Source organism: Neovison vison, chromosome 11 (assembly GCF_020171115.1).
Source record: "Neovison vison isolate M4711 chromosome 11, ASM_NN_V1, whole genome shotgun sequence".
Classification (NCBI taxonomy): Eukaryota; Metazoa; Chordata; class Mammalia; order Carnivora; family Mustelidae; genus Neogale; species Neogale vison.
Genome location: NC_058101.1, coordinates 43,980,216 through 44,124,394, shown reverse-complemented (window position 1 = coordinate 44,124,394; position 144,179 = coordinate 43,980,216).

The following is a 144,179-nucleotide window of genomic DNA, read 5'->3' as shown; positions in this document are numbered from 1 at the left end:
TTTTCATTTGGGAGCATCTGGGTGGCTCAATAGGTTAAAGCCTCTGCCTTCAGCTGGGGTGATGATCCCAGGGTCCTGGGATTGAGCCCCTGCATAGTGCTCTCTGCTCAGCAGGGAGCCTGCTTCCTCCTCTCTCTGTCTGCCTCTCTGCCTACTTGTGATTTCTGTCAAATAAATAAATAAATAAAATCTTAAAAAAAAAAAAAGCAGCTTTAAATTGTGATATAGTTCCACTAGTTTATTTTTGTGTTTATTTCCTGTGCCTGAGGAAACATACCTAGAAATACTTTGGTAAGGCCAAACTCTAAGAGATTACTGTCTGTTGTCTTCTAGGAGCTTTATATTTTCCTATCTCATATTTAGGTCTTTACTCCATTTTGAATTTTGTGTGCATGTGTGTATGCATGTGGTATGTGTGTGTATGGTATTAGTGGTCCCATTTCATTCTTCGACATGCAGATGTTCAGTGTTCCCAGCACCATTTATTGAAGGGACTGTCTTGTTTTGCCTCTTTTGTTTTAGGTTAAGCGATCATATAAGCATGGGTTTACTTTTGGGCTCTCTAAAATGTTGCTATTATTTTAAAGGGTTAATGGCACATTTCTTGAATAGATATAAATAACCCAGATGAAATAACTCTTATACTTCTCCCAAATAATCCACATTTAATAACCTATGAGTTATAGAAAATTGGATAAGCCTAAAAACTTACTTTTTATTTATTTATTTTTTATTTTTTAAAATCATATTTAATTAAGTTGAAAGGTAAGATTCTCTAATTCTGAGATAAAGTTGAAAGATTCATGGGCACATATTTGCATAGTTGAGGACAAATAAATTAACCATTTTACAAATTAGAAACTTAAATTTTAGGATATTTCCCAATGCCTTACAGCTTATAAACAGGTGTAAAAATACAAACACTGACATTTAGGCTACAAATTGCAAAGCAAAACAAGTATGAGTAAATACCAATGACTTGTCTCACAATAATTTGGTAATTTTCTTTTTCCAGAGTGTGGCCAAGGATATAACATTTATCAGGACTTAATTGCAAGGAGTATCAGAATTATGTGTTTTTTTGAAATCCATTAATGCAATATAAATGAGATAATCTATAACCACTGATTGATTCAGTATTTTCTCTGTCATTTGTTTGTGAATATGGGGGATGGAGAATAAAAGTTCATAAAATTCTATTCATGTAGAAATGCAATACCATTCAGTCTCAATATCCCAAACAAGTGGTTCAAAACAGATTGTCATATAGCAAATTACTGGTATGTTCATCTAGAACAATGAGTTCTGCTTTTTGTCATCTTAGCAATTATAGTCACCTTCAGGACCTTGCAGGGGAGATATGCTTATTTTCCTCCTCCCACAGTCATGTATCAGATTGATTTAAAATCACAGGTATCTAGAATCAATATGAAGCTTTTCAATAACACTGACATTATATAGTAGTTTTTAAAAAGAATTTTTCTCTCACAGGGAACATAACATTTATGAGATAGAAAACATAGTAGTAAAAATACCTTGCATTTATTTGGCATTCTTTTTAGTTATTTAGAAAATATTAATAAAATACTGTTTTACAAACAATGGTAGCACAAACTAATAATCATGAGAAAGAGGATTGTTTGTTATCCATTATAATTGTCATTTTAGTTAAATGTACATAGATTAAGAAGCTTAACCAAGGGCATACGAGAAAATTGAAATTGAGCCATTATTTAACTTCTGAAACACCAAAATTATATTTAAAGGTATCTTTAGAATTAAATAATTTCACATATTTTGTACTGATTTTCTTTAAAAAAAATCAGGGCAGTGATAATTATTTTTGTTTGTCTGTTTTAGTTTCAATGGGCTGTTGATTTGAAGAAATCTTGATGGTTTAGGCTATACATTTTAAATATGTTCCTGACTGACAACTATAAGTAAAGGAAGAAATGATCACTTAACTGGAAATTGTACAATAAATAAGATACCATTCCCATATGAAGGTGATTTTAAGAGCTGAATATGAGTTGTTCTGTTTTAAAATCACTGTACTGATGGAATTTTTAGAATGATTATTTAATATGTAATGACAGGAAGTCTGCACCGCTCATTAGTAAGACGGGAATGATATTGTAGTTGAATCCATAAAATATCAATACATAAAGCAAAAATCATAAAACATATGTATTAAAGCTGTGTCTGCCATTCTGTAAGATATTCCAGTATCTCTGATATTCTGGGTTACCATGACAGCAAGCAATTTGTGTACTACTTCATAGCTAAGAATTAATTTTTTTACCCTCATCTGTCTTTTCTAAATATCTTTCTCTATTAATTTTTAATATATTTATATATTACATATATATAATAAATTTATTAACTTCTAAATAATCTTTCTATATTTCAAACAATAAAACTTGTAAAAATTATTTAAAATTTAAATCTAAAAAAATTGTTAATAAATTACATAGTATGGTTATATAGTTATAAGAAATTATGTAGTTAATAGAATATCTAGTTATATAATTTATCTGATAAATTATTATGCTTTAATAAAAACAAAAAATATAATGAATGTTTTACTTTTAGAATATTTCTGTATTATTAGTAGTATAAATAATTCTAATAGTTAAAAATAGTCCCAGATATTTAATAATTTAGTCCCTACACACACACACACACACACATACACATGAAACAAAACAAATTTGGCACCATTAAGTACTCCTCAAAAAAAAATGGCATATCTAGAAATACATCATTATTTGTACATTTATATTATGATTGACATTAGCATTAATTCCAATTAATGTAAAATATTAGAGAAGAACAACATTATCAACAAATTAACATTGTGTTATCTTAAATTTAGACTCAGTCTTTCAAAAGTTTGATTTCAGCATAAGATTTCAAAATTTCAAAAAGATTTTCACTATCGATTCTTTAGTTTAAAAATCAAATCTTGGGCGCCTGGGTGGCTCAGTGGGTTAAGCCGCTGCCTTCGGCTCAGGTCATGATCTCAGAGTCCTGGGATCGAGTCCCGCATCAGGCTCTCTGCTCAGCAGGGAGCCTGCTTCCCCCCTCTCTCTCTGCCTGCCTCTCTGCCTACTTGTGATTTCTCTCTGTCAAATAAATAAATAAAATCTTTAAAAAAAAAAAAAAATCAAATCTTCTATGAGTTTATTTAAAAAATAGTGTAAATATGACTAAATTCATACACTTAATAATTAACTAAGAAAAAATTAAGAAGGGATCCTTGGCCTTAAAAAATCTGGTAAATCTGAATTTTAACACTCATGTTAATACACATCTTTATTGAAGCTCTTGGTACAAATGTCACCTCTTCAGAAAGACCTTCCCAAACTACATTTTTATATTACTTTCATCAGTTTTTATCCACATGCTCTTATATTTTGTCATTACATGTATGACTTCTAGTAATTATATTATATATTTATTTTTTTCATTTTTTATGTTCTTTATTACAGTGTAAGTTCCATAAGAGTATGAATTTTCTATTATCTGTCTTGTTCTCTATGCTAACTTCAGGGCTTATAACTGTTCTTGGTATTCAATAATTTAATAGTTATTTTCTATAAACTGTTTTAAATAAAAAGGCATTTAAAAAAACTAAGAAATCTCACCACACATTTTTATATTTGTTGAAAGAATTCTTTTTAATATTTTCATTTTTTATTATGTCACTTAGCCAACATATAGTACATCATTAGTATTTGAGGTAGTGTTCAACAATTCATTAGTTACTTATAACACTCAATGCTCATCACAACCCGTGCAAAGGAATTCTTTAGATGTATTTAGTGATGTCATATATTATTCATATGTGCACACAAAGAAAAAATACAAGAAGAGCACATTGGTTAAAGTATTCCTAAATGTTCTTCATATTCAAAGCTCAACTAGTCTAAATAACTCTTTTTGATGAAGAATGGGCTAGGTTCAGGTTTTTTTTCCTCATGATATGGTCCTCAGTTCCATCAGGAAGGTGTCTCCACATTTTCTTACACTGTGATGACATTCATTCTTCTAGTATTGATGCTGAAAATTTCTGTATTTTACCAAAGAGCATCAGTGTAGGATTTTCAGATAAAAACAACCAGGAGTCATATTTCTTTCTCAAATGATCTTTAAGGAGTTTGTTTGTTCATGAAACTTGAAACAGTTGTAGATGTCCCCTCGTAACACTAGAAATAACAACTTGATTTACCCATGCACTGGTAATAAGGAATGACATCAATAATTTTTAATAAGCAAGAACTGTTGTAAGAGATCATCAAGTAAAGGAAACATCCCAATTTGAGAGTTGCTAAAATGTAGAAAACATTTAGCTTACATTAATAAAACATCACAATAATAATATGGCATGTAAAATATTGTAGGACTCACCATAGACCACTACAGAGCTATATTTTTTGCTGTATGTATATGCTATATATAACTCTGTGTGTGTGTGTGTGTGTGTGTGTAAAATCATCTTATTAAATGCTAATGATATTCTTTGGAGGAAGTGACGAGTATCACTGTTGGACCAAAGGTAATGAAGACCCCATATTTACCCCAAACACTTTCATAAGGAAAATGATTGATAAACCTATGGCTAAAAAGCAGGACTTTTTTTCCCCCTAAAATTCTCTATAAGTTATTTTTTTAAAAAGATTTTATTTATTTATTTGACAGACAGAGATCACAAGTAGGCAGAGAAGCAGGCAAAGAGAGGAGGAAGCAGGCTCCCTGCTGAGCAGAAAGCCCAATGCGGGGCTGGATCCCAGGACCCTGGGATCATGACCTGAGCTGAAGGCAGAGGCTTTAACCCACTGAGCCACCCAGGTGCCCCTCTATAAGTGATTTTTAACCACTTGTTCTTATTCTTTATTTTGTTCTGACCAACAAAACCCTGCAGTTATAGTAATTAAAAGTCATAAAAATCATTAAGTACACTACTACACAGTGAGTCCAAAAATGAGTTTCTATGTGTGGTCATCAGATTTATTCATACAAAAACCTGAAGCAAAACCATTCCAGAGAAAGGGCTCTATCTTCCCAACCCCAATCCCTGCAAGGAGAGAGGACTGGGAAACAGTAGTATAAAAATGAGTGGTGAAGATGATTAGAAATAGACCATAATCTCATGTGAAGACCACAAGTAATACAGACCTTATTTAGAGCTTTTAAGGATGTATGGAAAACAAAAGCAAATAAAAACACTTGGACTATCTCCCAACATCCTGTCCCTCACCCCACTTCTCTGCTAAGAAAGCCCCAAATGTTGTAATAAGGAGTGCTAATGTGCTTAGGGAGGATGACATCCTAAACACAGTGAGTGAAGCCTACTCGTCAAAATTGCTTACTTTCCCAGTGATTGGCTTAGAAAAAAACATAGGGAGAAAATACTATAGGCCTTGAGAAGTAATATCCCTCCTGATGAAAATAGAGGGTAGGAAAAAAAAAAAAGAATCTCCTAGTATTTCTTCCTTGCTGCTTTCAGATGTTGAGGACAAAATGTTGAAACTCTGACGATGTTTTATGAACAGGAGAATAGCCAGCATACCGGGCAGAACTATTGAGAAGTCTTCACTAGTTCACATCACTGAAGGACCTTTGTGATATTTTCCACTTCTAGAATTTCTGTTAAGGAAAACATACAACTGCCTACTACTTAAGCCAAAATTATTCAGAGTTACATTGTATTGTAAAATTATACAGAGTCACATTCAAGTTACATTGTAACTTGAGAACAACACATCTTAACTGAATCAGCTGTCCCCTTTAAAAATCAGTTCAAGATTAAGTTTGTTATCCTACATTCCCTCATTCCATTTGAAGCAGCTTTTATTTATCCATTAAATCAGAAAGATTTTGAAGTTGTAGGTTATATATAAATGATGGGTATAGTCTTTCCTTCTCTTGTTTGCCCATTTTTAATCTTATCTTTTACTCTTCTTTTCTTTACTCCATTTACTTTTATTGCTTCATTTTCATGCCATTTGTCTTTCCTATCAAATACAGGCATTTATATCACCGTATTTGGTTGTACAAGATAACAAATAATTACCAATGCTAATCCAAATAGCAGAAAATTCAACTATCCTTTGAATACACATGTATGGCATACACTTTTGTGAATTATATTTATCTTTGCAATTATGGTATATTTACCACAATATTAACATCATTTAGATCTCTTCTGCCTGTGCCACTTGAGGACAGAGAGAAGACAGAGGTACATAAAAAACATTCAAAGGAAAGCCAGAGCACATCACAAAAATACAATTTATCAAACTAGAAAGTTAATAGGAACCACTTACCACAATTTCCTTATTCCATTCATGAGAAGACTAAGGATAAGAAAGGTAGTGATGTCATTAACTGTTAGTAGTAAGGCCAAGAAATCAATCCTGGTTCCTAAGTATTGATATGGTCCTGTCTACATTGCATTATATGGCATGCTTTCAAACAGAGTATCTTGGTTTTCCATTATTTCGTCTCATTGATAAGCCAAAGCAAATTAGCCTTAACCAAGTGAAATACTAAATGAAGAGCTGGAAGCATAAATGTGATACAAAAGAAGTGACACTCAAAGATCAATTTCATTTAACTCAAAACAGTGCAGGTGAATGTTCTCTAATCTACGTTTCTCGCAATTTTCTTATTTCCATATTTCCTCTCAGTGTTACCTTACTTAATTTGAATTGTTGTTAATTTCCTCTTGTGTCTATTTCTATTTCTTTAACTTTGTTCTGTCTATTTCTGTACTAATGTAACAAATATTTAGGCCAGACATTGTTCTAGAACTCTGGAAGATAAGAGTAAATTGACAAATCATTCTTTCTCGTGTATCTTTTACCCTAATAAGAAAAATAAATAATAACCAATAAATATATAACAACGTTAGCATTCTTAATGAGCCAGGTGCTATTTCAAATACTGTAAATAAAGTAACATTATTACTCTCAGGTACTACTATTATTTTTATGATGGAGGGAATGAAGGTAAGATAAAATTGTTCAAGGTCACACAACTAGTAAATAATGATACTTAGGAAATATGGCTCCGAAATTTGTATTCTTGATCACAATGCCATGGTAGTTCTTGGTGTGATAAGAGTCCTGAAAAGCATAAGAGCAGAACTTGTTAATAGAAAATAGTGGTGAATATGTACAGGGGGAAATATTCATTAAGGGGATCAGAGAGAGCCTCAGTAAGAAAATGAAGGGGCTAGCCATGCAACCAGATAAGAAAGAACTTTGAGGGATCAGGAAAAATAAAGCCTTGAATCGGGGCTGTGCTTCCTGGTTTTAGAGAACAATAAAGAAAGCAATTGGAATGATCTGCAGTGAGAGGCAAATGGTTGATGAGTTAACAGAATGGGTGAAAACAAGGTGGGTTGGATTATGGATTTTAATGTATTTTCTAAGTGCGATGAAAAACCTTGAAGAAAATTTGAGCAAAGAAATGACACATTTAGATTAAAAGGATTAGCTGGACTAATAGTCTATAAAATAATATAATGGCACCAAAAATGAAATAAGAACCAACAAAGATGTGAGAGGATACCTAGGGTTTTGACAACAGAAGTGGTCAATGGTGGTCAGATACTTATGTATATAAACTAAGAGTTCCCTTAGATAGGAGTGGAGATAGCATGGAATCAAGGCTGACTTCCAATTTTGAGGTTTTTGTTTGTTTGTTTTTATCTTGGCTCACAAACAGGTTACTGTGATAGGTGTTATGGGGGAAAAGTCTAGGTAGGGGAGGAGCAGATTAGGAGATAGGGTAAATGTTTAATTTGGGATTTTTTCAATTTAAGACACCTGTTATTCCTGAACTGTCTATTGTGGTAGCCTGCACTAAATTTAAATTTAAAAATTGTTAATCAATTTATTAATAATAATAAAAAAACTTTTAGGTATGTTTGGATGAACTTGGTTTGTGTGTCTATATTTTTAACTATAAATTTTAAGGAAATCAAATGCAAATGAAGTAATTAACATTTAGCATCTGATTGAGATGTCTTTTATGTGTAAAATACACATGAGTTTAAAGACTTTAGTTGAGTAGACCATAGGATATATTGTCTGAGTTCAGTAAAGAAATTGACATGGGAGATATACATTTTGAAGATATCAGTAAAAAGTATGGTGCTAAAGATTTGGGACTGAATCAATCAGAGAATAATTTTCATTAGCAAAGAGCAATATCTTCATGTGTGTTGGCAATCAGATCATGAAAAACACCTGGCTTCTTTGGATGAGGTTTCACAGTTTATTTGTATCTGGGGATTGGGCAGTGGAGAGCAAAGGGGGGAAAAATGAATTTTTATCTTTTTTGTTTTCATATAATTTTTTAAAAAGTAGCAAGATACCTGTATTTCAGTCCTTCTTATCTCCCCCCATGAATATATCTAAACCAATTTTGACGAATTGAAACAAAGCCCCAAATCACTTAGCTAATTTTCCAAAAGTTTCCCAGATGAGTGGCATTGCATTTAGATTACGATTTACATACATCTCAACACATAATTTAGCACTCATTCCATTGCACTTGGGGGGATTAGATGCCCTGGTTTGCTTGAACATGCCATGGTCAGCAGCTTCTTATTCTGATTTAATTATCAGTAGTATCTCCTACTAAACAGCAAAATTCAGCTAGAATATTTTGAGAATTTTATTGGCTTTATTCAACAATTCATGTATTGGGCAGTATCCTGTCTAGCAAATAGAAAGCAGATCTGAAGAGCTGTAGAAAATGGAAAATGTTTATAAGCAGAAAGGGAGTAAGAAAAGGAAAAGAGTGAAATGGTTTAGCCATAGTCACTTTCCTTTGGGGTTGGAAAGAAACTATTGAGTGGATTACCTCACTAGTGCTGACCAGGTAATTCCAGACTGACTGGTAAAGGTTATATGTTCCCAGGAGAGGCTAAAAGTATAGTTTGCTAATGTGAGGCTTAGCACAACTAAGTCCATTTGAGGCCTATTGTCTGTCTCTCTCTCTTTTCTTTTTATTACCCCTTTAAAATGTTTCCTAATTTGGATGATGATATTATATATTCATCCAAATTTTTCTATTTTTCTTTAGTCTGATGAAAAAAGTTTTCCTGTTTGATCTGGCTTGCTGTTTTTTGTTTGTTTGGTTGTTTGTTTTCTTTTCTTTATTTAACTTTTTAGTTTTACTTGTTTTATTTTATATTTCCTAATACCTATCATTTTTCTCTCTGTCTATCTCAACTGTTTTACTTTATGTCAGGATTTTATCAGTTCTTGCTTGGATTATACAATCAGATTTTTAACCTAGTGTCCCTGCCTCTCCAACCTCACTACTTTGATCCAATCAATAACGCATACTTGCCAAGACTAGACTTTCAAAAACACATCTTCTTAAGAACTGTAAAAAATAAATAAATTAAATAAATAAATAAATAAAACAAAAACCTAAACATGAAAGATTTGGGAGGCAGGAGAGGAAGAGTTTCAATGTAAGGCAGAATTGAAAATAAGAGCAGCCTCACAATATGCAATCATTTGAATTTGACCTTGATGAATAGAAAGACACTCACTCAAGGTTGGGGAGGAAGGAGTATGTAGGAACAGTAATTAAAAAAAGAAAACAAAAGTGATATCAAGAGAATGATTGGAGTTCCTTGACATATGTCTGTTCAGTTCATGCTTTTTTGCTAAACTGCTCCTATGTCTTTTGCTTTTAATCTCTTTGCAGGCAATGATTATCTTCTTTTTTTCCCCCAGAATGATTTGTTTACCCAAAAACCATACTAAACTAATGCATTATAAAAAGTGATATTTCAAAAATGTAATCTTAAACAGACATACTCAACAATTAACAGAGGTTTCTAGTGACAAGATGTCTAGCTTCTAGAATATCACTTGGAATACCTTTGAGTTGCATACCATGGTTGGATGAGCCCCAAGCAACTCGCTTTCCTCCATGTATGCCAACCAAGACAGGTAAAAATGCAGCATTTTCTGCAACCCTTCCATCTATTTTGCATATACATTATTTCCAAGTATTCTGAAGTGCTCTCTCAGTTGGCCTTTATCTTATCCTAGCAATTTTTATATGTTGTAACTATTTTAAGGGCATTTTGTGTGTGTGTTTCAGAATAATGAGGACACCTGAAAGATTGAAAGAATAAACAAGGAAGACTATAACTTCCTAAGAACGATGCCTTTGCTGTTGTGATCCAACAACCACAAGTCATCTGTCCTTTTTTTGATGAGTAAATCACGCCTTCAATATACATTATGAACCAAAATGTATACATATCTAGTTAATACTCTGATGCTTTTAACAACTACTTTTAGGGCCAGCCATTCTTAGCATGAAGAGATGCTAAATACAGCCACTTCTTCCAAGAATATACATAGGCTTATGGCATCAGTGAAGTTATTTTCATGAGGGCAGGAGTACAATGAGTTAAATGGAATATTTGGGAATAGGAAGGTCTGCACTGGAATGTTACTTCTGTAAAGATGATTCCTGAAAACAGGGATTTTTTTTTTTTTTTAATTAGCTGCTTTGTCATAGCATTTAGACCAAAAGCTGACTGGTATTAAGCACTAAAGAAATGGAATGGACTAGTGAACGGACTCATGGATACCAACCACAATGGTTAACATTTCAAGTCTTCCATCTCCTTGTCTGAAGTGAGGTGGTCAAGTCATAGAGTTCTAATGTCTCTGCTACATCTTATCTTCTATGTTTTAGCTAACAAAACAATGTTAAATGTTCTTTTTTTGTTGCCCATTATTTTTTCTCCCCACTGCTTTATTCTTTCCTCATCCTCTTTTTCTCTCGCTTTGGTTTATCTTTCCGCCCCCCCAAACCTAACATTTTTCTCTTTTTTCTTTCTTATTAACAATAAAAGAAAGTAGCACCAATCCTTTACACTTTTAGGGGCATGAGTTATCTTTGCTTGGAAGCATGAGATAAAGAGTGGCCTAGAAAAGGGGAAACACAGGGTCCTTCCTTGACTTTGGAGAACGCACAAAATATAGAAAGTGCTGCTCTTCACATGAGAAAGAAAAAGCTATCAGGTTCTAAGACACAGGGAGATTTTGAGATATTATTTTCTTATCTTTTCATTTGCTATTTATTTTTTGTTCCAAAAAGTTCTGGCAAATTTTTTGTCTCTTTCATAAATGTGAGCTCTTCCCCTGCCACATGCTGCTATATTTGTCTCATTCCGTTACAGTTTTTTAATGCTATAGAACCCTGCAGTTGGGCTTCAGATTATCTTCCTATGTTAGTTTGTCTAGAATGCAATTTACAGTACAATTTCTATTCCTGTGTTCCCCTGCCCACTGCAAAATCCAGCAGTTGATGACATGTACACTTAAGGTATTCAGTTTTTAAACAATAAAGTAAAAAAATAGTAACCAAAGAGATGAATTATTAATAACTGGGTCTTAAAATTTTCACTGCTATCTCTAATTTTGAAAGATACTTTGAATAATAAATCCTTTGTATCACTGAAATTATGCCATATGGTAAATATCTGCTTATTTGTTTCCCATATATGAGTATTATTTCAGGCAAAATCAGATATATGGACCAGGCTTCAACTATCACAGCATTTATTTTTCTCTTTCTCATTTATCTTAATGTAATTATTACAAACTTATCTGTGCCTTTTAATGCACTTAATACCATAACATAAATTACTTAGGAATGACAGAATGCTTGAACAGAACTGCATGAAAGCAGTTAATGAGTAGAGGAAGACTTTAAAACCTCAAATGATGTAGCAGAGTAAAGGCAAAATAATTTATTTTATGTGATCACATATGACTGACAAGTTTTACACCCATTAATTTCCTGCTCTTTTATGTAATTTTGAAAATTTGTATGCTGGTATTTTTTTTTCTTTCTCCATTTTTTAGTTCAGTAAAAAATGCCTTCACTGTTTTCTTAAAAATAAATAATTCAGACACATGAATCATCATAAAAGATGACTCTTCTCTCTTCTGTCGTTTTTTAAACATATTAATATACTCAATCTTTGAATGGTAACTATTGCCTGACCCCTTACCCTACCAACTTACCACTAGTTTTTTATTCTTTCCTATTAGCTATTTTATTTTTCCTTTCTTTACTCGTTATTTAAAGTTTTATTCAAATCCTTATCCTAATAATTTTACCCACTTATACTGAATTCCTAAGTGGCCTTCCTTTCTCTAGCATTTCATATATTCATTCCACCTACCAGCCTACCTCCTAGTTCACCTTTTCCAATGCTACTCATATTATATCACCCCAAAGAATATAAAATTCTTTTATACTTCAACATTAAATAAAGTCCAACCTCTCATTTATGTAACTTTTATTAAAGCTATATTTCCAATTTTTCTTATTTGGTTTATCCAGATAAGATTTGGTTTATCCAGAAGAAAACTTTGTAATAAAGATTGTAATGCAATATTGGGGAAGTGATCAATGAAACAACAGCAGAGAATGAAAAGTGGGACAAAATGGAATGTATTAAATAAACTGTGCATTAGCAAGCAAATTATCATTGTTTGCAACTGGTATTTATTAATCAGAGAGAAGGACTTTGAGGATTAGCATAGGTTGTGTTCTTCTGTAGTTTTCCAGACAGAGGGCAAGAACAGGGATTCTTATCCATCAAGCAGATATAATGATAGTAATGTTAAGTTTAGTTAGTAGTTAATCTTTATTTGGCTCTGAGTTAAGTACACTTACATGCATTAGTTTATTTAATATCATAGAAAACTGTGAGGTTGTGATCATAATTCCCATTTCACAACATTTGTAGATATTGAGTTACTTGTTCAAACTTAAGGTTAACTTTCAAAATTTAAACTCATATCTGTTTGTCTACTATATGCTAATATTTCAACACTTTTCACTATGCACTGCTTTTCCTAATGAGTTTCAGATCTTTACTGGAATCATAAGAAAGTACCACCAGTTTTATTAACTCATGACTGTGCATGTGATCCATCAGGTGATTTACTCTTTCCTCTATTTCCAGAATAAGTTTATCAGTCTTAGTTTTGTCCACTTAAATTGCAACTTCTTGGACAAATGACAATTTTCTCCAAATTATTGATAATATAAAATTTAGTGTATATTTATTTTCTATGACATTGCTCTATGATATTGATAATATGATTTCACCTTTTATATATTACTGAAAAATTCCATCTAAATATTTTATGGATCATTTCATTTTCATTATTTTTTTCTTTTTTGTTTTAAGATTTTATTTACTTGAGAGAGAGAGAGAGAATGAATAAGGTACGGGGCAGAGGAAGAACCAGGCTCTTCACTGAGCAAGGACCCGGACGTGGGACTTGATCTTGGGACTCCAAGAACAATACCAGAGCTCAAGGCAGCTGCTTACCCAACTGAGCCACCGAGGTAGCCCTCAGTACAAATTTTTCTAATATTTTTATATCTACCACAATTTTTTTCAATTTTGTATATATTGGGTTACATGATTTTTAATGGTAGTTTTCATTCAACTCAGTGATTCTAAAGTATATGAGTATATAAAATATATGCAAATATATAATGTTACACATCTATTTTATTAAATATATCAAGATTAGAGTGCATTCTTAATGCTTTAAAAATTTAAAGTGTTATTAAATATGATAATAAAAACATTGTGTTAAGAAAATTCATATTTCATTTTTGGTAGTAATAAGTTAATATGTATCCATGTAGTAGTCATTTTCTACAAGTACAAAGAAGCAATGCAGCAAGAGCATGAAAAGACACATAATCAAATAATTAATAGATATGTGCAAAATTTTTAAAGAACTTGGCTTCCTTCCTGTTTAACAATGCTTATGTTATTTATAAGATAATGCAAATATTCCCACATTAATTCACCACACTATCCTTTAAAAATATGAGAAATTGTTAAATGGGGTGAAAAATGCAAGACATTTTTAAATTAAGCTATTATGCTAAGTTTATGCAAATATGAATATTGCTAGCTAAAATAATAATTTTTAAAATATTTCCTTTGAAATGTTCATTTCATCAGCAGGCATATTCCTCTAAGAATACTCCATTAATATTGTTATTTTGAGATAATGCAGTAAAATATTACATATATGTAGTAAATGCTTCATTTAATGTTATATTTTATCACAAGGCATAAGGGAAAGTTTCTCAGATTTGGAGGCATTTTCAAATAGTAATAAAATATCCACAATATAATTGTTTTCTTTTGCATTTGTGTAGTTTAGATGGTCAATAAATATTATCATTTAAGTCCTGAAAGTAACTGGTAATGTGGGTTTCCTGTACCAAACTTATTGCCAAGAAGAAATATTTTTAAAGAAAAAATAGCTGCAATAAAGATTTTTTTTTGTAGTGATGTTTGTATATTATCTGCTTCATTCCCGTCCCCAAAACCTGTTTAGACAGCAGAGTGATAAAAGGCTATGCTGGAAAGTGAGCTTAAATGCCGTCACTGTGAGAGCAGGGACTTTACCTAGTTTAGGCATTGTCGTACCCCTAATATCTAAAATACTGCCTTAAATATAATAAGTGCCAAATAAATGCTACTGGTTTCTTATTTCTTTGAAATGATGCATTCAAGTATATTCTTGATTAATATTACTTGATACATCTTCTTCTAAAAGTGATTCTAACCAAATGATTTTAGATCAATTACTTTTTTTCCCCTCCATTTATGCATTTTTAAGCAAATATATTGAGTCTTCACTTTGTGTAACACACAATTGTAATTTCTGGAGATTTAATGCTGATTTAAATTGACAAACACCTCATAACATTTAAAATCTATTTCAGGAGCATAGACAAAAACAAAACAAACAAACAAAAAAATCACAGTGATGCTATATCTAGGAAAAAAAATAAATTAGAGAAAGTGAGTGCTGGGAACAGATTTCAAGGAAGAATCTTTTTGTAATGTTAGTTGAAATCACTAAGAAGTTGACAGATATGAAATAGATTGATCCATATGATAACTTGGCAAAGAGTATTCAAGATAAAGAGAAACAGAAAAATATCAAAATTTCAAGCATAAACATGTGTGGTGTGTCCAAGGCTCTGCCAGAAAATTCCTGTGGCTAGACTAGAATGAAAAAGGACGAAATAGAACACAGAGGGCTGACTAGTGATTATGCTCTTAAGCCAGCTACTGATTTGGGACTTTCAAAAGAATGGACAATTTAATATACTTAAGCTTTTACAAAAGGGAACACCTATTTGCTTTCCAAAGCCACTTTTGGGGCCCAAATGGATACCAGGAAACAAGAAGAAATTTGAAGTGGCAGAGTTGCACTGGTGGTCAAGATTACAAACTTTAATATCCCAGGCATGTAATTGGTAGATGCATGACCATGAGTAACTAATTTAATTTTTCTTTGTTTTGTTTTTTCTCAGTTCCAAAATAGAAACAATGACTGTGCCTCATGAATTGTTGGAGAATTAAATGAAATATTTACATAAAGCTCTCAACACAATGTCTGGTAAATAAATGCTCTAAAAAATATTTGACATCTGAATTTTAAAAGTAGTAATAATAGAGTAGCAGTTCGAGTAACTTATGCTTGCAAAATTCGTCTGGGTGATTTCTGGGAGTTACAAAAAATGGTAATGTTGTAAGCCACTAATGCAAATATTTTATTGATATTCAGAAAAAAATTAAAACAAAAACATTTGGATCTCATTAACTACACCCTGGGAAGCATATTGGTGATGCACAGCGGTTATAGGCTTTTGAAAGGGAAAATTATGATTCCTAGGCAATAGCAAGGGTTGAGTAAGAACAAGCCATGCTAAATGAACCATGTAATGGAGTTATTAAACAAAAAGTTTTGAGAGATGCTATAAGCGGTGCATATCTTAATTTTATGGATGTATTTAACAAAAGTAATTAAAGACTGTTATATTATCTTTATAAATGAAAAATGTAAGCCTATGAGTAGACTGATAATCAGGGTTGCCTTTGGTTGGATCATCTGAGAAGCAATCTGAGACAGATTTCGGTGAAAGTAATTTTTTGGAGATTATTTAGGAGGAATGAGAGCTATAAGGAGTGAGGGTAGCTGGGTTGAGTAGAGGAGGAAATAGAACTCCTGTGATACATTCTCATTCAAGGCCTCCGGCTGATTCCACTAGGCATTCTGCATCTAGGATGGCTATTCAGGGTTGGTCTGAATTGAGACAAGGGGGTCAGGGCTTTTTAATCCCACTTCAACCAGTCATAGTTGTGGGCTGCTTCATAGAAGAGGTCATAACCTTGGGACCAGCAGCTCCATTAGATAAAGGTAATTCCCAGATACAGACTCAGCTCCCTCTGAACCTCTGGAAGGTAAGAACCTCTGGAACCTCTGGAAGGTGAGACTGTGGGGTTTGATGGAAGAGATTTTAAGGAGCAGCTAGTAGAGACAGTCTCACAACATCCTCCATATGGTCTCCATGCCTCTGTCCTGGCCTTTTTCCAGCACCTCGTTTGTAAAAAGTTCAGATTGCGAAGAGTTCAGATAATCAATCAATCAATCAATCAATCAAAGGCAGTCTAGATACTAATACAAAAAATGATTATCTTTATAGTTACCTGCCAAAAACAGTAGGAGCAAAATTAATAAATGTGAATACAAAGTGTAATACATCATTTGAAAAGCTAAATTGCAAAAATAAGTTAGCTTAATTGCAGAATATAAAACAAAACAAAATCCTGTTTAAGTACTGGATGCCAACATCTGGATTACAAATTTACCCTGATTTATAACAATGTAACATTCATATTAAAGAACACTTCTCTCTTTATATACTTCTACTCAGAGCACTTATGGAATACTCCTTCAGTTTGGAAGGAATAAAATCTAAAATTACAATAGTGACTTTAGAGCCTGCATTCTTAACAATAGATCATACTGCCTCTAAATTTGAACAATCCAAATCTATACCTTTAGTGGATATAACCTTAACTAAATCACCTCTGGACTGACCTAAGAGCTTTCCTAAAATTTTTGCTTGTATTCTTCAATGATCATATTTCTTATTTTGATAAGACAATCTAGGCATTTTAAGTATAATGTGATTATAATAGCTTTATTTTATTTTATAATCATTATTATGCTACTCTAGTATGGCATGTAGAATGTATCATATTATATTATTATTATTTTTTTATATTGGTTTGGAGATAAGTGTGTGTGTTTTCATTTTATCATTTTCTTGTAGACTGTGTACATACATTATAAATGCTCTCTTATGTGAATATTGTGTTTCATAATAAAGGAAAGAAAATAAAATGCAAATCAGTAAAACAAAGAAAATAAAATTTCCCACAACCCCTGTTTTCAGAGATAATCCTCACAGACACTTGGAATAAATTTTTGGGTGTGCATAAAAAAATATTATGTAGTAGATAGACTTTGTAAATTGATTTTTTTCTCACTTTGCATGTCATGAAAATGTGCTTTTTTGTTTTTTTTCCAAGATTTTCTTTAAACTCAAAATAGTAAACATATAGTGTAATGTTAGTTTCAGAATTTAGTGATTGATCACTTGCTTATAACACCCAGTGCTTATTACGTCACATGCCCTTCTTAATGCCCATCACCCATTTATTCCATCCCCCCATCCACTGCCCCTCCAGCAACCCTCAGGTTTTTCCCTATACTATGTCAATATGCATTTGATAAAGTATTATCTTAATGACCTTGAATTTGCCATAATATATCAAAAAATGGATGTATAATTTATGCATTCACTACTGTTGTATTTTTTAAATTTCTACTATAACGTTTTTACAAGCAATTTTAAAGTTAAAGATTTTTGTGCCTCCATATTATTTCCTTAGGATACATTCATAGGAATGTAATTGTTGAGTCCAAGTGAATCAATGCTTTCAGGACTTCTTTTAACTTTTTAGTTGCTGATATTATTGGTAAAATTTGAGCGTGACCTGCATTTTTATCATCATTTTTACTTACTCTCATCTAGTTGAAGTCCACTTAAACTGGTAGTATAGTAGCAATACCTAATACTCAATAATTAACATCCACTGAATTCTGTGGTGGCTCCCATGAGGAGCCTCTTGGATTTTCTCTCCAGGACTTCCCTCCAGGACTAACTCCCCAGCTCCTGGGAATATTGCCAGCAAGACCTTGTAGCTATTAACCCATTCAGGGAATTGTTGGTGAAGGAGACCCATTTACTCAATGAGCTGGTGTGTCTATGTCACAGGAGTAGCCTGCATCTGGTGACAAGCTGATATTGGCATATCAAATGCCAACTCCCTGCTCATGTGGTAGGCTGAGGATCTTCTCTATTACCCATCTTTTGTTTCTCCTACAGGTTTTCATCCTAAAAACACTTCCTAATATGCTGCCTAAATACTAATCTCTCTCAGAGCTGGCTTTCTGGGACCCCAACCTGCAACAAGGACCATGTAACAGGTATAGTGTTGTGCTTCACATCCATTTTCTCAATTAAATGACTCCACGAAATAGGTGATATAATTATTATATTCACTTTACAGGCAAAATAATCTCCAGCTGTTTAAATAGCTTGCCTGAGGACATGTCTTCCAGCTGTTGGAGCCAGGATTCAAAACTAAAAGAAATCCCTCACAATATTTAAGTAATCTCAAACAGTACTTAAATCATCCAAATTTATAGATTGCACTCCAAGCCCATGTTCTGCACTATGTACTATACTTCCTCCAGACCTAGGCTCAGCTACACAAATTAATAACCTTAAGGCATTATGACCAGTGAGAAATGTTTGTGCTCCGTGTCCTCCAGGCTGATTTAGAGGCTCACTAGCCTTTACATCTCCCACTTTGATTAATAGCTAACTCTTTATTTACCCATCTGCCACTCTCACCACCTCTCCAGGTCCACAGGGTAGTTAGTAACATCACACCTGGTACATAAGGGAGCTCTGTAAGTTAACTTCATGTGAATCAATGAGTGAATGCATTGGCTCATAGTCAGTTAGACTTACTCATGCTGGAGGAGCCCAATAGTCTAATATAAACAGACCTCTATCTGATTTGGCCACCAGGGAACAGGCTGTTAAATAATCATTCTTTCATGACCCCATCTCAGATAAAAAGCGTAGCTGTTTTATGGCTGAAGAAATTTTATGATAGTAACTTTTATTGTGTTGCTAAGTTTGTATAGATTAATATCCCCTCTTTCTTAAACTTTCCACTCTCCAGTTTCAATATAGACTCCTTTATGAAATATGTGTACATATATCTTCCCATTTTTCACTTCATATACTTTGGTCATGTCCACTTTCAGCTTTTTTTTTTTTTTTTTTAGCTCAACGATAAACACATAGACTGCAGGAGTCTGGAAATCACCAGGCACTATATTAACTAATAAGGCTTCAAAATTTTAAAGATTTTATTTATTTGACAGACAGAGATCACAAGTAGGCAGAGAGGCAAGCAGAGAGAGAGAGGGAAGTAGGCTCCCCGCTGAACAGAGTCTGATGTGGAGCTTGGTCCCAGGACCCTGAGATCACGACCTGAGACGAAGGCAGAAGCTTTAACCCACTGAGCCACCCAGGGGCCCCAAGTCTTCAAAATTTTAAAAATCATGTCCTTACTATAAAATATCTTACACTTTCTCTTCTGTTATTTTTTCCCTTTTTAGGCAAATTATTATTATAGCAGATTTTAGAAAATTATGCCTTACATATTGTTAATTTATTTGCCTCCAAATTTTGTTTTGAAGATACTTAGAATATAATTACCATATTTTCCAACAGTATATTTCAAAAATATTATTTTATGGAAAAATATAATAATAAGTTAGTCTACATAACTTGGCAATATACTAATTTCATGATAAGCCTTTTTTATGAGGAAGTTCTTTATTTATTTTAGAGAAAGGGGGAAGAGGTAGAGGAAAAGAGAATATCAGGCAGACTCTGCACTGAGCACAGAGCCAATATAGGATTTGATCCCACGACCCTGAGGTCATGAGCTGAAATCAAGAGTCCTACATATTAATAGACTGTGCCACCAAGGCGCCCCCTGAAATAAGATTTTTTTTTTAATAATTACATAAAAGTGTCATTAATTTTTTTTTTTTTTTCCTGAATGATTGACTACTACTCACAATATATAGTGACTGGTCAATTGAAGATATTATGGAAGAAAAAAACAACTATTATTTGACTCTAAAGTAACTTTAACTATAAATAAAACTATTTTTTAAAGAGAATTTGAGTGCAAGTTTGAGTTCTCAGAATTTGAGACAGAAACATACTAAAAAGAGACAAAGGAGCCAATGTAAATGACTAATTAGCACCAGTGTTGTTCACTAGAACTGGCCTTGCTGGTGAACTGTTTTCTAGTTGCAACGCTAGAAGCAGGTTGTAATCTCCACAAGGATCTAGTGGTTCAATTTTTCACTTTATGCCTGGCCCCATGTGTTAGATTCCATTTTTCAGTATATCTGTGTGTATCTTTTTAATAAATACCCTGTTAATTTTGGTTATTTTAGTAGTTTGTCTCCCTTGTTACCAAAACAACTCTACAGAAGAATGCATCCCATAGTGAGTGCATCATTAAACGTTATCAGCCTAAAATATGATATTTTAGTGCAAAGGTAGATTTTACATATAAATAAACTATGATAGTGACAATGGTTGCATGCATACCATTTATCAAAGAATAAATCTGGGTATGTTAAAGTAAGGTTGGATTCTGTCTGGAATCACACGACTTTCACATCTATAATGTTAACAGCGATCACTATTGTTGAAGAACGGTCCATCAGTTTCCTAAGGCTGCTGCGGCAAATAGCCATAAACCAGATGCCTTAAAACAGAAGAACCATTCTTTCATAGTTCTGGATCCTGGATGTCTGGGATCAAGGTGCCAGGAGAGCGATACTCCCTCCATAGGCTCCAAGAGGCAATTTCCGATCTTCTAGCATCTGTTGTGTATAGGTATTTCTTGCCCTGTGGCCACATCACTGAAACCTCTGTTCCCATGGCCACATTGCCTCTCCTCTACTCTCTCCAAAGCTCACTCAGCATCTTTTTTTTTTTCTTCTTTTTTTTTTTTTTTTTTTATAAAATGCATGTCATTGTATTTAGGGCCTACCTAGAAAATCTAGAATAAACTGTCTTCTCAAGTTCTTTAACTTAATCACTTCTTTTACTATATCAAATAAAATTCATTCTGTTGCCAGGTACAGTAATAATCATGGGCTCCAGGGATTAGGATATAGACATATCTCGGGTACCACTTTTCAGCAGATACAAAAATTATCCTTAAGTTTTGATATTATTTTTATCAGTGCAGTTTGAGAGCTCTGTCCTCTTAGCAATGCTAAGTGACAAAGCTAATTCAGAAGATACTGTAAGGTTTGGTCACTCACTATTCAAATACTCTGTTCTCTCATTTTCATGCTGAACTTGGACAAAATCCTGTAAACTGAATCACCATAAACCATTTTGGTTTAGAATATTAATTTGTGGTTTATATTCTTTTTGATATGAAGGAGACTATGATTTTTGTCTTTCTAAAATTAAAATGAACAATAGAAATATATGTCTTATTAATACTGACATGTTAAAACGCAAAATAAAAAAATTAAATGCAAAGTGATCCAGGCCATAGTTTGTTAATTACTTTTATATTAGCAAAAATTTGAATGTAATGGTCATATCAAAATTTTACATTTTTAAAAATGAGAATTTAAATGTCCATTTTTATTTTTTAAACTTTGATAAAACAAAATAACAGTGTTGAATGTGATGCTGATAAAAGCTAACATTCAGTGATAGGAAAAACTTTAAGTATCTAATTAATGAATTAAATTCTCACAGCAATTAAGATAGATTCTATATTTTTTACCATTTTATATATAAAGAAATTATGGAATAGGGAAATTAAATTATTTGTTAAAAGTTACACAGGTAATAAAGTCTTAACTGGGATTTGAATCCAAGCAGTCTGTCTCTAATGTATATACTTTTAGCTATTGTGTTATTCTTTAAACTGATCTAATTCCAGATATTTGTACTTACAGTTCATTTTAATACTGGAGAATTGGTGTAGTGAAGTTTATGTGAAGGGAAATTTTTTGTCATAATGTTCACAAAGGAATTCATCCAAGCATAAATAGGTTATATTAGATATTTTATATATAAATATATATCTGGAACTGATAGCTTGTGTGTGTGTGTGTGTGTGTGTGTGTGTGTGTGTGTATGCACATGTAAAAGAGACATGGGAAATGTGCTGAACACTTATGTTTTTTCACCAGAAATCAATCCAGGACTCTTTTGGCATAGCCAGAATAAATCCTAAGTCCTTTAAGTGAACTGCTACACATGTATGAGTCTTTTTTAAGTGTTGAATTGGTCAAACCATATACTGACAAGAGTTTTAATTTTTTTCTATTTTATGATATATAAGAAATACTATTGCACAATTTTATCAATAGATTATAACTCTACATCTAATAAATATAGACCTTCCATGTCACATTATACATGTAAAGAAAATATATTGATTCATTATTAGTTCTTTTTTAAAATTTTATTTCATTTAAATTCAATCAATTAACATGTAGAGTATTATTAGTTTCAGGGGTGGAATTTAGTGATTCATCACTTGCATATAACACCCAGTGCTCATTACAAGTGCCCTCCTTAATGTCCATCTCTCAGTTGCCTTATCCCCTCACCCTCCTCCCTTCCAGCACCCCTCAGTTTGTTTTCTATAGTTAAGAATCTCTTATGGTTTGTCTCCTTATCTGATGTCATCTTATTTTATTTTTCCTTCCCTTCCCTTATGATCATCTGCTTTGTTTCTTAAATTCTACCTATCAGTGAAATCATATGATAAGTGTCTTTCTCTGATTGACTTATCTTGTTTAGTATAATACCCTCTAGTTAGATCCATGTCATTGCAAATAGTAAGATTTCATTTTTTTCTGATAGCTGAGTAATATTATATACACACACACACAGGCACACACACACACTTATATTTGGTGGAGATATTTCTTAGTCCATGACAACGGTAATTCTATTCACCTCTACATGCGTCTAAATGCCTCTAGGCATTTAAAGTGAGTGTTAGATGCCAGTTAGAAAGAAGTGAGGAGTGAGGGTTGCTATGCTCAAGATCTTTGCCAAACCAGGCAAGGGGGGAACTCAATCTAGTATAGTCACTAAATACTATATGTTACATTATCTTGTAGCACTTGATTTATATTCCGTATGTAATATGTCCTAGTAATTTTGTTTCTAATTAAAATTTAAAGTTATCTAATTTAGCACACATATTTTCCACATGGAGAAGCGGAGACATGGGGAAATTGAAAATAAATTTTGAAATTGAAACTATATATATATATATATATATATATATACACACACCACAACTTCTTCATCCATTAACTTGTCAATGGACAATGGGTTCTTTCCATAGTTTGGCTATTGTGGACTTTTCTACTATAAACTGGGGTGCAGTTTCCCTTTGGATCACTATGTTTGTATCCTTTGGGTAAATACCTAGTAGTACAATTGCTGGGCCATAGGGTAGCTCTATTTTTATTTTGTTTAAATTTGAATTCAATTAGCCAGTATATAGTACATCATTAATTTCAGATGTAGAGTTCCATAATTCATCAGTTGTATATAACACCCAGTGCCTATCACATCCTGTGCCCTCCTTAATGCCCATCACCCATTTATGCCATCCCCCCACCAATCTCCCCTCTAGTAACCCTCAGTTTGTTTCCTATAGTTAAGAGATTCTCATGGTTGGTCTCTCTCTCTGATTTTTTCCCATTCCATTTTCCCTCCCTTCTCCTATGATCCTCTGTGCTGTTTCTTATATCCCACTTATGAATGAAGCCAATGTTATAATTGTATCTTTCTGATTGAGTTATTTTACTCAGCAGAATACCCTCCAGTTCCATCCACATCAGTGTAAATGGTGAGTATTCATCCTTTCTAATGGATGAGTAATATTCCATTGGGTGTGCATACATACATATAATGTTAAACTTGTTTAAATATAAATTTATATTATTATTTATATTATATTTTATTTATATATTCATAACATCATAATTCATATTATATAATATATAATCATGATATATTTATATTATTTATAGTATATTTATATTAAATTTCTATAATATATTTATATTATATACTTATTCATTCATATATATATATATGCATACCTGACCCACTTAGCTAGAATGAAATATATATATATATAAAATTTTCAAAAAAGATAACTGATAAAATAAAATTATTAGTTACAATATTCCAAGAATTGTGTTGCCCTTTATTCCTTTATTCCTACAACAAACTGTTTGGACGAGTAGTAGTATTCTTGTTCTGATTTTGCAGGTAGAAGTCAAGGTATAGCATGATGAGTTCACTTGTCCATATTCATTCATCCACTCAGTAGAAAGCTTTTGGACTGCTGTGCAGAATGGGAACAAATCCTAACTGCACCTAACCCAATTGCACTGGCAGTGTTAACCACTGCATCATGCTGCAAACAAAAAATAACCTTCCACACAGATGCCACAAGGTATAAGGAGACCAGCTCTGTTGCTGTTGGTCTCTAAAAGTTAGAGAATCAAGTTCAAGAGTTTATTGTCCCCTAGTTTAACTCTCTACTTTTCAAAAAAAGATTATTTTGGTGACTCATAGAATTCTTAAGTTTCAAACCTGAACGTGTGTTTGTTTGTTTGTTTGTTTGTTTTTACAAAAGACACATATTTATCCCCAGTAAGTGTCCTTGTTTTAGGAGGTTGGAGATGCCTACTAAACCCCATTTCCAGATTTGTTTTGGAAGAGATGCAGATATCTTAGGTATTCAAGGCTAGAAACAAAGTTTAGATTAGTCCTCATTCTATTACCTGTGAAATTGGAAATACCTAATCTTTCAGAATATGATCCTCAAAAATATTGAACAATGAGAATAAAATGGACCCTGGGAAATGAACTGATGGTTTCAGAAGGGTGGGGGGTAGTAGGAGGGGGTAACAGGGTGATAGGTATTAGGGAGGGCATTATCTTGTAGCACTTGATTTATATTCCTAGTATATGTCCTAGTAATTTTGTGCACTGTGTATTACAGTGCACTGTGTATTACAGTGCACTGTGATGTGCACTGTGTATTACATGTAACTAATGAATTATTGAACACTATATCAAAAACTAATGATGTACTACACAGTGGCTAACTGAACATAATACAAAAATTTAAAATTTAAAATTTAAAATTTAAAACAAAAACAAAAAAACGAAGGAGGTGTCAGGCAATGCCATCCTATTTGTTCTGAATTCAGGCTTTGACAATTCCTTTTTAGCCAGCATGGAGCCTGGCTATGGAACCTGAATATGATAGCTAACCCCACAAAGGGCAAATGTATGCCTCTGTGAATTGTCAACCACCACCATTCCTGGAAGCTAGAGAAATGAGAACCTTGGTATTAAGATCTTAAAAGGGAAATCTGAGAAGCACTCGAGACATCCACTTCTACATTGTGTCTTTGTTTTAATGCCCAGATAAGATTTCTTCAAACACTTTAGTGGAGATATTCCTTAGTCCATGACAACGGTAATTCTATTCACCTCTACATTTAGGCATTTAAAGTGAGTGTTAGATGCCAGTTAGAAAGAGGTGGGGAGTGAGGGTTGATATGCTCAAGATCTTTGCCAAACCAGGCCAAGAGCGAACTGAATCTAGTATAGTCATTAAATACTATATGTTAAATTATCTTGTAGCACTTAATTTATATTCCATATGTAATATGTCCTAGTAATTTTGTTTCTAATTAAATTTAAAGTTATCTAATTTCGCACTCACATTTTTCACATGGAGAAGCGGAGACATGGGGAAATTGAATCATTTGCTCAAAATCACACTATTGGTTGTGATTAATGACATATTTGATATAAGACTCTGTAGGTACAATTTCCCAAGTGTGATCATTGCAAATATCGACACTCCCTTTTGTCAGGGTTTATTTTGTTTTGTTTTGTTCTTTTTCCTGCTTATGTCATAGAATGAAGCCAGAGACTCATTAATTTACAAACTCGTGGACTTATGTCAATACCTATAAGAAACAAGTAAAGAAACCTGTCTCTCAGAAGATAAAGGTGGCTGTTGAATTATAGTATTTCTTCTAAAGTCAGTGTGAAGACACCTATTTAAATTTCATTCACTCTCTCTCTCTCAGATAAATAAATAAAATTTAAAAAAAATACATGCTCTTAGGATACTATGATACTTTGTAGACCGTGGTATGTGTCTGCATTACATTACCAATTTTATTACATCTCATTATAATTACTAGTTTAATTATTTTTCTTACCACTAGATCATAGTTTTATTAGGTAAGTTCCATTAGTGTCACCCTCAACCCGCAAGGACGACAAGAAGCCCCGGTTCTGATGTATCTTCTCTCTCTTTATTTCCGCAAGTCTAAACACTTATATACGTTTACATGACCAATCAGTGAGCAAGGTGACCAATAAGGGGCCAAGCAATGGGGATAGCCCATGAGAGTCCTGTTACTATGCTGATTAAATCTGAAACAGACAATGACTATGTCCTCCTTTAGGCGAGCTTCACCAGAACGTTTGTTGTTTACTTGCAGCGTATTTTGCTGGCAGTGAGCCAAGCGCCATCTTGTAATGGCGGGGACTTTCCCGGCCGGAGGCGGTCCCCGACACATTAGATTCACTTAGGCCCATGTTTAGCTTATGTCTGTTGCCAACCTTTTGTACCCACGACATATAACTCAGCTATGTTAGGAAATATTAAGTGTTTAATAAGTATTTTTTTAAATGATTGACTAACAACAGGTAGGCTGGGTCCAAATAAATCTCTTGGACCTTTAACTAAATGACATAAATTGTGAAATCATTGTAATCTGAGTGTTTGTGTCTCTCCAAAATTCATATGTTGAAATTCTAATGTCCAGTGTGATGGTACTAGGAGATTGGGTCTTGGGAAATGCTTTGGTCATGGGGTGGAGCTCTTATGAGTGGAAATAGTATCTTTATAGAAGAGACTCTAGCTCCTTCTACCACGTGCGGATACAAGAAGCCTACCACTGGGAAGAGGGCTTTCACCTAATTATACTGTCATTTTTGTCTCAGACTTCTCAGCCCCCAGAACTATGAGAAAAAGGCTGACATTCAAAATGGATGGAGAGATAAAGAGCTTCCAAGACTGGTAAGGTTTAAAAGAGTATGTGACCACCAAATCAGCCCTACAGGAAATATTAAGGGAGGTTCTATAAGAGAAGAAAGAAACCAAGAGTGTCATAGAACAGAAATTCATAGAGAGAATCTACAGATGCAAGGACTTCACAGGCAACATGATGTCAATAAAAACATATCTTTCAATAATCACTCTCCACGTGAATGGCCTAAATGCTCCCATAAAACGGCACAGGGTTGCAGATTAAATAAAATGACAGACAAGCTCTCTTGTCTACAAGAGAACCATTTTGAATCTAAGGATACATCCAGACTGAAAGCGAAAGAATGGAGAAGCATCTTTCATGCCAATGGGCCTCAAAAGAAAGCTAGGGTAGAGATTCTCTTATCAGATAAACTAGATTTTAAATTAAAAATTGTAGTCAGAGATAAAGAAGGACAATACTACATCATTCTTAAGGGTCTATCCACAAAGAAGACCTAACAATTGTAAATATCTATGCCCTCAATACGGGAGCAGCCAAGTACATAAGACAACTGCTAGTCAAATTTCTGTTGTTTATAAGCAAACTCGTCTGTGGTACTTTGTTATGGTGGCCCAAGATTGAGACAATCCTCAGCTCGGTTTTAGTTCACCAAGAAACTGTTTCTTTAGTCTGTTACCTGCCTTCTTCTTTTACCTCACTACAACTTCACCACATATCTATAAATACTAAACTAATAATTAATAAACTAAATAATAATAATAAATAATAAACTAATTATTTCAGGGCTTTAGTGAAGCCATATTCACTCTTGATGACAGCTTTCCCATGTGCTATATTTTTGCTTACTCTCTAGCCTCCTTACTCATCCTATATTCTCTTTCCCAACTCTAAAAAATCTTCATTAACTTCTTTCTTAATACTGGACACTTTTAATCTCTAGGACAATATTTATCTCCTTATTTATATTGAGTTGCGTGCAAGAGCAGAGACTAAGTCTATCTCGTTTACTGATAAATTCTCAGTGCTTCTGGCAGAATAGATGGGACAGATTAAAACCTCAATGATAATGTACTGAAGGAAGGATAACTAAAAGAATGCATGAGTGGCACCTGAGCAGCTCAGTTGGTTAAGCATCTGCCTTGGACTCAGGTCACGATCCCAGGGCTCTGGGAACAAGCCCTGTGTTGGGCTTCCTGCCCAGTGGGGAGTCTGTTTTTCCCTCTCCCTCTGCTGTTTCCCTTGCTTGTGCTCTCTCTTTCACTCACTTTCAAATCATTAAATAAAATCTTAAAAAAAGGAATCCTTAAGATGAACCTATATCCAAAATATAGTTTTATACAGCTTAGAATGTATACTTTATATGATGAAAATAAAGACTATGCCACTATCTGGTATCAGTCTCTGGTGTTTCCTCATTAAATTAATGATAATAATGCTTAATAAGTGTAGCTAGGAGCTGATCTCTGTAATTAAAGTCTCCAGAGGTTCTTTTTAACATTTCTATTTTCCTTTGTGCTACATAGATTGGTAGGAGAGGGATTAATTTCTTAATTTGTGGCCCTTGTTATCAATTATATATAATTCCACAACTTTCCATTGGGTCCTTGCATAATTCTTTCTTTCTTTCTAAATAAAGCAGGATATATTTGTATTCTTACAGGAAAAAGTCAGTTTCCTTTTCTGGGTGCTCTCGAAGTGTTTATGATGCTTTTGGTGGCATAGTGTGTGTATGTGTTTAAAAGAAGGCTCTCTCCATTTATACTGGAAGCCCCATAAAAGAATGGATTTACCATTTATCCAGAATCATGAAAATTATTGTTTAGTTTCATTAGACTCTAAATTTTCTAATAATTTTGAGCCAACACAATAATATTGTTTTTGAGCCTTTTATGTAGAAACAAAGTATTAGGTGTTTTACCGCATTATCTTACCAAATTTGTCAATAAATTCATGTGCCAGATAATATTAATAGTGTTATATTACTGATGAGAAATTCCAAGTTTAGAGAAGTAGTAGAAACAAGTCTAAAATACAGATATGGTTATTCTTTTCATCATTATACCTTGTCGTCTCAAAGTTAAAAGAAAGAGTAATGAAATATTATTAGTTGTATAGAATAAAATTCATTTACAAAAAGAATCAAAACATGTACTCTAGACAAGAAAACCAGGGTCATCCAGATAGAATAAGAGGATCCCCAGGACATAGAAATTCACAGTTAAGTGTTGGAAGAAGTTCAGTCTCTTAAACTCTTCCTTCCTCTTCTTTATATACTGTGAACTTTATGGTCTTAAAATGCATTTCTTTAATTACAAATGGAATATAATCCACTAGGCTTTAAGGAATCAAATCATATATTTTGGTTTATATTTTCCTGCCCAGTGGGGAGGAAAAAGTGTTACTTTTTTTTTAACAGAATGATTTAAAAAGAGAATACTGACTATATTAAGTTCTAATTAAAATATGATTATACATGGACATTCATTAACTTTTCCATATAAGTGAATTTGAAGGATCATCTATCCTTTTTTTTTTTAAGTTTATTTTTCTTTCTTTCTTTTCTTTTTTTTCTCATTTGAGAGAGAGAGAGAGAACATGAGTTGGTAGGAGAGTAAGAAGCAGGCTTACCAGTGAGCAGGGAGCCTGACTTGGGGCTCAATCTCAGGACCTTGGGACCATGACCCAAGCTGAAGACAGATGACCAACTGACTGAGCCACCCAGTTGCCCCCCCCATCTATTCTGCTTGAATCAACTATGCAACAGTACTTTTAACACTAAAATATTCTATTTGTGCTGAAGTATTTGATTTTTCAAATTCCTATCTATCTCTAAGATTCTTAACAATGAAGCTGTTGGTTGGGTGGGTTGGTAAGGTGGGTAAATGTGCTTAAGACAGGAGACTCAAATTCATAAACCAAAGCACATGTCCATGTGCCATGGATTCCTTCCTTCCTTCCTTCTTTCCTTCCTTTCTTTCTTTCTTTCTTTTTTTAATGTTCTAGTAAGTCTGAGAGCAAGTGATTCAGGATTGCAAATGGACATTGGCTCAAAACATATTCTGATTTGAGATAAATGAAATGAGTGCTGGTTTTAAAATAAAACTTATTAGCTAATGCACACTAGTCCACCTGGAATATTGCCCCATATCTGAGAATGGCTCTGGATATGTCTTTAATGTTTATGAAAAATATTTTCTTGTTGTTTTCTTTTTTTTAAGATCATTTATTTATTTATTTATTTCACAGACAGAGATCACAAGCAGGCAGAGAGGCAGGCAGAGAGAGAGAGAAGGAAGCAGGCTCCTTGCTGAGCAGAGAGCGCAATGCAGGGCTCGATCCCAGAACCCGGAGATCATGACCTGAGCCAAAGGCAGAGGCTTAATCCACTGAGCCGCCCAGGTGCTCCATTTATTTATATATCTACATCTATATCCATATCTATATCTATCTATATATCAGTATATTTATTGACAGTGTTTCTAGTGAAGTCAATCATTCAATACAAAGTGAATGAAAATGGAAATAATTAGTTCAAGTCTTTAAATTTTCCTTTAAAATAAGTTTTGGTGTTAGGTATCAATTTGTCCACTTAACTATCTTAAAATATATACTTTAACAGAGAAAATTATTCTTTATTTAGTATATAACATAAATGGTATAGGAAAACTCAACTGAGATATTCTATCAAGATGATGAAAAGCCCAGAATTCTTTACTTCATTGTTTTCTTTAATTTGTTATTTTCTTTCCATATTCTCCAGCTTTTGATGTACTTGGTATTTTTTACTCTTCTGACTAGCTTAAGTGCCCTTGTCAACAGTTCAGTTGTTGAATGAGGCAAACTGTTAGTTATAGTGTGAAAATCTGGTGTGCTGTCAGAAAAGGGCAAGCCATTAACTTGCGAATTTTGACTTCCAGTGTTCCATAGCTCAGTGATGCCTGAGAGCCTCTCTTGAATTACTATTAAGGGTAACATGGCATATGCATTTATGAAGTTTTGTAATTACATATGATACAAACCTTCATCATATAAAACTACACTTATAGAGTGTGGTGGTATTCTTTACTTTAAAAAAAATGTCAAAGGCCCTGATAACTATAATATGGATGCTATTTTCAAAGATATAATTTGGAGCAAGAATGCATAGTGCAAGAAATAACCTAAATATCCTGTGCCAAAGAAGGCCATTTTCAAATAATCTAGATAATTTTTGAATTTGAGAACAATTAAAGTAAATTATGTTACTGATACAATGCATCTGTCAAAATCTTTGTATAAACAAAATGTCAGAGTATATGGAGGTTTCTGACCTTGCTTCAGAATACAATGCATGGAAACTCTATGATCAATTGTCATCAAGATGACAAATATTCTATAAGGACAGGGTAATTATGTGTTACTGTTCTGTCTCTTCAACCAAGGCATTATCATTAGACTCCATGGTTATATGGAAATTATTCCAAACATTTTTAGAAACTTTAAAACATTTGTGATATATGTAATGTTATTTAAAGATACTTAGGTATCAAATATTATATAACTTTTAGGATTACTTTGAGATCCTATTTAAATAATATAGGAATGTATGGGATAATATCTTTCCATAGAGTTTCCAGTAAAAATCATAATGATAAATGTTTTAAATTTAACATTAGTGGTTTAATGATGTGTTTCTCAACCTTGGAATTATTGACATTTTGTGCTACATTATTCTTTCTTGTAGGGGATGTCCTGGGCATTCCAGGATGTTTAGTGGGAATCTAGTCACTGGGACCAGTAGCACCATCCCCTTAATAGTTTTTTTTTTTTTTTTCCCCTTAATAGTTTTGATGCCAAAAATGTTTCCAGACATTCTAAATGCACCACTGGGAGCAAAATTATGTCAGTTGAGAACATTTGGTCTAAACAATGTGGGATAAAACTTTAAAAAAAAGAAGGGCCATCTGTACCCTAATGTTTATAGCAGCAATGGCTCAGTCGCCAAACTGTGGAAAGAACCAAGATGCCCTTCAACGGATGAATGGATAAGGAAGATGTGGTCCATATACACTATGGAGTATTATGCCTCCATCAGAAAGGATGAATACCCAACTTTTGTAGCAACATGGACGGGACTGGAAGAGATTATGCTGAGTGAAATAAGTCAAGCAGAGAGAGTCAATTATCATATGGTTTCACTTATTTGTGGAGCATAACAAATAGCATGGAGGCCATGGGGAGTTAGAGAGGAGAAGGAAGTTGGGGGAAACTGGAAGGGGAGGTGAACCATGAGAGACTATGGACTCTGAAAAACAATCTGAGGATTTTGAAGGGGCGGGGTGGGGGGGAGGTCGAGGAATCAGGTGGTGGGTATTATAGAGGGCACAGATTGCATGGAGCACTGGGTGTGGTACAAAAATAATGAATACTGTTATGCTGAAAGTAAAAAATAAATTAAAAAAATTCAAAATAAAAAACCTTAAAAAAAAAAAAAAAAAAAGAAGATGAGGGATACCTGGGTGGCTCAGTGGGTTAAAGCCTCTGCCTTCAGCTCAGGGCTCAGGTCATGATCCCAGGGTCTTGGGATTGAGCCCTGAGTCAGGCTCTCTGTTGAGCAGGGAGCCTGCTTCCCCCTCTCTCTCTGCCTGCCTCTCTGCCTACTTGTGATCTCTATCTGATAAATAAATAAAATCTTTTAAAAAATAATAATAATAATAAAAAAGCTGAAATAGGGTGCCTGGGAGGCTCAGTGAGTTAAGCCTCTGCCTTCAGCTCGGGTCATGATCCCAGAGTCCTGGGATCGAGCTCTGCATCGGGCTCTCTACTCAGCAGGGAGACTGCTTCCCTCCTCTCTCTCTGCCTACTTGTGATTTCTCTCTGTTGGATAAATAATTAAAATCTGAAAAAAAAGAAGCTGAAGTAAATGTTCAGAGAGTGTCAATTCTTGATCAGTTTCTGACTTAAAACACATTTGAGTATTATTTCTCCCTCTCTTTCTTTCTGTTGCTTCACTTGGAAGATAATATTGAACTAGAGCAATGTTTTTCAAACTATGCTCTTCAGGTGTTCAGTGTTCCCACAAATCTTATTTGAGCTTAATTTTAAATATGTTTTTAAGTAATATTAAGTATAAAATTGAAAAGTTTAGAAAGGATTGATTCTGATATATACCTATAAAGCAAATTTAATATTTTGTAAACATTCACTTATTCCACTATTTTTGTGCTGATTTTAGAAATTAGACTTCTTCCCTTCTTCCCTTTCTATCTCTGTGCATATAATACTATTTCTTGTAAATATATCCTGGAGAAGAAAAGAGAACTTTTTGTAATTCAAGTGTTTTAAAGACAAATGACTGTTTGCTCAATCATCTAAACTTGTATTGAGAAGCTCACTGTGAAACACATGACATGACATGACACACATAACTGTATGTCAGTTAATTCTCAGGGATATGTGCTTTTTGCCACATGTTAGTTGAAATTCATGAGATTTTTTTCACTCTTTATCAATTGATAATATTGAGATATAATTATTGGGCTTATTTGTCAGTTTTGAGTATTTTTGTTATGTTATTAAACAGGAATGAGAGGAGTTACTAAATCTTGAAATTTAATACAGAAATCCCCTGCTTCCTTTAAAACTTTGCTTAAATCGACAGTACCTTGAGGTTGCCAAAAGTACTATGAGAACTATTTCCATTTGCTCTCTGTTGTCTGTGTAGGTTCCTGTTTTTCAGTATTATGTAACTGGAAAAAAAAAACTGGATCTAAAACTAATATAAAGAGGCAATTGGCACCTATAACAAAAAGACTAACATGTATTTATCATAATAACCTCATTATTTTCATGAATTGGCTTTTCATATGTACATAATTTAAACTTGAACTTACCAAATAAACTTATTCTAAAGGAGCATCCATTTAATCCATTTTTTATATTATAGGACTACTCAAGTTTGATGTGAAAAATAGTTCTATTTTCAAAGATATTTGAAATTGACATCTTAGCTGCATTAGTGCTAAGTTTATTATTTTTGTGTCAAGTGTTTACAAACTGTGAAAGGTATTTGAAGGGGGAAAATTTTACTAAGATCTCAGTTTTATATAATTCATTTATTAAAATAATTATCAAGTAATTTTTTCCTGAAATTTTCTGCCATTGCTAAAAAACACAGTATGAAATACAGTTGTCTCATTTCTATACAGTCCAAGGTCATTGAGTATGACTGACCTTTTAGATGATAGATAAGTGAGTTAGGACCATCGGCTCCATTTCAATCCTCTTTTGCCACAACCTGTAAATACTTACTGTGTCTTCAGAATCTAACTCCCAGTAGTCAACAAATGCCAAAATAAACCATCATCAGCTGTTATATTTGTAAAAGCTATAGCCTTTAGCCAAGTATGGTGAGAATTATTTTTCTGCAGGTGTCTTAACAAGTATGGATGATGAAATCTACTCCCCGCTTCTCACCACTTCTTTTTAAGAGAAACACACCCTAGTGAAGTTTTCACCTTAAAAATGTCCCTTAAGAATTTGAATAAGTTTAGACTGCCTAAGGGATTGGATTATTGAATTTTTTTTCACAAGATATTAAGAACAAAAGGAGAACACTTTCAAGACACGGCAGTAAACACTCTTGGTCTCTTAATGGAACACCGATGTGCAGCTGTTGTCCCTCATTTTCTATAAAAGACACAACAAAATAAAGAAGAGAAGTACTGCAAAAAATAGCAATATGTATGTGACACCAGGAAATCACTGTGAACTGCTTGAAAAGTTACATAGGTGACATTGTGTGCAGTGGCTCAGTGTCTAGGCTCTAGAATGAGGCAGATCTGATTTTACATTCTAGATTCTAGCTCTAAGATTTGTTTCTTGGACACTATTTTGGTGTGCTATCTACATTTTTCTGAGTTCTTCATATATTTTTCTTCAAGTCTTCGCATTTTCTCATTTACCCCTTACACTAACAAATTAAGTGTTACTGCTATTGTACAGGTGACGAATCTGAATGAGTCTCAGAGAAGTTGCCTGATGTCTTAAAACGAGCAAATAGCAAATCCAGGTTAGACCAAACTCTATTATTTTTCCCAAACTTAAGTTGCTAAGTTCCCAAAACTTAACCAAAGAGTGGTCAAAATATTTGGAGAAACAAAGCACTGAAAATATCATGGTATAAGCCTCCAAGTTTTTTGAACATCAAATTATTTCTCTTCCTCACTTTTTCAGAATATGTGATTAGTTTGTCTATAATAAAATCCAAGATCTTTCATAAACATTAGAATCTTGGAGCACCTGGGTGGCACAGGTGGTTAAGCATCTGTCTCTTGGTTTCAGTTCAGGTTCTGATCTTAGAATTGTGAGATCGAGCCCCTTGTCAGGTTCTATGCTTAGCACAGAGTCTGCTTGAGATTTTCTTTCCCTTTCTCTCTTCCCCTCCTGTTCATTCTTTCTCTCTCTCTCTAAAATAAGTAAATAAATCTTAAAAACAAACAAAAAACACCAGACTCTATACCTCCCTAATACTATTAAAACCTGCAGTGATACAATAATTTCTAAAAATCTCACTTCTTATCTTTAGAAGATGTTAAAACCAAACTGAAGTTATGATGAAATTAAATGTACAGTGCTTTTCATAGTGCCTGGAAATTAATAAGCTCTTCATAAAAGGTATCAATTACTGAGTAGTTATTGGAAATGATTACTGGGTGTGTGGCTTTGCCCCATTCTTTAAGAGGCTAGATAACAGTGACCAAGAAATTCAGAGCAAATTCAGTTGTGGAGACTTGATGGAGGAGATGGTCAAATTACTCATTCTCACAAAACAAATTCTCCAGCTCTAATATGTAGCTTTGACTTACTCATTTAGCAGGTGTTTATTGTCATCCATTAAATACTAAGAAGTAGGGAGTTTAAGTGTATGTTTCTATATAAAAGGGGTTTTTTATATAAAATAAATAAGTCATGGGTATGTACTGCGCAACATGGTGACTATAGCTAATGACACTCCACTGCATGTTTGAATGTTGCTAATACAATATATCTTAAAAGCTCTTATCACAAGTAAAAAAACATATCTATGTATGTTGGCAGATGTTAACCAGACTTATCTGGCAGTCATTCTACAATATAGAAATATTTAATCATTATGTTATGGATCTAATAGTAACATAATGTTATATACCAATTATACCTCAGTTTAAAAAAAAAAAAAGAGTTCACAATGTGTTAAAGAATGTGGTTTGATGTTACTAACAGCAGGATCCTGCTCAAATAGTTTTGTCATGTCAACAAGAGTTCAAGACTGGCATGGCCTTAATATTGTTGAGCAGTGTGGTGTTAAATCTCAAGCAACTGCATTTGGACTGGGAAAATAGTTGAAAACAAATAGCTGGAAATACCCCGATATTATGTTAAGCTTCATGAACAAATTCCCATGTTCTGCTTCAGACTGTTTCCACTTGGTTTTTCATCTGTCTAGAACTCCTTCCACGGTCAGCAGTCTCCCACCCCACCCATGATCCTTGACCTACTTCATGCCTCTGCTCAAATAATCTCTTTCCAGTATGACTTTCAGTAGTTGCATTATTTTATTTTATTTCTATTTAAATTTGAGTTAGTTAATATATAGCATGTTATCAGTTTCAGGGGTAGAATTTAATGATTCATCAGTTGCATATAAAACCCAATGCTCATAACATCAAGTGCACTCCTTAATGCCCATCACCCAATTACCCAATCCCCCCACCCACCTCCCCACCAGCAGCAAGGAAAAATAAAATAAGATAAAAACAGAGAGGGAGGGAAACCAGAAGAGACTCTTAACTAAAGGTAACTAACCAAGGGTTGCTGGAGGGGAGTAATTGCTATATTTAAACAGCACCACCACCATTAAAAACTTCCAGACATACTACTCTCTCAAAACACTTATCCTTATCTACTTAAGGTTTTTTATCCCCCCTTAGGCATTTTCACTGAATATGAAGAAAATTGTTCATGCTGTTTTAGTAGCACCCAGAATAGCTCTTTCTACATTGTTGGTCTTCAATAAATATTTGCAAAGTCAGTTTTAAATTCTAAGAATAGTATGGTCTTGAGGCTTGCTATCCCAGGAGATCATGTTCATATAAACCATTGAGTAGAATCAACATACTTAATCCCAGTGTTCCCCTTTTATTCACCAAGAGAATGAGAGGCTGCCTGGCTGGCTCAGTCAGAAGATCATTGACTCTTGATCTTGGGGTTGTGGATTTGAGCCCCATATCAGGTATAGCAATTACTTAAATAAATAAATAAATATTTTTTAAAAAGAGACTGAGAAGAGTCATGTGGAAGCTTTTTAGGGGTATAGTATTCCTGGGGAGATAGGTAGTCTAAGGACTGCTTTAGTCTCTCAAAAGCCACAGAGTAGAGTCTTTAAGAGAATCACTTATAAAAATTAGTTGGTCCTGCAACAGTTGAAGATTGATATCTTGCTGCTATATGGTATAACTAACGATTACTCAAAAGACTTACTGATTTGTCCCTATTCCATTAGAAACTGATATAAATAAGGAGACTTCCAGGAACTGACAGAGAGGCAAAACAGAGATGCCTGTACTCTCATTATTTGGCATGATTAGGTTGAATGGAGTAGTTATCTGAGCTTGACCCATGTGACGGGTTCCTTAAATAACAAAATGCTTTCTTAGGCAGGGTGATCTGGCAGTAAAAGATCACAGGAAAGACAACTGGACATCAACACTGACTGGAATTAAGCTTAGTAGCACTGAGTCTCACAAGTCAGCAACATTTGTAATGGGAGGGTGCCTGCTGATCCTCTCTGAAATACCCACACACGCATCACAAAAGAGCTGGCATTTGGATACTTATCCCAGAAAGGAAACTAAATACTGGGTAGTGTTAGCAAGAGAGATGGGATGATCAACCGGAAAAGAGGACTGTCACTTGACTGCGTTTGGTTGAGAAATATTTACCTTTCCCCCTACACCCCTCTTTCCTGTCAATAAATGAAGGGGCTGTTAATAGAAAAGAGAGCAAAATTTGTTTATTGCCCAAGGAACTTTTTTTCCCTCCACTCCAAACAACTAAGATTTTCCCTTTGGTCTATAATCAGGAGAGGAAGAAATAAAGATTTAAATAAAGATGGAGATAGAAATTATAAATGATTCCATACAAATTTTTGGAAAATTTGCTCCAGCTCTTTGAAGAATACCGGTGGAATTTTGATAGGAATGGCATTAAAAGTATAGATTGCTCTAGGCAGTATAGACATTTTAACAATGTTTATTCTTCTGATCCAAGAGCATGGAATGGTCTTCCATCTTTTTGTGTCTTCTTCAATTTCTTTCATGAGTGTTCTGTAGTTCCTCGAGTACAGATCTTTTACTTCTTTGGTTAGGTTTATTCCCAGGTTTCTTATGGTTCTTGGTGCTATAGTAAATGGAATTTATTCTCTAATCTTCCTTTCTGTATTTTCATTGTTAGTATATAAGAAAGCCACTGATTTCTGTACATTGACTTTGTATCCTGCCACGTTGCTGAATTGCTGTATGAGTTCTAGTAGTTTGGAGGTGGAGTCTTTTGGGTTTTCCATATAAAGAATCATGTCATCTGTGAAGAGAAAAAAAAAAAAAAGAAATTATAAATGAAACAAAGTAAGAGAAGAGGGTCTTAATTATCTTTAGGTTTGTATGACTGGAAAGCTGTTCTTTCCATTCAGATATCATCACAGAGTTGCCAAGTGTTACTTTACCAACTATAGCAGAAATAGTGACACTTGTTAGAAGAAATAGACCTTTGATATTTATAAGTAAATGAGTTCAATAGTGTAGCTACAATGAGATCTATGTATTCTTTAAACACTGCTTCTCTCAGTAACAAAATAGTTACTTGCATCTTTGACAGCTATTTTGCTTTTCTGTCTTTCAAAATGGGACCTAAAATCAAAGTCTGAAACATTGGTTTGGGGACTGGTATAAATGATCCCTTAAAAACAGAGTAGCCATTTTAATCATGATGGATAAAAGCACTTATTTCTTTGTTAGTATGCCTCAGAGGATCTGCCAAATTAAAAAGAAAAAAACGAAAGAAGAAATTAAAATTTAAGTTGACCCTTCAATGAGCCATGTTATATTTTAAGATGTACTATAGCCAACTGATGATTCGTAGGTGAACCAAAAAGGAAAGTTTCACAGGGTATTTCAGTTAATATTTGTTGAATTAAAGAAAACAATCCATGTCCTTGCATTCTGAATATAGCAAAAACTACTTTAATTGAAGAAAAAGAACAAGAAAAAATACAAGTAGTGACTTTAGGTTTTGTGGTTTCCTACGATTTGCAGTACTCTTTCCTATGGTCACTCTCCCAGTATCTGAGGTCTCTTAAACCATCAGAATTAGCCCAGAACACCTGGACAGCATGAGAAATGGCCATTCCATCATATTTTTAAAAAAATTGTTTAAAACATAGCAATCATTTAAATGGACACTTTACCCAAAGAATAATTTTAATGCATTAAAAAAAAAATAGAATAGATGGTGAGGAGGAAGTACTGAGTAGTGTAGGTGGAATGCACATTTTCTTTCTTTCATTTATGGCCCAAATAAATGCACTGTAACTATCTGACATTTCAGTTTTGAAGTTCCAAAATGAATGCCTTTTTTCTACATAAACACTTTCTGTTCAAAATAGCAGTGAATATATCTAAGTTTTAAAGTTATTCTTCAATAATGAGCTATTTGTAATCAGTGTGTAGCTAATAATGGCACTTTATACTTAGCAATCTTTATCAGAAGTGATCAAAATGTTTTAACAGATTTTATTTATAACAGTGTGGGACAATGGTTGACATCATGATTCTTTTTCTTTAAACTTTGCAAAAAAACTGAAGTAGAAAGAAAATAAATCTTTTATCCTCTTAGAAAAAAAGGTGGCATGTAAATATGCATTATCAATGAGTGATTTGTTTTTAATTTACAAAATGAGTCAGTAGAGAACACCAGTTAATAGAAATAAAATATATGACTCTCAACTGTCTACTTTTATGAAATGAGTTGTCTGTAGCTATTTCTTTGATGTCAGTCATGGTGATGGTGGGGCTTCTCCCAATTTGGTGAAGTCAATATATACAAGAGAATTCATTACCTTCTTTTCCTTTATTTCAATAAAACATAATATCTAGAAGAGAATACACAAGGATTTTAAAATGAAAATTAGGATACATATTGCATATTTATTTTCTTTAATCATAATTCTCATTTTATAATAGTAAATTTATTGCATATTTTAATAAACAAGATCTAAATCTGTCAGTTCTAAAATTGTTTAGTGACTATACTTAAAATGGTATGTTTAAAAATATATATATTTTTAAAATTTTTGCTAGAGAGAGAGTGAGCAAGCACATGAATGGAGGGAAAGGGCAGAGGAAGATGAGGCTCCCCACTGAGCAGGGAGCCCAAGGTGGGACTGGATCCCAGGACTCTAGGATAAAGACCTGAGCCAAAGGCAGAAACTTAACAGACTGAGCTACCCAGGGGCCCAAAATGGAACTTTTTGAATGTGCTTATTATAGATCTCTTTACCCCAAGTACCTCCCATCTTGCTGGAATCACACATTTTTTTTTCTTTTAATTCTTTACTAAACTTTTGAAGTTTATTTAAATTCCCAGATTTTCTAATTTCAGTGGAATTATACAAGAATGTACCTGATAATACAAACTAGAATTAACTCTCAAGTTGGTTGAGTTATTGTTTAAGAACTGCAAAGCTGATTAGGGAAAGGGAATGATGGGCGCGTCAGTAAAATGGTAGAAGGACTCTGAGGAAGGTAAAAGCATATTTATACGATGAATTTGCTTTACTTCACTTGTAAACTCTGAAGGACTTTGGAAGATCTTTCTTTATCCCCCACTCGATAGTAATTAGTTAAATGCCTGGCACCAAATAAATATTTGTTGTGTAAATTGTAACTGAGTTCATACCTATACTTACCTCTCAAGCTATTCTGCGGGTATGATTTTGTCCCCTAAGTCTTTTAGTATGTCCAAAGTGAAATTCAATTCAGTTTAACATCCAACTTTATAAATATGTTGAGATAATCTAATCTAATAATTGTAGAACACAGTTATGTCTAGCTCTTAACATTCACTAATTTTTTTTTTTTATTCAAAAGAACTATACTAGCTATACCTAGATACTACTCTTCCTGTTTTTGTTTGTAAAGCTCTTAGAGTTCAAATACATAAAATTTCTAGGCATTGTATAAATGCCTTAGTGGATTGTGTAAATCCTTAGTGGATTTGCTTTTTGGTTAATCTATTTAGAACTCTGTGTTTATAGGAGAATTAACAATGTTATTCCCATGTAAAAAATAATAAATACAATAAAATTGCAAAATATTATATGTTGACATAGACAACTTTATTTTTATTCCTCATTTTTACTTTCTATTTTGAGGCTTTGACATTTGTGGTAATACATTTCACAAATTTTCAATTAGGGAGTAGGAATTTAGAATGAGCACAAGAAGTAAATAAATTGAACAATTCTGGAAAGTATCAGAAAAGCAGTAGATACTCCAACTAGAAAATAGTCTAAATTATAGAGGAAATTAACATTTAATACATTAGTATAATATTTAAGAGACCTTCACTAACAGGAATAGTTAGGTATGTGGTAGTCTAGTGTAGCCTCATGAATATTAATGGCTGTCAGAGATTCTACTAATTATCAAGTATCAAGTAGATTTCACAAACAATATTCAACATTATTTAGCCAAAATTTGTTTAAAATAGCCATTACATATGATGAATATTCAAGACAATATTCATTACCATTAGAAACTCATGTAGGGATTAAAGAATTCTGTGATATGCAGAAAAATGTTCCTATCTACCACTCCACCATTCTAAAGATGTCTACATATCCATGGAACAGTGAATCTGTTTTCTTAAATGACCAAAAGGACTTTCAAACTGTTATTAAACTTAAGAATATTAAGATAGGAGATTATCCTAGATTACACCATTGGAACCAGTCAAATCACATGATTTCTTAGAAGTAGAGAATCATTCCTGAGTGTAGCCAGAGAAAGACATGACTATGGGAAGTCAGGGAATTAAAAGGGTATTCATTTTGAAGATGGAAGGGTCCATGAGCCAAGACATTCAGGCTGCCGCTAAGAAGTTGGAAAAGGCAGGATAAATTCTACCCTAGAACTTCCAAAAATGAAGTCAGATCCATTGAGGTTTTGATCTTAGTCTGGAGAAACCTGTGACAGACTTCCTACCTACCAAATGTTAAAGTAATAAATAAACGTGTGTTCTTCTAAGCCATATCTTCTAATGCTGTTACAGCAGCATTAGAAATCTGATACAAGCTCCAAAATGGATTGCATGCATTCTTGCTAATTATTAATTATAATTTAATTATTTTATCGAAGATTCAAGTGCAACTCTATGCTTAGCAATTTTGCGTTAAATGAAAATACATGAGCAGGCTTTTTCCGTATAGTCAGTGTTGCTACACTTGTATCCCCTTTGAAATAAAATGAAGAAAAACTGAATTGACAGTAATTCCTATTATATGTCTGTACTGGGTACTTGTCAAATGTTGCATCATTAATTGTAATAATAATAGTATTATGGTTTTCCATTTAACAAATGAGGAAAGTGAATCTTGGAAAATTAAGTTGGATTCCTAATCTCCAGAAAATTATTAGTAACAGAGTTTACATTCTAAGGCAGATTTTAAATTTACCACTTCATGGCTCTGTAATAATTTCTATTCTGACTATATTTCGTGAATCCATTTCTTCCCACCCAATTTGCTGTTTCTAATCATCTATGGAGCAGGGGAATCAGAAGAACTAATTTTCTTAGAGTTGGATATAAAAATAGAGTAGAGTAATGGTAAGGACATAAAGGTCAATCTGAGAATGAAACTCATGAGCTTTAGGAGATGAACTTTTTGTATCCATATTCATGATGACTATGCTAGTTTGGGGACTGGTGTGCTCTGTTACTAGTGTACCTCTAATGGCAGAGACAAGTCCACTGAATAAGCTAAAAATTTGATCTTGGGACTGCATGTTTATGTTCCTCCAAAATTTGTATGTTGAAATCATGGCCTTCAATGTGATATCAGTAGGAGGTGGGACTATGGGAAGTAATTAGATAGTAAGAATGAAGTCCTCATTAATAGTATTATTGTCCTTCTCAGAAGAGATAAAAGAGTTTGTTCTCTGTTTTTCTGTTTTCTTCAATGTGAGGATAGAAGCAAAAGATAGCTGTCTGAAAACTAACGAAAGTGGTCTGTTCAGACATCAGGTATGCCAGTGCATTGACCTTGGACTTGCAGAGCTCCAGAACTGTGAGAAAAAGATGTTTAAGCCACCCAGCCTATGGTATTTTTGTTATTGTAGCACAACTGACTAAGACAGTTGTCAGCCTCAGTAGAGGGTATATTAATAAAATTGTGTTCATTGTATGATTGAAGTCAAGGGTTGGTTAGTTTCTCAAGGCTGCCACAAAAAGTACTCTAAATGGAGTGACTTAAAAAAGAGATTTATTGAATGAATACTAGAGGTTAGAATTCCAAAATCAAGTAGTTATCTGGGTAATGCTGGCTCTGAAACCTGTAGAGAAGGATCATTCCTTTGCCTCCTCCAAATTTTGTACCTTCAGTTGTTCCTTATCTTGTGTCACTATAATCCCAATCTCTGCCTCTGTCTTCATATGGCCATCTCCTTTTGTGTGTATGTCTTCACATGGCATTCTAACTCTCTGTGTATATTAATATACCTCTTTTATAAGGACACTTGCTATATTGGATTAGGACCCACCCTGATTGCCTTAACTTGATTATGTCTTCAAAGATCTTATTTCCAAATAAAGTCACATTCACAGATATGGAGTTTAAAACTTAAACTTATCTCTTTGGGGAATCAATTCAACCCATAATAACAAGGGTGATGGGCAAGTTCCAGGAAAAGTTAAGAAGAAATACTCATAAGATGAACTAGAATGTAAATGGTAAATACTTGAGCAAGTATTTTGGGAGAATGCCAAAATTCACCATTTGGGTGGTATTTGAATAATACGGAACTGTCTATTGCTCCTAGATTCCTGATATGGTAGATAACCTAATGAAAACTTTTTTTTTTTTTAATACTGTCCTAGTTTTTGACTGTTGGTCAAATATCTCTAGATAAGTGGAAATCATATGTATTTGACTATGACAATAACAGAAGAGGATGAAGTGCCCATGGAACTCAGCCATAAAAAATAACCTCAGATTTTTCATAAGAACTGAATTTGTGGGGCGCCTGGGTGGCTCAGTGGGTTAAAGCCTCTGCCTTTGGCTCAGGTCATGATTTCAGGGTCCTGGGATAGAGTCCCACATCGGGCTCTCTCTGCTCAGCAGGGAGCCTGCTTCCTCCTCTCTCTCTCTGCCTGCCTCTCTGCCTACTTGTGATCTCTGTCAAATAAATAAATAATGTTTAAAAAAAAAAAAAAGAACTGAGGTTATAATTAAACATTGAGTTGATCCTTTCACCCAAAAAAGTATGGACCCAAATGAATAATAGGAAGGGAGTATATCTCTTATGTGAAAAAATAAACCTTAAGTGAAGAGAAGCGACCAAAGACAGATAAGAAAAGGGAAACTTGGGCAAAATTTGACTAAAATCCTACTTTTCAACTTCAATAATGAATTCATAGATTTTTCAAAGAGCACAAACTCTATCTTAAATAATCAGACACTTAACCACTTGATTATGAAAATATCATTGGGAATTGTTAGACCATTAACTCAGCATGAAATACAATCGCCAAAAGATAACAAGGATTCATGTACATTTGTCATCTTCTTCAAGCCAATAATTTTCTAATGAGTTTGATTTTTACCAATAAAAGATATGTAGAAAAAAATCATAGGAATAAACACATTTTTTAAAAAAAGAGAAAGGAAATGACTGAAATTTTGTGTATAAAACCTTGATCAATATTTAGAATACAAAAGAAGTAATATATAATAAATTTATTTTTGTGGTCTCATTTCTATTTTCTTAAATACGTAAGTCAAATAAGTGTATTCTTTTTGTTGTTTCTGTGGCTAAGTCGCTCAGAAAATACTTGACTATAATTGTTCAGCTCATTTTAATTTTGTGAATTCAGTTTCCACCTATTTCTGTAGATGTTTGCTTATGGAAAATTCTAAATATATTTCAATTATGAAATTTCTATCTACAATTCAACATGGGAGCTAAGGAGTTATTTACTTCTATTTGCTACTAGCCATGTTAATAGCAAAGTCTATCATTCCCAAATTTCACTATTCTTATCTGAAATTTAAAAACTTACAAACTTACTTTCATTTATGTTTTCATAATATTCAGTAAATTCTGTATTTTTTCCTTACCATAACAGCTAAAAATTTAGTATCTTAACTCAGAAGGCAGAGTTTCAATTTGACCTCTACACTTGTTCTTTCTGCTATGAAATGAGTACAATAATATTGCTGAACTCACAGAATTCTGGTGGGGATTCAATAAGGTATTATTTATGAACCATGTGTACCAGCACCTGTTATATAATCAGCAGAAAAATAAATGTCACCTATTAATATTATTGTTAAATATATTTTTACTAACCAGAATTCCAGCTTCAGAACTTCTAAATTTAAAAAAAAAAAAATCACTTCTATTAGAAAACAAAACTAAGAGAAAAAATAAATAGGAAACCAAGTGAAGGAAAACAAAACAGATGTAAGAGAACGAAAAAAAGCTTCTTGCAATAAACCATCACTACAGCCATTATAAGGAAAATCTCTTATTCCCTCTAGAACACTCCATGTGATATATATGTTCGAAGACACACAGTACCACAAACATACTTTTTTTTTTTTTTAAGATTTTATTTATTTATTTGACAGACAGAGATCACAAGTAGGCAGAGAGGCAGGCTGAGAGAGGAGGAAGCAGGCTCCCTGCAGAGCAGAGAGCCAGATGCTGGCCTCAATCCCAGGACCCTGAGATCACAACCTGAGCCGGAGGAGGCAGAGTCTTAACCCACTGAGCCGCCCAGGCGCCCCACAAACATACTTTTTAAACAACTCTTATTTATTTATTTTACATTGTTAATATAAATGTAGCACATAGAAATATTTTTTAAAATCCATTTTTTAAAAACATTTCCTGCACACAAAGCGGATACATGGTTACACTTCTTTCCATGAAAATGATCTCACAAGTAGTCTAATTTTTATCATCATAAAAATGCATCAAAAGAAATGAAATCTTGCCATTTGCGACGATGTGAATGGAACTAGAGTGTATTATGCTTAGAGAAATAAGTCAAGCGGAGAAAGACAACTATGATATGATCTCTCTGATATGAGGAAGTGGAGATACAACATGGGGGGTTAAGGGGGTAGGAGAAGAATAAATGAAACAAGATGGGATTGGGAGGGAGACAAACCATAAGTGACTCTTAATCTCACAAAACAAACTGAGGGTTGCTGGGGGGAGGGGGGTTGGAAAAAGGGGGGTGGGCTTATGGACACTGGGGAGGGTAGGTGCTATGGTGAGTGCTGTGAAGAGTGTAAACCTGGTGATTCACATACCTGTACCCGGGGGTTAAAAATATATTATATGTTTATAAAAAATAAAAAATTAAAAAAATGTATTTAGCAATAAACAAATTGGAGAGGAGTAGAAGAAACCAACTGGCAGAACCAGAATTCCCTTTATTCCACAGAGAAAATGGAAAATATCCTCAGATATTGCTTATTTTATTCACATTGTCTCCAAAACACCATTTTAGAATGAAGAGGTAAATACTTAGTTTGCTGTGTTAATGAGCTCTATCCAGATGACATAAACCTCCTGAATATGCAGAATAATGCAGAGGATTGATTATTCAAGTGAAAGAAAAGCTAAGAATGCAAAATTGGGAGAATGGATCAGCCCAGAGACTAGTAATACCGAGTAACTACTATGATCTGCAGGCTGAAGGGATAAAGGAAGGAGGGTTTCTTGGAGGGACCCAGACCCACGATAGGCTGGGAGGTAGAATACATAGTTTAGCTGGGAACATTTGCAGTCACAGAGGAGACACAACCACTACTATGTAATACAAGATAGAGAAGAGGCTAAATTCTTCCACTTCTTCTCTACCCCAACTGACAAGTCTCCCAACAATGTTTTCCATGGATCATCCCTAGTTAGAAGTCAACTGACTAGAATCATTCGGAAATACAGTAGCAGCTACCCCATAGTACATAGCAGAGTAGAAAAAATTGCAGAGGTAAATGCTGGGATTCAATCAAGGGCAAACAAGTGCTAAAAAAGCACAATAAATGTTAGAAAGATTGAGCATGTGGATTGATTAAAAAAATAATTAAAACTTGGATGGAAGGATGGATGAATGGGTGGATAAATTAGAGGAGAAAGAATGAGAGGGAGAGAGAGAGAGAGAAGCAGGCAAATGACCTCGGCTGATAGCAACTATGAATTTAAGTTTCAATGAAGAGTTTCTTTGTTTTGATGCAAGTTTAATGACATTAACTGCTATGTTTATTCATAAATAATTAATCTGTGCATTGCATGACATTTGTGTTTATTATCATTTCTTTCTGAAAAAATTTTTTTTAAAGATTTTATTTATTTATTTATTTGTCAGAGAGAGAGAGAGAGAGTGTGTGTGCACAAGCAGGCAGAGTGGCAGGCAGAGGCAGAGAGAGGCAGGCTCCCTGCTGAGCAAGGAGCCAGAAGCAGGACTTGATCCCATGACTCCGGGATCATGATCCAAGCTGAATGCAGTGGCTTAACCGACTAAGCCACCCAGGTGTCCCCTGAAAACCTTTCTAATAAAGAATACTAAGTGATAATGCTACCACGTTTTTTCCTCACTTAAGATGACTGTAGGATTATAGCTATTCTCTCATATTTTTTACTGTCTTTATTTTCACAGATTACGGTTTCTTCAAAGATAAACAGTACTATTAGCAGCAGCTCTTTGGCTCACTTAAAGATCCAGTTGTAATCCATGTTGCCCCATTTCAACAAATAACATATATTCTTTATTTGTGAAGGAACATAGATCTGCCTATTCAGTTTATTCATTGGAAAGTTAATTATATTTTCCTTCATAAATATAGGATTTATTCACAGCTTTGAAAATCCAGGTTATTGCAAACCAGATATTATAGTTAAGAAGTCTGCTTCAGAGTCTCTGATCTATCTAGAAGTATGGCTCGCCAAAGTCATTAAGAATCCAGCTCAATATTTGGGATCTCAACCTGATCCTCTGTGTGTTTTCAAGGTAATAACCCTTGTGCTTTTAAGAGAGTATTAGTCCAGTGTGGTCACATACTAAATAATACAAACTAATAGAAACTATCATTTTAAGCTTTGTAAACCTCAGTTTTCTCACTTCTATTGACAGTATTAAATATGATGCCATACATAGGTGTTCAAAGTTTACATCCTCAGATTCTGTTTTTTTATATAAAAGATATTGGAAGTGTCTGAGAAGGCTTTGGATTCTGTGTTATGGTCTTGACTTTCCTCTTAAAATTGTCAGACTTTTTTCTTTCATAGCTTTTCTCTACTTTCAATTTACTCCTCCAACCATAGATCATGAAATAATTAAACCATGCCAGATTAACATCTTAATAAGAGAGGTTAGTTCTGACTGAGGACTGAGTGGATTAAAAAAAATATATCTAAAAAGCATCAGTTTTACTTGTGGACTTTATGACATTAATTTTGGGTGGCTAGCACCATTTTTTCACCTTTTTTATACTTGGCTGAAGATTGCCTAGTTTAGGTTGTCAAATTAATTATCTTAGTATACAACCTACTACTGTATTTTCTTTATTATCATTAAGAAATCATAAAATTATATTATTTCAACTTTTTAAAAATAATTCAATTATTAAAAATTTTTCTCATTTGTAGATACTTAATTATAATGACTATTTGAATAATTCATTTAGTCCTTAATGATGATTTCCCACAGTTATATAAATAGTAACAATGCACATGCATAGAATGAGATAAACATCCAATTAGTCTCTGTATTGGTCAGACTATAAATCTGTGGAAATCACAGGCAATTGCAAATATGGTGTTGACTATTTACATAAAAATAATGGAGCAAATTAGAAATTGTTAAAAGCCATTCTTTGTCTCTTCGTATCTTAATCATATAAATTGTTCCTTCTTCATAATATAAACTTTTTATTGATTTTAAATAATGTTATATACTTTACATAAAAATGTAAACATTGGTAAACAAGCATTATACATATAAATGCATGTTTTAATTATTACACTCCATAAATGTTTGGTTGTTATTTTATCTGTGTGCTTTTGTTGTTATTCTTGTTACTATGTAATAATAATATGCCAATCACTGATATCAAGGTAAAACATATGAGGTTGAAAATAAGCATGCAGATTATTACTGATATTTAACATGGATTTCACGTTTATTTCCTTAGTACCAAGCATTTATGCAGGGCAAGTTAAGGTGATTTTTAAAGTATGTTAAAGTATTGTCTAAAATAACAATGATTTTTGAAAGCCTACAATATTCTTTGCTTTATTCACTGCTCTTGAAATACTCGACTTGTTCAACTGAATAAAATAATCACATAATGTTAAGGACCTACTGCTTGCAAGGTGTTGGGGGATAAAAAAAATAAGTGATGTTCATAGTAACATTGTTCGTATTTTCACAGTATGAATGCAGTCTTACGAAGGGAAAAAAAAAGAGAGAAACAGGCAGATAATAGCAAACTATAATACACGGCAATATCTTTAAATATTTATTGATCTCTAAAACTGTGATGGAGGCATAGGGGGAAAATAACTTATTTTGACATTAGAAAAATTTTATGGAGGAGAGAGTAGCTGTTTTAAGGTTTTTGGATAAATGATTTTAAAATTGGAAAATGGGAGACCAGATCTTCTCGGACTAAAAGATAAGCATGAGCAAAGATATGGGGTAGGAAAAAGACTTTAACAAGCAGAAATAAGTAAAATATTGGAGAAAAATGCTTGAGGGCAATGAATAATGAAGCTAGAAAGGGAGCAGTTTGGGACAAAGCCATAGAGAGACTGGCATACCAGTGAAAGTCATCTGGTCTATGTTCTTATCTTCCTACTTTCCGGAACATAACTGAGTGTTCAGATAAGAATGGCTATAAGTCCAGGCTATGTAAAGTGAAACTGGGTTTTCAAAAATGTACCATGATTTGTAAATGCCCAGGTAGAGCCCCTCTGAAGATATACCATAAGTTTCAGCTACGGAAGTATAATTTCAATTTTACATCTTTCTTTTTTCTTTTTTTGAGTGTCTATGAAAATTGTCAAGCTTCCTGGAAGAGTCAAAATTTAATTCATTATTAACAAATGCCTCAATAAATGAATAATCGCTTGAATGTCTAATAGACATCTCATATTAAGGTGTCAACTGCAAATCTTGTTCTTGTCTCTCCCAAATGTGCTTACCTAGTTACTACAGCAAATCATATCATGTCAACTCCACTCTTCCATTTTTTAAAATAAAAACTTTGTCATTGTGCTTATCTCCTTTGGTGTGTTTTCAACCCATACCTACTACTGTTGGCTCTGCACCCAAAAATCTGATTTTTATTACTTCTCAGGAGCTCCACAGCTGCCACCCATGGAATTTTTACTTGTAACAGACCTTCCTACTTCTACCCTTGAATTTCAGCCAGTCTCAACACATCACTAGGGTTTTTTGTTTGTTTGTTTTTGTTTTGTTTCAGATAATTAAATCATATCCTTGGTTCAAAACCCTGGGAAAGGCCTCCAATGGTTATTATTAAATCAGCTGGTCCTGAGGTACCCAGACTGTTGGTCAAACATTACTCTAAGTGTGTCTATTAAGGGTGTTTCTAGATGAGATTAACATTTGAATTGATAGGTAGAGTAAAGCCTAATGCCCTTCCAAATGTGGGAGACCCTCATCCAATCAAATAAACACCTGAGTAGGACAAAAGGGTTGAGTAAGAGGAACTCCTTCTGCCTTACTGCTTGACTGGGGACAGGAGTCTTTTCCAGCCTTTGGTTTTAAACTGGAAAATCAGCTGCAAAATCTAGCCTACAGGCTTTCAGACTGCAACTTACACCATTGGTTCACATGACTCAGAGGACTTTGGACTCAGAATAAAACTACAGCATTGGCTTTCCTAGGTTTGCAGCTTGTCGAAGGCAGACAATGGGTCTTCTTCATATCCATAATCACATTGCCAATCCCTTATTTATGTGTCTCTATCTATCCATCTTGTGTGTGTACACAAACACCACCCAACATACACACACATACATGTTGGTTCTATTTCTCTGGAGATGCCTGACTAATACAGATTCTTAGTAGTGAGAATAGTTCTGGAAAAACAGAATTTTAAGAATGATTTTCTGAATTTTGGGGGGTTTTCTGGAATTGACTCTCCAATCTACATGCTAATGACGATGTCTAGTAGTAAAGAACACTAATTTATCTGTGGCATGATCTAGCAATGGAGCAATACAGCAATATAAAATAGCAATATAAAATATCACCATTGGGTACTCCAACAACTTGTAAGAAGCGAGAAGCAATGTGATTTTGTATATGATACTGTCAAATGTCAAGAACAGAAGTACTGTTTTACTCCAAGAGTATAACGAGACTCCAGCCGTATGTCATAATGTATTTTTCAGGGATCCTGATTGCCTTTCCTTTCCACAAGATGTCACAAAATTCCATTACTTGATGATAATAGGCTGATTGGAACTAGTGAGCAGGAAGTAGAAACTACTTTAGAGTTATTGGTAAGAAATGTAATGTACATGCCATAGGATAAAAATTAAATGTGATAAAAGTTTAGAGGTTTTCTACTTTAGTGTAAGTTTTAGGGATCTGTTAATATGGGGCATGTTATGATATCCCTTCTAAGTTAAAGGAGAAGTCCTTGCATCTAGCCTCTCCTTAAACAACAAAAAAACAAGTTCAATCCATAGTGGACTTCTTTGGAATTTAGAGAAAACATGTTCCTCATTTGGTTATATTACTCTGCTCCATTTATTGAGGAACTTGGAAAAATGCCAGTTTTGAGTGGGACCTAGAAGAGAAGGCTCTGAAATATGTTCAGCCTGAAGTACAATCTGCTCTGTCACTTGGGCCATAAGATCCAGCAGATACAATGGTGCTTAAAGTTCACTGGCTGGTAGGGACACTATTTGTAGCCTATGGCAGGCTCCTAGAGGTAAATCACTGTACAGGTAATTAGCATTTCAGAGCAAAGCTCTGCTATCCACCACAAATAGCTATTCTCCTTTTGAGAATCAGCTCTTGCCTACTACTAGGCCTTAGTAGAGACTCAACACTTAACCGTGGACCACCAACTTATCTTGTGACCTGATAAGTTCATCATGAACCAGATGTTATCTGACCCAACAGGCCATAAAGCTGGGCATGAATAGCAACACTCTGTCACCGAACAGAAGTGGTATGTATATAATTGGGCTCTAGAAGAACCTGAAAGCATAAGTAAATTAGGTGAAGAAGAGACCCAAATGCCCATGATCTCTACTTCGCTGCATTGCTTCTCACTTCCAGCTGACACATATGGCACCATATGGAGTTCCCTATGACTGACTGACAGAATTTTGAAAAGACTTAGGCCTATTACAAATGGTTCTGCATAATAGAGAGACACCACCAGAAAGTGGACAGCTGCAGTGCTACAGACCTTTTCTGGGACATTCATGAAGGGCAGTGGTGAAGGAAAAGTCTCCCAATGGGCAGAAGTTCAAGAAGTGCACCTGGTTATTCACTTTACTTGGACAGAGAAATGGCCACATGTATAATTATATGCCAATCCTTGTACTGCAGACAAAAGTTTGGCTGGATGGTCAGGGACTTGGATGTAACATTACTACAAAACTGTGTCAACAAAATTTGGGGAAGACATATAGCTAGATCTCTCAGAATGGGCAGAAAACATGAAGATATTGTATCCCATCCAAATGCTCCCAAAAGAGTGACTTCAGAAGAGAGTTCAGAATGACCTGTTCTGTGGATATCAGTTAGCATCTTTTCCTAACCACCTTGCCAAGTGAGTTCATGGGCAAAATGGCCATGGTAGCAGGGGTGGAGATACATGGGCTGAGCATTATAGTCTTCTACTTACCAAAGACCTGGCTATCGCTCCTGCTGAGTGGTCAATATGCCAGCAGCAGAGACCAACACTAAATCCTTTTATGGCACCATTGCCTCGGATATTCAGCCAGTGTGAAGTATGTAAAACAAACACAATATTAATTATTTTCTGAATTTCAATATGTGAAAAGAAAGCGAGATAGATAAGAGTTAAGAGTCAAATGTATGTAGTGGCAGCACCTGGGTGACTCAGTCAAGTGAGCACCTGACACTTGACTTCAGCTCAGGTCATGATTTTAGAGTTACGAGATCCAGGCTGAGTTAGGCTCTCTGCTGAGCCTGCTTAGGATTCTCTCTCTTCCATTGCTTCTTCTCTGCTCACAAGCACATTCTCTTTAAAAAAAAAATAAAGGGGGGGGAGGGAATCAAGTGTATGTTTAAAGGTGAAAAACTATTTTAACATACCACCTTTTTCTCCTCAGTAGTGCTTATTAATCTTTATGCAAATAGCCACATGTCTTTTAAAGCATAAGGTTTTAATTTGTTATTAATCCAAGATGTCTTTAGGAAAAAGTCATGTTCTAGAGGCTAACTTGGAATACAAGCTTAATTATAAAGTTTTCCCTAAATTTCTTCAGGGAATAGCTCTGATACATTATTGTAGTCTATAAGAGAGGAAAACAAAAATGTTTGAAAATAGGTAATCAAGAAAAATTTCAACATATCCTAAACAGGATTATTTAAAAAAATAAGGATAAGATAAATAAAACCTAACAAAACTTACCATGAACAGACTCTTCCTAAAATACAGATATCACAGAGACATATATATACAAACACAAGCATATATGATGAGTTTCACACGCAAAAAAATGAAGGATATCTAAAACAGGGAGGTAAGAAAAACTGGCAGACAAGTACAAATTTTAAAAAGATACATAAAATCCTAAGCAAATATGTTAAGAAAGTAGTAGTAACATCTAATTGTTGGATCATGATAATGTATAAGCCTATAATGGGAATTATGACCAGCAAAGAATTCCAGTATATATTTGTTGTTCTAGAAAGCAATTGTCTACTTCTTGAAATTAAATAGATTATGATAAATTTTCAAAAAGAATCACCAAAAAATTAGAAATAGAGATTGTACATTCCAAGTTATTTTAAGGGGAAATTTAATGAATAAATTTATCATTTTAAAATAACAATAAAATATAAAAAATCAGAATATATGTTTTATAGAAATATTTTACCATATTTCTAAAGAACAGATGCACAAATTTTAAGGCTAGAAAAACTGAAAACACCATCTAATTTTAAGAGGCATTTTATTAACACCAGATGAAAAAAAGGTAATAAAAAAGTTATATGACAATTCACACTTATGATCATGAATACAAAACACTTAAACAATACGTTGAAAAACTTAATCGGGGGTGCCCAGGTGGCTCAATCAGTTAAGCATCTGCTTTTGACTCAGGTCAAGATCTCAGAGTCTGCTTCTCCCTCTCCCTCTGCCGCTCCCCCTGCTTATGCTCTCTCACTCACTCTCAAATAAATAATCTTTTAAAAAATCAGTTTAAAAAAAAAGGAAAATATAATCAGACTAAGTTTTAAGATCTAAGAGATTATAACTAATTTAGTTTATCCCTTATATATAAACTAGCTTGGATTAAGATTAGAAAAGCTACTAATGTTATCTTCCCATAAAGTGATTAAAGAGATAAAAACTGTTATCAAGTAAATAATCATAAAGATAACATAGCCCATGGAACCTTTTTTGTTTAACCAACAGTCATGACCAAGAATATTCATACCAGGATTGTTTGTAATAAGAAACATAACAGTCAAAATGTCCTCCAAGTAGAAGAGTGGACAAGAAATTATATAGCTATAAATTAGAATTAACTACAAAAATAGAAATGAATGAGCTACAGGCAATCAAATCATATGGCGCACTCTCAGAAATACATGTGGCCTGACAGGAACATTGTAATAAATGAATGAATGAATAAATGAGCAAGCAAGCATTTGGTATGCTACCAATTAAATAAAAATCGAAAGTATAAAAACTAAAATATATACACATTTATTTAACAGAACTTCTGGTTAAGACTTATTCTGTACTTGTAATCTTCCTACCCGCTACATGTATTTGTGATCACAAAATCAGTAGTCGGGACATTTTCATGATCATTCGCAGACATGCTCAGAAAAGTGAAAAATCTGAGTCACTGGGGCACGAGTTCCCAGTTGAGGTCTGACAAGGCAAAACTGTGTCGTCTTGTTTCAGCTCTCACAGGGACGGCCAGAAGGTGAAGATGGCAGTGCTTTGTAGTGCAAGAAAATCTGAGTCTGCAGCCAGTTGGACAGGGACTGAACCCCAACCCTCACATCTGTTAGGGGGCAGCCTCAGGCAAGTCACATAACATTTCTGAACCTTGTTTCCTTTTGCTTAAAATAAAATCAAATTTAACAAGGTGAGTTGTTTTTATGGTTAAAGACAATTATCTATGTGAGCTGTGAGTGTGTCTCCAACTTTGCCCAAGAGCAATGGTTCTGTAATTGCTAATTGATTGTTCACCTCAATTTTATGCAACATAAATATCATCAATAAGAAGGACCAACTGATAAGGAAAACCAAAGAAATAACGTATATAATTAGTAATTCTTTTCAGAGAGGAGTGAGAGAGGTGGTGGAGGGACCTGAAAAGGGAAGCCACATAATTAAAAGGGTGACAGAGGGAACTTTAATTGTACTGATCATGCTCTACTGGGTAATTCAGATGTTGGATTCTCAGTTGCTCGTTCTGGTATCGTTTTACTGTATATGGCATGTATATTACACAAAATTGCATTTGTAAAATATTTCTTAAAATTATCTTAAAACATCAATCTGCCTTTTTTCAACGCTGGGGTCATCAAACTATAGTTTATGTGTATGTGTACTGCTCGACACACTCACGTTTCATTACAGGGATAGCCAAACTATGGCTCATGGGCAAAATCCACCTGTTTTTGCAAAATTTTATTGGAACACGGTGTGCCCTGTGTTTCTGTTCTCTATGGCTGTATTTTTGAGCTATACAAGGAGAACTGAGTAGTTGCAATATATACCTTAAGTTCTGTAAAGCCTAAAATATTAATCATTTGACCCTGAAAAAGTTTGCCAAACCCTGGTACAGGGCAATATCTTGATACGACTAAGTGATATAAAAACAACCTTGAAGTCATGGCCAAAATGGACTATGGAGAAAAATCGAGAAAAAAAATTTTCTCCAGGCACCTGGGTGAACTCAGTCAGTTAAGCTACTGTCTTTGGCTCAGGTCATGATCCCAGAGTCCTGGGATTGAGCCACATGGGCTCCCTGCTTAGCAGGGATTTTGCTTCTCACTCTTCCCTCCCCCCACTCATGCTCTCTCTCTCACTCTCTCTTTCTCTCTCAAATAAATAAATAGTAAAAAAAAAAAAGAAATTTTCTCTATATGATAAAATGGCAAAAACTTTTAAGATTCTCAGATATCCCTAAAACTGCAGGTGTGGGGGCTAGAGCAATGTGCCAACAAACAGAAGAGAAAGTAGTCCAGTAATAAAACTTGCAAATATTAACTTAGAATTCTCACAATCTTCAGGTAATTCAACTGAGACACAGATAAAGAAAATCACCCATGTTCACAGTCTTGGGATCTAGTAGAACCAGAATTCCATACAGCCTGACTTTTATGCAGAATAATCCACACCCCAAACCAGCATATTCTACAAGAAAGTGATTCCCATGTTGAGCTATATGCTGAGAGAGAACTCCACTCTCACTAACTAAAATTTCTTAAATCATGTTATTTTGGAGCGTGAAGAAGGCAGTGACATATTCAGTATAGCTTTTATGCAGGAATACAAAGAGTCAATGGCCTCCCAACATTGAACATAAAAAGGAACTTAAACCTCTTGATGAGTGATGACACTATTAGGAGATACTGGGTTTCCCATCACATGTAATAAGGAAATTTGATACTTAATATTTAAATATTAAAGAATGAAATGAGTATGGCATACAAAAGAAATCACCAAATTGGCTAACATTTGGGATCTTTGTTTTGTTTTTCAACAAGTTAATTTACAAAAAGAGAGACCATATCTTTTATTTGCTTGCCTTTTTAAAATATACCCATCAAAATGATCTTCACATGGCCAATAGTCACTGAATGCAAGAATCAACACTGCAAGAGCATGTGGCTGTTGGTAGAGGAAAATGGTTGAATTCAAAATACCAGAAATGAGGTAACATGGATATTTCTCTGTCTTCTTGAATGCAAGATCTCTTTTAAATTAGTTTTTAGTTTAATTGTATTTCTAAAATAAATTTTGCTCTACCACAAGTGAAAATTCTTGGGGAAACTTAATAAGTCATCAGGGAAAAAAATCTTTTTTATAGTGTTATTTTCTTAGAGTTCATAGATCAAAAAAGGTATAGGCCATTGAGAGGCTTGAGAATTAGGTTAAAAGCCTTCTGTGCCCCTAGATAATTGATGTTGCACAGCAATTAAAAGAAATTACCTAAAATTCTTATGTATAATGACTTAATTTATTTTTATTATTTTTCTTTTTTATGTAGAGCAACACATTTATCATACAGACTTGATGAATTCTGATTTGGATTGAATGAAGCACATATATTACATTGACTCATTTTAAAATTATCTGGAATTGGAAAACAAAAGCAAGTCTTACAGTCTTGTACTTTGAAAATATTACTTTAGAATATGACATCATTTAATGTTTTTCATTTATATTCAATTAAGCTTTGATTTATGGTTTCTGAAAGATATAAAGTCAAAGCAATTTACATAATTTGGATATTTTAATGTAATATATCTTGTTACTTACCACAGAGGTTGTCACATTTGTCATCCATTAATTTTTACATCCTTATATAACCCTTTCAAGACTTTTTTTATGGACAAAGATCATTTGTTTGTCCGTCATATTTTACTATGTCCTTTTCACCCACTTCATCTGTGTCCCATGCCTCATTTGCCATCTTGTTAGGGTAACATGCCAGAAAATGATTGCAGAACTCTGCTTTGCAGGCCTAGTTGTACCTGTCAGGTACTAATTCTTATTTCATTAGGGAAGTTCATGTGTTCCCTATTTTTTTTTTTTTAAAGATTGTATTTATTTATTTGTCAGAGAGAGAGGGAGAGAGAGCGAGCACAGGCAGACAGAGAGGCAGGCAGAGGCAGAGGGAGAAGCAGGCTCCCTGCCGAGCAAGAAGCCCGATGTGGGACTCGATCCCAGGATGCTGGGATCATGACCTGAGCCGAAGGCAGCCACTCAACCAACTGAGCCACCCAGGCGTCCCTGTGTTCCCTATTGATAAGCTATTAGTAAATGGGCACACTATTTATAGGATTAGGCCAAAGAAACAAGTTACCTTTTACAAAATAAATAAATAAATAAGACATACAAACATACATACATACATGAGAAAATAAGCAGATTTTTTTCTATGTATTTCAATGACCTAAATCATTAAATTTCAATGACCAAATCATTAAATACTATACTCAATGTTTCCAATAAGTTAGGAAAACTTGTGGCTGGAGGTCGCAGCCAGACATAATGTAAAAGGAATTGCTGTAAAAAGGTTTCTAATAATGTGGTTGTGAGGTGTGGGTGGAGGGGAAGTGTTCTGTAGGTCTTATGATTAGGTCTGAGTTTTTTAGTGACCCTATGCTCCTGGATCATACATTTCAAAAGTGTTTCTTGGGTTTTTCCGCCCCTCTTAGGTGGAACAGAATGACCATAGCTGCTGACGAGTGTTGGGTTTTTCTCTTCTTGCAGGTCAGTTAGGATCTGACAATACCCTAACAGGTTAAATTTTGTTTAGTTTTCCCAGGGCAGACCTTGTTAAGAGTGGAGCACTCTGGCTTCTTTAAAAATGATTCACTTTCCCTTCCTTCTCCAGGAAGCCTGAGGGAATTTTACTCTCCTAGTCATCAGGTTGAGCTCCTGGAGGTAATACTCACAAAAGTGTGGGAGCCCTCTGTAGCTGGCGTCCTCCTGGAGATTTTAGATCTCGGACTTGTCAGAATTGAGCTTCTAGCAATTCATCAATTACGATTCTGATTTTCCTACCCCAGAACTCTCTCCATGGAAGGTTTCTGCTTGAGAGTCCCTGCTCTGGTAAGTCCTGATGACTTCTGTTTACCTCTTAGTCTCTTCAGTTTGACAGAAGCAGTTTGACTTGTATTCTCTCCTCTCTTACAAGTTCCAGAAGGATTGTTGGTTTTCCAGTCTGTACAGCTTTTTGTTTGTTATTAGGACAAGGTGACAACCTCCAAGCTCTTTTTACATGTGAAAACTGAAACCAGAAGTCAAGGTCATTTATTCTAAATCATTTTTGTAAAAGAGGGAGAAGCAAAATTTTACCTGAGCACATGAATACCTGATTGTGTTCACAGAAACTAACCATGAATTAATCTCTTATGATCTGCCCTAAAATTGTGTGTGTGTGTGTGTGCGTGTGTGTGTGTGTGTGTGTGTGTGTGTGTGTGTATGAGGTGGGCACAGGGGTCAGCTGCTAGTCCCTTCCGTATTCAGACATTTGCAGCCAACCTCAAAGAAATCTCACAACATGTTGTATGTTATAATACCTAAATTTGACTTACTAGCATTTCGCTAGAACATGAAAAGGACATTTCTGAGAAACCTTTTTAAATGTCTCTCTACATTTTGAAGTTCAAAGGTTTTATCTTCTAAAACAAACCGATTAATTAATATAGAGCATGGTGAGAGAAAAGAAGTCTCCAAAAATTAATAAAAAATCCAACTTACTCAGGAGTTAATAGCTGAATTTACTGTTATTACCAAAATAATTTCTGGTAAAGAGTACCCTTTTCAAAAATACTGTAACTTAAGGATTAATATTCCTAATATAGGACGTTGTCAAATTGCTGAAGCTCTCCCTTCATACCCTTGCCCTTCTCTCACTGCCAAGTCCTTTCTTCTATTAGCATTCAGACTACAGCAATAGTTTACATAGCAGTTAAGAAAGGATGATCTCATCTAGTTGGCTTTACATCTTCATTTGACATTCACTCTCAAACCAGTGAAATCTTGTTTCATTCTCCACTACTCAATGTGTCAATAGTCTTCTGTTAATTTAGTGGATTCTTCTCAGGACACATTTGACAAGTGCAGCATGTAATATTGAGGGCATTTTTCTCCATATTTTGCATTCTTGAAACATCTTGATTTCTATGACCCAACTTCCCTCAGGTATTTTCTTTTTAGTTATCCCTTCATTCCTGAATGAAATTATTTTCCTGTTCTAGCTTCTAAATTCTGTGGTTCCAGAGAAACCTTGGCCCCTACTTGGGTTAATTCTTCATTCCCCCACCATCTCCCTCTGATATCTCCACCACTCTAATAGCTTCACTTGTATATTCAGGATGGATTTTCCCTGGATCCCTGTTCTTTCCAGTAAACCCAAATCATTCTAGGTATCTTCACATACAATTTCTACAAAACACTTGTTAGCTTTTTAGCTCAACTTGTTGAAACTAAGTTTGTTGTATCTCCAGCAAATGTGTCTGTTTTCTTTACCACAGAACATGGCACTTTTAACTACATTCCCCTCGATCCATCATAAACCACTTAGGTCTACTTGTTCCTTTTGGTGTCAGGTAAGGCCAGAATTGCTCTTTGATTGGAAGGCAATCAAAGCAGAAATATACCAAATTGGCTAAAATCACAAGCCAATTTATAAAGCTTCAATACCTGGAAAATGAGTTCACTATCTTCGAGGCTGGTACCACTTAGCAATGATGATGGTCGGACAAGTGAGACTTCATTTAAACATGATAACCCTGTTTTAAATAACTGTTACCCCATACAAGTGGAGATGGAGCAGTACAAGCCATGAAAGTCCTGGCCTCACAAGCTGCACGTATAAGACACTTTTATGGCTCTACTTCAAATATCCTATTTGATTTCAGCAGCAGTTATAGTGGACAGCTCGGTGCAATACTTGTTCAATCAATTCTCTATATTACATTCTCTCTGTTAAAATAACTGGTTTGCTTTCTTTTTTCCTGCCGGAGCCCAACTGACCCAACCAGGAAAGGCAGAGAATAAAGATAACAGACAAAATCAGGGATACACACTAAAATGAATTATCTGTCTCTTCAGTGCTTCTCTTCTCACAGAGGCACATCTGAAGTGCAAAGGGCCTAGTCATCTATGTAGCACATGGAGCTGATCAAGCAGAAGAGAAGAAAGGAACCGTCTCATTCTTTACCATGCTTCCCCCTGAAGCGGAGGTTGGAGAGGTTACATGTCAACACACAAAATTCACATTATCACAATATAAGAAATTTCTTACTTTCCAAAGTTAAATAATCAAGTCTATTGTTATGTACCTCTAATGGGCCATTCTTGAAACATCTTTATGTCAGGTCTGGCCATCAGTCAACCTGTTTGGTGTGGCCCCTTCCCTGCATTATAGCTTTCACACATGCAAACTTCTGTGCACAAAGTCTACTTCTCTTCCAACCTGGTACCCTCCACAGTGGTATTCTGTCACTTTTTTTCTGCCTGGATAACACACTTATTTTTCAGGAAACATTATTTATTCAGGAAAGCATTTCTTTATTACCACTTTCTTGCACTAGTCTCCATTAATTCCTCTAGTATAGATTCTAACACTTATACATTATCATATAGTTTTGTTGATATTTTATGTCTGTCTCTGTTTTAAGAACATAAGGCTGATGAAAGTAGGCACTATATCCATTGTTTATTACTATATCTCTGAAGCTAAGGACAGTGTCTGATACATTGCGAGGTTTACTAAAATATTGAATAAATAAATAAATGATGATTGAAGGTCTGTAGCAGCCCTATCCAGTATAATTTTCTGTGATTTTTGGAAGCACTCTATGACTGAATTATACAATATGGAAGACTCTAGATACATGTGCTATTGAACACTTAAAACACAGCTAGCATTTTGGGGAACTAATCTTATTTAATTGCAATGAATTTAAATTTAATAGCTATAGGTGGATGGTTACTAATATATTTTAACAGTGTAGGTCTATGGAAAAAAATTCATAGGAATGTCCAGTGAAATATATGACTGAAAATATATGTATACAAGAGACAAAATTTGGAGAATCATAAATCTTATATTGGGCTTCACATATGAAAAGGGAACATTGAGCACATTTTTTGAACAAGGGACACAAGATCACAAAATGCAAAGAGTACTCCGGTTTGGAGTGTAGCTCTTTAAGTATTTTTTTATATTTATTAAACTAGAGATATAATGTGAATGACATTTGAAGGAAATACATTTTTAATGTCTTATCTTCTTAGAAAAATATGGAGACTAATCTCATTGAATATGCATCCATTAAGTGCGAATATGCTCCAGTCTCAATCCTTCATTATAACTTTATATACGATTGATAGAGTTCACTAAAATGAAAAATTTGGATACATACTTGGTATCATAATCATTATTGAATCATTTTGCCCATGTTGATTATATAGGGAAGTGAGATAGCCTACTGATGGTTATTAGTACCTACTCACATTTAGGTTTATGACTAAACTTTTGGCGTAGTTTGAATCCCTTATACATGTTCATGTATACTATGTATGTTTTAGTCAACATTCTCTTGATATTTTTTCTCGTGGCCAACTTATTTCTCTCAGATAAGTAAATTTGCTCATCTTATTTCAGTACTTGAACTATCGTCTTTAAAATAATATGTCTGTTCTTTGCCATTGTACACTTATCACCTCATAGAGTACCAAAGGCTAAGAATGTATATAACACATTGTCAATACATATTCAACATAAGCAAGTTTTATATAAATATAAATGTATTCTTATAAGTTTGGAAATATCTTACATTTTATCTGTACCATCAGCTTAAAAACAATGCTAAATCTAATCTAATCTTGTGCCATGCAAATGTTCCTAAGTTCTCTGAGTGTTCTCTTCCACTTGATTTAATTTTGTCTTTGTAAAGGCTAAACTTATATGATTCCATCTGAATCCAGTTACTATTTTGAAATTAAATGGCATCTTCTAGATAATATTTATCCTAGATCTGTGTTTCCTCTGCCTTGGGAACAGTGATGATGTCACTTATTTCTGATAAGGTAATAGCTATCACTTTGGTTAAAGATGTTTGTGACTCATTTTTAATTTCAAGCTGTATAGGCATATAATACTACCCTTAGCCACTTTTTACCATTCTCTTCACACTAGAGATCTCAGTCCCAACCCTAGACAAAATAATAGGAAAGTTATTTTTTACTAAATATAACATACTAAAGTTAGACCAATAATTTGTGTTTTTTTCTTTAAATTTTAATTCTATTAGCCAACATATTATATCATTAATTAATAATTTGTTTTAGAATCAACTAGTGGTCTAATGATGCTCTTAGCCACGCTTTTGGGTCTTATTCTGAAGACAAATTTCTATTTTGGGAAAATAACATACATATTTGATAGTATAAAGAAGTGTTCAGAGGAATTGTTAGTAAAGCTCATTTTCCAGTTGTTCTGAATATCATGTCAGCTTCTTAGAGGGTATGTTGTTGTAACTCTTCTCAATTCCCACATGCATTCAAACACACCAGCATAAATAGTACTTAGATATTTTCTCAAGGCTGGTTGGCCAGGAATGCAACTTAGCAGTAAGTAGCCAATCCTGCTCTTTGTAAGTATTATTCCTCAGTTTGCTTTCTGTGTCTGAGTCCTCACACCAACAGCAACTTTTCCTTCCTCAAAGTTGCTTTCCTATATTGCTGTCCATGAAATCCTTACCAACTCAACACCACCTTTCACCAGAAACTATCTGTGCCCACCTACCACTCAGGATTATGCCCATTTCACCTGCTTGAGAGTGATTGACCAGTCCTTTCTAACCAACTATTTTCTCATACTAATTCCAGTGCCAACTGCATAAGTCTTAAGACTCTGATGCAGACCTTTCACCTGTGGAAGGACTGACCTATGGAAGGATTAGATAGGAAAGGTGTTAGAATGCAAAGTAGTTCTGAGAAAGATGAGACCAGACCAGTGGGCAGTCCTTGAATGAAAGTTACTTAATGGAGGAATCCCATGTCTCACATGAATAGGCTTTTCTTATCACCCTGGTGTGCTCAGTTATTGTCTGGGAGCATCCCAATAGCAAGCACGGCCTTATTGTAAACACAGTGGTGCATCCAAGAAAGCAACACCTGGAACTACCAGTCAAATGTGCTTCTGCAAAAGCAGATCCTTGAAATGCATTTTAATGGCTACCACACTACTTTAACTTCAATCTGTCCCAGTCATTCCACAAAAGCAGTGTTTGGGGAGGCCACCTATAACCTACATATTGTTATACCAAAGGATTTTTTTTTTTCAATCCTTCTCTTAATTTACTATTCAACCACTCATCAAGCATTTGATAATACTCCAGTCAATCATTTCCTTAAAGCATTCTTCCTTTAACTTCATTGACACCACACTTTCCTGAAGGACCATATTTATCTCTGCCTCTCAGTATGCATCTAATTTGTATGCTCATCCTCTTTTACTCCATTACTGAATATTTCAATTTTTCAAACACAGGTTAATTTCACTTTTTCTTATATACTTTAATCCCTTTCCTGTTTACCTTAAATCCTCCAGTTCTATTTATAGTTCTATTTGTATGCAGATGACTTTCGTGTTTATATTCATCTTAGACACCTCCCCTGAAATATAAGCTCATATGTCCAATTAGTCTTTGATATGTCATTGATGTTGAAACACACATCAAAGCCAACAAATTAAAATTAAATTCATGGAGGTCATGACTTTTAACACAGATAGGTTACTTCTTCCAGGATAACTTGTTACAACAAATGGCATCCCTACAGTTCTAGTAACATAAACAATAAAATTCCAGGTCATGCATATCCTATACCTGTCTCTCACATTCACATATCAATTCACTCACTTTTGTGGAATTCATCACATAACTATCTTTAGATTCTGTTTATATTCCTCTCCTCTTAACCTAGATAGTATTTTTTTTAATTAATCATACCTCAGAACAAACTTGTTTTGTTTTTCTTGATTTTTGTTTTCTTTAGTGGAAGCTTTCCCTGAAATTGATGAAAAATCTTTGATGGACCTTCAAAAATACTTCTTAGATATTTTGTTTCAGATTGTCTCCCACTATAACAAAATATTTATAATCTCAGGTAAACTTCCAGTATTTTCTTCACATATCTAACATTTATTTTCTTGGTATAATTTTCTGCTCAAGTTGACAAAGCTAAACATGATCCTAAACAAGGAAAATACATTGACAAATATTCAATTAAAAGTCACTAATCTATATAAATAAAGATATAAAAACATGATTGGTAAGCAAAATGATCTGTTTACCCTTAGCACATATTAAATCTTCTAAACTTGGTTTTTATTTGCACATTTTTCTTTTGTAAATAATGGAAATTATGAATAAACATAATAAACTGTAAGTAAGGCAAATGAGAAATTCAAATAAATATAATATTCAAACATCAGCAATATTAGGTAGATGAATTATTTTGTTGGGGGGAGGGGAGATAGTCCATTTACACTGTATCCAGATTCAAATAGTTTTTTACTGGATTTAGTAATCAAATCTTTTCTCAAATTTAATTTTAAATTGTACCTGAAGGTTTAGAGCTTTAGCCAGTCTCTCAGATGTTCTTATAAGTTAACTAGAATAAGAATCTTCACAGCTACACTCAAACCCATAACCCATAGTTTTGTAACTGGATACTAAGCTAGAGCATTTTTATGATAATATACTTTTTCTTAAAGATTCTTTTTCAAGTTGATGTGACCCATAACAGCATATGTCCTCTGTCTCTCTATTCCCTGTATAAAGACTGTTTGTTCCTCAGGTGGCTATGATAGTCTGAGCAAGTACTTGGGGTGAAAAAGCTTTTTGAGTTATCTGAACCCCGTAAAAGGATCAATGTTTTCTGAGAAATGATAAATCTAACTTTGCACCTATAGAAGCAATGCTCTAAATTGATGAAATGAGAAATGTTTTTCCAAAATAATAGTCTTTCCCCTTTCTTTTCTTTTCTTTTTTTTTTAAAGATTTTATTCATTTATTTGACAGAGAGAGATCACAAGTAGGCAAAGAGGCAGGCAGAGAGAGAGGAGGAAGCAGGTTCCCTGCCTAGCAGAGAGCCCAATGCAGGGCTCGATCCCAGGACCATGAGATCATGACCCAAGCTGAAGGCAGAGGCTAAACCCACTGAGCCACCCAGATGCCCCTCCTTTCTTTTCAATGAGAGAATCATATTATTTTTAATAGGTATGAGAAATTCATGAATAATAGCAAATACAATTTAACTGGAATTCCCATATTCTGCCTGGAAATCTGAAAGACTAGTTCTCGTGGAGTGGGGAGGAGTTGACAATACATTTTCAGGATTATTTAAAGTTTGTGAAGCCCCTAAACTCCTGAGATAGAAACTTCATAACTATAGCCATATGACATCAATATAACTAGTTGAAAAGTATTACATTCAATCTAAAGTGGTATTTGGCATCATTTTGACAATAACAGGTTGTTTGCCTGAATTCAACTTTATTTTGCTGATCTAAGTATGACAGGTTCTTGTGTGTTCAGATGGACTGTAATATATAATTAGGGAAAAGATTTTATGACAACCAGAAACTTACTTAACTTTGTCTCTATTTTATATCATGAATTGAAAATCCATTCTGCACAAGATCTTATGGAGATGACCTTAGTTCACCTTTCCTTTAGGAAACTATTTCCTTATGGTTAGAAATAATCTTTTTCTATAATTTAAATAAATGGCTTTCAATCCCTACTTAACTTGCCATCCTTCAATACATGATGCATTGAGCTCCTCCTTCTTACTGGAAAACAACAATGACCTGGTATTTTCTTGATTTTACTTTGTTGCTTCTTGGTCTCAATGGAAGCTTATTTTCTCTTATTTCTCTTATTTTCTCTTTCCTGGCCCTTCTATATATTTTTATGCACATGTTCCTTTTCCTCAGAGTTCTATGATCTATGTTCTATCCCATGATTCATTCTGTATGTTCTACATGAGCAATCAACTTTACTGTGATGGTTCTAAATACATCTATATATTTATGACTCAAAAAGCTTATATTAAGTTTGTCTAGAGAAACAGAATCAATAAGATTTATATTAATATATAGAAATATATTTATTGTGAAGGATTGGCTCACACAATTATAAAGGCAGAGGAGTCCCCCAACCTGCCATTGCAAGCTGGTGACACAAGGTAGTCTATGGTTTAGTTCCAGTTCAGACCCTAAGGCCTGAAAACCAGGGGAGCTGATGTATAAATGTATAAATCCTAATACAAATCTGAAAGCCTGTGGACAAAAAGTACTGATGTACAAAGGGAAGAGATGATAAATGACCAAGCTCAAGGACTCATAAATTCACCATTCCTTCACCTTTGTTCTAGTCAAGCATCAATGAGTTGAATGATTCTTACCTTCTTTGGTGAGGGAGATCTTTTTTTTTTTTTTTTTTTTAAATTTTATTTATTTATTTGACAGGCAGAGATCACAAGCAGGCAAAGAGAGAGAGGTGGAAGTGGGCTCCCTGCTGAGCAGAGAGCCTGATGCGGGACTCAATCCCAGGACCCTGAGATCATGACCTGAGCCAAAGGTAGAGGCCACCCAGGTGCCCCCAGTGAGGGACATCTTTAGTCAGTCTACCAACTCAAATGCTAATCTCTCCCAGAAACACCCTCAAAGATACAGTAGAAATATGTCTTATGAACTACCATTCCTCAAGTCAATTTAACACATCAAACTAACCATTATAAAGCTATCATGCTATTTCATATAATTTCAGAGCCTTAGTATCCCTATATCCATATATTGTACTATAGACTAGACAAGTTGTACTTCAAATCCATAAAGGGAAGTCTTGAAAATGTAGTATCTTCATAACACACTTTACCTCCTCTGTTCTTTTAAAAATTTATATTTGTTGAGGCTGAATGTACATATACTAAGGTATATGAATCTTATGTATAAATCTTGCTTAATTTTTACTTATGTATATGATATAAATACCTAAAATATTAAGGTATAACACATTTACAGATCCCTAAATGTGGATTTAGGATTCTAATTTATAAAAGATCCTAAAGGGTTCTTTCTGCCCCTTTATGTTCAGTACTCCCCAAGGTAGCAATTATTTTGACTTCTGCCTTTATATATTGGTTTTTTTAATATATTTAAACATGATATGGAAAGAATCTTACAATATGTGTTTTTTTTGGCTTGGCTTCTTTTGTTCATAACTGGACCTGTGGGAAGCATGCATATTATTTTGTGTAGCAGCAGTGCTTTTTTTTTTTAATTGTTGAGTAATATGTCTTTGTATAAATAGAATATATATATATATTTTTTTCTTTCATTGGTGGACATTTGGGTAATACATGAGTTATCAATTGCTGTGTAACAAATTATCCCAAAACATAGCTGTTTGAAGCAATATTTATCATCTTGTGGTTTCTGTGGGTCAGGAATCCAGGAGTGGTTTAGTTGTCATTTCCCTCTGGTCCCTCATGAGTTTACCATCAGGTAAACATCAGTTTACTTTCAGCCAGGTCTTCAGTCACTTCCAGGTTTCTCTGGGGCTAAAAGACCCACATTCAGTTTCATCCACGTGGTTGTTCGCAGACCTTATTCATCATAGTCTGTTGTATAGAGACTCCAGTTCCTCATCACATGGGACTCTCCGTAAGTTTGCTCATATTATGTGAGCTTCCCTCCTCTGGAAATAATGATCCAAGAGGGAGAGAGAATTTTAGAATCTTCTGATATGTGTGTTTTTTTATTTTTTTATTTATGGATTTATTTAATTAAGCATAATTATAGATTTCTTGTACTTTGTCATATATAGATGTGTCTAATATTATCCATTATCCCATATTGTTATACTAATACCATTTTCCTTTTTGTATCAATTTTTTTTTAAATTGACCTGCCCCTTCTTGATTCTTCTAAAGTCTCCTTTCTCTGTTTCATGCTCAGTTATTTCATTTATTTGAAGTTATGAAGGCTCATCCAGTAACTTTTCTTAATATCATTTATCATTAATTCTATTGTGTTTTGTATATAATAGATGCTCATATTATTAGTTTTACAAAATGATAAATAACTCCAAGACTTTGATATTTTCAACTACTTGTGATAATTATCATGAAATATGTATACCCCTCATATATACACCTTCTAATCAAGTAAATATGTGATTAAGTGTGAATAATAGCTTTTAGTTCACTTTGATTTCCTGTCTGCTAATGACTTGAATCCGATGACAGACCAAGTTCATCCAGTGCTTTAGTGTATTTTCAGTATAGTTTCAGACACGGTGAGTTAAATAATGCATTGGAACTTCAGTGAACTTAATTAAAAAATGCAATGCTATTAATCTATTCAAAATAGTAAAACTAATAATTCGTTGAAAGCATTATTAACACACTCAAGATCACTGTTTATTTAGATAGCAGACAGGCATTTTAAACTTTCTGAAAACCTTCTATTCTCACTTTTATATTACTAAGGTCAGATATGACCATCTTATGCTATAATTTCCTGAAGATAAATTTAAAAATTGAGAAAATGCTGTGTGTGCTTCAATAATATGATCATGATAATAGGGAAATAAAGTGACAATGAGATTACTTGGCATAAAATGTATTGTTTATATCCAGTGTGTATAAAGCAAACTAACAAAAGTTTATATAGTAGATTTTTTTTTTATCTAGGTACAGTTTAAGGGTATGTTTTATATTATATGACTGACTCAGTCAGAGAGGAAAAATATATGAGCAGAAATCCTACCCCAATTATGTATCCTAGCATCAAGGAAGTAAAAACCTCAATGATTAAGACTGCACTAATATAGAATTTGTGAGTTTATTTCTACCAAGATAAAAAATGTCATTGTGCCTTTTACATAGATAACATTTTAGAAATCCTTTTTGCACTGTATTTATTAGGAAGTTGATATAGTGTCTCCAGTTATAAATAATGTGTTATCCAAATAACCACAATATTTCTAAATATTTTAATATTAATTATGGTATAATCTATATGCAAAGATTGCTTTCTTACTCTCTAAGGGAGCTCTTCTGCTAGAGTTACATTCAAACTTGGTCCAAGTCTACTAATTTAAATTTCAAGAGGTTTTAAAAATTCAATAGGATTGCATAGCTTATGACCTGAACACTAAGTTGATGCCTCAGATGTTGTTTACCTGACTTAGAGATTAATACTTATTCACTTTTAGAAACAGAAATTACTTCAATGTCAACTAAACCCAGGTGCTAAAAAATTCACCAAACACCATTAGTAAAAGCCAATGCTCCTAACTTAAAACTATTGTTTCTTTAATTCATAGATTTGTGTATTTTATTGCTTTCCTAATTTTTAATTCAAGTATTCATAGAACTTTGTGTCCTCTCACAATCAATTGCTTTTACTGGGAGCTTTCTTCTTGCAGAAATGTTGCATGCTAGAGAAAATCTACTTCAATTTATGTAATATCTTTACCTTCTTTACTTTATTTCTGAATTTGGAGAGTCAGAAATCTCAATGAGAGAAAGTTTAGTGTATCACTGTGTAATGGCAAAGACTAATTATTTCTCCCCATTAGACAAAATAATTTTTATGAACAAAGTAGCTACATTGCTAACTCTATAAATTTTAATATAAAATCAGCTGTGGAGGGACATTGAAAAATATAGTCTGATCCTTACTATGCATATCATGTAATTGAGGACCAATGATTTAAAATAATTCACTTAAAGTCATAAGTTCAACTGGTAAAAAACTGTGACCAGAATCCGGGACTTAGCATGGCCCATCAGAATTCATTCAATACTTTTCATCTGTTTACCTTTGGAAAGTTCCTATTATATGGTCTTTGTTACTATCCTTTTTTCCAATTGAAATGTGTTACTCAATCTACATAAAAATGAATCATAGAATTGTAATTCAAGATAAACTGTAGAGAGCAGGTAGCACTGAGTACAGTTTTCACAGTGTCCTTTTTGGATTTTCATTTATTTACTAAAAATAAGGAAGTTAACCTAAGTTGCCAATTTCAAAAGAAAGAATATATATATGATATAAATATATTTAATAGGCATTTAATAGATATATATTATATATTTTAATTATAATTATTATTTAATTATACGCACACACACCTGAGCCAAAATCAAGATTTAGTTGGACGCTTAACCAGCTGAGTCACTGAGGCATCCCCAAAGAAAGATTACATTTGAGTAAAGAAAAAAGCACAATGTAGAACATGTACATTATAATCTTAATAAAATCACCTGTATGTTTATAGTAACTATATACAACCATCTACATAAAGACTGCTGATGTTAGAAATACACTATCTTTATAGCTATCCCTAGATTATAAAAAGTTCAGAGACAGAGGAAGTAAGGATTTTTGCTTGTTTTATTTTGTTTATTTTGTTTGTTTGTTTGTTTTAAAAGGCTGTACTTTCACAGCAAAATGGAGAAGAAGGAATCAAAAGTATCCATGTACCCCTGAGATTTAAATTTTAGCTTTGACTTTGGTAAGATGTATTGACTTATATTTTTACTATGTACATAATGCTTCTTTCTTAAAATCTTGTTGAAAGATGAAAATATTTGAAAATATGATTAAAGAACATCAATTAGAATACAATTAAAGGGTACCAGTGTCAATGAAAACTAAATCAACACATATATCCTGTTACTTTATTTACAGATGATACTGAATTATTATTTTTGTTAATAATTTACATCGTTGCTTTCATTTCTATTTGTTTTTTTTCCCATTTATTTTTGACTCTTATTAAGTCTCACATGTACAAACACAAATAATTTAAAAAATAATAATAAGTAAATGTTACATAACTTCCTAGGAAGGTGGTGATGATGAAGTTAAGGGGGCACATAGATGACAATTAAATAGCCCAATAAATAAATATTATACTCAGGATATAGGCTTTATATGAGTTCTATTCAGCGGAGCTCACTCTCTAACATAAACTGTTGCATTCATTTTAAAGATTCATTTTGAATACCACCCTCCTGGTAAAGTATAATCCATTAGCTGTGGACAAGCTGTGTTCTCCACTTTTCTAAATTCTTGAGGTATTTATAATCTCTATCAAAATGTGCTATTTATCTGCAGTTTATTTTCCCTCTTGCTATGTCCTATGTATAGCCTCAACTATATTTGAAGTTTTCTTCTTGAGTACAAAAGTCAGTTTTAGCACTTATTACATTTTCTTGAACACACATTGTTTAAAATGTGATTTTTGTCTTTCAAATCCCCTCTTCTTTTCTGAGAATACCATTTTTTTAAAAATTTTATTTATTTATTTGACAGACAGAGATCACAAGCAGGCAGACAGGCAGGCAGAGAGAGGGAGAGGAGGAAGCAGGCTCCCTGCAGAGCAGAGAGCCCGATGCGGGACTCGATTCCAGGACCCTGAGATCATGACCTGAGCCGAAGGCAGCGGCTTAACCCACTGAGCCACCCAGGCGCCCCGAGAATACCATTTTTAAAAAGACTTTATTTTTTGACGGAGAGAGATTGCAAGCATGTGCGTGATAAGGGGGAGGGACAAAGGGAGAAATAAACGCCCTTCTGAGATGGTGACCTGTGGAGCTCAATCCCAGGACCCTGAGATCATGACCTGAGCTGAAATCTAGAGTCAGCCTCTTAACCACTGAGCCACCCAGGCACCTCCTGAAAATACCATTTTTATTTCTTCCTGGTATCTTCCTGCTTCCCTATAGCCTGCTACCATATGTTGTCTAAATGGGAACTATATTTGCCAGCCCCTCTTCTCTGGTTATCAGAATATATTGAAAAGCAGACCTCTGCCCCAATCTTATTTTACCATCAAATGCAGTTTTCAGAATGTAATTCCATTCATGCCAAGCAGAGACCTCGTCTAATATTTCCTGAACTGGATTTGCTAAACATAGATTATGATAACCATGGTTTTAGTGTTAAGGAGAAAGGCATTCTGGGAGAATAAAGAACATTGATAAAGAAGGAGTCATTATAAGTAAAAAGAGATGTTAATGATGGCTACCTACTCAGCCCTAATTCCTGAAATCCTGAAGATGGTCTCCGTTTCAGACTTCTACCAATGTAGTTGTTTGGTTTGCCTTCCATTCTTTGAATTTTCCCAGCATCCTTCAAACTGACTCTTTTTATATTTCCTTAACTGATTTGTTAGACTTTTGTCATTTTTACCTAGTTTTCCCAGTAATGACCATGTCTTATTCAGAATATATATTGCCTGGCAAATAATCATGAGTTTTCTTTACTTTTATTCTCTACTCTTAATAAGTGGTGTTCTATGAAAGAATACACATTTTTCAAATGCCATTAAAAAAATTACTCAAATTGTTGGTGTGCAAATACAACAATAAAACACTCTTGTTGAAGACAGGTAGTTGATATGCTGAGGAATTCTTTTTGAAGCTATATATAATTTTAATAAGTTAATTGCAATGCATGCTTAATTAAAGTGGTTTCCTCTTAGGTCATTTAAAATATGTAGTTTAGGTATGCCTGCCTGGGTGGCTCAGTGGGTTAGGGCCTCTGCCTTCAGCTAAGGTCATGATCCCAGGGTGCTAGGATCAAGCCCCACATTGGGCTCTCTGCTCCACGGGGAGCCTGCTTCCTCTTCTCCCTCTCTCTGCCTGGCTCTCTGCCTACTTGTGATCTCTGTCTGTCAAAAAAAAAAAAAAAAAAAAAAAAAGTAGTTTATTCTTTTTTTAAAGATTTTATTTATTTATTTGACAGACAGAAATCACATGTAGTCAGAGAGGCAGGAAGAAAGAGAGGGGGAAGCAGGCTCCCCACTGAGCAGAGAGCCTGAATCTGGGCTCCATCCCAGGACCCTGAGATCACGACCTGAGCCAAAGGCAGAGGCTTTAACCTACTGAGCCACCCAGGTGCCCCTACATAGTTTATTCTTAATCTATTATTAAAACTCTATACCTGAAAAGTCACATCAAATTGATTTTAGTTATACATTTTGTAAATGGAACTATTTTTAATAGCATTAGCATTACCAAATAACCGAATTTGTTCTTTTCACTTTTGTCTTTTTCAAGGATTTATACCATGTCGACACACATGTATTTTTACATCATAGACACATTTTATTGCATCTTCCTTTTGTCTAGCTACATATTTAAATAAATAAGCGGTCAGAATGAAAATGAAGTTGAATCAAAAATATTATTTAGTGTAGCACCCAAAACTCAGCTCCCTTTTTGGCTTCAAGTTTCTAAAGTGAAGTGACTTGCATCATCTGTGGCCTAGAGGACGACAGTTTGAATGTCCTTAAGAAAGCAGGCAAACAGAAAATATCAATTATAAAACCATAAATAAGTGATGACCAAATATTATGATAACAAAAGAAGAAAAATATCCAGGGGTTTTTAAACAACAATAACAAAGAATCATCTTATTCTCTTTACTTGGAATTCTGACCAAGACTACTCATTATAGTACTTTGTGAATATTAAGTAATTGAATTGAAAAGAACAATCTATTTTTGAATGTATCAATTGGAACATTCTTTCACTTCTTCGTGCAATTTGTATATTCTATTGTATTATCGAAAGGAATATTATCAGAAGGCATATATGTGTTAAATGTGTTCAATAAACATTACAGATTTCTTAACTCATGACAGTTTAAGATCATATACATGAAACTGTTTTATCATCATGAATATGAAAGTTTCAGAATTAACCTTTGTAAAATATGACATTGTTTCTACTTGTGTTTGGTAAGATTTGAAAATTTATAGTTAATATGGATGGTTACATAAAGTTGAAATTTGAAAATCTATGGATAAAGCCAACTGATGACAGGTAAGTAACTTGGGTAGTTTAATGATGTGTCCTAATGTTCCAGTTGTGTGATTTTGCACATCTTCTGAATACTTAGCTGTTTTGTATGACATCTTCCTACTTCTAGCATGACAAGGGAAACAAAATGAGGCTATTTTGGTTGTAGCACAATTTGTCTTTATCCAGGAAAAGGAAGAAAGTAAGTTTTCCTGCTGGCATCTTGAGCACAGTGTGTGAATGTGTCATTATATTAATGCAATTTAACCTTCTGCATAAATTCAAAAAATAGAAATAATGACCAACTAGAATCAAAATTCTAATGATGAGTAATTTTTTATTAAAGATAATTTTATTGTTGAATGATATCCAAATATTTAATGAAGACAGACAACATTATTTCAACTGGGCATTTTTGGTGGTTAAATTGAGTATTAAATATAAATATAACATGAAATTTCTAGAGTCTGTCTACTTGACTAAATAAGCCCAAATTGTCACTTTAATACTTCTATCTCCAATTCAAAAACACCTACAACTTATAGGTTTGATATAGGATTTGTTTAGGAATAGTTGTATCTTCTTCACCATTGCAGATTCACAGATAGGATAGGTATTTAGAGGCAATTTAATGCATTCTTGCTGCAAATTTAAACATACACGCACCCATGTACAAACACTTCTCTACTATATTCTGAAGAGTTGAGAACTGCTTGATCAATTCTAGTCATGAAGTCTATTTTTAGACAATATGTTGCATTGTTAATATCTAATTATTTGAAATTATATATTTACATTGATTACATATTTGCCTCCTGATAAATTATCATTGATCCTATTCTATGTATGTGAGGGAGAAAAAATACAGTCCTTTATTATGTGAGATAGTTTTAAATATCTGAAGACAAGAATTTGCATTATTGGGTCTTTTATTTGAGCTAAATATCTCCATTGCCAACCCTCACTATATTCAAAGTAAAATCTGTGGATCAGTGGTCTTATTAGCATGATATGAGAATTTGATAAAAATGCAAAAAGACTCCATCCCAGAAATATGAATTCAACCGCCAGGTGACTGATATAGACCTTATAGCTTGAGAAACATGGTCCTAAACTTTTCTTTATATGTATTTCAGTGTCTTCATATTTATGTATAGACCTTCTAAATTCTAAGTTATACATACATACACTCATTCTTTTTCATTTTTTATCTAGGTATAATTTATATATATGGTTAAATGCATAGATCTTAAATATATAGTAAAATCAATTTTGTTAAATTTATACACCCAGGGAACCCAAGATTCCATTCAAGATATAGAATAATTCCATCACCAGGCAAAGATCCCCCACCTCTCAGACAAATATTTCACTGATTTATGTCACTATGAGTTAATTTTGACTGTTCTAAAACATTATATAAATGAAATCATTCAATATATACTAATTTATACTTTTTTTTCAATCAACATAATGTTGTTGAGATTCCTCTATGTTGTTACATATATGAGCAGTTTGATTGTTTCCATTGTGGTAATCCATTGTGTAAACATAACACAATCTGTTTTATGCATTCAGTTGTTGATAGGTACCTGGGCTTTTGTCAGTTCTTGAATACTATTATGAATAAAACTTTTTTATAAATATTCTTATACAACACCCCTTTGTGAACACATGTTGTTATTTCTCTTAGGAAATAGAATCACTGTGTCACTATACATTTATGTTTAATTTTTCCAAAGTATTATTATGAAAATATTCAAACATACAGCAAATTTGAAAGACCTTTGCTGTGAACACCCATATCCAATACCTAAGCTCTACCATTAATAGCTGAATATACTGGTTTGATCACATTATCTATCACATTAGTTATCTTTTTAGCCATTTAATTTAAATGGGCATAAAATTTAGCCCATTTAAATTTTTGATAAATTCAAAATTGCAGACATAAATTCAATTTTCCTCAAAACTTCACACACATCACTAGAGTTAAGTCTTTAGGTTTTTTTTTCTTTTGCAATAAAATTTGCTGACATGAAATTGTGTATGTACATTTGCAGATTTTTTAAAAATTTAATTTATTTATTTGAGAGAGGGAGTGAGAGAGAAGACAAGCAGGGGAGAAGGGCAGAGAGAGAAGAAGACTCCCTGCTGAACAGGGATCCTGACATGGGACTCCATCCCAGGACCCTGATGAGGAAGGTAGACCCTTTACAGACTGAGACACTCAGGTGCCCCCATTTGCTGAGTTTTTTCAAGTAAATTAACTATTTAATTTAATGTTAACAACATATTGTCATATCAATGATTAATGCTACTATTATCATACTTCTTAGCTTAGTTTTGTGATCTTACAGCTAAATTTCTCTCATTTCTTTAAAATGTATTTCATGCCTGCCTGCTATTTTGTTCTGTTTTGTTTATTTTAATCCCAGTAAAGTTAACATAGGGTTATAATAATTTCAGCTATACAATATAGTGATTCAACATTTCCATACACCACCCAATTCTCATCATCACAAGGGACCTCCTCAATCTCCATTGCCTATTTAATCCATCACCCCATCTACCTCTCTTCTAGTAACCATCAGTTTGTTCTGTATAATTAAGAATGTGTTTCCTAATCTGTCTTTTTCTTTCCTTTGCTCATTTGTGGCTTCCTAAATTCTACTTATAAGTGAAATCATATGATATTTGCTTTTCTCTGACTTACTTTTCTTAGTATTATATTCTCTAGCTCTATCCATATCATTGCAAATAAGATTCCATTCTTTTTTGTGGTTGAATAATGTTCCATTGCATAAATATATACTTACACATATATATATACCACTTCTTTATTCATTTATCTATGGTTGGACACTTGGGCCCCTTCTATAATTTAGCTATTGTAAATAATACTGCTATAAACTTAGGGGTTCGAGTTTTCCTTTGAATTACCCTTCCTGTATTTTTAAGTAAATACCTAGTAGTTATAATTACTAGGTTATACATTAGCTCCATTTTTAATTTTTTGAGGAATCCTCATACTGTTTTCCCCAGTGGCTCACTAGTTTGCATTCCTACCAACTGTGAAAGAGGATTCCTTTTACTCCACCTGCATCCTCCCCAATACTTGTTGTTTCTTATGCTTTTGATTTTAGCCATTCTGACAGGTCATGAAGTGATATCTTATTGTGAGTTTGATTTGTATTTCACTGATGATGAGTGATGTTGAGCATCTTTTCATGAGTCTGTTGGTCATCTATATGTATTCTTTGGAGAGATGTCTGTCTTTTGCCCAGTTTTAATTGGATTACTTGTTTTTGTGAGTTCTGAATTTTATAGACTTTTTATATATTTTGAATATTAAGCATTTACTGGATATATCACTTGCAAATATATTCTTTTATTCAGAAGATTGCCTTTTAGTTTTGTTGGTTGTTTGCTTTGCTGTTCAGAAGCTTTTTCTTTAAACATGGTGCCAATACTTTGTTTTTGCTTTTATTTCCTTTGTTTCAGGAGACAGTATCTAGAAAAATGTTGTAATAGTCAATGTCAGAAACATTCCTGCCTGCGCTCTCTTCTAAGATTTTTATGGTTTCAGGTTTCACATTTAGGTCGTTAATCCATTTTGGGTTTATTTTTTGTATCATGTAAGAATATGGTCTTTTCATTCTTTGCATATTGTCAACCAGTTTTCCCAACACCATTGTTGAAGAGGCTGTTTCCCTCTTGAATAAAATCCTTCCTGCTTTGTTAAAGATTAATTGATCATATAATTGTGGGCTTATTTCTGGGTTTTCTATTCTATCAATCTAAATGTCTATTTCTGTGGCAGTATCATACTGATTTGATTACTATAGCTTTATAATATAGCCTGAAGTCTGGAATTGTGATACCTACAACTTTGTCTTCTTTTTCAAAATTGCTTTGACTACTTGGATTTTTTGTTGTTGTTTTTTTTTTCTTCTTTTTTTGCTTGGTTTGGTTTGGTTTTCATATAAATTTTAGGATGTTTTGTTCTGGTTCTGTGAAAACTAGGAATTTACATTAAATGTGTGAGTTGCTTTGGGTAATATAGACCTTTTAACAGTATTTGTCCTTCCAATCTAAGAGCACCATATCTTTGTGTCATCTTCAATTTCTTTCATCAATGTTTTATTATTTTCAGATTGCAGGTCTTTCACCTCTTTGGTTAGATTTATTCTTAGGTATTTGTTTACTTTGGGTACATGTATAAATTGAATGGTTTTCTTAAATTCTCTTTCTGCTTATTTATTATTAGTATATAGAAAAGCAAGAGATTTTTGCACATTGATTTTTGTATCCCATGACTTTACTGAATTTATTTATCAGTTCTAGTTATTTTTTCGTGGAGTATGTCAGGTTTTCTACATATAGTATCTTGTCCTCAAAGAGTGAGAATTTACTACTGCTTCTTTGCCTATTTGGGTGCCTTTTATTTCTTTGTGTTGTCTGATTTCTGTGGCTAAGGCTTCCAGTATTATGTTCAATAAAAGGGGTGAGAGTGGGCATCCTTGTCTTGTTCCTGACTGCAAAGGGGAAGCTCACAGTTCTTCCCCATTGAGGATGATGTTAGCTGTGGGTTTTCATATATGACCTTTATTATGTTAAGGTTTGTTCTCTCTATACTTACTTTGTTGAGGATTTTTATCATGAATGGATGTCCTACTTTGGCAAATGCTTTTTCTGCATCTATTGGAATTAATTGCTTTTATCCTTTCTCTCATGATGTGACTTAACACATTGATTGATTTGCAAATATTGAACCACCCACATCCTGGCAATAAATCCCATTTATTTATGGTAAATGATTCTTTTTTTTTTTTAATGTATGTTGAATTTGGTTTGCTAGTTTTTTGTTTGTTTGTTTTTATGTTTTTATTTATTTGCTAAAGAGAGAGTGTGAGTGAGAGTGAGAAGCAGGCTCCCTGCTGAACAAGGAGCCCAGTGCAGGACTTGATCCCAGGACACTGGGATCCTGACCTGAGCCTAAGGCAGGTGCTTAACCATCTGAGCCACCCTGGTATTCAGGGTTGCTAGTATTTTGTTGAGAATTTTTTCATCTATGTTCACAAGAGATTGGCCTGTAGTTTTGTGTGTGTGTGTGTGTTTGTGTGTGTGTGTGTGTGTGTGTGTGTGTTTTAAATGTCTTTATCTGGCTTCAATATCAGGATAATAATATGCTCATAGAATGAATTGGAAGTTTTCATTCCATTCCTATTTTTTTGGAATAGTTTGAATGTAATAGGTCTTAACTTTTTAAATATTTGGTAGAATTTGCCTGTGAAGCAATCTGGTAATGGACTATTGTTTGGAGGTTTTTGTTTGTTTGTTTCCATTAATATTTTATTTTTAAGATAGGTCTACATCCAATGTAGGGATGAAACTCACAACCCTAAAATCAAATATCCCATATTTTACCAACTGGGCCAACCAGATGCCTCTGATGGGAGTTTTTCGATTATTGATTCAATGTCCTTCCTGGTAATTAGTCTGCTAATTTTTTTTTCTTTAAAATTTCTTCCTGCTTCAGTTTTTGTAGGTCCTATATTTCTGGAAACTTACCCATTTCTTCTAGGTTGTCTAATTTGTTGGCATATAGTTTTTCATAACATTCTCTTACAATTGTTTGTATTTCTGTGGTGTTGGTTGCTATTCCTCTTTCACTGGTGATTTTGCTGGAGTCCTTTCTTGCGCTCATCCTTTCTTTCTCTCTTTCTTTCTTTCTTTCTTTAAATGAGTCTGGCTAGAGTTAATACCATTTTCCCCCAAAAGAACCAGCTTCTAGTTTCATTGATCTGTTCTCTTGTTTTTTAGTTTCTGTGTCATCTGTTTCTGCTCTGCTCTTTATTATTTTCTTCCTTCTGCTGGCTTTGGGTTTTGTTTGGTCTTTTTCTAGCTTTTTTTGGTGTAAGGGTAGGTTGTTAATTTATTTTTCTTCTTAAGGGAGGCCTGTATTGCTATAAACTTCCTCTTAGAACCACTTTTGTGGTTTCTCAAAGGCTTTGGACCATTGTGTTTTCATTTTCATTTGTTTACATGTGCTTTTTAATTTCTTCTTTGATTTCTTGGTTGATCCATTCATTGTTTAATAGCATGCTATTTAACCTCTATGTATCTGTGGTCTTTCTAATTTTTTTTTCTTGTGGTTGATTCCTAGTTTCCGAGTGCTGGGGTCAGAAAAGATGTATGGTGTGACTTCAATTTTTTAAATTTTTCGAGGCTTGTTTTGAGATCTAATATGTGATCTATTCTTGAGAATGTTCCTTTTGCACTTGAAACGAATGTGTGCTCTGTTGTTTTAGGGTGGAATACCCTGAATATATCTGTTAGACCCATCTGGTCCAGTGCATTATTCAAACCCCTGTTCCCTTATTGATTTTCTGTTTGGATGATTTGTCCATCAGTGTAGTTAAGTCCCCTATATTATTGTATTATTATTAATTACTTCCTTTATGCTGTTATTAACTGCTTTATGTATTTGGGTCCTCCCATGTGGGATAATTGTTAGGTCTTGTTGGATTTTCCCCTTTATTATGGTATAATGTTCTTTGTTGTCTCAAAGTTTTTGTTTTAAAGTCTATTTTTTCTGATGTAAGTATTGTTATTCTGGCTTTCTTTTTGATATCCATTTACGTGATTGATGTTACTCCATCCACTCACTTTCAATCCATAGATGTTTTTAGGTATGAAATGAATTTCTTTTAGGCAGCATATATAAGAGTCTTATTTGTAATGTTTTTATTTGTTTTGTTTTGTTTTGTTTGTTTGTTTGTTTGTTTTAAACCCACTGCCTTACCCCATATCTTTTGATTGGAGCATTTAGTCCATTTACATTCAAAGTAATTATTGATAGATATGTATTTGTTGTCATTTTGTTACTTGTTGCTTGTGCAGATTTTCTCTGATCCTTTCTTCTCTTGGTCTCTTTCATGGTTTGCTGGTTTTGTTTAGTGTATACTTGGATTCCTTACTCTTTATTTTTTGCATATCTATTACTATTTTTTGATTTGTGGTTATCATTTGGTTTATATTCTAACATCTTCTAACATCTGCATTCAGCAGTCTATATAAAGCTGATGGTCACTTAATTTTTAATTCATTCTTACTTCCCTCTCCACACATTTCAGGTATTTGATATCTTATTTTACGTCCTTTTATTTTGTGCCTCTCTTGACTGTTTTTTACAGGTATACTTAATTACATATTTTTTGCTTTTGTGCTTCGTATTTTTCTTTCTCATGGTTTTTGTTTTCTACTCTGAGTCCTCCTTAACATTTCTTGCCTCCTCATTTTATCTGTCTTTCCTTTGTGTCAGTTTCTTTATAACAGGAATTCAGCTACGTATTCTGCTCTTGGAAATAGTGGCTTTAAAAAGAAGAGGTCCTATAGTGCCCTGGAGGGGAGTCTCCTCTGTGTGGTGTCTAAATCCTGCTATTGTTTCCCAGTTGCTTTTCCTTTCAGTCCAGATGTCAGCATGGGCTGTGCTTTCAGGCAAAATGGCTTGGGGGGTGGGGGCATGACCCCAGGAGGGTTCAGGGGCTGGGCAGTGGTGTTAATAAAATTTATACTGACCTACTAGCCCTAGGCTTGATCCCAGAAACATGGTGGCTGTGGGGATAGCACATGGATGTGGTGGCTGGGTGGGGCACATGCCACATTAGCAAACCTTGCACTGAATGCCATGCCAAGGGCAGCAGGCTTGGAGGGGGTCAGTGTTCAGGAGAACTTGGCAGAGAACAATTCTAGCAAGTTAGGTAGTAGGTGTCTGTGCATTTCTGCCTCCCACAAGTGGCTCTGCTCTTATACTGGAAGGTGAAGCAAAAACCGCTTCTTTGTTCCCTGAGAAGTCCCCCAAGAGGCTCCAAAATCAGTACTAACAGAGTTCCCTCCCATTTTCCCCACATGTTGAACAACTCTTTCTTCTATGTTGCCTCTCCAGGGAGGTTGTCTCTTTAAGGGTAGAGACCAAGCTATCATCTATCAGCTGACTTTGAAAGCTCTGGGTTGCATGTCATGCTTTTTATACAAACTCACAGAATTTAGCAGCCCTCCTGGTTTTCAAGGCCAGCTATTATGGAGATTTTTTTTTTTTTTCCCCCCCTATGGGGTCCTTGATGGTTCTCCTCCCCACACTGCTGATCCCTCCCACTGGCAGGCAGCTCCCTACCACCATTTCTGCCACCTCTCTGATGTGGCTTCTTCTCTACATATAGTTGTGGGATTTGTTTTGCCAGTTTTTGGATGATTCTGTGGATTATTCCTGGGATATGAGTGATATTTAGTTGTAAAGGTGGGATGGGGTGAGCTTAGGGTTTCCTACTCCACCATTTTCTCTAGCTCCCATCTATTTTCTGAGTTTTGATATGTGCATCTAACTATGTAACTCAGACCTTCTCAAGATATACACTAGTATTTGTTCTGAAAGTTTTCTAATGCTGATTTCCAATCAAACCCATGATGTATCCTAACAAATGCAAGCCAATCTCATTTTCCTAACATCAATTAGTGTTTCCATTTTGAGAAATTATATAATTGGAAACATACAATTATGTAATTATTTTTGACTCACTTTATTCATTTCCATTTCATTTATTTCAGGATCTATGTTATCCATGATGCACTGGTCAGTGTTTTGTTCCTCTTGTGACTAATGGTTTGTTATGTGATTAAACCACAGTTGTTTCATTTTGTTTTGTTTTGTTTTTGGCTCTTGTTCTACTAATGGAGACTTAGGCCATTCCATGTTTTGCTATTATGAATAAGGTTTCTGTGATTTTCCATGCATTAACTCTTACATGAACATATTTTCAGTTCTCTTGAGAACATATTGGAATTCTTGAGGAAGAGGTAAATGAATGTGTAATTTTGTTAAGGAGCATAAGATTAATTTTAAAGTGGTTATATCATTTTATTTTCTCAAAAACAATTTGAGAGATCAGTTGCACATCCTTTTAACACGTGGTGTTTTCAGTTGGGGTATGTTTGTGTGTGTGTGTGTGTGTGTGTGTGTGTGATGCAAAGTATTAGTTGAGGTTCATTTACTTTCATAATGAATATCCAGTTTTTCCAGAACCATTTATTAGAAATTCTCTTCACCTTTGGATTGTTTTGTTTTCTTCATTGAAAATCAATTGACCATATGAATGCATAGCTTTATCCTAGTTAATTAGTAAGCATGTTAAAATTTACATTGATAATAGCAACATAACCTACAATAACAACCACATTAATCATTGTAGCAGAAAACAGTAAAGATTATTTATTAGGTTTTTCTTATGTCCCATTATTATAATCTTTATTTTCATAGTAAGTATATGAAGTAGGTACTATTTTACCCCTCCTCATTTTACTAATAATAATGAATTTTGGAAATTATCTTGCTCAAAATCATACATCCCATGTTCTTCACCATATTAAATTACCTCAAGAATTTGAGAAGCAACAGATATTCCATTACAGTTGACAATACTCTACAGTAAATAAAATACTGGGTACATTACCCAATTAGCTATGAATTTACCCAACATTATTATTATAGCCCCCCCAAAAAGTTTCAAGAAAAATGTTCACTTTGAGCAAATACAAATAAAACTGTACTTGTCTAATCTCATCAATATGAGATATCACCCATACCTTAACATTTTTATGTATAACATGTATTATGTGTATATAATGTGTTTTTATTGGATTATCTAATTTTATTCTCTTGATGACTATGTGTTGTTTAAATAACAAAACAAAAACAAGCACAAAGATTTAGAATCTAAAGATTATTCTTCAAATACTGCAGACATTGTCTTGATTGTGATATGGAAGATAATGAAGGCATGAACAAATATTCATAAATAATGTAAAGCAAAGGTAATAGAAGTGAAAACTAATGCAATTCTTCTCCCACTCTCATTTATTTAATTTTTAAAGTACAATTTATTGAGAGCTTATTAAGGGTCAGTTACTTAACTTGCAAGTAAATAGGTTCAATTACCTTTTTAAAGATGAAAATATTGTGGCTTAGTAAATTACCATAACTACTTACATAACTTACCGTAACTTACTTAGTTACTTACTTACATAATAACTTACAGTTATTAAGTAGTGAATATAAAATATGTGAATATAATATATAATATATTATATATAATATATATATAAGTGAATATAATATATAATATAGTGAATGTAAATTCCACAATTTACATCAAAATAACCAACCTGAGGGGAAGGCAAATACAAAAATATATAAGCATTGGAAACATAACTAAATTACAAGTCCTACTTCTAATTACTTTCAAAAATCCCATTTTCAGATTAAGTATTCATTCCTTAAATATTTATGTCTCATTGTAGGTTTTCCAATGATTTGTGTTATTTCTTTTATGAATAGATTTCACTTTGTATTAGTTATGGCTTTATAATCAATTTTGTTCTCCAGAAAGGCAAGTCATTACTTTTCTTTTTTTAAATCATTTTTTACATTTTCTTTGAATTCTAATTATCAATACCTATAATTGAACTTTATAATAATTTTATCAACCTAAAAAGGAGAAGAAGGAAGAGTCTAGGGAAGAGCACAACTATTCAAAGTTCCACACCATGAAAACAAACAAAAAATTAATATTTTAATTTAAGAAAAAATAATTTGATAACTATTTTTTCAATTTAGGATTATTTCATGATTATTTTTAAGAAATTTGTAGGTTTTTTTCCCCTTCTTTTAGAGTCTACACATTACAGTGTTCATTTTGTGTATCCTATGTTAATCTGAAAGTTCGAATTGCTTTTTTCCATGTTTTATAATTGACTGTAGATAAAGCTATGAGAAATGGGAAAGTATACAGTATCATCTTCTATCCAGTTACCTTACTAAACTTTAAAAAGCACTAAGTTATTTTTCTGAGGTTCTCTATATGTATGACAACATGGTCATCAATCCCTGTATAATTTTTTATATCAGTGAGAATTCTTCCTTTTATTATATTTATCTGCACTAGTTAGACTTTCTATATCATTGTTATGCTAATCGTAACCATCCTTGAACTTTCTATTATCTTAGAATTGTCCTAGTATTTCACCATTAAAATAAAATATTCAACTATTTGATAGTATTTTTATAATAAATTGTCCCAAAATTTTTAATTTTCTGATATTAATTTTAAAAATCAGAACACAATATTTAATATATTAAAAAGGAATGTTATCAATTGGCACTATTTTTGCTTTTATATTTTTGTAATGACTTTACATTTAAGAAAGGGAGAAGGTTCTTTGATTTTTTTAAATAACTTAAACTTTATTTAACATTTTGTGTCTATATTAAGATTGATCACGAAAAGGTTTTCTATTTATATCTTGTCTTGGTTTCAATGTTTGATTTGTTTTATAAAATAAGTTCCATAATGTTACCTCTTTTTTCAATAACCTGAATTAGTTCATATATTAGAGATTTTCTGTTTTCTTAAAGAGTTGAACAGAATAATTAAGATTATCTCACCCAGATGCCTGGGTGGCTCAGTCAGTTAAGGGTCTGCCTTCAGCTCAGTTCATGATCCTGGGGTCCTGAGATAGAGTCCCTCATTGAGATCCCTGCTCAGCCAAGAGTCTGCTTCTCCTTATCTCTCTCCCTCTGCTTCTCTCTCTACTTGTGCTCTCTCTTTCTCTCTCTCAAATAAATGCATAAAATATTTTTTAAAAAAATCATCTGACCCTAAGAACTTGAGGAAACACTGATAAAACTGAATTTCTCCCTATGGCTATTAAATTTTATTAATTCATTTATAATTTATCAAAAAAATACCATCAGGGTGTTCAAACTAGTTTTTTTATTAGTCAATATAGTCTCATTTTAAAAAACTACATTAATGTGTTCCTTTTTATAGTAACATAATTTTTATTGACTGTTTTGGGTTCAGTTTGTTACTTCTCTCTCTCTCTCCTCCCTTTCTGTAATAAGATTTCACTGAAGTTTACCTATTAGCTTTTTAATAATTAGCACTTTTTTTAAATGTTTTATTTTCATTTCAGCATTGTTATTTTATTCATATCCTATGTTAGTATTTTGTTGTCCTAATTTTTATTTTGAATTTAGTTAACCATGCATTTTGTATGGTTAATTATTTCATTTTAATTGTTTTTATAAACTAGCATGCTTCTCCTTTTTTTTATTTGCTTGCTCTTTTCCTCTGAATGCTGGATTACCTTTTTATACTTATATTCCATGTCACTGATTCTGTATTCTAAAGGATTATTTCTGCTTCCATTTAGTTATTTTTAAAGTCTATGCTTACTCATCTTAATGCATTTTAATATTGCCCTCTTCATTTTTTCCTTACCCTTTCATTTACTTGTTTTCCTTTAATAGACTCCTGTTTCTTTATAGACACTATCTTCCCTCCACCACACGCAATTATTTAAGATTCCAAGTAGTATACTTTTACTTTATGTAATAAGTTGTTTTGTTACAAACTTCTTTTTGGTGGTTAGAATTGCTTTGCTTTTTCTTAGTACTACAATATATTTTTAAAAACTTGCCTTATGTTAGCTTATTATGTAGATGCATGTTTGAATATATTATATTCATGTAATGCATATGGAAGATATCTATTCTGACCTAGATTTTCCTGAAGAGAGTGTGAGCATTACCCTTACACTGTGTTTGGTATTAGTCAAATGCTCTTTCTCAGATTAACAATTATAAAGACATGGAAATGTACAGGGCCCAAACCAGTAACTGACTCCATATTCTATTTATGATATTGGTTTCTTTTACTTCAAAAAAAATAGCAATCTTTTTTCTGTCTTTTTTCTTTTTTTTTCAAATTCATGTACATTCTTTATGTGTCTCCTCCTGAATAACTCCTTTCCAACTCTGCAGAGGCACCCTGTTGTAATATGTCCCTCCTCAGTATTTTGTATTTTTTTTAATACATATTACTCATCAGTTTTTAAGTAAGAATTATTAGTGAGTTTCCCAGATTGTGAGTACTTTGAAGAGCAGGCCCAATCCAGTTTGACAAGCAAGGCCCTGCAGCTAATGGAATGCATGATTACACGCTGGCTCACATGTACAGATGAGTTTGTTAGAGGCATTGAGTCTTGAAAAGATGTGTGTCAGTCATAAATGAGAAGTCTGTGAGAAAGCTATCTGGAAACAGAATAGACACCACAGTGAGGTGCTATGAAGAATGCATTAGGACATAAAGGTCTAACTGTGGTCAACCTCCTTTATGCCTGAGTGATACAGACATGAAAGGCTATATGAACTATAGTAATTGAAATGTTTCCCATTGTGGAAATACTCAGTTCTGTAAACACAACTCTTTAAAATTACTTACTTTCTTTCCCCATCATTCTTTCTCTGTAATTGCAAGAAGAATCTTCTTTTTATTTTACTTCATGTTCTGAGTATAAAATGGAATAGACAAAGGGCTTCGGGACGTTGGCAAGAAAATGAGATTAGACATTATCATTTTACCTTCACTCAATTACATTATGAATTGCTGCGTTAGAAATAATAGAAACAGGTCTGCTATTTATAAATGCATATTTCATGAACATTACTTGTTAAAGTTAAATTAATTATTCACAACAATACTTAAAAATAATATTTTGACAGGGATTGCAAATGTACCACCTTGTGAACTGTGGAGAATGTATTTCAGTTTTCATAACTATTCTAATGAGAATTATTATAATAGAGTTAACTCCTGGAAGAACTAGACATGAAAACTTGCCAAAACTGTATCAATCATGATTTTAACTTTAAGGCTGTAAAGTTTTCTTTAAAATATATAACAATGGAACTTTTTTAGCTCTAGGGTTGAAAATGAACTCAGGCTGCTAAGTCATACGGCTTAAATTAAAAAGAAGATTTAACCATAATTAGCAAATTCCAGATTTTTTTCAAAGCTATTTTGCATGACTTGAAGAAAGAACCATTGTGTGGTTGCTCTCTCTGCTCCCTCTTCTTACCCAGATTGACTGTGCGATTATCCTACTCTCCACTTGATTTGGAGTCCTTATAGTCACTGAGCAATCAAGAGGAAACAATGTATCTATTTGGCCTATTATGGTCTATATTTAGAGGTAAAGGTTCTTGGGAAGCAATGAACAAAATAAACATTTCCATTAAAACTTTGAAAAAAATTGAAAAGAATAAAATGCCTATTTGAAACCATCTTATCATTCTCTATACCTTAATTTAGAATTTATTAAAAATTGGAGGCAAGTTCTTAATTTTTTGTGGGTTGCCTGTCTTCATAATTTTAGTACTATGTATTGAGTGACATTATAAATATTCCAAATAGGGAGGGGGCTGAGATTTATTTAATGCTCCATAATATATATTTTAGAGAGGGAGAAAAACATGTATCAAATAAGTACAAAAAAATGGCATGTTCTAGATTGAAGAGGTAAAATCTGTCATGGGAATACAGAGTAGAGGCTAAGTAAATATGGCTATGAAAGTGACTTCACAATTAAGGTGAAATGGAAGTTAATAAATAAACTGTGTTCAGTGGTTTATGGTACCATAAAGATAGAATCAACAGCATGTAAATTTTCAGAGATTAGTGACAAGGCAATAACATTATTTTAAAGAGAAACTATGCATGTCTACCCAGTTTTTATTTTGTTTTGTTAGATGAAAATACCAGGATATCTTTACAAAATAATTAACAGCTGATTGTACAGAATTACTGAGTTAAGGGGTAGGAATAACAATATTCCAAACAGATGAAATAATGGAAACAAATAATGGAGGTGGCCACAAATAATGAGAGTATAGGCTTCATACTTAAAATTTTTCATGGGTACACTAAAGGATTCTTCTCCAATATTTATGGGAATTGTTTTGTTATGGTATGTATGGGATATAAAATTCATGATAATTTTCCTTATTAAATTACATTACAATTTGGGAACAAAGTGAAGAGTATAAATTTGCTATAAAATGGATTGTTCTTATTAGATTTTTTTTTGGCTTTTAGAATAATTTTTAAAGTTTCTTAGAAATTCTTTTATGATTTTTTTAAAGATTTTATTTATGTGAGAGTGAGAGAGTGAACACACAAAGAGGGGTGAGGAGCAGAGGGAGAGGGAGTGGGAGAAGACTACCCACTGAACAGGGAGCCAGCTGAATCCCAGGATCCAGGGATCATGACCTGAACCTGAACTGAAGACAGAGGCTTAACGGACTGAGCCCCCCGTCACCTCCACTTTATTATAATTCTTAAATTGTTATGTATTAAGTGATCAATTATCCTATGGTTAAAACTAACCACAAAACAGGGAACTTGAATTTTTAAATGTAACATTTACACTCAGTTACTTTATAATTACTTAAGATACATTGTGACAGTTACTCAATTTATTTAAGTACTGACCTACTCTCCTTTTAAGTTTATAATAAACTATAGTCTCTTTAAAAGTTGGACTTTGATATCCAGCCTGCCCCAAACTCAGATTCCAGCTATTAATAAATGAATTGCTGTAAGCTGAAGGCTTTAGAGTTAGGAAAGACGTGATCAAATAAGAATCATAACCTATGAGGCTCACAAAGGACAATTCATCTTTAACCACATAGTCTTGTTTAATGTTTAAGAGTATGAGTTTAAATCTTCTTTTGTTCTAATTTCTATAGATACTTAACCCTGTTAAAGCACATCTAGACTTAAAATGAGAACTATCTTGCTTTCTTTTCTGTGGGTCTTCATTTCCCACTTTTTACATAAGCCAGAAAATAGTAATATATCATGAAATTTTACTGTTGTTGTTTTTTTGTTGTTGTTGTTTTGTTTTGTTTCCTTTTACTATGTTAAACCCCAGACCATTGTAGAGGAATTTGAGTCCAGGAACTATAAATCAGAGTCCCCCTTCAATGTTTTCTAGGATGTGATGTTGGTCCTGGATCTATGTTGGTTGTATCTATTTCAAAAAAGATCTTAAAAATACAATTGATGCTCATTACTTGGTGTTCCATACTTGTAGATTTCCCTACTTGTTAAATTAATTAGCCTACATTACCTAGTATAAATTAGTTATAAGAAACATGTATTGAATGAGGAGCCTTTGATCAAAACACACATTTAATAAGCTAATGGTTCATTGCTTGATGAAAAGGTTGTGAGGGGTGCCTGGGTAGCTCAGTCTATTAAACATTGCACTCTTGATCTTGGCTCAGGTCTTGATCTTAGGGTCATGAGATCAAGCTCCAGCATGGGCTCTGCCCAGCTTACGATTCTCTCTCTCCCTCTCTCTCTGCCCCTCTCCCAACCCTCTGCATGTGAGTGCACATGCACATGAATACATGCACATTCTTTCTATATAATAAATAAATAAATGGAAAGTAAATGGCTAGAGGCTCTCAGGAAACATACCGTATTTCCCCTAGCAACAGTGGCTCTGTATTCACTATTCAGTATTCACAGAAACTTTGTAAAACATAACTATTGTGGAAAAAAAAAAGATATATATCTATATATATTATACATAGATATATATTCATACATACATGTACATATACATGTATGTAATGTGCTTTATGGATAAATTTAGCTTCTTGAGTGTCTTTGTAAGCATTCATCTGTATAATAATCAAAATGAGAGAATCTGAAGTCATAATAAAATGCACAGTATGAGATCAAGTAGTTTTACTCAGTGTTCATAAAATGGGACTCCTAGAGATAGATGTCATGATAGGAAATGCTACTGTATGTCTTTTAACATGGAGAAAACTGACTCATCTGTAACAGAATTCATATTTGATAAGATTTACTTGATTTCAAATGTTATTTCACATTTAGGAATTCAAAGAAGAATGTGTTATAAAGTAGTAATGTAACTACATATAAAAATAATAGAAAAGAGGTGTGCAGGATTTCACACTGACAAACAGACCACTTAAAATTTTAGATAAAATATGCATTTGTTTCAATTCAAAAATTTGAACTCTGAGAACATCCATCTTGTACTTTTTCTTTTTTCCATGGCCCATATTGTCAGGCTAACTTGTATTCAGAAACAAAATAAGGGGTGTTTGGCTGGTTCAGTCAGAAAAGCATGCTAGATTTGGGGGTTGTGAGTTCACTTGGGGTGTAGAGATTACTTAAATAAAACAATAAATAAAATAAATGTGTATTGGATAATGACATTTTAAGACAACCAATTAGTATCCATCTAGTTATAGTTTTTATTACTAATTTTCTTTGTTCAAAATTAGTTCTCTGAATCCAAAGATATGCTTTTTAAATAGATGGATCCAAAACGAGACAAAAACCCCAATAAAAAGGAGAAATTATAGTCCAGTATTTCTAATGAAACTAAGTGTAAAAATTCCCAAGATACTAGCAAATTGAATCCAGCAATACATTAAAAGAATTATTCACCACAATCAAGAGGGATTTGTTCTTGGGCAGCAAGGGTGGTTCAATATTCATAAATCAATGTGATACACCACATTAATAAAAGAAAGGATAAGAACCATATGATCCTCTCAATAGATGAAGAAAAAAGCATTTGACAAAATACAACATCTATTCATGATTAAAATCTCAACAAAGCAGGAATAGATGGAATGTGCCTCAACCTCATAAAGGTCATATATGAAAGATCTACAGCTAATGCGGGTAATATCCTCAATGGGGACAAACTGCTTTTCTCCTACCATCAAGAACAAGACAGAATGTCCACTCTCACCATTACTATTTTAACATAGTACTATAAGGCTTAACCTCAATAATCAGACAACAAAAAGAAAAAGATCCAAAGAGACACAGAAGTCAAACATTCTTTATTTGCAGATGACCTGATGATACCCTGTGTAGAAAACCTGAAAGACTCCACCAAAAAACTGCTAAAACTAACACATGTTGGGGGTGCCTGGGTGGCTCAGTGGATTAAAGCCAGGGTCCTGGGATCTAGCCCCCACATCACATAGGGCTCTCTGCTCAGTGTGGAGCCTGCTTCCTCCTCTCTCTCTGCCTGCCTCTATGCCTAGTTGTGATCTCTGTCTGTCAAACAAATAAATAAATACATCTTAAAAAAAGAAAAGAACACATGTATTCAGCAAAATTACAGGATATAAAATCAATGTACAGAAACCCGTTGCATTTCTATATGGCAATAATGAAGCAGCAGAAGGAGAAATCAAGGAACCAATCCCATTTATAGTTGCACCAAAAACAATCAGATTCCTAGGAATAAACCCAAAAGATCTGTAATGTGGAAAATTATAGAACACTCATATAAGAAATTGAAGATGATGCAATCAAATGGAAAAACATTCCATCCTTATGAACTGGAAGAACATTGTTAAAATGTCTATACTACCGAAAGCAATCCACAGACTTAGTGCACTTGCTATCAAAATACCACCAGTATTTTTCACAGCGCTAGAACAAACAATCCTAAAATTTGTATAGAACCAACAAAAGACCCCAAATAGTCAAAAAAATCCTTACTGAAAAAGAAAATCAAAACTAGATGGATCACAATTCCAGACTTCAAGCTATGTTACAAAGTTATAGTCATCAAGACAGTATGGTACTGGCACGAATACACACACATAGATCAGTGGAACAAAATAGAAAACCCAGAAATGGACACACTTTTTTTTTAAGCGGTATTTAATCCATTTGTAGAAAGGAAATGTGTGCATCTATAAGTATATTTAGAAGGAAAAAAAGAGAAAAATCTTGGTATAAAAACACCAAAAAATGCAGTAAAAAATGCTAAAAATTATTTTAGAGAATTTGATGCATTTTTCCTACTCTAACTCATATTCATTGTGTTCTTGAACATATTTCTTTATGTTCTGTTTCTCATATAAAATCTTATAGAGATAAATAGAGATAAGAATGACCTGCATTGCTTTAAATTGGTAACTCCTTTTTAAATTTCAAAGTACACATGTCTTTAACATAAAATGTAAAAAATGATTCACCCCCACTCAGAGGCATTATGAATCAAGGTTTTGTCATTATGAAAATTTTGCTTTGAGTTACAAACTTATACAAAAGTTATAAACCCTGAAATATGACAGACGTCATATGTAGCTCAGGTGATATTGTCATACTACAGCAGGCACTTTAGAAAGTACCATAAAGCTAAATTACAAATATGTTATTTTCAGTCAATAACATTTCAGCAGGAACTGTATTCAAAATATTTTCAAGCAATTCAAGGAAAAACACACAGCTAAATTTCTCTTTTAAACAATATTGTAAGAATAAGTATTTCCAGAAGCAATACCCATGAGCAAATCTGTTATTATGGATCATTTGACAATACGCAAAATCTAAACATGTATGTTCTACAACTATTCTCCTTTTAAGATGTTTAATGCAAAAGTAAAAGGCTCTTATTTTTTAAATTTCAAGTTACTCAGAATTAAAGTGATTTTTCAGTGAGGAATTTCTTATAGTTTTAATGTGATAAAGTTGTTTATAATGTTCCAAGGTAGGACACAGACTTATATTTTCACTAATTTACCCACAAAAGCCCATGCAGTATATTTGGGGATAGGGATTGTCCTTATTCTCTGGCATCTTGTATACTGCAAAAGATACCTTGGGAAGCTTTTTCATGAAAAATATATGATACTTTCCAAATGATTCTGTAAGGTATTTTGTATCTAATTCTTTTTGTGATTTGAATACAGTATATGAGGAAGTTAGGATGAATTCATTCAAAGAATGTTTCTAGAGAGATTTGTATTGCAACTTTTAGAAACATTTGATTTCTCAGTATAAAAAATGAAAAATATGATTGATGATGAAATTCATACCATATATATAAATATAGAACCTTACTTCAAATCTTGCTGAGAGTGGGGAAATCAGTAGGGCTGATAATAGAAAAATGTTAGCACATTAGCTGTTAGTATTAGTCATTATAAATGCTAACTCTATGACCAGGAGACTTTATTAATTACATGGTATATATAAGTAACTTATCATATGAACGCAACCTCAAAATACAAAAGTATATAAAAGTTTTTCTGCATTTAATTCACCATAAGCACTGATTGAGTTTAGACTAATATACACTGGTAACAGAAAACAAATTATTGAATATTGTTTTTGACTTACCAGTATTCATGGAACTACTTTCCAGATATTTAAGTTTAAATAAATTACATAAAAATGTGAATTTGCTGATATATATGTAAAACTACTCAATATTATTTTAATTTTAATTTTATCTGAGAAAGTTTACATATAAGAATCTTTATGGATATTACTATCTTAAATTTTATCTGAGGGGGATTTCTGAGTTAGTGATCAATGATTAAGTGTACAGAATTTGTGATATTTGCAGGATTTCCATATATTATATTTGGACTCAGACCAATTTGACGTCCACAGAACAATGCAGAGTTTTAAGTGCAATATTCAGACATCTGTAAAACTAACCTATAAATTAAACTGTAGAATCTCAGTACTAACATTTAACTCTTAGTCCTACACATTAATACCAACATTTTAAAAAAAAGCACAAGTCTTAAAAAATATCTTCATGTAGCAAGAAGTGTGGAGACTGACCACTCACCAAAAGCCAAGCTCTGTCACAACTAAATTTTCACTTATTGAATTTGCAGGTTCACCTTTAAATATTCACAACACATCTTACTTTCTGTTCCTAAAGCAACAGATTTAATATGGATATAACAGAGATGACCTTGTGTTTTTGGGTCAAAATAATCTTTCAAAAGGAAAATAAAAGTACTTGAAAATGTGATTTTGAAAAGGAAAAGAGTTGGTAATTTCTCAGAAGAACGAGAGAAAATCATTGAGGATCTGTAGATATATAAATAAATCATCAAAATAGAATGAAACATTGGGATATTAATTGTGAGTTGAATTAACTATTTGAATATGTGACATACAATTCTGTTAATTATAGCCAGGCTGTTCTTCTCTTTACCCTCCTCCAGCCTGTCAACTCATTCAAATTCTCTTCCCATGCCGGAGCGCCTGGGTGGCTCAGTGGGTTAAGCCTCTGCCTTCGGCTCAGGTCATGATATCAGAGTCCTGGGATCGAGCCCCACATCGGGCTCTCTGCTCAGCAGGGAGCCTGCTTCCTCCTCTCTCTCTGCCTGCCTCTCTGCCTACCTGTGATCTCTGTCTGTCAAATAAATAAATAAAATCTTAAAAAAAAAAAAAATTCTCTTCCCATGCCTTGAGCAAATTAAGTTGAAGGACTTATCAACAAGTGTTCTGCCTTAACAAATGTCCCACCAGGCCACGTGACATGACACTGGTTGTCTTCTTATAACCATCACCACTTTCTGCAGATGATTATTGTAAACAATCCCTTAATATGAGTAAGGAGTACAAAAACACAAATGTGCATTCATTCTGTTCTGTAGACTCTATGATATTTCTGCTTGAGTTTCTCCACTCTTCTTGAAATAGGGAAAAAATGCAAGTGGGGCAAAAGGAAAGAAGGTAAGGTTTCTGCCATCTGTTTGTAAGACCTAGGGTGATTCTTTTTAGGACACAGCAAATACTAATGAGCTTTTGTTGTTTGTTTGTTTTGTTTTGTTTTAACTTCTGACTTGGGAACATTGGCAACTCCTGCCATGCTGCCATGTTCTGGAGATACCGAAATTAATGACTGTTAATTAACCTAAGGTAAAATATATACAGCTTAACATTGCACAGTGTATTAATATATCTGATTCAGGGTGCCTGGGTGGTTCAGTGGATTAAAGTCTCTGCCTTCTGCTCAGGTCATGATCTCAGGGTCCTGGGATGGAGCCCCACATCGGGCTCTCTGCTCAGCAGGGTGCCTGCCCCCCCAACCACCGCCTCCCTCTCTCTCTGTTAAATAAATAAATAAAATATTTAGAAAAATATATATCTGATTCAGGGAAAATCAGATAGGGTTAAAATGTATTCAGTTTAACTAACTTTTTAAAAAGTAGGTATTTATTTCCTCATTAAAGTTTTATCTATATGAGCTAGATATCACAGTATAATTTTTAAATACTTGAAGATTTTGTGACTTGAAAGGTTTTTCCAAGCTCCCAGGAAGTAGGAGACTTTATTAAGAATTGACATAAAACTTTTGCACCTCAGTATATGCTGCAATCCAAAGACTCTGCTTTTGTCATAAGAAGATTTCATTTGTATTCAAGGCCTTTAAGATCTATTTTCCTAAGAAACTACTGTAGAAAGTTGCTTTATAATTATCTTTTGAATAGTCAATTCACGTTTTTAGAGGGCTTTGTTTGGAAAGTTGAGCTGTCAACTGTTGTTTAAATACAGAACATTAGGTGATATGGTCATTCTTTAATGAGGAAAAGTATAGTCTAAGGTCTGTACTCCCAAACTAAGTAAAAATACATCATGTGTACTATTTCAATATGGTACTTAAAAATGACTAGCATTTCTTAACATTACTCTATTTACTAATGTAACTATAAGATTACATACTGATATGGTCATCTTCAATTTTATGTAATAGCAACAATATTCACCATAAAAAAATAAACATCACATTAAACACCCAAACCAGTGGTAATTCAGTTTAGAAAATAACACAGGAACAGGTTTTTCAATATTTCCTATGTTGATAATCCCATGTGGAATTAGGCTTTCTTATAATTGAATCAACTACTTATATATTAACAGTTACTACTTAATGTAAAAGATTTCCAAGAAGATTGATCCTTCCTTGATGAGTATATACTAAGAAAAATATACATATGAATTCTCTATGATAGAATTTGCTGCAATAAAAAAATAATATGGTATTTTTAGTATTTGCACACTCCAGCCAATAAATAGTTACAATGTTTTAGCAAAAAAGTGAAGTTTTCAAATTCTAAATAAATCTGACTTGTCGTTTTTTCAGTAGAGCACAAACACATATTGCTCTGAATTTATTATAAGAGCACAGCCTATTTGTTTTCAAGTTTATTTCCCCTGGGATAAAGTGGCAGTAAATGGATAATCCATGGCTTGATTTCACACAGTTAGGCATCCCGGCATGCATTGGGAGTAGACAAATGAAAGATTGGGACATTTATAACAAAGCTTCCTGCAGACTCATTATTGGCAGTGCCATGAACTATTACAAACCCACAGCCCTGAGAGCTCAGAAATACATGCTGTGGTATACCACATTCATTGAAATATAGCATAATGCATTTTCTAACTCTTTAATTTATATTTAAGGTTTCATTTATGAAAGCTATAGTAATAGCATTTTACATGTAGTTAAGATTTGATTATATTTTTATAAACTAAGTCTACTAGGAGAATTTTTAATTTTCAACAGCACATTTAATATAACACTTACTTTTTTTTAAGTCGAAGTAAAATGCTACCAAATCTTAATCTGATAATTAAAAATTACATAAAATGATCCTTATCCTATAAAAACATAATTGATAATAATGCACAGAACAAAAACATTGCTTTAGACTTGTCACTTCCCCAGCCAAATAATATACATTTAATTATTTCACAGTAAGGAAAAAAAAAAAAGTATTTCAAAACATATTGCAAAAAGTTGGGACACCAAAAATCTGGTACCCATCCTGATGCGTAACTGTTTATACTGTGTTAAAACTATAACTATACACAGGGTCAAAAAACAAAGGTTTGGCATGGTTGATAGTTTATGACTGTCCCCAAAATAAATTGAAAAGTCCCAAAGGAACCAAGAATTTGATTATTAGGAGAAAAAATAATTTTACATTGTTGTAGGTAATGCACAGTATATACCTATTTCTTACCAATAGGTGTCAGATGGTAGATCAAAAGGTAGATAAAATGATTGTGTGAGGCAGTATAGGTCATCCAAATATAACTGATGCTTGATCTTTATGCACATGTCTTACATCCAATTTTGAGACTCTAAACTCCCCATGGAAAAACTCATCTTAATTGTTAATTATAATATTAATAATAAGAAACTTTGTTTTTGTTAATTATAATGTTCCAGGCACTAATGGGCATCTTTGATATAATTAGATAATCATTTACTATAAATCATTTTAAATGTAAGCCATAGAGTATATAGTTTATAAGTCAAAGAATGTTTACAAGATAACTGTTTTCATTTTTATACCATTCTGTTAAGAAGGTTAACAGTTTTGTTAAATAAAGGAAATACTGAGACATGTTAGCAGATGCAGATTTATTGCCTAGAAGGTATTTTGAACATTATGAATCTCACTTCATGGTAAATGTGTGAAAAAGCATTTTCAACATTGAAAATAGTCATATACACACACACAAAAAAATTTCCAGAGTCTAGATCATCAGTTGGTAGCATATGGCCAGCTCACCAAATATAGCTAGTGAGATAATTTTTAGTAAAGACATTGTAGAACAATCTATAGAGAAATACAAGAATTAGTTTTGAGGGAAAAAATTGTCAGCAAGCAATATTAAATGTTTGATGGCTTTTTCCTTACTTCAACTAGTTATGTCCATTTTCTTAATCTTCTTTCAGGAATATACCCTTTTGACCTCACCACTCACCACTTCACCACCCCAGAGGTACTATTTTATTCTCAGAAACAGTCGTAATGAACTTCTCTGGAATCTCTTTGAAGACCTGAATCCATGCTTAAAATGTATCTCATTAATAAACTCAGGTAGCTGGAGTAATGGTTTCTAAGAGAATGGCAATTTAATTTTTATACTTTCAAAATATTTTACATATTAAATAAATTATGACCAATGAATCGGAGTAGAAACTAGGTTTCACAAGCAATCTTACAAAACCTCCCAGGGCGTGGGTTTCCCTCTCATTGCCTTCTCTCAGACCTTGACCCATATTTCCTTGACCACCCATCCCTCCTTCCTCCACTAAGTTTGTGCTACCCTCCCATTGTTCCTGGAATATGCCATACTAAATCTTAGTCTTTATGCTTGTTTTTCTCCTTGCCTGGATGTACTTCCACTGTAGAGCCATACTTTTTAAGTTTTTTTTAACTCCTCAGGTTTTTAAGTGTCACTTAGCTGACACTCTCCCCATGGCCTAGCACCTTACCTATGTAGATGATCGCACATTGAAAACTTACCATCAAAAGCTTTCTGCTTTTTCACCTTAAATATCTATCTCTATCGCCCTTATTATTATTATTTTTTAATGTTACTAAAGTATAGGTGACACAAAATATGAGTTTCAGGTGTGCAACATAGTGATTCCACACGTCTGTATGTTTTGCTATTCTCACCACAAGTAGAGCTACTATCAGTCACGGTACAACCCTATTACAGTACAATGGACTGTACTCCCTGTGTTGCACCTTTTATTCCCACGACTTATTCATGACGTAACTGAAAGCCTGAACCTCCCACTCCTCCTTTCTCTGGCAACCAATACATTCTTTTTTTTTTTTTTTTTCCTATGGGTGTTTCTGCTTATTGTTTGTTTAATCATTTGTTTTGTTGTTTTAGAAAGCATGATATTTGTCTGTCTTTGTATACTTTACTTAGCACAATACCCTCTAGGTTCATCCATGTTATTACAGATGCTAAGATTTCATTCTTTTTAATAGCTGAGTAATATTCCATTGTGTGTGTGTGTGTGTGTGTGTGTGTGTGTGTATCCCACTTCTTTATCCATTTATCTATTGATGGACATTTGGATGCTTCTATTTAACTTGACTACTATAAATAATGCTGCAATGAACATAGGAGTGCAGTCTTTTCCAATTAGTGTTTTCATTTTCCTTAGGTAAATATCCAGTAACGGAATTACTGGATCATATGCTAAATCTATTTTCTTTCTTTCCTTTTTTTTTTTTTTTTTTTTTTTTGAGGAACCTCTGTACTGTTTTCCACAGTGGGATTTTACATTGCCACCAACAGGGCATGAGGGTTGCTTTTTCTCCACATCTTCACCAACGTTTGTTTCTTGTGTTTTTTATTCTAATCACTCTGACAGGCATAGGATACTTGACTGTGATTTTGGTTTGCATTTCTCTGATGATTAGTGATGTTGAGCGTGTGTCTGTTGGCTGCCTATGTCTTCCTTGGAAAAAGCTACTCAGGTCTGATGCCTGTTTTTTAGTCTCATTATCTGTTTTTGGTTTTTGTTTCTTTTTTAAATGTCAAGTTGTGTAAGTTCTTTATATATTTTGGATTGGTTGCATAAGTTCCTTATATATTTAAGATATTAACCCTTTTTCAGATATATCATTTTCAAATATATTCTCACATTAAGTTCTCTTTTCATTTTGTTGGTTTCCTTCATTGTGCAAATCTTTGTATATTTGTATAATCTCAATAACTTGTTTCTGCTTTTGTTTCCCTTACCTGAGAAGACATATATAGAAAAATGTTGCTAAGGTTTATGTTCCAGAGATTGTAACCCATGTTTTCTTCTGGCTTTATGGTGTCAGATCTCACATTTAGGTGTTTAATTAATTTTCAGTTTATTTTTGCATATGGTGTGTAAAACATCCTAATTTAATTCTTTTGCATTTAGCTAATTCTCCAGAAATATATATTGAAGACAATGTCTTTCCCCATCATATATTATTGTTTCCTTTGTCATAGGTTAATATCTATACAAGCATGGAATTATTTCTGGACTCTCTATTCTGTTCCATTGATCTGTGCATCTGTTCTTATGCCAGCATCATTACTGTTTTGATTACTATAAGTCTTGAAATCTGGATGTGTAATACTTCCAACTTTATTCTTTTTTTCAATTAATTTGGTTATTCAAGGACTTTAGCGTCTCCATACATGTTTTAGTATTATTTGTTCTAGTGGGAAAATGCCATTGGAATTTTGTTAGGAATTGCATTGAATCTGTAGGTTGCTTTGGGTAGTGTGGCTATTTTAACAATATTAATTCTTTTAATCCATGATCACAAAATGTATTTTCATTTATTTTAGTGTTGTCTTCAATTTCTTTCACCAATGTTTTATAGTTTTCAGAGTAAATGTCTTTCACCGCTTTGGTTATATTTATTCTTAGGTAATTTATTCTTCTTGGTGCAATTGTAAATGAAATGTTACCTTAATTTCTCTTTTTGATACTTTGTTATCAGTGTATAAAAATGCAACCGAATTTGGGGTATTAATTTTATATGCTGTAACATTACTATTATGTCTTAATTTTTTAGTGGGGTCTTTAGAATTTTCTATGTGTATAGTATCACTTTATCTGCAAATAGTAACAGTTTCACTTCTTCCTTATCCTTATCAATGTGGATGCCTTTTATCTCTTGTCTGATTGCTATGGCTAAGACTTATAATACTGTGTTGACAGTGGACAACCTTGTTTGTTCTTTTGTTAAATTATATCAAATGCTGTTCCTGCATCTATTAAAATGATTATGATCCTTATTCCTCATTTAGTTAATCTGCTGTACCACAATAATTGATTTATAAATATTAAACCATCCTTGCATCCCTGGAATAATTCCCACTTGATCATGGTAAGTGATCCTTTTAATGTATTGTTGAATGTGATTTGCTAATATTTTATTGAGGATTATTGCATCTATGTTCATTAGGGATATTGGCCTGAAGTTTTCATTTGTTATTTTTGTTTTTGTTTTGAAGCTTTATTTGTTTCACTTTTTGTATGTCGTTGTCTGATTTTAGTATGAGGGTAATACTGGCCTTGTAGAATGTATTTGGAGGCTTATCTTCCTCTTCCACTTATTTGGAATAGTTTGAGGAGAATAGGTATCAATTCTTTAAATGGTCTGGTAGAATTCATCTGTGAAGCTGTCTGGTCCTGGACTTCTGTTTTTCTGGGGGGGATAGTTTTTTAAAGATTTTATTTAGGGCGCCTGGGTGGCTCAGTGGGTTAAGCCGCTGCCTTCGGCTCAGGTCATGATCTCAGGGTCCTGGGATCGAGTCCCGCATAGGGCTCTCTGCTCGGCAGGGAGCCTGCTTCCCTCTCTCTCTCTCTGTCTGCCTCTCCATCTACTTGTGATTTCTCTATGTCAAATTAATAAATAAAATCTTTTAAAAAAATAAAGTAAATATTTTATTTATATTTATATTTTATTTATTTATATTTATATACAAATATTTTATTTATATTATTTATATTGAGAGAGAGAGAGAGATAGGAAGGGCAGAGGGAGAGAGAGAATCTCAAGCAGACTTGTGTTCAACATGGAGTCTCATGAAGGGTTCAATCTCATGACCCTGAGATCATGATCTGAGCCAAGATCAAGAGTCAGATGCTTATCTGATTGAGATAACCCAGACACACCTGTTCAGAGTTTGGTTTTTTTTTTCTTTTAAATTAACAGTTCAACTTTGTTATCAGTAATTGATCAGTTCAAATATTTTATTTCTTCCTGATTCAGTTTTGGAAGAGTCTTTGCTTCTAGGAATTTATTTCTTCTAGGTTATCCAGTTTGTTGATATATGATTTTTCATAGTGGTTTCTTATAATTCTTTGTATTTCTGTGGTGTTGGTTGTTACTTTTCCTATTTCATTTATGGTTTTATATATTTGAATCTTCTTTTTTTCTTGATGAGTCTAGATAAATGTTTATCAATTTGTTTAACTTTCCAAAGAAATAGCTCTTGGTTTCATTAATGTTTTCCCTCCTTCCTTCCTTCCTTCATCCTTCCTTCCCTTTCTCTCCTGTTCCTTCCTTGCTTCCTCCCTTCTTTCTTCCCTTCCTTTTTTCCTTCTTCCCTCCCTCCTTCCCTTCCTATTTATTTCCACTCTGATATTTATTATTTCCTTTCTTCTATAGCTCCAGTTTTGTTCTCTTTTTCTAGTTCATTTAGGTATAAGGTTAGATTTTTTTTTTTAATTTTAGATTATTCTTATTTCTTGAAGTATGCCTGTGTTTCTATAAATTTTCCTCTTAGGACTGCTTTGTATGTTCCAAAGATTTTCTACCATTGTTTCATTTTTACATGTCTCCATGTTTGTTTGTTTTTTTAATTTTCTCTTTGATTTCTTCATTGACCAATTGGTTTTTTAGTAGTATGTTGTTTAAGTATGCATGTTTGGGTTTTCCTGTTTTGTTTTTGTCGTTGTTTCCTTGTGGCTGTTTTCTAGTTTCATACCATTATGTTTGGGAAAGGTTCATGTTATGCTTTCAATCTTCTTAAATTTATTGAGATATTTGTGACCTAATATGTGATCTCTCCTGGAGAATGTTCCATGTGTGCTTGAAAGAAAAAAAAAAAATGTATATTCTGTTGTTTGAGGATGGGATGTTCTGTAAATATCTATTAAGTACATCTGTTTTAATATATTGTTTAAAGACACTGTTTTCTTATTGATTTTCTGCCTGGATAATCTATCCATTAAGGTAAGTGGAATGCTAAAGTCCGCTAATATCTTTGTATTACAATTAATTTCACCCTTTATGCCTATTAATAATTGCCTTATGCCTTTAGATACTCCAATATTTTGTGTCTAGATATTCATAATTGTTATATTGTCTTATTTTATTGATCCCTTTATCATTATTTGATGTATTTTTTGTCTCTTGTTATAATCTTTGTTTTAAAGTCTATTTCATCTGATATAAGTATTGCAACCTCAGCTTTTTCACATTCTTTCCAAGTTTTATTTATATGTTATCATATTTTGCACCATTTTGTTCAAAAATTTTGTTTCTTATGTCTTTCCCTTCCACTCCTTACAAAACATTACTGGTTAGGTCAGTTTAGTGATGATGAACTTCTTTAATATTTGCTTGTTTTGGAATCTCTTTCTCTCTCCTTTGATTCTGAATGATAATCTTCCTAGGTAGATTATTCTTGGCTGTAGAATTCATTTTTTCCTTTCAGCACTTATTACATATCATGCCATGCCCTTCTGGCCAGCAGTTCTATTGAAATATCATCTGATAGCCTTACAGAATTTCCCTTGTATATAACTTTTTAGTGCTCTTTTGCTGCTTTAAAAAATTCTCTCTTTGGGGTGCCTAAGTGGCTCAGTCAGTTAAGTGTCTGCCTTCAGCTCATATCGTAATCCCAGGGTCCTGGCAATGAGTCCCACATTGGGCTCTTTGTTTAGTAGGAAGTCTACGTCTCCCTCTGCCTCTGTCATTTCCCCTTGTTTTTACTCTCTCTCTCTCTCTGTCAAATAAATAAAAGTCTTAAAAATAAAATTCTCTCTTTTGTCTTTTATTTTTGAAAATTTAATTATTATGTGTCATGGTATAGACTATCTTGGGTTCATCTTGTTTGGAATTGTCTCAGCTTCCTGGGTTTCCATCCCCAGTTTAGGAAAGTTTTTAGCTATTATTTTTTCAAAAAAAATAATTCAAAAAAATGTCACTTCTCTCTCTTCTCCTTCTGAGACCACTTTGACTTTTTTAATTTTTTAAAGATTTATTTATTTAATAGAAAGAGAGAGAAAATCTAAAGCAGACTCCACATTGAGCACAGAGCCTGACAGAGCATTCGATCCCACAATTCCGAGGTCATGACCTGAACTGAAACCAAAAGTTGGACACTAAACAGCCTGAGAGACCCAGACACCCCTTTGAGAGACTTTTAATGTGAATATTTGTTCATTTCATGTTGTTCAAGTGACCCCTTAACGTATTTTTTTTAAATTTCTTTTTCTTTTTGCTGTTCAGCTGAATGCTTCCCATTATTGTCTTCCAAATCATTGATCTGTTCGTCTACATCCACTAATATACTGTTGATTACCTCTAGTGTATTTTTCATTTCAGTTATTGTATTCTTCAATTCTGATTTTTTTTTGATTGGTTCTTTTTTTATATTTTATCTTTTTGTTGAAGTTTTTACAGAGTACTTCCACAGTTTTCTCCAGTCTGGTAAGCATCTACATAATCATTACTTTAAACGTTTTATGAGACAGATTGCTTATCTTCATTTCATTTAGTTCTTTCTCTGGGCTTTTGTCTTGTTCTTTCATTTGAAGCATATTTCTCTCTCTTCATTTTGCTTTATTTTCTATGTTTGTTTCTATGAGTTAGGAAGAACAATTATTTCTCCTAAACTTGAAAAAAACAGTCTTGTGTATGTGAGCCAGCGGGTCCTAGTGAGGTCTGTGCCAGGGTACCCTAGCAAACCATCTAGAGCTGAAATTATATGGGCGTAGAGTATTCCAGGGTGCTTTCTGCCTGTGTCACTTTGGTGCAATGACTGGATCTATAATGAGCACTGGCCAGGGGTGTCCTGTCAGTCACCACATTGTTTGGTGTATTTGGTGGTATGCTCTATGGATCCCTTGTTCACTGAGGCCATAGGTCAGCTAAGGCACCCAGAATCTGCTTCTGTCCATGCTATTAATGTGGAGGGATAATGTAAACTATAATGTTTAGGAGTCCCTCTAATTTGAAGTGAGTTCTGGTAGCTTTCGTATCGGTAAGATTCTATGGCTAGTTACTTTATATTCTAATTGCTCTTTTTTTTTTTTTTTTTTAAGATTTTACTTATTTATTTGACAGACAGAGATCACAAGCAGGCAGAGAGGCAGGCAGAGAGAGCGAAGAAGAAGCAGGGTCCCCGATAACCAGAGAGCCCAATGTGGGGCTTGATCCCAGGACCCTAGAATCATGACCTGAGCCGAAGACAGAGGCTTAACCCACTGAGCCACCCAGGCACCCCATCTAATTGCTATTTTTAAACCATGACTATTATTCAGTGTCCCAGGGCATCTGGAGCTGGTATGTGCTAAGAGCCTGGGCTCACTGAGGAGGCAGTCTGACTATGGTGTCCAGATCATTCCCCCATCTAAGCTATCAAGGTGAAAAGAGTGTAAACTGTGGTGCTTAGCAGCTTCTCTGATATGGAGAGATTTCCTATAGCTCCTCTTCTATTTGTCAGGGTTTTTATGTCAGTGCCTTTATATTCTAGTTGCTCTTTTAAATCATGGCTTTTTACCTATGCCCCAGTCCAGACATATCTACTTAGGGCCTCCCCCTGCCTGCAGTTCTCAGTGTCAGACAATGGTGATTCCCTTTGTTACAAAGTCTCTGTATCATCTTTTATTGTGCAGGAGGTGTTCAGTCCACCTTCAGTTTTTCAGGGGAAACTGTTCTATAAATAAGTGTAGAGTCTGTGTGTCTGTGAAAGAGGTGAGTTCAGGATTTTCCTACATCGCTGCCTTGGACTGGAACTCTGTTATCTTAATCTCAATTGAAAGAAACTGAGGCAAATCACTTGGTAGAAAATTTCCATTGATATAGTGATGGAAATTATTGCCTATTATCAACCACTAAATCTCAATACAACCAGCTTTTAAACTCCTTGAGGACAAGAATTTTATATGTGTGTGTGTGTGTGTGTGTATTTTTACTGTCTACATATCCCACTCATTAGTTGTTAGTTTCTGTTGTAGAAATGAGGACTTTTGTGTATAGACATTTGTATATAGACATTTAAATGGGCTAATGTTTTTCCTTCTTTTGAGAAGGTTATTTTTATGTGAATAGATCTGTGTTTTCAGTGCAACCTTTAGCTAAAAATAAATAAATAAATAAATAAATTCTATATAACATACAAAACAATAGGTATATACAGGTGTTATTGAGGACATTAAGATTTTTTATTTGACAAATATCACTTTGTAATTTTGCATATAAACATATAATAACTGAGATTTTGATTAAATCTTGAGTGCCCAAACTACTTTGTTTTAACCTGAAATCACCTGAACTTAGCTTTTATAACTTTAAAATTTCTAGGGGTAATATACACAATAAAGAAAATAAAAAGAACCATGCACAGTTCTGCATGTGAATCAAGTCAATCCAGCTGATCACCGACTATCCCAGATGCTGATGAAATGAAGCACACTAATATTCTAATATGATTTCTACTAAGCTCTGATGCAAATTATGTGTTTTTTTTTTTGTTCAGAATTCGAAGGCATTACATAAAAATATCTAAGCTAAATTCTCTTCAGAGGTGTTAAAGAGGCAGTTGCTCAAAATTCACTTTAAAAGGAAAGAAAAGAATTAGGAACCTTTGTCATTCAGAATGTTCTCAGTATTTCTGTAATTTTTTGTTAGGAGACATTTTATCAGAATCTGTTTATAGAACATTGGAAAGAACCTCAGTCACCTATTCCTAGCTTCCTTTTAGAAGCTTAACTAAAGGAGAGAATATTAGAAAGTCCTGTGACCTGGGCTGAGCAGAAGCATCATTGGTTGATTGTATAGCTGAGGACTTTTTGCATACATCTCATTTAAAAACATGTAAATAATTTTTTAATGTGACAAATGCTCAAAAGATATTCAAAATTGCTGAGGTCTTATATAAGAGTAGCATTAAAACTCCTTCATTTAGAGAATTCACTATCTGAGGCAAATTCATTCTCATATATAATTTAAAAATGTGTCAGATACTACTATTTTTTAGATCATATAATATTAACTATACCAACTTCTTCATTTACTGTAAACTCAAAACCATGTTCATATATTTCACGTTCACCCATTTATATAAATTGAATTGTATTATCATAGATGTATCCAGGACCAACCTCGTACATCAGAACTTTTTATATAGTTTCAATAATTGGACCAGTAAAAAATTGGCAACAGAGATAGGCAAATTAACCAACCAAACAGAATATAGATGCTAGAAATACTCTTGTATACAAAAGGGAACAAAGGGGAATAGAAACTCCTTATGTGATGGAGTGGCGTTATAAGTAATTGGAAAAAGAAGAAAATTTTCAAGAAGTGATGTGGGAACAATTAGTTATTCATATTAAACAAACAAAAAGAAATTGGATCTTCTCTTCTACTCACTGTATATAAATATCATTTCTATATGTGTTTAAGTATAAAAGAGAAAATATAACATTTTTATAATAAATTGCATATGAAGGTAAATGAACATGTGCATTTATATCAAGCTCAGAAACATGTTTTTATTTTGTGAAGATTCTATTTATTTTTATATTTTAGAGAGAGAGAGAGCCTGTGCACCAGTGGGAAAGGCAGAGGGATGAGCAGACTCTGGCTGAGCACAGAGCCCCACGTGAGACTCCATTTCATCATCCTGAGATCATGGCCTCAGCCAAAACCAAGAGTCTGACACTTAACTGACTGAGCCAACCAGGCATTCCAGAAACACATTTTTCATTAAAAACTATGTTATAGAATGTTTCGTACTTACAACATTATTTTTATAAAATTCTGTTGCAAGCAAAACTAAATAATCTGTATATGATGATGTTGTCTCTCAGAAATAAAAAATTAAATTAAATATAAATTATAAAAGAATGACAAGCACAACATTCAAGGAAATAATTTTTTTGCAAGTTGAGGAGAACAGTATGTAAGAGATGTGCACATATAGAGATTCCCTATTTTTGGTAATTTTGTAGTTTTTAAGTAGATAGTTATTTTTAAATATGCATGTATTATTGTATTCATACCATGCATGTATTACTTATATTTTTTGGTTTGTTAATATATTACAAATAAATGCTTTAAAAAAAAAAAACTAAAAGTGACATTGATAGTTAGAAACATAAACTGTCCACTAAATAAAACAAAAGCAAGTTTTTTTTTTTTTTAAAGATTTTATTTATTTGACAGAGAGAGATCACAGGTAGGTAGAGAGGCAGGCAGAGAGAGAGAGAGAGAAGCAGGCTCCTGGCCGAGCAGAGAGCCCGATGTGGGACTTGATTCCAGGACCCTGAGATCATGACCCGAGCCGAAGGCAGCGGCCTCTAACCCACTGAGCCACCCAGGCACCCACAAAAGCAAGTTTTAAGAACGTTTTTGGCCATAGTCATATTTGTTTTTGTTTTTATTCCATGACATGAGAATGGATAATTGGGTTGGAATCTATTTATATTGCATACATATCAAATAATGCATCAGTTTACTCAAATGTAAACTGATACCCAGATGAATAAAACAAAATCCTGTATCCATTTCTAAAAAAAGAATGGTATAACCTTTAAAATCTACAAGAAAGAACCACCTTATTATTATAAAGTCAACATTTGCTGTATACCTATAACCATTATTAAACTTCATGATCGATCTTTGAAGACGTGTCTTAAAAAGTTATGAAGAGCGATAAGGACTAATCGCTGCCATCTCTATATTAGGATGTAATTTTTTATTCAAAATATTTGAGACATACTATTTGAAATGAGGAGAAACAATATTAGTGACATATATATGAATATGTTGAATGAATATATATTATATATTATACTCAATATAGTGTGTGTGCATATACATTTCTTATGAATATATAAACATATATATATATTCTTATGAATACATAAAAGAATATATAAAAGTATAAAAATTTGAGCACTCTCTCTCTATATATATATAGTATAAAAATTTGCTCTTTTTCTCTCTCTCTCAAATTTTTATACTTAGAAAACCTGAGAAACTGGGGCACCTGGATGGCTTAGTTGGTTAAGAATCCCAGTCTTCATTTCAACCTAAATCATGATCCCAGGGTCCTGGAATCAAGCCCTGTGTTGGGCTCATTGCTTTGGCTTGGTGGGGGTGGGGGCTTCTGCTTGAGGATTCTCTCTCTCCCTCTCCCTCTGCCCCCACCAGCACTCATGCACTATCTGTATAACATAAATAAATCTTGAAAAAGAAAAAAAAGGAAATCCTAGAAAAAATTTTTTAAAAAATGTAAGTTTAATGAAATTTTTTGTATTCATAAGAAAGCTTTAGTTTTAGTTTTAGGTAACCCAAAAACTCAACTTTAAAACAGTAGCATCTGAAAATCTAGAGTAAACCACATTTATTTATTAATTAATTTATTTAATTTATTTTTTATTTATTTTTGGCATAACAGTATTCATTATTTTTTCACCACACCCAGTGCTCCATGCAATCCGTGCCCTCTATAATACCCACCACCTGGTACCCCAACCTCCCACCTGCCCGCCAATTCAAACCCCTCAGATTGTTTTTCAGAGTCCATAGTCTCTCATGATTCACCTCCCCTTCCAACTTACCCCAACTCCCTTCTCCTCTCTAACTCCCCATGTTCTCCATGCTATTTGTTATGCTCCACAAATAAGTGAAACCATATGATAATTGACTCTCTCTGCTTGACTTATTTCACTCAGCATAATCTCTTCCAGTCCCATCCATGTTGCTACAAAAGTTGGGTATTCATCCTTTCTGATGGAGGCATAATACTCATAGTGTATATGGACCACATCTTCCTTATTCATTCATCCGTTGAAGGGCATCTTGGTTCTTTCCATAGTTTGGCGACCGTGGCCACTGCTGCTATAAACATTGGGGTACAGATGGCCCTTCTTTTCATGACATCTGTATCTTTGGGGTAAATACCCAGGAGTGCAATGGCAGGGTCATAGGGAAGCTCTATTTTTGATTTCTTGAGGAATCTCCACACTGTTCTCCAAAGAGGCTGCACCAACTTGCATTCCCACCAACAGTGTAAGAGGGTTCCCCTTTCTCCACATCCTCTCCAACAAAGTTGTTTCCTGTTTTGTTAATTTTGGCCATTCTAACTGGTGTAAGGTGATATCTCAATGTGGTTTTAATTTGAATCTCCCTGAGGGCTAATGATGATGAGAATTTTTTCATGTATCTGATAGCCATTTGTATGTCTTGATTGGAGAAGTGTCTGTTCATATATTCTGCCCATTTTTTGATATGTTTGCCTGTTTCGTGTGTGTTGAGTTTGAGGAGTTCATTATAGATCCTGGATATCAACCTTTTGTCTGTACTGTCATTTGCAAATATCTTCTCCCATTCCGTGGGTTGCCTTGTGCCCTTTTATTTGATACTTACGCGGGACATTTTAAAATTTCTTTTCTTTTCTTTTTTTTTTTTCAGAACAGAATTTTTATTTTAAAAATAAGTCTGAATCATAACCATTCATTCATTTAGCAAATATTGTGACAATAAATTATCTGCCAAGAACCATGCAATGCGCTTGAAAATTCAAAGGCAAATATGGCATGGAAACTTTCCTGTAGGACTTCTTTGTCGAGAGGAACAGACATGCTTAAAATATATAATCAGGACAACTATAATAAGTGTGATTCTGCAGGTATGTATAGTGGTCTCTGAAAAACAATCTGAGGGGTTTGAAGTGGTGGGGGGGTGGGAGGTTGGGGTACCAGGTGGTGGGTATTATAGAGGGCACGGCTTGCATGGAGCACTGGGTGTGGTGAAAAAATAATGAATAATGTTTTTCTGAAAATAAATAAATTTTTAAAAAAAAGAACATTTTAAAATTTCTAGCTAAGCATCACCTTTTATTTCTCCTTGATCAAGGACCTGAGAGTTTATTTGATATATTGATATCCATCCATTAGACGGTGCACATCCATGAGAGTGTGCGTGCACACACACACACACACATACACACACACAATTCATGTGTTTTGACAAATCATCAGTCTGACTACAGCTCCTAGAATGGCCCCTTAATAACAGAGTAAAATTTTCCTTCTCCTTAAAATGATCATTGGTTCATGAATGTACACGGAACAAATGCTGACTTCTAGTACTTTTTAGTTCCCCTTATGGATAATATGGAGTACAGAGGTCACCTGGACATGCTGTAGTCATTTTGCCACTATAAAGAGATCCAGCTTCTGGATGAAGCAGATGCCAATGACAAACTCTAATGAGGGAAAGAAACTGCGTCTGTTGTTAACATTATAGTGGCTCTGAATTAATCTTTAAATGTGGTTTACTCTATGTAAACCACATTTAAAAAATGTTCATCATCACTAGCCATCAGGGAGATTCAAATTAAAACCACATTGAGATATCACCTTACACCAGTTAGAATGGCCAAAATTAACAAAACAGGAAACAACTTGTGTTGGAGGGGATGTGGAGAAAGGGGAACCCTCTTACACTGTTGGTGGGAATGCAAGTTGGTGCAGCCTCTTTGGAGAACAGTGTGGAGATTCCTCAAGAAATTAAAAATAGAGCTTCCCTATGACCCTGCCATTGCACTCCTGGGTATTTACCCCAAAGATACAGATGTCATGAAAAGAAGGGCCATCTGTACCCCAATGTTTATAGCAGAAATGGCCACGGTCGCCAAACTATGGAAAGAACCAAGATGCCCTTCAACGGATGAATGAATAAGGAAGATGTGGTCCATATACACTATGAGTATTATGCCTCCATCAGAAAGGATGAATACCCAACTTTTGTAGCAACATGGATGGGACTGGAAGAGATTATGCTGAGTGAAATAAGTCAAGCAGAGAGAGTCAATTATCATATGGTTTCACTTATTTGTGGATCATAACAAATAGCATGGAGGACAAGGAGTGTTAGAGAGGAGAAGGGAGTTGGGGTAAATTGGAAGGGGAGGTGAACCACAAGAGACTATGGACTCTGAAAAACAATCTGAGGAGTTTGAAGTGGCGGGGGGGGGGGAGGTTGGGGTACCAGGTGGTGGGTATTATAGAGGGCACGGATTGCATGGAGCACTGGGTGTGGTGAAAAAATAATGAATACTGTTTTTCTGAAAATAAATAAATTGAAAAAAAAAAGGGCACAATGAAATAAATACATAAGGATCCATGTTTTAATTAAATCCAGAAATAGTTTATCAGAAAATAGAATTTTAGGAGTGCCTAGATGGCTTAGTTGGTTAAATGTCCATCTTCAGCTCAGGTTATGATTGCAGTGTCTCAGGGTTGAGACTACATCAAGCTCCATGCTCAGTAGGGAGTCTGCTTCTCCCTCTGCTTTTACCACACTCTTGTGTTGTCTCTCACTAGTAAGTAAATAAAACCTTTATAAAATATTTAAAAAAGAAAATATAATTTTATAACATGTAGGGAACAGCAACAAAAAATAAGTTCACTGAAATAATATTGAAAAGATCTCAAACAACGTGCCAGAAAAGTATAAATTCAAGTTTAGTATTAGAAAATATTTCAATAAAATGGAAGAACATACCATGTTTTTGGTGTTCTCAGGTTAAAAAAAAAAAAAAACTGTTACCAAAAAAATCATTTCTTCTAAGAAAAATAAATGCTTTCAGTATTAAATGAATAAAAATATCCAAACATTTTTGAATTTTTTAATTGAATAATCAACATACAGTGTTGTATTAGTTTCAGGTATACAACATAATGATATGATATTTATATAGATTATGAAAAGGTCACCACAATAAGTCTAGTTGCCACCTGTTACCATACAAAATTGTTAAATGGTACCGACTATATTCCCAGACTATATATTACAGTCCCAATTTTTACTTATTTTTTGACTGGAAGATTATACCTCTTAATTCCCTTCACATATTTTATCTACTCCCCTTCTATTCCCCTCTGGTAACCATCAATTTTTTTCTCCGTATCTGTGAGTCTGTCTCTGTTTTGTTTTCTTTAGTCATTTGTTTTATTCGATTCTACATACAGGTGAAGTCATATAGTGTTTATCTTTCTCTGTCTGACTTGTCTCACTTAAATCAATACTAGAAAAATGTTGCTATGGCCAGTATCTGAGAAACTACAGACATTAACTTATTCTAGGAAATTTTATGCCTTCAGGTCTCAGATTTAGATCTTTAATTCCTTTTTAGTTTATTTATGTGTATGGTGTAAAAAATGTCAGTTTCACTCTTTTGCATGTAGCTATCCATTGTTCCTAGAACCATTTAATAACAGACTATTTTTCCCCATTGTATATTCTTGCCTCTTTTGTTGTGGATTAATTGACCATACATGGATGTTTTTATTTCTGGGCTCTCTATACTGTTCCATTGACCTATGTGTCTGTTTCTGTGCCAGTACCATATTGTTTTGATGACTGTAGCTTTGTAGTATATCTGAAGTCTAGAAGCATGATACTTCCAGTTTTGTGCTTTTTTGCTAAGATGGCTTTGGCTATTTTAGGTCTTCTGTGGTTCCACAAAACTTTTAGTACTATTCTTTCTAGTTTAGTGAAAAATGTCACTGGTATTTTTGTTTGTTTGTTTTTTGGTGGGTTTTTTGTTGTTTTGTTTTGTTTGTTTTAAGATTTTTTATTTATTATTTGACAGAGAGAGACACAACAAGAGAGGGAACGCAAACAGGGGGAGTGGGAAAGGGAGAAGCAAGTTTCCCGTGGAGCAGGGAGCCTGATGCAGTGCTCAATCCCAGGACCCTAGGATCATGACCTGAGCCTAAGGCAGGCACTTAACAACTGAGCCACCCAGGCACCCCCGCCTTTGGTGTTTCGATAGAGATTGAATTAAATCTGTAGATTGCTTTGGATAATGTGGATATGTCAACAATATTAATTCTTCTAGTCCATAAGCTCATTGACTTATTTGTGCTGTCCTCAATTTTTTTCATCAATGTCTTAATGGTTTTATTTTTTTTTCCATTTACTTATTTTCAGCATGACTGTATCATTATTTTTTCACCATACCCAATGCTCCATGCAATCCGTGCCCTCTATAATACCCACCACCTGGTACCCCGACCTCCCACCCCCACCCCGCCACTTCAAACCCCTCAGATTGTTTTTCAGAGTCCATAGTCTCTCATGATTCACCTCCCCTTCCAATTTACCCCAACCCCCTTCCTTTAACTCCCCATGCCTCCATGCTATTTGTTATGATCCACAAATAAGTGAAACCATATGATAATTGACTCTCTCTGCTTGACTGATTTCACTCAGCATAATCTCTTCCAGTCCTGTCCATGTTGCTACAAAAGTTGGGTCTTCGTCCTTTCTGATGGAAGCATAATACTCCATAGTGTATATGGACCACATTTTCCTTATCCATTCATCCATTGAAGGGCATCTTCGTTCTTTCCATAGTTTGGCGACCGTGGCCATTGCTGCTATAAACATTGGGGTACAGATGGCCCTTCTTTTCATGACATCTGTATCTTTGGGGTAAATACCCAGGAGTGCAATGGCAGGATCATAGGGAAGCTCTATTTTTAATTTCTTGAGGAATCTCCACACTGTTCTCCAAAGAGGCTGCACCAACTTGCATTCCCACCAACAGTATAAGAGGGTTCCCCTTTCTCCACATCCTCTACAACACATGGTGTTTCCTGTCTTGCTAATTTTGGCCATTCTAACTGGTGTAAGGTGATATCTCAATGTGGTTTTAATTTGAATCTCCCTGATGGCTAGTGATGAACATTTTTTCATGTGTCTGATAGCCATTTGTATGTCTTGATTAGAGAAGTGTCTGTCCATATCTTCTGCCCATTTTTTGATATGATTGTCTGTTTTGTGTGTGTTGAGTTTGAGGAGTTCATTATAGATCCTGGATATCAACCTTTTGTCTGTACTGTCATTTGCAAGTATCTTCTCCCATTCCATGGGTTGCCTCTTTGTTTTCTTGACTGCTTCCTTTGCTGTGCAGAAGCTTTTGATTTTGATGAAGTCCCAAAAGTTCATCTTCACTTTTGTTTCCTTTGCCTTCGGAGACATATCTTGAAAGAAGTTGCTGTGGCTGATATCGAAGAGATTACTGCCTATGTCCTCCTCTACGATTCTGATGGATTCCTGTCTCACATTGAGGTCTTTTATCTATTTTGAGTTTATCTTTGTACTGGCATAAAAACAGACACATAGACCAGTGGAACAGAGTAGAGAGCCCAGATATGGACCCTCAACTCTATGGTCAAATAATCTTCGACAAAACAGGAAAAAATATACAGTGGAAAAAAGACAGTCTCTTCAATAAATGGTGCTGGGAAAACTGGGCAGCTATATGTAGAAGAATGAAACTCAACCATTCTCTTACACCATACACAACGATAAACTCAAAATGGATAAAAGACCTCAATGTGAGACAGAAATCCATCAGAATATCTTAACGGTTTTAAGTCATTTCACATCATTTAAATTCATTTCTATGTATCTTATTCTTTTTTTTTTTTTAAGATTTTATTTATTTATTTGACAGAGAGAGATCATAAGTAGGCAGAGAGGCAGGCAGAGAGAGAGAGGAAAGCAGGCTGTCCGCTGAGCGATGTGGGACTCGATCCCAGGACCCCGGGATCATGACCTGAGCTGAAGGCAGCGGCTTAACCCACTGAGCCACCCAGGCGCCCATATGTATCTTATTCTTTTTAATAAAGTTGTAGGTAGAATTGTCTCAATTTCTCTTTCTGATAATTTGTTATTGGTGTATAGAAAAAAGATTTCTGCATATTAATTTTTTACCCTAGAGTTTTGCTGATTTTGTTTTTTCTAATAGTTTTGGGATGGAGGCTTTAGGATGTTTTAATACAGTAACATGTCATCTACAAATAATGAAAATTTCACTTTTTCTTATCCAATTCAGATGCTTTTTATTTCTTTTTATTGCCTAATTTCTGCAGCTAGGATGCCCAACACTATGTTGTCTTGTTTGTGATCTTAAAGGAGAAGCTTTTAACTTTTCACCATTGATTATGATGTTAGCTGTGGGTTTAGCATATATGGTCTGTATTATGTTGAGGTTTGTTCCCCCTGTACTCTGTTGAAAGTTTTTATCATAAACAGATGTTGAATTTTGTCAAATTTCTTTTTTGAATCTTATTAAGATGATCATATAGATTTTATCCTTCAGTTTTTAATTGTTATATCATGTTGATGATTTGTAGATAGGAACCATCCTTGCTTTGGGTTTTTTTTGTTCTTCTTTTCCTAGTATCTATAGGTATAAAGTTAGTTTGCTTATTTGTAATTTTTGTTTGTTTCTTGACGTAGGCCTGTACTGCCATAAATTTCCTTCTTAGAACTGCTTTTGCTGTGTGTCCCATAAATTTTATAGTGTTATGTTTTCATTTTTCACTTGTCTCAACGTATTTGTTTTCTTTTCTTTTTGTCTTCTTTGTCACCTCATCCATTGTTTAGTAACATGTTATTTGGTCTTCATGTGCTTGTGTTTTTTCCAGTTTTCTTATCGTTGATTTCTTGTTTTATACCTTTGTGGTCAGAAAAGATGCTTGATATGATTCCAGTCTTTTTAAATTTATTAAGACTTGGTGTGTGGCTTAACTTAGGATCTATTCTGAAGAATGTTCCACGTGCACTTAAGAAAAACATGTATTCAGATTTTAGATGGAATGTACTATATGTAACTCTTAAGTTCATCTGGTCTAATGTGTTGTTCAAAGCCAATGTTTCCTTATTAATTTTCATTATAAATTATCTATCCATTGATGTTAGTGGAGGGTTAAGTCTCATGATTTTTGCATTACTACTATGATTTACATTTTTGCATTACTGTAAATTTCTCCCTTTCATTTTGTTAATATACATTTCACATATTTAGGTGCTCCTATTTTGTTGCATAAATACTTACAAGTGTTATATCTTCTTCTTCTTGGATAGATCTCTGTGTTGTTATGTAATGCTCTTCTTTGTTTCTTACCACAGTCTGTTTTAGTCTGATATAAGTATTGTTTTCCCAGCTTTCTTTTTGATTCCATTTGCATGGAAAAGCTTTACAAATATTTCATAATTTTTTTTTAAATTCTAAGTTACCTAAGTGATAATTTTTTAAGATTTATTTATTTATTTATTTGCAAAAGAGAGAGAGAGACAAGCACAAATGGAAGAAGGACAGAGAAAGAGGGAAAGAAATCCTCAAGCTGACTCCCCTTTGAGCTTAGAGCCCAACATAGAGTCCAAGAGCCCAAGATCATGACCTGAGCTGAAACCAAGAGTCAGATGCTTAACTGAGCCAAGTTGGCCAACTGAGCCACCTAGGCACTCTTAAATGAGAAACAATTTGAAAAGAAAATTTAATTCCAAATTACAAAAGGACATAACATTTATAATAAATTATATACATAATCTTAATAAAATCATAGTATAACCAAATATATATGAAGCTTTCAACTTTATTAAGAAGTTATGCACAGGGGCGCCTGGGTGGCTCAATGGGTTGAAGGCTCTGCCTTCGGCTCGGGTCATGATCTCAGGGTCCTCGGATCGAGCCCCACATAGGGCTCTCTGCTCAATGGGGAGCCTGCTTCCCTTCCTTTCTCCCTCTGCCTGCCTCTCTGCCTTCTTGTGATCTATGTCAAATAAATAAAATATTTAAAAAAAAAAAAAGAAGAAGAAGAAGTTATGCACAGTTTTGTAAGTGGTCTTGTCCCTTGAACAGCAAAGGTTTGAACTCTGCATGTCTACTTATAGGTTTGCTTTTTTTTTTTTTTTTCAGTGAATACAGTACATTACAGTAAATGTATTTTCTATTTCTTATAGTTTTCTTAGTAACATGTTATTTTCTCTAGCTTAGTTTATTATAAAATATGGTATATAATACAAATAACATAAGCAGGATGTATTAACTAGCTGATTGTTATTGGTAAGGTTTCCAGTCTACAGTAGGGTATTAGTAGCTACATTTTGGTGAGTCCAAAGTTATATGCAGATTTTCAATTGCACAGTTGGTGGTCACTTTTAACCACTGCATTGTTCAAGGCTCAAATATTTTATTGTGGTTTTAGAGAGTTTGAGGATTTTCATCTGTTTATAAAGTTGAGATTGAAAGAGGGAAATGATGCATTTAGGTTCTGGTCATGTTATACCAGTAGTCTTCAGCCCAGTTGTTTATTAGGACATGGGAACAATACTAATTAGGAGGAAAAACGATGCACATAGGATTTTTACAACTATATAAAACTGTATGCATATGGATAGATATAAGCAATCACTTTTTGTCTACTTTATGGATGGTGACATAATTTGTACTTTGTAAAGTTGTTACATAATGTAGGTATTTAAAAAAATTCCTTAGGTAGATAAGAAAGAAGAAATATAGATATATAATTAAATAACAAAAATAATGGAAAATACACATTTTATTTATTTTTGAAAAAATGTACATCTGCAGATAGATAGATAATAGATGGTAGGTAGGTAATGATAAATAGACTGATATAATGATTTATGACTAGACATTGTTGCTTCAACAAATCATACAACTGTACTACTGATAAACATTATGCTTTAAGATATTTGAAAAGATACAAAGAAAACCAAATAAAAATATTAATTGCCCATAAAATAATACAATAAGCACAGTAAGAGTATAACATTTTAACTGATATATTATTAAAAAAAGTCAACCAACATTCTTAATCTTTGTTAAGCAAGTTACATTTATTACTTTTTAAATGAGTTAATTTGAAAGAAACTATAACAATAAGTAGGACAGGGCTGAAAAATCTTTAGTATATTTCTGTAGTAAAGTGATATGGAAAGCCATAATTTGTAATATCTTGAATAATACTGGAAAAATACAAATGAGCAAAAAACAAAGAATTTATATTTATTTATATGAAGCACAATAGAATACAGATTCAAAGGCTAAAAAGCATATACTGAGTAATGGTACAGAAAATTTTAGTTTTTGGCAAGTTTAGCCACATTTAAGAAAAGAAATTTTTCAGTACTATTATCTTCTCTTAAACTGAAACTGGCTAAGCACTGATAATTTCAGGCCAAGAACCATGTTTCTGGCATTAGTAGGCTTCCATTTGGAAAACAATGTCATAGGGTTCATGTAGACAGATGGATAAATGAACAAAAGCAAAATAACATCCTAAGTTTTCTCTTTCTTATTTGGTCTTCTGCCAGATGGGACTATGTTTCTGTAGAAAACTGAAAAAAATATATATATTCTGGCACAAATTTAACTCTTCCTATGTCAGTTTTCTCTCTGAATTATCTTTGCTGGCCTATCTCCACTTTAGAATGGCTATATTAGAAACTTCTTTGGAGTGAACATTTAACCAAGTTCTCCCTTGGAATTGTGTAATTTACTCCTTGCAATATACATATTCTATATTGAGCTACTACATTGTTTGTTGAGTCACTTCAAATTCCTATGTTGAAGTCCTAACACCCAGTACTTCAGAATGTGACAATATTTAGAGATGAATTCATTAAGGGGGATTTAAATTAAAATGAGGTCCTTAGGGCAAGTGCTAATCCATTCTGAATGGTGACCTTATAGGAGAGGAGATTAGGACACAGACATGTACAGAAGAGCAGACCATGTAAAGACACAAGGAAGAAACAGCCATCTGCAAGCCAAGAAGAGAGGTTTCAGAAAAACTAACTCTACAAACACATTAATCTGGGACTCTAGCCCCCAGAATTCTGAAAAAAAAAAAAAAATTCTGTGGCATAAGCCACCCAGTCTGTGGTACTTTATTATGGGAGTCTTAGAAAAGTAATTTATCTGTCATGATGTTTGGTATTTTACACCTTACTGGCAGCTGTTTTCAATATAATCGGTCCAATTATCTGTGTGTATTCCTAAATGATGAAGTTTAAGTAACTGGACCAACAGTGTACCACTACGTTTAGTTAGTTATATAAACATGTTAAGGACTCTCTCAGGGTAAGGAGGACATACTACTCATTTGAAAGTGTCATGATCATCTATTCACTGAACTAAAAGTGCAATACCTGACCTTCTGTGTTGTCAAAAAAACTGTCTGATTCCCACATCAGACACAAAGCAAACGTCCTCTTTTGTAAAGCAGCAATGATATGCACTTCATAGAATTATTGTGAGAATAAAACAAGGTATTTGTGAAACAACAAGAAAATTACTGATCATATAATCAATAATCAGTATACTAAGCTGATTTGGAAAAGCACCTTCCTACTTCCCAAGCACACTTAACAAAAACATGAAAGATTTCAAGAGGTGAATGCTGTGATCAAAATCACTTATATAGGAAATTCATTGTACAACAGCATAGGGGAAATACTGGAGAAGGCTGACATGAGAGTATCATTGTATGATAGAGATTGCGTCTGTAATAAAAGCCTTTACAAAGGGAAGAAATATTATTGTGTTCATGGACCAATCAAGAGATTTGACTTAGACTGAGAGATATGTGCTGAGCACTACTGGGACCTATAGATTAGGTAGGTAGAGGCTAGATTATGGAGGCAGAAATAGAAGGATTTAGAAATGATGTGGGAGAAAATAGGAAGGCTTCTGAGGAGGAAAATAACATACCAAAAGTAGTGCTTAAAAAAGGTATGTCTGACAAAGCAGGTTATGCATTTCCTTGATTTGAGGAGAAATTGAGAGGATTAGTTACAGACACTAATGTTTGTAAAGACCTCAAAGAAATGCTGAATTCAAAGTCATTGCATCTAGGTTCAGACCATTGGTGTTCTTCCTCTGGTGAATTTTTATTTACATTTTCTGCAGTTATTTTAGACTGAGCTCTAATAAAAGTAGTTTCTGAGAGTATTTTCTGGAAACATGGCATCTGAGTAAAACAAATGATAAAGTCAGGCCACCTCAGCAGTACAAGAAAGGCCAAATTCCCATAATGCAAGGTCACTGGGAAGATTTTCTAAGAGAAGCAGACATTTTTTTAATGTTTTTCTCGCTAGTCATTCATCCCTCATTTTTTCACTCTCAGATTCCTGAGTAACAGCTCAGGTTTACGACATAAATGATAATCAACCACTAATGGTAGCAGTAATCCAAAACGAATTAAGAAATCAAAATTCTTTTAAAATATTTCCTATAGGGGCACCTGGGTGGTTCAGTGGGTTAAAGCCTCTGCTTTCAGCTCAGGTCATGATCAGGTCCTGGGATCGAGCCCCACATCAGGTTCTCTGCTCAGCAGGGAGACTGCTTCCCTCTCTCTCTGCCTGCCTCTCTGCCTACTTGTGATCTCTGTCAAATAAATAAATACAATCTTAAAAATAAATTCCTATAAATCTGATAATAATTAAAGTTACACATTATTTTAGATTGACCAAATCATTTTTACATTGGAACTTAAAAATATGTGTTACATATTTTAGTCACATGAAAAATTCTTCATATAAAAAATGTATGAGGCCTTTAATACTCCCTGGATTATTTATTTTACTGTCATAGATTATATTTACAAAAAAAAATCCTCTCTGAGTGCAGATACTTAAGTCCTTGCTCTACCACTTAATCACTGTTACAGTAATATCACCAATAATGCAAGCCCTTTATGGAATGAATATTTATGGGAGAGATAGTCTTTACCAGGCACTATTCTTGGCATGTCTGGTTGTAGATGGACAAATGAGACTAAAATGGAAGTTTTAATTTTTTCATCTTAATTTTTTTTTCAATGAGTGTCTATTACATTTATGACAAAAAAGCATGAAAATTTAATTAAGTACCATTATCCTTACTCTCAGTAAGCCATTTTTCTTGACCGTACCACCTTTTTTCCCATTTTGGACCCTTCCAGCTAAACCATTCCCATGTATTTGTTTTCTTAAATCTTGCCTTATCATAATTAGCATGTTTCAAAAAATCATTCTTTATATTCTACCCCTCCTCCTAGTATTATAATCAAGGTCCTCAATATGACATAACTGTATCAAGTGGCTTGCTAAGAAAGCTGTCAAGTTTGCTTTCTCTTTCTTACCTCTCATCCTATTCAGTCTGTATCATTATGTTTTCTGTTGAAAGTGAAGAACACTGACAAGATGGAATGAATATTTAGTTCCACGTTTCAGCTTTATAACTTACCATTTGTGTACCTTGTAAATGTCTCTTAAAAACACTAGGTTTCATTTTTACCACTTCAAAATATGGAGATAATAGCAGGATATTGTTATCTTCCTTTGCAAACATTTTTGAAGTTGATCTTTTAAAATACCTAAAATGGATTTATCATGTTTATTATTATTGCCTCAGTTTTTCTTTCTCCACTATTCTATTTTGTGTGTTTTACTCTAAGAAACAGGTTAACTTACTATAAGGACTCTCTTTTCCCAAGTCTTCTCTTTTGTTACTTAATTAAATACATATAATCTTTACCTCTAGTTTTCAGTACAATGCTTGTTCTTCCCTTAGGGTCTTCTGCAATGCAGATCATTCTTTTATTTTTAAGTGAAAGATTTTTCCTTAAGCTTCCCATTGGAATTCAACACTTAACCAAAACAGTGGTATATTTCCATTTCAAAACTACTGAGATGGAGAATGGAATCATCTTGTTAGCTCTACTAACCTGGGCTAAAGAGGGGCACAATTTCCCCTAAAGCAAAAAAACTATCTAAGTACCTAAAAGCAAGTAAGATAATTTATTGTGTTTCAAGGCAACACATGTTGTATGCAACTAGCATGTTCCCAAACTCTATAAAAAATTTTGAGAAAGAGAATATTCATCTGTACAATCACTTACTGAAAGGAGAGTTGGGCTGGATATAGAACTAATGGATTTAATTTCTGAAAGTATTTGTAATGCCTGTCTGCAAAATCATTGCATATCTTTTGGTGTCCATTTCCTCATGTATTAATTAAGGTAAATTAAGTAAGTACATTTAGTAAATCACAGGTTTCTAATTTGGGTATTTGTATGGTAAGTAAGACTATCAAAATAGAAAATATCATCGGAAGGTTTTAGTTGATAACCAATTCATGAAGAACTATTGGATGTGAAGAATCTGGCCAAACTAGAAAGTCAATAGGCAGATAGAATATTGATTGACCTATGACCCAGCACAGATTTATTAGAAAAGGAAATATTTGGAAATCATGTACAAAAAAAAAAAAAAAAAAAGGTAACATTTGAAGCCAGTGGGCAAGGATGAGTTATTATTCCAGAGACATCAGATGCAAAAGTCTAATTAACACCAACATAAGGCCTGGGAAAAGTTAATGAAGACTTTGGAGACTTTATTAGATTCTTATGCATAATTTTTTAAGTCAAAGTAGTATTTCAGTTAGGATCTATTTTGGCATTTTTTAACTTTAATTTTTTTTTCACCCTTCTCTTGACAAGTGTACACAACTGATATTTTGAGACATTTTTCTCTAATGAATGTCAGAAATATGTGTTTTAAAAATTATTTACATGTCAGCAAATTTTTGCCTAACACATTTCTTATTGTAAATAATATTTTCCTTGTAACTCATGTTTTGCTCCTTTTTGCTTTTTGATTCTAACATTTTTTGTTTTTATTTCTCATTGGCAAAATGTAATAAAGACATAATGCATTTGGGTAATTTCATCATCACTGAAAAAAGTTGCCTGTAAAATGTGTAGAAATTGGGAAAAATGAGGATAAAGACAAATCAACTAATTTATAGTAGTTATTATAAACTAAATAATACAGTTATGAATATATTCATGACCACAAGGAAGTTCCAGAAAAGTCTACCACTAAATTTTATGGTAGGTTAAAAAAAAATCAGTTATGATTGTTTTATGTTATAATTGGGGCTTTCTTGTCATTACCATTTTTAAATTTGAACATACACTTTTTTGTTAAACAAAAACATTTTCTTCCTGTTCAGTGACTTTTTAAAAACTCCATATCCATGTAGAAAGATTCTAGGGAGTGGAACTTTTTTAATTCATTCATCCACCTCTCTAGTCATTCATTTGAAAATATTATTACAACTTCTTACAAGTATTAGGGAGAGTAATGTGTTTAAATAATTTTTTTTCTTTCTTCAAGAACTTTCCAGCAGACTACTTAACATATCATTTATACAATAAATGTTTTCAGAGTGGAATGAAAAATAAAAGTGATAAAGAATAAATCCACTTTATACTATGAAATGTAATGTGTTAAGTTCTATAGTGAACATGTGAAGAGACTGCTATGAATACACTGTGTAGTTATAAGAGGGCTTCTCAGGAAAAAAAAAAAAAGAGGGCTTCAAAGAATTAAAAAGTACCTCATATAAGTTATAATACAGTATTTAAAGATCTAAATAAGAGTAAACATGAATTAATTACTGAACACAGTAATACTTAAGCCATTTTGGATAAAGTAATACTTTATCCAAATCCACTGTGTTCAGTAATACTTTATCCAAAATGGCTTATAAAAGAGCCTTTGTTTATCACATCCTTTGTAGTTTTTAAATGTGTGTCTACTTTAATTTCACTGTTCTTGAATTTCAAGGAAGATCATGGTAAAGTCAAGATATTTACTTGGAAAGAGAAATGCAACCAATAACATAGATTTCCTTTAGACAGGGTCCCATAAATATTTCTGATAATACAAAGTACTTTGCAAAGCATAGGAGTATTACATAAATAGGAAATAGCATTTATTAGTCAAAGGAAATAAGTATTTGGAAAATTTTACTATAAGAGGAAGAAAAAACTCCTACTCATCTTATGAATACACTAATTATTCTCCCTTATTATAAATACTAAAATACTCTTGTGGAGGCTTTCTTTTTCTTTTAAAAATCTGTATTGTTACTACTTTGTATTATGATAATACATAAGAAAACTCACCAATTAGTCTTAGAAATCATTAAGTAGATTAAAATAAATGATACTCTTTCTAACAAAATAAACATGGTTTTCTTTCTTGTTATTTGTATTAAATAAAATCCTCTCTTTAGATTGAGTCATTGAATTTATCCTCTCAACCTATAAAATAGAACCATTGCACATTCAGCTTGATCAATATAAATGTCCAATTAAGGCAAATCAAACCTAAATACTATTACTGTTCAAATGCTATTTGATGTATTTGATCTACCAAGACTGCTTTAATAAGAATAACACCGGGGCACCTGGGTGGCTCAGTGGGTTGAGCCGCTGCCTTCGGCTCAGGTCAGGATCTCAGGGTCCTGGGATCGAGTCCCGCATCGGGCTCTCTGCTCAGCAGGGAGCCTGCTTCCTCCTCTCTCTCTGCCTGCCTCTCTGCCTACTTGTGACCTCTCTCTGTCAAATAAATAAAATCTTAAAAAAAAAAAAAGAAAAAAAAAATAAGAATAACACTTTGTGTGTGTGTGTGTGTGTGTGTTTTACTTTGTATGTTTTGCAAAGAGAAACAAAAATGAAACCAAAAATATTTCTTAAACTTATTTAGCCTATTTTTGCCAGGTTTTTGGTAGATTCCCAAATATGGGCACAATCAAATGTCTAACCTTTAGGAAACTTAAATACTACTGAATTATGGTAAGAAAAAACACAAACATGTACAAGGAAGGTAGATAAAATATAAGGTCATAAAAGTCTCTGGTAGAATATAAAAGTGGGTTTCTAAAAAAAAAAAAAAAAAGTGGTTTTCTGTTTTCCTTTGTTTTTGTTTGTTTTGTTTTGGATGAGAGCAGCAAAGACCTAGGAATTGAAGGAGATTACTGTTCACATTTATTGTAAATTACAATCAAATCTTTACAAAGCATACCTATTAAAATGTGCCCCTTGTCAAAAAAAAAAAAAAAAGGTTTTATTGGCTGCCTATAAACCCCACAATTGAATAAGGAACATTTGAAAACACTCAAATCCGGTGAAAGGAATCTCAGGTAGAAAAATCTTCCAAGGAAACAACAACAAGAACAACAAAACCAGGGATGAAGGAAGTGTTGAATGAATGACCAGTTTTAGGGTCTTTCAAGGGTGAAACAAAGTGATTGAAAAAAAAAACTATAGTGTTTTACCAGTTCCTATGTAAGAACCTTAAAACAGAATACTTCCATCCCATGTGTGTTGGAAAAACAACTTTTGAGTTGCTAATTGGTCATTTTACAGTGCTTCCCATTTATTTTTTCCAGGACACCTTTTAAAATATCCGCTTAAAAGTTGAGCTTGTGAAAAGTTACTTACCTCCCTCAGGACTGCCATATAAGTGATAGATGCTTGCTACCCTGCTCTCCATTTCCTGCTTCCGCATGAACAGGACAGAGAGGACTGTTCTTACACTTCTCCTTACACCTCCCCCACTTCTGAGACCTGTAGGTAGTAAATCTTGTATTTTTTTTTTTTAATTGAAACAACCCTGAGTGGAATTGTGGATTATGAGGGAGGTACTCACCAGCGCCCTGTGGGTGGTTTGTGCCTTCTCATTCAGTGGGTTATAAAGTGCATATTCTTAATTTCATACACCAGCTGCAGGCCAACCCAACACACCACATGTTATTATTGCCAATCACTTCTATACATCAACATTGACCCACGATACAATTTGTCACTTTTTTTTTTTTATTGAGCATCAAATGTAATTTCAGTGTTTCTTACATAAGGAAAAAACGTTCAATCCATACATATACCAGGTCTAGTACTCTCCATTCCTTTTTTATGGATCAAAATTCCATCTGAAATCCTTTACCCTCAGCATGAAAAACATCTTTAAGCAACACTTGCAATGTAATAGTTTGAAATTTCTGTTTTGCTGTATTCTTTTATTTATTTTTGAAGTGTATTTTGAGCAGATACGGCATTCTCATTGGCATCCCCACACCCACCACCAGCACTTTAAATATGTCATTCTGTTGTCTTCCACACTGCATTTTTTGGACGTGAGGTGTTCACAGTGATTTTTATTTTTGTTTCCTTCTATATTATTTATTATCTGCCCCCTTGGCTACATATATAATTTCATTCATCAATGCTTTTTAGTGACTTGATTATTATGTGTTTTGTGGAGTTATAAAATTTAGAAAAATTTGGTCCTTGTTTCTTCATATATATTTTTCTCTCAAATTCCCTTGCAATTCTCAAAGTCATGTCATTTATATAACAGAAAACTCAATATTTTCCCAATATGTCTATTGAAATTAATTTTTTTCAGCCATTTTTCCTCTATTTTTTAGTTTGGACAAATTCTATCGCCATGTTCTCAAATTCACTGAAATTTTCTAAAAAGTGTCTAATCTTTTCTTCAGCCCAAGCCAATTTTTTTTTTTATTGCAAATACTGTATTTTTCTCTGGGGAAGTTACATCTGTTTTTTAATACAGTTTCTATCTCTTTCTTTATTCATAATATTTATTTAATGATCTATCTTTATAATTACCATTTTAAAAATGTTGGATTATTACTTATCTCTTTCAGTTCTAGATCTTTCAATTGACTGATTTTTCTCTTGGTTACAAGTCATCTTTTACTTTGGCATCTTGAGTTAAATTTGATTGGATTCTAGACATTGAAAATATTTTACTTTGAATGTGGGTTTTTATTTAAAGAATGTTGGGATTTGTTTGGTTGGTTTGGTTTGACTTTTATACCAAGCTATAAATTTCCTGGCAGATAAGATCTTCTAAATTATGTTTTTGAGTCTGAAATAGCTTTTAATCTGGGAACTAGAGATAGTTAAACTTGACTCCCAAAATATGGCTTGATTGGTGTATCTATGGAATATATTTGGTGGACTCTTAAAAACTTCCATTCATATCAGAAACGAAATGTTTCTCAATCTTGTGTCAGCTCCCCATTGCTTATTACTTTCCTGGTAGTTATCCTTTCCTGAGCCTGTGGATTCTCACCCTATACATGTACATCTTGATATTAAGCAAGAACACAAAAGGATTCATATAGATTTCTGAAGCATTATCTTTTTTCTAAATTGAGCTCTTATCTTCAGAGCTATAACCACCATAAATACAAGCCATCTGAACTTCTCCATCTTAGTTTAAAACTTTGCTTAATTCAGGATGGACATCTTATGCATGAATTCCTCTTCCTATATTAGGATCTGTTAAATTTATTGGGATAAAGGTTGGGACAATTAAGGGGAGGCTGCATTATTTGTTTCTCTCTGTTAAGAATCACATAACTATAAAGATATAGTTAGTTGTTCAAATTCTGAAAATAGTTGTTTTATTCAGTTCAGTTTCCTTGTTTATTTGTTAAGTTTCCTTGTTATTTTCAGTGGAAGAACTGGCTGGTAGCAGTTGTTTAGTCATTAGTAAAAACACAAATTTAGGCTTTATAAGTAGCATTAAATTACATACAAAGATACTTTGGCTTCTTATAATTAAACCTCTGTAGAAATATAAAGCCTTATATAACTGCATTTGTGGAGCAATTTGGAAGGAAAGTTTTGTTGTTATTATCTTGGTGGGAATAATAATATAAGCCCCCCTACAGTGTATTGTTATTAGTAATTTATTAGTATAAAATATATTATTTTGTTATGATGGGGCAGGATATGGGAACATGGTTCTCCTGAGGAGCCAAAGCTGATTTGGGTCCTCACAAGCCAAGGATGAAGAGTCGGTTATTTGTTTTCCCTGAGTACACTAGGGGCCAGTCCAGGAGCACAGAGACCCCTTAACATGGCCTCAGATGATGCCTTTAACTGACCTTAGCCACAAAAGAATATCATGTCCCCCATAGTGCAAGTACTCTTGTACCTGAAGGAAATTCTAAACACTATTTTATATGATTGATTTTCCAATCATTTGACTAGTAGTCTACATTTAAATAAAATTTTAAAAATGGAAAGATGTTATTATAACTAAACCTTCAAATTGAGTCATGCGTGCTAGTTAAGTAGTTAAGCAAGTCAGGCAATACACTTGTGTGGAGGGATAAACGAGACAGCCATTTGTTAAAAAATGGTGAAGAAATTGGAAGACAGAGATATCTCAGTTCTACTAGATAATAACAAAAAACAAAGAATAATATTATCATCAACAGAATCCATGTCATCCTAAAAATGAAATGACATAACTACTCAGAAAATTGCTTTGAATATCTTTCCATTGCAGTATGTATATACAAATTCAAAAAGGGAAAAAGAAGCACCCTAATAATGAAACATGAATAAGGGGGTAATATTTTATTTAGCTAAATAAAAAAATAAGAAGGAAGAATAGAAAAGAAGAATAAAGATAATAAAGTCTTTTTCTTAGCACTTAAAGTATAGTTTAAAGGAAACCTTTGGTCTTAGATGAGAAGGAAATGGCCCCAACAGGACATTGTGGCCGCTCAAATAGGAACATTAACTTGCTAGGTGCCAGAGACTGAATATTTATGACCCCTCAATATTCAGATGTTGAAATTTAATCTGTAATGGGTTGATTTTTAGAGGTGAGGCTTTTGGGAGATATTAGGGCCTGAAGGTGAAGCACTCATGAATGCGATTACTACCCATATAAAACTGGGGCCAGAAAATCCCCAGCTTCCTACTGTGTGAGGTGATTTGATCTTGGCCTTCTCAGACTCCAGAACTTTAAAAAAATAAATTATATTGTTTATAAGCCATTGAATCCATATTTTTGTTATATCAGCTTAAGTGGACTGAGACACTAAGGCTGCCACAAAAAAGTGCCATTAACAGGATGGCTAAAATAAGAAAAATATATTTTTTCAAAGTTCTGAAGGCTAGATATCTACATGTCTAGAAGCCTTTTCCTGGCTTATAGATGCGTATTATATGATCTTCCCTCTGATCATGTTTGTGTCCTAATCACCTGTTTTTTGTTTGTTTGTTTGTTTGTTTGTTTTAAGGGCATCATATTGGATTAAGGCTCACCTTAATAACTTCATTGACTTAATTACCTTTTAAAAGACCCTATGTCCATTATCTCCAAATACTGTCACTTTCATACTGTGGTTAAGATGTCCACATGTGAAATTTGTGAGACCACAATTTAGCCCATAACAGTAGGCAATATATTTGTGAGGCCAAAGTTTTTATTTGCCCTATGTATCTATAGATTCTACAGTGACAATCAACAGGATTTTTACATGGGGAAATTGAATAATTATGACAATGCATTTATTATAATATTTTAAAAATGCATAGATCCATAAAGATATGCTCTTGTTTTATTAAATATGTAGCCAACTGAAATCTATTTTTACAGAAAAAAAAATGGATAGAAGTGGAGAGCACGGGTGCCTGGGTGGCTCAGTGGGTTAAGCCTCTGTCTTCAGCTCAGGTCATGATCCCAGGGTCCTGGGATGGAGCCTGCATCAGGCTCTTTGCTGGGCAGGGAGCCTGCTTCGCCCTCTCTCTCTGCCTGCCTCTCTACCTACTTGTGATCTCTCTCTCTGTCAAAAAAATAAATTAAATATTAAAAAAAAGTGGAGAGCAGTTATTCATTAACTCACTTTTGACAAGCAGGTGGCTTATAAAATAATGCAATTTTAATTTCAATATTTACTGCAGATTTCTGCCACTTTAGGATAGGGTTAGTGAACTTAATGTAAACAGCTCAGTTTAAGGTTTATAGGTTAGTTTGTGATTGACAAGGGTAAGATAAAAGTAAATTGCAGTGGAATTTAGCTAATTATTCAAAACTTTCTATAGTGTTTATGGTGTTTTTCTTTTTAAAAGATGGCAATGGATTTAACTGATAATTTTATTATTACACATATTCAAAAAATGACCTCAACTTATCTTAGCCCAACTTAACATAGAGAGTAAAATAGAAAATGGTCTTTAGATTTGTGTTATATTTATTTGTGCATCATTTTATTTTATATTTTTATTTAAACTAAAAAAAACCCACAAAAACCCATTCTCCCCACTTCACCCATGGTGAAATTCTCCCCACTTTCAACCCATGGGTGAACCCAGTTCACCCATTTCTCCCACTCCTTACCCCCCACCTTTTGCAACCACCAAATTGTTCTATGAGCTAGCTTTTTTGTTTTTGCTTGTAGACGTCACACATAAAAGAGATCATACTGCCCCTGCCTTCTGCCTGACTTATTTCACTTAACATAATGTGCCTTCGAGATCTATTCAGATTTTCACAAATAATAAGGTTTCATTTTTTTATGGCTGAATAATAGTCTATTTATTCTATCCTATTTATTTATTTATTTACTTTAAAGAAAGAATTCATGCAGGGGGAGGGAGGAGGGGGAGAAAAGTATCTCCAGCAAACTCGGTGCTGAGAGTGGAGCCTGATGCCAGGCTCAATCTCAACATCCTGAAATCATAACCTGAGCCAAAACCAAGAATCAGACACTTAACCAGCTGAGCCCCCCAAGTACCCCTGATCTTACATGTCACTTAATGCCAATGTTTCCTTATTGATCTTCTTATGGATGACCTATCCATTGATGTAAGTGGAACATCAAAGTGCCCTATTTGTGTATTGCTATTTTTCCTTGTAGGTTTGCTAATATATGCTTCACATATTTAGATATCCCTGTGTTGGGTGCATGAAATTAATAAATATTATTTTCATTTCTTGGTTTGGTCATTTTGTCATTATGTAATACCTTTTTTTCACTTATTATACTCTTTGTTTTAAAATGGTTTTTGTCTAAGTATAGCTACTCCAGGTTTCTTTCAGTTTTGATTTGCATGGAATATCTTTTTCCGTTTCTTTACTTTCAGTCTGTGTGTGTCCTTATATCTGAAGTCTGTCTCTTGTAGGTAGCAAATAAATGGTCTTGGGATTTTGGTTGTTTGTTCTTAATGTTTTATTTTTCATGTCCATTCTGCCACTCTGTCTTTTGTTTGGAGAATTAAGCCCTTTTACATTTAAAGTAATTAATGATAAGTATGTACTTACTGCTTTTTTAAAAATTATTTCCTAGTTATTTTTATAATCTCTCTTTGTCCCTCTGTCCTGTTGTTTTCCTCTTTTGGGGCTTGATGACTTTATTATTGGTATTTTTTTCTATTTCTCTTTTGCATATTTATTTATTTATTTATTTATTTATTTTTTTTAAGATTTTTTATTTTATTTATTTGAGAGAGAGAGACAGTGAGAGAGAGCATGAGCGAGGAGAAGGTCAGAGGGAGAAGCAGACTCCCCATGGAGCTGGGAGCCTGATGTGGGACTCGATCCCGGGACTCCAGGATCACGCCCTGAGCCGGAGGCAGTCGTTTAACCAACTGCGCCACCCAGGCGTCCCTCTTTTGCATATTTAAAATAGATTTTTGCTTTGTTGTTTCAATGAGGCACACACATAACAACTTATATTTATAACAATGTATTTTATGTTGGTAACAACTTGAGTATGATCTCATTTTAAAGCTGAAAATTTTTACTTCCCCTCACATATTCTTCTTTTTTTTTCTTTAAAGATTTTATTTATTTATTTGACAGAGAGAAAGATCACAGGTAAGCAGAGAGGCAGGCAGAGAGAGAGGGGGAAGCAGGCCCCCTGCTGAGCAGAAAGCCCGATGCGGGGCTTGATCCCAGGACCCTGAGATCATGACCTGAGCCAAAAGCAGAGGCTTAACCCACTGAGCCACCCAGGTTCTCCTCACATATTCTTTTTAACGTCACATTTTGTCTTTTTTATTTTGTGTACCCCTTAATTGTTATAATCATAGTTATTCTTACTACTTTTGTCTTATAACCTTTATACTACTTTTATAAGTAATTAATCCACTACGTTTGCTGTATATTTAGTTTTCCAGTGAAATTTATTCTTTTAGGTATGTTCTTGCTACTAATTAGCACTCTTTCTTTTCGGTTAAAGACATCTTTAAAATTTCTTGTATGAGTGGTTTAAGATGGATTCCTTTTTCTCTTGTTTATCTTAAAGCTCTTAATCTCTCTTTCAGTTCTGAATTATAAGCTGGCTAAGTAGAGTATTCTTTGATGAAAGATTTTTTTTTTTTCTTTCAGCACTTTGACTATGTTGTACAGACCTCTGGCCTGCAAAATTTCTCCTAAAAAAATTGATTGCCTTATGAGGGTTCCCTTACATGTAACAAGTTTTTGTTTTTGTTTTGTCTCTTGCTGTTTTTAATAATCTCTTCTTAACTTTAACTTTTGGCATTTTAATTAGAATATATCCTGGTGTGGGTTTCTTTGGGTTCATCTTATTTGGAAGTCTATTGGATCCTGATGTCAGTTTCCTTCTCCAAATTAGGAAATTTTTAGTCATTATTTTTTCAAATAAGAATTCTCTTACTGGAGTGCCTGGGTGGCTCAGTGGGTTAAAGCCTCTGTCTTCAGCTCGGGTCATGATCCCAGGGTCCTGGGATCGAGCCCCGCATTGGACTCTCTGCTCAGCAGGGAGTCGGCTTCCCTTCCTCTCTCTCTGCCTGTCTCTCTGCCTACTTGTGATCTCTGTCTTTCAAATAAATAAAATCTAAAACAAAACAAAACAAAACAAAAAAAACCCCAAAAAACGAATAAAAACGAATTCCACTCCTATCTTCATCTTTCCTTCTGGGACTCCTATAATTCTATATCATTTTAAGTGAGGGATAACTGTTTAAAAGAATTACCTGATTATGATTAAAATACCTTGAATCACACACTTTCAAAATAAAACTAAGTTTAAAATTCTGTATAATTATGTCAAAATTCGGTGATTTTTTTTTCATTCTTAAGAAATATGCTAAAGTTAGGATTTTCATTTCATTTTATTTTTATTTTTGACATTTTACCAATAAGAATACAGACTCAGAACATCCAAGTTACTTTTTAAATACCAGGCTAGTAATAAGTGAAAAAATTAAACATTCTAAATCAAAGCTAGCATTATATTTTCCATTTGTTTCCAGAAAAGTTTTTAGCTGAGTTGGAATTTTTTTTTTTTTTAAAGATTTTATTTATTTATTTGACAGAGAACAATCACAAATAGGCAGAAAGGCAGGCAGAGAGAGAGAGAGGGAAGCAGGCTCACTGCTGAGCAGAGAGCCCAATGTGGGACTCGATCCCAGGACCCTGAGATCATGACCTGAGCCGAAGGCAATAGCTTAACCCACTGAGCCACCCAGGAGCCCTGGAATTTTTTTTTAATTGAATAGCTTTACTTATTATTCTCTCTCTCTCTTTTAAAGATTTTATTTATTTATTCAACAGACAAATATCACAAGTAGTCAGAGAGGCAGGTGGGGGGGTGGGGGGAGGTCAGGAAGCAGACTCCCTACTGAGCAGAGAGCCCGATGCACAATATGAAGGGATCAATCCCAGAACCTTGGGATCATGACTTGACCTAAAAGCAAAGGTTTTAACCCACTGAGCCACCCAGGGCACCCCTATTATTCTTTTTTTTTTTCTTTTTCCAATTTATTTATTTTCAGAAAAACAGTATTCATTATTTTTTCACCACACCCAGTGCTCCATGCAAGCCGTGCCCTCTATAATACCCACCACCTGGTACCCCAACCTCCCACCCCCCCGCCACTTCAAACCCCTCAGACTGTTTTTCAGAGTCCATAGTCTCTCATGGTTCACCTCCCCTTCCAATTTACCCAAATTCCCTACTCCTCTCTAACGCCCCTTGTCCTCCATGCTATTAGGAAGTGTATGTCCAGCTTAACTTTGTCTAGTCCAATTTTAAAAGCTGTTCTATATATACCATCTCATTTTTTATATTCACAGTACATATTTTACATGTATTTATCTTTTATTTAACATACTACATATGCCAAAAGAGGACATAAATATTATTATTTGCTACAATTTCAAACTGAAAAAAATAAGGCATAAAAAGTGACATATTACCTAAGGTCACATAAGTAGTAGTTGGTAGAGTTAGCATTTGAATTCAGGCAAAATAACTCTAAATTAAATCCTCTTAACTAGTACACCACATAGATAGAAATTGGCAATCAGTCCTTCAAAGTAATGTTTGTGATACAGGCACACCATCAATATGGTGTCATATAGAAGAGGGAGATAAATAAAAAACTTGATGTGAAATGCTCTCAAAACTTTTCCTAGATTAGAGGTATGTATGCAGATGAAGACATTCAAGGGCATTTTCACAACCATACTGTGGTGTCCTTTAGAACGTTAAGTTCAAGACTTCTTTAATTTTTAAAAAATTATATTGAATTCTATATCCAAGAATATGTTCTATTCCATCACTTTTTAAATTTTTGTCTCTGAGAATTATAAATATTTGGACCTGGTATTCACTTTGTCTATTTTCTAAATATATAATTTTCTCTAGATGTTTGTTTTACATATTTACTTTTTTCTCTCCGGAACTTGCTTGTATATTTATTGATTGGAGGTAAGTTTAGTCTTTTAATAAGTTTTTATTTTTGTCTTTTAAATTATTTATTTATTTTATTTTTATTTAGATTCAATTAGTCAACATACACTACATCATTAGTTTCTGATGCAGTGTTCAATGATTCATCAGTTGTGTATAATACTCAGTGCTTATCACATCACATGTCCTTCTTCATGCCCATCACCAAGTTATTCCAACCCCCCTGCTATCTCCCCTTCCACCACCCTCAGTTTGTTTACCACAGTCAAGAATCTCTCATGCTTTGTCTCGCTCTCTGATTTTTTCCCATTTGGCTTTCCCTTCCTTCTCCTACAATCTTCTATGCTGTTTCTTTTTTTTTTTTTTTCAAAGATTTTATTCATTTATTTGACAGAGAGAGAGAGAGAGCAAGCACAGGTAGGCAAAGGGAGAGAGAGAGAGAAGCAGGCTCTCCACTGAGCAGGGAGCCCGATGTGGGGTTCGATCCCAGGATCCTGGGATCATGACCTGACCCAAAGGCACTCGCTTAACCGACTGAGCCACCCAGGTGCCCCTTCTATGCTGTTTCTTATAGTCCACATATGAGTGAAACGATGTGAAAAATGTCTTTCTCTAATTGCCTAATTTGCTTAGCATAATATCCTCCAGTTCTATCCATGTCAATGCAAATTTTAGGTATTCATCCTTTCTGATGGCTGAGTAATTGTATATATAAATCACATCTTCTTCTATCCATTCATCTGTTGAAGGACATCTTGGCTCCTTACACAGTTTGACTATTGTGGACATTGCTGCCATGAACATTGGGGTGCAGGTGTCCCGTCTTTTCATTATATCTGTATCTTTGTGGTAAGTATCATGTAGTGAAATTACTGCGTCGTAAGGTAGTTCTAGTTTTAATTTCTTGAAGAACCTCCATACTGTATTCCAGAACATCAGTACCAGCTTGCATTCCCACCAACCGTGTAAGAGGGTTCACATTTTTTTGCATCCTTGCCAACATTTGTTGTTTCCTGTCTTGTTAATTTTAGCCATTCTGATTGGTGAAAGGTGGTATCTCATTGTGGTTTTGATTTGTTTTTCCCTGATGACAAATGATTTGGAGCATTTTTTCATGTGTCTTTTGGTCATTGTGTATCTTCTTTGGAGAAATGTCTGTTCATGTCTTCTGCCTATTTCTTGACAGGATTATTTGTTTTTTGGATGTTGAGTTTGATAAGTTCTTTATAGATCTTGAATACCAGCCTTTTATCTGTTATGTCATTTGCTAATATCTTCTCCCATTCCATAGGCTGCCTTTTAGTTTTGTTGACTCTTTCCTTTGCTGTGCAAAAACATTTTATCTTGATGAAGTCCCAATAATTCATGTTTGCTTTTGTTTCCCTTGCCTTTGGAGAAATGTCTTTCAAGAAGATTCTGTGATCAAGGTCAAAGAGGTTATTGCCTGTGTTCCCTGAGATTTTGATGGATTCTTGTCTAACATTTAGGTGTTTCATCCATTTTGAGTTTATCTTTGTTTATGGTGTAAAAGAATGGTCCAGTTTCATTCTTCTGGATGTGGCTGTCCCAGTTTTCCAGTACCATTTATTGAAGGGACTGTCTTTTTCCCATTGGATATTCTTTCCTGCCTTGTTGAAGATTAGTTGACCATAGAGTTGAGGGACCATTTCTGGGTTCTCTTTTCTGTTCGATTGGTCTTTTTGTCTGTTTTTGTACTAGTATGATGTGTCTTGATGACCACAGCTTTGTAAAGTAAGGCATTGTTATGTCCTTTTGGTTTCTTTTTCAACATCCCTTGCTGTTCAGTGTTAATAGAGTTTAATACTTATTTCCTCTATCAGCTATCATATATTTTATTAACAGGAAAATATAATATTTAATGAATTTGAACATCACATGCCTCACTTTTGAACAATTAAAACTTATTAAAATCTATATTGAAGTACATTTCAACTTAATAAAGGACATTTCTTGGGGCACCTGGGTGATTCAGTGGGCTAAAGCCTCTGCCTTTAGCTCAGGTCATGATCTCAGGGTCCTGGGATTGAGCCCCGCATCAGGTTCTCTGCTCGGCAGGGAGCCTTCTCCCCATGCCCCTGCCTGTTTCTTTGCCTACTTGTGATCTCTGTCTGTCAAATAAATAAATAAAAACTTTAAAAAAATAGGACATTTCAATATTTTATTTATATTTTGGAAAGTAAATGCATGCTATTCTATATAATGTATTTACAAATTTTGATTATATGATTAAAAATGAATGTTTTATTTTTTTAATAATATAAACAGAGTTAAATTGGGGATGTGAGCATTTGGTATTCAAAGTAAACACTAATTTTATCAACATCATGACATATTCAGAGTTATAAATGATAGGTACCATTTTTAAGTTTAGATTATTCAAATATTTCTTTTTCTTTTTATTTAAAATTAATTAGTATATTTATTTATTCAAAATCAAACTTCTCTGATTTTTTTACCTTCATATCACCATTTCATATATGTATTTAGTCCTTCCTCATTAATCTGTCATTCTAGATTTATAATTATTTATGTTGCCTATTACTTCACCCAATTTATCATCAACCTTCTGGTATTTTTGCTGGGTTTAGGTGTTTAATTTAAATGGTGATTTAGTTTTTAGGGAAAACTAAAAAAAAAAAAAAAAAAGATATAAAAGTCATTTTAAAATTCTGCCATCGAATTTTGTTGACTTTTTTTTTGTTGTTATTTTGCAAGTGTGTGGGGTTTTTTCAATAAATTAGCATGCAATGTATGTTTCAACTCCTATTCTGAATTGACATCCAGTACCATTTATAGTACCATCCAGAACCATTTATATTCTTTGAATATTAATACTGATAACACTGGAATTTCTTTTTTTTTTTATTGTCTTATGTTAGTCACCATACAATACATCATTTGTTTTTGATGTAGTGTTCCAAGATTCATTATTTATGTACAATACCCAGGGCTCCATGCAATACATGCCCTCCTCAATACCCACCACCAGGCTCACCCATACCCCTACCTCCACCCCTCCAAAACCCTCAGTTTGTTTCTCAGAGTCCATAGTCTTCCATGGTTCATCTCCCCCTCAGATGTCCCCCCCCTTCATCTTTCCCCTCTTTCCCCTAATGTCCTCCATATTATCCCTTATGTTCCACAAGGAAGTGAAATCATATGATAATGGACTTTCTCTGCTTGACTTATTTCAAAAATATTTTTAAAAAAATATGATAATTGACTTTCTCTGCTTGACTTATTTCAAAAATATTTTAAAAATATTTTAAAAATCTATTTATAAAATGAGAATAATTGAGTATTCATTATGTGCAGCCAGTTTAAAATTATTATTTGTAGGAATTATTAAAGAAAAAATAAACTTATGTGTGTAAGTAAATAGCAGAATTAAAAAATTCTATCAGACATATAGAAAAGAATCTCACAATTAGAAGGCTCCATGGTCTTTTAGCTAAAATACCCTACCAATTAAGTCTCTGCTTGAATACTGCTTGTACTGAGAAGCTCATTGCTTCTTTTTCCAACTTTTCCTCAATCAGCTTTTAAGAAATTTGTTCATGGAGCAATACTGTCAAAATGGCAATGAATAAGATTCAGGGCTGCAAAGACTATTGAGAACCAAAGCTTAGAAAGTTTACTTTTACTTCTCAGGATCAGCTGTTAATTGGCAGATGTGTCAGAAACCACCCCTTCAGTGGAACAAGCATTTTAGTGAGATTGTCTCCTCAGGAAATTCTCACTGTCTTTTTATTATAGGTGTTCATTCTCATCACCCCTGGCTTATTTCTCTTGAAACAATGATTTAAAATCATGTAGAAGTAGGCTGCAGTTAAAAATATCTTCATTCCTCTTAATTAATCATTTTTCAGAATAGGACCCAGACCATGTTAGGTTAGATTCTTTAGTCACATTATCATAAATCCTAAAATGACAAGCTATTTTAAAACATAATTTGACATGATTGTGCACAGATATCAAAGTTTTGCACATACATCAATTGTTAAAGGAAAGGCTTTATTTAAACCTTTAACCAATCTCCTAACAGCAAAATCTTCTAAAAAATCTTTATCATCCAACATGTTTTATTATTAAATTCTCTGAGCTAATATTTTGGAATTAGTCTCTCCATTGCCTTATTCTATATATGTTCAACCTTTTAAAAAAAAAATTATGACATGAGAAAGGGGAACCCTCTTATACTGTTGGTGGGAATGCAAGTTGGTGCAGCCTCTTTGGAGAACAGTGTGGAGATTCCTCAAGAAATTAAAAATAGAGCTTCCCTACGACCCTGCCATTGCACTCCTGGGTATTTACCCCAAAGATACAGATGTCGTGAAAAGAAGGGCCATCTGTACCCCAATGTTTATAGCAGCAATGGCCACAGTCGCCAAACTATGGAAAGAACCAAGATGCCCTTCAACAGATGAATGGATAAGGAAGATGTGGTCCATATACACTATGGAGTATTATGCCTCCATCAGAAAGGACGAATATCCAACTTTTGTAGCAACATGGATGGGACTGGAAGAGATTATGCTGAGTGAAATCAGTCAAGCAGAGAGAGTCAATTATCATATGGTTTCACTCATTTGTGGAGCATAACCAATAGCATGGAGGACAAGGGGCGTTAGAGAGGAGTAGGGAATTCGGGTAAATTGGAAGGGGAGGTGAACCATGAGAGACTATGGACTCTGAAAAACAGTCTGAGGGGTTTGAAGTGGCGGGGGGGTGGGAGGTTGGGGTACCAGGTGGTGGGTATTATAGAGGGCACAGCTTGCATGGAGCACTGGGTGTGGTGAAAAAATAATGAATACTGTTTTTCTGACAATAAATAAATTGGGAAAAAAAAAAGAAAAAAAAATTATGACAAAAGCTGAAGATAACTGATTTACCCTTAATTTTTTAACATTTTATTGTTTGAAGTACAAATAGAAATCAGATGGACTACAAGAAAATTATCAAGAACAAATAAATTCACTAGGAATATATTTAACTGATTTCAGAATAAGTAGTTCACAAAGTTAGGCTTTTCTTTTCTTTTTTTTTTTTTAAGATTTTATTTATTTATTTGACAGAGAGAGATCACAAGTAGGCAGAGAGGCAGGCAGAGAGAGAGAGGAGGAAGCAGGCTCCCTGCTGAGCAGAGAGCCCGATGCGGGACTCGATCCCAGGACCCTGAGATCATGACCTGAGCCGAAGGCAGCGGCTTAACCCACTGAGCCACCCAGGCGCCCCAGGCTTTTCTTTTCTTATAATGTAGTCACTACACATTGTCTGAAAATGTGTTTCTTTCTGAAAAATGGTAGTGCTAATATTTTTAAATATTTGGGGGGCACCGAGATTATGCTCTTGGAATATCCACTGTGAATATCTTGTATCTAGTTCATTAAATGTAAATGCACAGAAGTAGTGTTTTATAATTACCCTTAAACAAATAATCTGAAGATAAGTTTTATATTTATAAAACATTACTAAAAATGTTTGGCAAGTGAGCGGGTTAAACAGAAGTGTGTGGGCATGGTAGGAACAAGAAGGTCAGAACCCAAGCAGATTCAGTCACAGGAGCAACTAACACATCCTTAGTTGTCATGTATTAATTCAATGTATTTTGTACTAATATGAACAAGAGATAACCTGGATAATTTTGAAAAATTATTTTACTAAACTGAATTACCATCTGTTTGTTACTTATTAATATTCAATGCCTAAACAAATGCTGTAACAAGGCAAAGACATATACATTGTCCCTTTTAAAAAACTGAAACACATTTGACACACAATGCTACATTAGTTTCAGGCATATAATGTAGTAATTCAACAACTCTGTGTTATGCTATTCTCACCATAAGTGTAGCTACTATCTGTCACCAAATAATTCTATTAAAATACCGTTGACTATATTCCCTATGTTGTACTTTTCATACCCATGATTTACTCATTCTATAACAGAGTCCTGTACCTCCTAATCCCCTTAACTCATTTTGTCTATCACCCCATTCCTTCTCTCTGTCAACCACATTTGTTTGGTCATTTGTTTTGTTTTATAAATTCCACATACAGGTGAAATCATATAGTGTTTCTGTCTTTTTCTCTCTGAATTATGTCACTTATCATAATTCCTTCTAGATCCATCTATATACTCACAAATGGCAAGATCTCTTTTTATAACTGAGTAATATTCCATTATATATCACATCTTTATCTGTTCATATATTGATGGACACTTAGGTTGTTTCCATATCTTAGCTATTGTCAGTAATGTTATAATACTCATAAGTGTGCATAAGTCTTTTTGAATTGTATTTTGGTTTTCTTCCAAGTAAATACTCAGTAGTGGAATTACTGGATCAAATGGCATTTATATTTTTATTTTTTTGAGAAACTTCCATATTGTTTTCTACAGTGTTTGCACTGTTTACAATATCATCAATGATGCATGAAACTTTCCTTTTCTCCACATCATTGCCAACATTTATTTGTCTTTTGATAACCAGCCATTCTGATTTGTGTGAGGTGATGTTAACCATGTAGTTTTGATTTTCATTCCCAGGATGATTAGTGATATTCAGCATCTTTTTTTGTTTGTTTGTTTGTTTTTGTTTTTGTTTTAATGTATCTGTTTGCCATCCAAATGTCTTCTTTGGAAAAAATGTTTACTCAAGTTTTCTACCCATTTTTATTTTTATTTTTTTAAAGATATTTATTTATTTGAGAGAGAGGCTGTAAGAAAGAGCATGAGAGGGGAGAAGGTCAGAGGGAGAAGCAGACTCCCCATGGAGCTGGGAGCCCGGTGTGGGACTCGATCCCGAAACTCTGGGATCATGACCTGAGCCGAAAGCAGTCGTCCAACCAACTGAGTCACCCAGGAGTCCCTTCTATCCATTTTTAAACCAATTGAAGTGTGTGTGTTATAAGTTCTTTATATATTTTGGACATGAATTTCTTATCAGATTATATTGCAAATATATTCTCCCATTCAGAAGGTTACTCTTTTTTTTGTTTTTTTGATGGTTTCCTTCACTGTGCAAATGATTTCTATTTTGGTGTAGTCCAAATAGTTTATGTCTTACTTTGTTTCCCTTGCCTGAATGACCTATCCAGAAATAGTTGTTAAGGTTGAGGTACAAGATATTTTTGCCTATGTTTTCTTTTAGGAATTTTATGGTTTCAGGTCTCACATTTAGATCTTTATTTCATTTTGAGTTTATTTTTGTATAAGACTTAAGAAAATGGTTCAGGTTTTTTTGTTTGTTTTGTTTTTTGTTTTTTTTTGTTGTTTTGTTTTGTTTTGCTTGGAGCACCATTTATTGA